This window comes from Bos indicus x Bos taurus, chromosome 3 (genome assembly GCF_003369695.1).
Source record: "Bos indicus x Bos taurus breed Angus x Brahman F1 hybrid chromosome 3, Bos_hybrid_MaternalHap_v2.0, whole genome shotgun sequence".
Taxonomy (NCBI): Eukaryota; Metazoa; Chordata; class Mammalia; order Artiodactyla; family Bovidae; genus Bos; species Bos indicus x Bos taurus.
Window position 1 is genome coordinate 20,029,221 of NC_040078.1, and position 140,938 is coordinate 20,170,158.

Below are 140,938 nucleotides of genomic sequence, written 5' to 3' on the forward strand. Positions count from 1 at the left end.
AGATGTGTGAGAAATTCCCTTATAAAAATGTATATAATTCATGTGAGTAAACTTCAGTAAATGAACATCTATATTGTTTCCAGAGTTCTGTTACAAATCATACAGTAATTAAATATTAATATTTTGACACAAAGAAGTTTTTAAATTACTGTAAATCAAGTCTGTAATTATATTTTTTATTTTTCATAATAATATTAGCTAACATTTATTGAGCTTTACTATGCAGACCATAATGTGTTAAATGCTTTACCTACCCTTATTATTGCCATTTTACAGATTTCAAATAGCTTCTGCAAGGTAACCTAGCAAGTAAGTGGTTGAACCAGGATGCAGACCAGGTCTGTTTTGTTTTTCTTTCTCCATTTACATATTTTATTATTTATTTTTATTTTTAACTTTGTTATAGAACACTTTAAACATATATATGAAAGGAGAAAGAGTGGTAGAGTGAATCCCTGTATACATCACCATTTTCAACAATTACCAACATTTTCCAATCTTGTTTCGTCTATCCCTTCTCATTTTTTTCAGTGTTTTAAAGCAAATCCCAGATATCACTTCATAAATATTTCATTATATTTCTCTGAGTGAGAAATTTTTTAATATAACCACCATGCCATTAGTACATCCAACAAAATTAATAGTTATTTCTTAGTATCATTTAATATTTAGCCCATTTTAAAACCTCTCCAATCATTTACTGGTGTTTTTTTACTGTTAGTTTTCTCAAATTAGTATCCAAACAGTTTTATGCATTGCATGTATTTCCGAAGTCTCCTGTATTTGTTGACAGTCACCTCCTCACCCTGCCCTCTCCCCACACACACCTACTTTTTTTTCTTGTAATTGATTCCATGGAGAAGCCAGATCATTTGTCCGATAGAATGTCTCATACTCTGCATTTGGCTGACTGCTTGCTCTTTTGGAATCCAAGGTCCTAGTGCTCTTAGCTATAATATACTCTATTTCTCATTATCTTTCATAGATGTTGTGAGGAGGATATGAAAATTTACAAGAGACAGCCCATTAACTTTCAGTGGCACAGATATTATAATACTACTGGGCAGTTTTATTCTTTTATAGTACACATCCGTCTTGCTGAATTTTCAGGCTCTAATACTCTGGAAAAACCTTTAAAATACAGCTTAGTTTGTCCATGGACTTCAGGAATTTGATTCTTCACTTCTGGGCATTTATAGCCTAAAGTCTGCTTTCCTGTGACAACTTAAGGAAAAACATACAAGGTGAAAGTTGTGAGTTACGTTTTATTCACGGAGCTTACTGAGTACTATAGCCTGGGAAACAGCCTCTCAGTTGCTATAAGGGGACTGCTCCAAAGAGTTAGGGGGAGGAGCAAATATGTATATGAATTTTCTTAGCTGGGAAATACACATAGTCAAGCATACATCTTGTCAAAAAATTACTGCTAACTACAAAGAATAGGTATGTCAAGTTAATAATTTTAGTGCTTTTCTTTATATCGAAAAATCAATCAATCTTCCTGACCTTGTCTTAGACATGACACTACAAATATAAGTAACAACAATGAAATAAATTTGACTTCATCAAAATTTAGAACTTTTGTACATCAAAGTATCACTCAAGAGAGCCAAAAGACAACCCACAAAGTAGGAGAAAATGTCTGCAAATCACATATCTGACTAAAAATATAATATCCAGAATATATAAAGAGCTGCAACTCAACAATAGAAAACAACCCATTGCAAAAATGGGCAAAGGATTTGAATGAGCTTTTCTCCAAAGATGTACAAATGGTCAATAAACACATGAAAATATGCTCATCACCAGACTTCAGAGAGGGCTTCCCTCATAGCTCAGTTGATAGAGTCTGCCTGCAATGCAGGAGACCCTGGTTCGATTCCTGGGTTGGGAACATCCCCTGGAGAAGGGACAGGCTACCCACTCCAGTACTCTTGGGCTTCCCTTGCAACTCAGCTGGTAAAGAATCCATCTGCAATGTGGGAGACCTGGGTTTGATCCCTGGGTTAGGAAGATCCTCTGGAGAAGGGAAAGGCTACCCATTCCAGTATTCTGGCCTGGAAAATTCCATGGACTTGTATAGTCCATAGGGTTATAAAGAGTCAGACACAACTGAGCGACTTTCACTTTCAGCCTTTAGAGAAGTACACATCAAATAATGAAATACCACTTCACGCTTATTATGGTGGCTATTACAAAAAAGCAAAAAATAGCAAGTGTGGGAACAATGTAGAAAAATTGGTACATTGTTGGTGGAAACATAAAGTGCAACTGTTGTAAAAAGTAAAACATAGAATTACCATATTGTTCTACTCTAGGAATTTTACTGTGAGATATACATCAAAAAAATTGAAAACATGGACTCAGATACTTGTGTACTAATGTTCTTAGCAACATTATTCACAATAGCAAAAGGTAGAAATAAAGTATGCATCAACAGATGAATAGACAAAATGTGGTATATATATGTACACAATGGAATATTATTCAGCCTTAAAAAGAAATGAACCATTGATACATACTACAACATGAAAGAACAGTGCAAACATGATAAGTGAAATATGCCAAACACAAAAGCACAAATGATTCATTAAATGCCTTATATGAGGCATTTAAAAATAGACTAATTCATAGAAACAGAAAATAGACTAGAAGTATAGGCAGGGGCTGGCTGTGTTCAGTCTCTCAGTCATGTCTGACTCTGTGACTTTGCCTGCCATGCTCCTCTATCCGTGGAATTTTTCAAGCAAGAATACTGGAGTGGGTTGCCGTTTCCTCCTCCAGAGATTCCCCCTGACCCAGGGATCGAATCAGTGTCTCTTACGTCTCCTGCATTGGTAGGTGGATTGTTTACCACTGCGCCATCAGGGAGTAGAGAGCAAAATCCTAAGTTATTGTTTAAAGAGTACAAGTTTTCTGTTTGGAATGATGAACAGTTTCTAAGTAGGGGAGGTTATGAGTATGTTGGGAAAAGGAAAATACTGGAACTCTTTGTACTTTTAGCTCAATTTTGCTGTGACCCTAAAACTGCTCTAAAAAGTCTATGTTTTAAAAAAATTTCTGGAAATAGATTGTGGTGATAATTACACAACATTGTTAATTTACTTAAGGCCACTTAATTGTATACTTAAAAATAGCTAAAGTGGTAAATTTTATGTTATGTATTGTTTACTAGAATTTAAAAATGAACCAAGGAGAGAAGTTCTAGCAACTATTTAAAGCTTTATTATCTAGCCATGTGATTTTGAATCAAACATTGCTCCATGTTTATTAATAACTGTTTTGTTGTTATTCCTGTCTTCTCTGTTTCTCTTATAATCCATATTAGAAAATTCTGTCTCTGTCTTCAAAATGTGCTTTGGCCACTTCTCTACCTCAACCACAACCCCTGCCCACAGTTTGAATCCCTGTCACTTCTCGCCTGGATTCTGTGGTAGACTTACTAACCTCCCTACTTCCATGCTGCACGCTCTGTACCCTGTAGTCTCTTCTCTGGGCAGCAGGTCATATCACTGCCCTGCACAAAGCCCTCCCATTAAACTATCGTGTATTTAACATGCCAGACACTGTTCTAGGACAGTGACAAAAATCTATGACCTCATGGAGCTTATATTTTAGTGAATTTAGAATACAATGCAAATTCTTAAGTGACCTACAAGCATGTTATGGTCCCAGGTTACCTCTCTGACTTCATTTTAGGCCATGGCCTTGTGGAAAACAGTTCTATAAACAAGATTAGAATTCTGTTAGAAAGGAAGTAAGGGGTGAGTAGTTGTGGTTAAAAAATATTCATGCTTATATTGAAAAAATGCTTACCAAATTTCCCTCCCCAGTGAGACAACCTATGATGTTATCTGGATCCTTTGTTCAGGTTCAAGATGAAGAGTTTTGACTGATGTATGTTGTCTTCCTCATCAAGTTTGGATATGGCCCCTTGAGGTCTGGCAACCAAAACTTGTCTATATCTAACATATCTAAAAAATGGTGGAGAAAAATAGAATAACTACAATGGAAGTCTAATTCTGGAAAGGAGAGAATGGATGAAAAATAGAACAGTTATCGTTGATCCATAGCATACATTATACCCAGCGGGGCTAGAATAAGGAAGACTCCCCCTTCCCTGGTGGTGAAGTGAGTTTCTTGGCCAGCCAATTGGCAACCACCAAATTTGTTCTCTCTAGGGATCTTCTTTATTGGCCCCTGGTTCTTCCTGCTAGATAATCTTGCTTGTTCTTATTCTTCATGGCTATACCAGAGGTGGTGGTGGTGACTGTTTTGTTGCTAAGTCATGTCTGACTCTTTTGTAACCTCGTGAACTATAGCCCACCAGGCTCCTCTTTCCATGGGATTCTCCAGGTAAGAATACTGAAGTGGGTATTTCCTTCTCCAGGGGATCTTCCTGACCCAGGGATTGAACCTGTGTCTCCTGCAATGCAGGCAGATTCTTTACCACTGATCCCCCTGTAGGTATGGAGTTAATGCCCTTTCTTGAGACTGACTACTCAGCTTTAGCTGTGGTACAAGTTGGGAGCCTAGAAAGGCAATAGACTGATAGGCCTGGGGATTCTTTGTCAAGTTTCTATAGCAATTCAGTAGCCCTTGGTTCAATTCCTCCTGCTAGTTCCTGCAGCCAAATATTTTTTTCCTAGTCACTATAGCCAGAGGATGCAAAGTTCTGATAGTCTAGCCTTGGGTCCTACACCCACCCCTGGAGCTGGTGGGGGAGTTGCTTTTCTCTTAACCCAATGTGTGTGGGGGGGGTAGGGGGTGGGTCCCTGTTTTATCTTATTTAAAAAAAAAAATTTTTTTTTTAGTCCATGGGGTCACAAAGAGTTGGACACGACTGAGCGACTAAGCGTGTGAGCTAATATGACTAGGCAGCCTATCTATTGATGGGTGGGGCTGTATTCCAGTCTATGGGGTGGCAGAGAGCCAGATATGACTTAGACAACAGCAAGACTCTTGAGAGTCCCTTGGACTGCATGGAGATCAAACCAGTCAATCCTAAAGGAAATCAACCCTGAATACTGTTGCTGAAGCTCCAATACTTTGGCCACATGATGCAAAAAGCCACGTCAGTGGAAAAGACCTCATGCTGGGAAGGATTGCAGGCAAAAGGAGAAGAGGGCGACAGTAGATGAGATGGTTAGATAGCATCACCCGCTCAATGGCCATGAATTTGAGCAAACTCTGGGAGATAGTAAAGGACAGGGAAGCCAGGCATGCTGCAGTCCATGGGGTTCCAAAGAGTTGGACATGCTTTAGCAACTGAACAACAATACATACAATCATTTTCAAGCAGATTATATTGCACACTAACATGTTCTTTTCATCAGTGCATTGTTAAACTAAAAGTGGAGAAGTAACATATTAAGGAGAAATAATGGGAGACCTATGTTTCTGAATAAATTGAACAGCACAGAAATAAAGGAAATTAGAAGATTCACGCAGTTCAGCTCTTTTAATCAGCCAGTCAGCTTGCTGGCAACAAGGCAAGGCTTTCGTTGAGAAAGATCCTGTGGAGTAGGCTTGTGGTTGCCAGTGATCTCTGTCTTATCTGGAACTGCAATAGGAAGTTGCTTGTTCTTCATTTTTGCCATGTTGTAATCCCCAGAATTGAAGTATTTTTTCCCTTTCTGCAAACATTTTCTTAAAAAATCTGAACCTCTAGGCTTTTGTCCCAGATGAGGATCCCTTGCTATTAATTTTACTTTTTCAGCTTTCTCTGGACTCGTCACTTTATCTTCCAATTCCTTCTGCTTCTCTGTGGAGGCTGCCTCAGAGACTTCTTGAACATATTGCTTGTTCCCCCTTGTCCTGCTCTGCCTGATTTCAAATAAAGATGATATTACCACAAGAAGGGGAAATGATGGCTTGGTGAAATAGACAAATAATGTACACTGTAAGACATGCTTTAGCTCTAATATTCTCCACTCCTGTGGAGAAGACATATGTTGCTCACATCTATTGCTTGTGACACATTTCCATGGGTACACTCACGAAATAATGTCAGTCTCTGGTAGCTATCCATAAACTTCCCTTTCTTCCCCCAGAAAGCATATTGGAATGTACATATATTCTTTCAAAGTGATGCTATTACAGAGATAACCTGAATCTAATTAATTTTAAATGTATCACTTGTAAATTTTGGTACTTCATTATTACCGACAAATTTCTGAGACTTAAGTTGGAATTGATTATAACTCATCAAGTGTGTCACAATTGTTATACATTTGTTGAGGGAAGGGTCTCGTTTTTGGTACCCCAGTACTCCTGAGTAATGTTTTGATATCTTGGTAAAATTAACCTTCTTTCTTTGAGCACACATTGCCAAGTGACCAAGGTGGGCACCCAAGACAATGGGGGATGTCTACTGGATCAAATATTTTCAGAATAATGCACCAAGCAGATAATTATATAGGAAGTATTAGGAATACTGTAGATTTTCAATATAAAATGTCTGTTTTCCTCAGTGCTTCAAGAATCCTGTTTTCTTTCTTCAGAAAATGTAAACTGGATAATTTTGACATAGAGCTAATTAATTGTCTAGTCTCCCATACTGTACTAAGTATGAGAGGATATTGGACCATGTTCCCATGGCATGTGGGATCTCAGTTCCCCAACTGAGGATCAAGCCCATGCCCTGTGCAGTGAAAGCCTGGAATTTTAACCACTGGACCTCCAGGGAAGTCCCTATTAAGTGTATTCTTCTTACCTTTGTGTACTTCTGGGACAGAAGGGTCAGTAACAACTGAACTATTTTAACTATGGAAATAATGTCTGTTATTAAATTCCCAGCACAAAATTAATCACTTGGGTAAATTAACAGAGGGTAAAACTAGCATCGGTATCATCCTAAAAATCAGTCTTTTTCTGTAAAACCACGTAAGATAGTTCCTCAGAGAAACTTGAAGCAGCTGGCTTTCAGGGTGCATAAGCCTACGGGGTGGTGTCTTAAAACCTGGAGAAAGCATTAGGCTTCCTTATTCTGCTTTCATTTCCCTTTTTGGCATCATTCTGGAGCTGTTTCCTCATCTGTGATGGAAGGGAAGCAGCAGGCTAGAGATTTAATAATGTACTATTGCAGATTTCCTCTCTAAAAAACAAAACTGTAGTTAAATGTGCAACAACAAGTATGCCCCATTTCAAAGGAGACTACTGTGCAAAAATCCAGTTTACAGGTTTGGAAGGTTGCAGGGTGAGCTTCATTTTATAACATGCAGCAAGTGTACACAAGGGTAGACTTATGTAATAACGTATTCCCCTAATGTTTTTAAATAGTATGTTTGTTTATAGACTTTTCTATACCAGGAGGGGAGCAAAAGAAGCAGACAAACCTGAGGCTGGCTAAAAAGCCTCAGAAGACACGGCCAAATGGGTGATGTATCAGAAGTGAAGATAAAACATGTAGAAGATAATAATTAGAAAATTAATCCAATAAATATTTCTTAGTTTTTGCTTAAACATGTATTAAACAAAACAATACAAAATAAGACAGGATTCTGTATTCCCAAGGCAGCATCACTATCTTATGTGATGGAAATAGAGAATAAGTTCAGAATTGCATGGTACAATTTGTTTCTTAAAAGTATATGGAATATATGTATAACTGAATCATTTTGCTGTACGTCTGAAACTAAAACAACATTGTAAATCAACTTGTCTCTAATATACAATAAAAATTAAATTTAAAAAGTATATAGAAATGGAAGATGGTGAAGTAGCCAGAGAAGACCAGGAAAGGCAATATTTGGGAAGCAGAACTTGCAAGGTAGAGAGGCCAAGGGGTGGAGAGAGCCATTTCAGAAAGACACAAATGACTGTGTAATGTGGGGGCTCACAAGAGCAGCTTGACTACAGCAGAGGGTGAACATTTCTAAAAATCTACTCTTAATTGATTGTGAGACAATGCAGCAGGCTACAGAAAGCATTTGTAAAAATGGTGCGATAAAAATGCATTTTAGGACTTCCCTGGTGGTCCAGTGGTGAAGAATCTGTCTGCCAATACAGGAGACACAGATTCCAGTCCCTGATCCATGAAGACCCCACATGCTGCAGGGCAATTAAACCTGTGCACCATGCCTTCTGAAGACTGCTTGCCCTAGAGCCCATGCTCTGCAACAAGAGAGGCCACTGCCATAAGAAGCCCAAGCATCACATCTAGAGAATAGCTCCCTCTTGCTACAACCAGAGAAAGATTGCGTGCAGCAACAAAGACCCAACACAGCCAAAAAAGAAATAATAAACTTTTAAAAAATGTGTCTTAAGAGAACAACTTGGTAGTGATGTACAGGATGAAATTGCAAGGTAGATTGGGTTGAAGGCTGTTGAAATAATTTAAATCATGTCAGTACATATTTATTGAGTTCCTACTGTATCATTGCATTCTATACTATGGCGGATACAAAAATGAGTAAGGTACACCTAGTTTCTGTACTTAAGGGACCAGCTGGTACATGTGTATGGCCCAACTGGTATATTTGTATGGCCAATATACAAATAATTGTGAGATTAGATAGAGAATTAAGAGAATGATGAATGGTTTTTCTGGTCTCAGAATCTATGAGTTTGCCACAACAGAGCCTCCAAGTACTGTAGAGACTCAAAAAGAGACATTAAGCTAGGGATAAAGAAAGATTTTTTTTGGATAGAGATGGGCCATGAAGGAGAAATGGGATTTCAAAAGGCAGTGATGGGGAAGGAAATTCCAGAAAGTGGGAAGCAAAATGATTTGTTGGAAAAGTACTACTTTAAACTTCAATCCCAGGTCAGCAATACCAGGTTTTGAAAGGCAAAATATACAGCCTCTCAGAACTTGAATTTCCCCTCTGTTGAGTGACAGTGAATTGAAAGTCACTCAGTCGTGTCCAACTCTTTGTGACTCCATGGACTATACAGTTTATGGAATTCTCCAGGCCAGAATACTGGAGTGGGTCACCTTTCCCTTCTCCAGGGGATCTTTCCAACCCAGGTCTCCCACATTGCAGGTGGATTCTTTACCAGCTGAGCCACAAGGAAAGCCCAAGAATACTGGAGTGGGTAGCCTATCCCTTCTCCCGGGGACCTTCCCGACCCAGGAATCAAACCAGGGTCTCCTGCACTGCAGGCAGATTCTTTACCAACTGAGCTATAAATGAGGAGAATAATCATCCTACCTCACAGCAGTGAGAAGATTAAATAATAATATACAAAGACTATAGCACATTGGAGAAGGAAGTGGCAACCCACTCCAGTATTCTTGCCTGGAGAATCCCATGGACAGAGGAGCCTGGTGGGATAAGATCCATGGGGTTGCAAAGAGTTGGACACAACTGAAGTGACTTAGCATGCACGCATGCACATAGCACATTCACTGGCATGTAATTGGTGCATCCAACAAACATTAGGTAGGACTGTTAAAATAATAAAGTGTGGAAAAAGTGCAGAGGATAATAAGCATAAATGTCCTTGAAACATGAAGAAAGCTAGCTGCTTTGAGTGTAAGATTTATGTATGAGAAGAGCTGCCTTAGTCTGACTGCTATAAATACCATAAACGGAGTGGCTTATAAATGTGTGTGTGTGTGCGCTCCGTCATGTCCAACTCTTTGCAACCCCATGGGATTGTAGCCCACCAGGCTTCTCTGTCCATGGGATTTTCCAGACAAGAATACTGGAGTGGGTTGCCATGCCCTCCTCCAGGGGATCTTCCTGACCCAGGAAATGAACCCATGTATCCTGCATCTCCGGCATTGGCAGGCAGATTCTTTACTGCTGAGCCACTTGGGAAGCTTATAAACAACCGAAATTTATCTCCTCACAGTTCTGGAGGCTGGAAAGTCCAAGATCAAGACGCTGGCAGATTCATTGTCTGGTGAGGCTCCCTTCCTGGTTCATATATGGCTGTCAGTGAACACATGGTGAGCTGTGTCCTCCAAGATGAAAGGGGTAAGAAAGCTCTCTGGGCTGGGAGTGTTCAACATAAACCTGCCGTGGTCTGTCATATTAGAAAAGAGTCCATTAAAGAGCACTAATGTCGTGCCAAATATAGGGACTCAGGACTCAGAAGCCATTTTGAATGTTTTCACTGACCGAAGATGGGACAATACGAGAAACATTAACTGTAAAGCTGCATTGAATTGAAGCACATAAAATATGGTTAAACCCATGAATTCATAATGATACAAAAATAACTCAAAGGTTTCCAATGTTCAGACTGTATTTGGAACTCAGAACAAACTTTTTTTTAATGTTTAAGATAGGGAAATATAAATATTGACATGTTTGAGAACATTAGATGTAATAATGGTATTGGAATTTTATTTATTTCAGAGTCTTTATCTTTTAGAGATACACATTGATATATTTACATGTGAAATAACCTGATGTCTAGTATTTGGTTCAAAATAATCTGGGTAAGTGGGAAGGTAAATAAAACAAGATTGGCCACATATTGATAATTGTTAAAGCAGGATAATGGTCTCATGGGGCTCACTTTACCATATCTCTATGTTTATTTATGTCTAATTATCCACAATAGAAATGTTTTTTTTAAACAAAAGCTAGGTGCATATAGCTGATTTTGCTGTACAGCAGAAACTAACAACACTGTGAAGCAATTATACTCCAATAAAACTTGTTAATAAAAAAAAGCTAAATGACCATAAGCATGAAAATGTCTACTACAGATAAGAATATTAAACATTGTAATGATCTTGAGTCTCCCCAAATTTATAACATGTGTATTGAACATATTTATGATACATATGTCTTCTCTAGTGGCTCAGATGGTAACGAGTCTGCTTGCAATGTCGGAGACCCAGGTTTGATACCTGGGTGGGGAAGATCCCCTGGAGAAGGGAATGGCAACCCACTGCAGTTTCTTGCCTGGAAAATCCCAAGGACAGCGGAGCCTGGTGGGCCCCCATCCTTGGGGTCACAAAGAGTTGGATAAGACTGAGCAACTCACTCACTCACTCACTCATGATATATATACTAATTCAATATAGATATAAATTTAAATAAACTGACAGAAGTTTTCAGAAAGCTTGATAAACTGATTTTTAAAACTCACGTGGAAAAGTTAACAGGCACAAAACATTAAGACAACTTCGAAAAAGAAGAATAAACATAAGAGTGACCGACCCTGTTAGACATCAAAACATATTCAAAGCTATTTTAATTAAAACCCTGTGTTATTGAAGGGACAGTAGGAAAGAGAACGCATTAGTGAGCTCAGAAACTGACCCATGGATAAACGGGAATTCTCATCTGGGTGAGAGTTAGACAACAGTAGATCATGGATGAGTTGTGTTAAAAACAATAAAGCAGTTTTTCCTAGGAAATCATGGAGGAAACCTGGAGTTCAGGAACTTAATCCTAATCTCTTCATAACTAAAATTTTCCATCTGAAAGTTGCTGTTTTTAGGTAAATTGAATAATCAAAATGAGGAGAGTTTAAAGAGTAAACTTGTACTCATGTTATTTTGCTGAGTTTGTTCTGTTGATCTCTTTTGCTGGGGGCTCTTTTTTGTTGGTTTACTGTACCCACTTTGTCTCCAAAACCATAGTGAGAGAGCTGGAGGTGGCACACTTCCTTAGATTTTAAATGAAACTGAAATGAAAGTTCACTTCCTCATTGTGGACGCCTCATGTGACAAGTTCCAATTTCTTTTTAAAGTCACTTTAGCTGAGTCTCACTTTGAAAACTTTGGAGAGAGCCCGCCGTCAGCATTCTTAGTCTGGGAGGACCTGCTTGTTCTATCACGTATGTACGGTCTGTCCTTTTTCTCCTCCTTGGTCCTTAAACCTTTCACTGGTGTTTTTAGCTTGCTCTGCCTGCCAGGTTTTACATCGTTTCTTTCAGGAAGTAAACTAAACAATCATTGTCGCTCAGTTTGCCTCTTATTTTTTTGACTAAAAAGAATCCATTTTTGAAAAGCTTAATGTCGGCTTGAATATCTAAGTCCTGAGGCTAACACATAGCTCTCTTTGGACTATAATTTGAAGACTTATATGGTTAAAAATACAGCTGTTTTGAATTAAAAAGAAGTGGAAAAGAAAGTAGAATCCAGTTTGAGGTAGTTAGTCACTTAACAGTCTCTTTGTATTAAATATAGAAGTGATGTTTTCAAAAGTAGTTAACACTTCTTTTGAAGCAGATATTTTGATTTTTAGGGATAAAAAGGTAAAATGATCCAAGGATGTGAAAGTAGTACATAGGAGTTGTCTTCTAACTACCTCTGAAGGTTGTGGGTATTTGAATAGACCAGTTAAGAAGAGCTTGTGTATTAAAAAATTACCAAGATAAACTGATTTTTCAAAGGTTTGCCTTCTTCTTAAATATTAGTAATATTTTGGAACAGAGAAAAGAGGATTTCCTGTTGATTAGATTTGTTGTCAAATCCTGTAAAGTCCCTGCTTCCCTCATCTCCACATCCTCCCAAATTCGGATGTAAATTTGGTTTACCAGATATCAGGAAATTTTTTTGAAAATCAAAATGGTATTTAGAATTGGAAGTGGCATTTCAGACAAAGACCTGCAGTTACTCCCTGTCAGTATGTAATCCAAAAAGTTGCCTGCATGATTCTGATTTGTAACATTCTGTCTCTTTGACAGATTCTGCATTGCTTCTTGTTGAGAAAAAAGTATGGTCACATCAGATGCAGCTAATATTGAGTCTTCCTGTGTCATCTTTCCTTTAACAGAATGAACTGGCTGGTGTGGGCACTCCTGCTGTGCTCCTCTGCAATGGCACAAGAGCACAGAGACCCCACTCTGGATCATCACTGGGATCTCTGGAAGAAAACCTATGGAAAACAATACAAAGAAAAGGTAGATTGGCTGCCGTTTGAGCAATTTGCTTTTACTCAAGTACCCTACATGTTCTTTTAAAAAAAATTTTTGTTTGACTGCACCAGATTTAGGGGCTTCCCAGGTGGCTCAGATGGTAAAGAATGCACCTACAAAGCAGGAGACCTGGGTTCAATCCCTGGGTTAGGAAGATCCCTTGGAGAAGGGAATGGCAACTCATTCCAGTATTCTTGCCTGGAAAATTCCACAGAAGTATAGGAGCCTGGCAGGCTACAGTTAATGGGGTCACAAAGAGTTGGACACAACTGAATGACTATCACCAGGCCTTACTTGCGGAATGTGAACTTCATTGCGGCATATGTGATCTAGTTCTCTAACTAGGGATCGAACTCTGCACCCTGCCCTGCACTGGGAGCATGGAATCTTCACCACTGGACCACCAGGGAAGTACCCCTGACTACATATTTTGACAAGCAGTGTCTTCAGTAAATGTTACACACTCATTTTCTTACCAGATTCTCTTCTTGGCCCTAGAATTTCATCAGGAAACAAAAATTTCCTGTTTTTAGGGCACTTATATTCTGAAAGGAGAGATAGGAAAGAAGTAAATAAATAAGCATATATATAATGGAGATGCGTTTGAGCAAACTCAGGGAGATAGTGAAGGACAGGGAAGCCTGGCATGCTGCCGTACATGGGATCGCACAAAGCTGGACATGACTTAGCCACTGAACAACAATATGATGCAAACAGTGGAACAAAATAAAGCAAGACCTAGGGGGCTGGAGGAGGGTCTTCCATGAAGGCTCTGAGGGGTTGGGAGTGATTATCCTCCACATGTGACAGTATGGTCAGGAAAGGCCTCACATGGGAAGGTACCAGGCCAAGAGGGAAAGAGTGCACGTTTGAGGAACAAAAAGACCTGTCCTCAGTCCCTGGCACAGAGAAGCACTGGCAGATGTTATTTCTTGACTCTCACTTCCCACTTTGTACTTTTGTTTTTATTTCTAAACATACTTCTTGATTGAGTTTAATACTTAACCCTGGTGCTTCAAATAACTAAGTCCTAAAACTATGATGATCTAGTCACTAAGTCATATCTGACTTTTGCGACCTGCCAGGGTCCTCTGTCCATGGGATTCTCCAGGCAAGAATACTGGCGTGGGTTGCCATTTCCTTCTCCACCTAAAACTATAATATATGAAATTGTAAGCAAAGATTATATATAAATTTATTTATTTGATGTGATTTTTATATAAAAATGCCCTGAGTTGTTTTCTTAGTAATGATGAATTTCACCCTCACCCATTCCCCTTTACGGGCGAGGGTGAAAATTTCAGGCCTCTAATTTCCATGTTAACCAAAGTTAGATGTGCAATTAGCACCACTATCCGGTTAAATGAATGTTATCTTACTTTTTAATGATTCTAGTCCAGTAGAAGGAGTGAAAGCGACTTTTGATTAGTACCCCACTATTAAAATCTATTTCACAACTGTCTAATCACTACTAATCACTTTTTTTTCCTTTCCTATACTTCATTAGATTTGTCTTTATTTTATTTTTCACTCTAGTGGTTTGGAAGTATATCTGTATATGTCTTTTACTAGGATAACAGTAAAATCTTGCTTGAAGGCAGAGGGACTGCTTAGACTTACTACCTAGACTTACTTGCTACCTAGAACCAGCGCTTAGGCCTGGGTTCTAACACTCAATGAAATTAGACAGAAAAGAGTTGTTGCTGACTGCTTACTGGGCTATGGCTTGTTGTAAACTATGGCCTTATGGGTGGAGGTGAGGGTCAGCGATTCTAAGAGGCACCATGTATATTGCATTCTATGTAAATTAAGCTCCTGGAGGGCAAGAAAATCAGTAGCCTGAATATGAATTTATGCTGGATAAAATTAAGATAATAGGACCAAAGTTATTTTTTAAAGTATGAATAATGGAATGACATCTACATGAATGAAAAAGAAATTGTGAAATGTATTAGAAATCCAATTAGAAACCTCAGAAATGAAAAAATAGAGTCATTGAAATAAGAACTCAACAAAAGGGATGAACTCCAAACTGGAAAGAGCTGGATAGAATCAGATCTGGAAGATAGTACTGAGGCATTCACCAAGAAGGCAGCACACAAAAATAAAATGGAAAAACTATGGAAATGCAGGTAAAGAGAAGAAAGAAAGTTTGAGGCTCCAAATACATCTGATGGAATGATGATGCAGAAGCAATATTTGAAGGGATACTGGTTGAGAATTTTCCAGATATGGAAAAAAGAATGTTCCTGAATCCTCTAGTCGAAAGTGCTTTCCAGTCAAAAATACTACACAGAGGAAAATAAAGAAACCCATACCCACAAACATGTAGCGAAGCTGCAAAATATCAAAGAGAAAAAGAAAATTATATAAGTTACCAAAGTTAGAAACATTACAACAATTAGACTGACAACAGACCTCTAATCTACAATAATAGATACCAGAAGGCAATTCAGAAATACCTTCAAATAACTGAATAAAAACAGCTATAAATTTATAATCAGACTAAACTATTTTTCAAGAGTGAGGGTAGGGACTTCCCTGGTGGTTCAGTGGCTAAGACTCCCTGCTCCCAATGCAGGGGGCTCTGATTCAATCCCTGCTCAGGGATCCCACATGCCACATGCCACATGCCACATCCCACATGCTACAACTAAAGATCCCGCATGCTCTAACAAAGATCCTGCAGGATTTTTTCTAAGACCTAAGACAGAGTGCAGCTAACTGAATAATCAATTTTATATATATATATATTTTTAAAAGATGTTTTAAAAGGCCTATAATGATTAAGTGAGTTTACCACTTACAAAGAATATACTTCTACAAATTACAATTTCTAAAAAAAAACCTTTCTAGCGTATTGAGGAAGTTCATTGTACATATCTAAAATGATATTAATCACCAAGAGAGCAATTAAGAGGAAGAGTTAAGATTGGTGTGCAGTTTTTCCCAGTTACACTTATTTATTCATATCCATTTATTTGCATGCTCCCAGACAGGTCCACATTTAATGGAATGCTTCATAATATGTATATTTTCATTATTGAACACATTTGTGCAGGATTCAGTATAATGATGTTTCTTTTTATTTTAGAATGAGGAAGTAGCACGGCGTCTCATCTGGGAAAAGAATCTAAAAACTGTTACACTTCACAATCTGGAGCATTCAATGGGAATGCATTCATATGAGCTAGGCATGAACCACCTAGGAGACATGGTAGGTAAATTATAAATAATCCTACATTCATCTTTGGGTAAACTGGATTTCTGTCTCCCCAAAGGCAATTTGAAGGTAAACAACAAAGGAGTGTTTTATATGTATATGAACATAAAATTAGAAAATAGAATTTAGGGACATAAGAATTTGCAGATTCCTTATTGATTTACACTGTGACCACTTTCCTTAATAAATCCCTTCTTTAGGGGAATATTTTAAACTCACAGACCACAGTTAATTTTACTTTTATTAATTTTAGAAAATATTGCCTAAAGACTACTCACAACATTTTAGAATACGTTACCATACTTATGTAAATCTAAACTGATAATGTAATATGGTCCACCTGCTTTCTTAATGGGGGAGTGTGGGTATTAATATAAAGTAACCTTTCATTAGTTATTAGATTCTGCTCTATCTTACAAAAACTTTTCACTGTGGCCAAAATTAAGAATAATAGTACCCTTTGGAAGGGAACACCTTAAGTGGATTAAATGCAGGAATCTTTTACAGTTCTTTCTCATAAGCAAAATCAGAGAACCCTTCTTATAAAATTCTGCCTTGCTTTGAAAGAAAAATATGCCTCTCTGTAACTTTTAGTTTTTTATCTTTTCTTCTTCTCCTTCCCAATGTCTGACTGGGATGCTAATGGCAAAGTGTAGGACTAAAGAAACCTGGATAATTCACCTACCAGATAGTTATCTATGTTAGTCACAACTCCACTGGTTTTTCTCAGTTGTTAAATATATTCACAGTTATAATTTTCAAGATATTGACCAGAAGGATATAAGTGAAAGGACATATGTGTATATCTTTGTAGACCAGTGAAGAAGTGATATCTTTAATGAGTTCCTTGAGAGTTCCCAGCCAATGGCCAAGAAATGTCACTTACAAGTCAGACCCTAATCAGAAATTGCCTGATTCTATGGACTGGAGAGAGAAGGGGTGTGTTACTGAAGTGAAATACCAGGTGAGTATTATCATCTTAGGCCTCTGTACCTCAGGTAGAGGTCTCTCTTCCTTAAATGCTTAGTCTAGCTGTATCATTTAGCAGTGAATCTCATAGTCCCTTAGGTTACTTTCTAAATATGTTTGCTATTCTTATCTTCCCAAATACACTGTGACCTTCTGAAGGGCCTGGACCACATATCATACTTTTCTTATTTCCCATAGTGCTGAGAATACCAACAGTTAGCGTCATATTTGACTAAGCAAAAAACTGTGAACTTAGCAAATGGGTCTTTAGGAAAGACTTTTAGTGTTCATACTATCCATCAACTGCACTGGACCCTCCATAAGTCAGTTACTTGAGAAATAGTATCATATGTGTGAGAAAATTTCAATCAAAAAGTTTATTCCTCCATCTCACTTAGGAATTTCAGGATTGATGGAGAGGAAATAACTAAAGCTAAATGTGACCTGTAAATTGTACCCGTCAAGTTAGTTCTTGACTAAGGCTTACATTGCCAAGAAATATGGGCTTTATAAATGTGTTCCTATATTTTTATATTTCCTTTAATTTTCTTGTAAAAAAAAAGCTACAAAAATCCTAAATTAATTAGGGATAACTAAGGATAAAAGGCTTCTTAGGTGGCGGTGCTAGTGGTAAAGAACCTGCCTGCCATTGCAGGAAACACAAGAGACGCGGGTTCAATCCCTAGATTGTAAAGATCCCCTGGAGATGAGCATGACAATCTACTTCAGTACTCTTGCCTGGAGAATCCCATGGATAGAGGAGCCTTGCAGGCTCCAGTCCATAGGGTTGCAAAGAGTCAGACATGACTGAAGCAACTTAGCACGCAAGGATAAAACATATATATCACCTTGGAGGTCAGGATAAGGGAGAAGAATCAATGTCCTTCGAAGCTGCCCCAAGCCTGTGACCAAAGAAAAATATAAAAATTAAGAAACGAATGATACTGCTAATCTCATAATTCTTTTCCATCCAGATATTTTTCTTTCAACTAGTTTTGAGTTTCTCAGTGGAATTCTCTAAAAGTTTGAGAAGACCCTATAACTACCCATCTAAGTGTTCACTATAAATATTAATAATTTAATGAGCTCCTTTCTCTGAGTGCTTGCATTTCAATGGGTGATTTTACTTTAACCAAAAGCAGACTGAACTTGCTTCCTTCCAATAGACAGCCAAGTGGAATGAGAGGAGGAGAGGCAGTGCAGTTATGATGTGGCTCGGACCCCTCTGCACCTTTTTAAACTAAAGCAGCTTTGTGTTTTTCTATTTATGCTTCCCAGTAAAATAACTTACGATCAAAAAATTCTAAAGCTAAAAATGTCCAAAAAATGCTAGTCTTATCTTTCAGGGAACATTTGGCAGGAGGAAGGGTGTTTTAGGTCAAGGGAATCATCCTAGTTCCTCTCAAAAATCCCTTTCCTGTTGGCATCTGTCTCCCCTATTATGGGGTGAAAATAGCTGGTATTTGGTACATTTTCAGTAAATACTGTTTCTTAACATATTTGAATATGGCGTTTGTGCCGTGAGGTCAGCCATTCATAAATATTCATTAAAGTTAGACTTGTTCCAGAGAACAATCATTGCCATGATCTAAGGGGAGGGGAAACGGTAGAGGGGGAGCTCTTCCTGAACTGATGAAAGTGCTGACATGTTGGGAGTTGCCCAGTTTGCATTATGGAAGCCATCCTTGCTAACTATGATTGCCCTTGTGACTTTGTCTCTGTTGTAGGGTGCTTGTGGTTCTTGCTGGGCTTTCAGTGCTGTGGGAGCCCTGGAAGCACAAGTGAAGCTGAAAACAGGAAAGCTGGTGTCTCTGAGTGCACAGAACCTGGTGGATTGCTCAACTGCAAAATATGGGAATAAAGGCTGCAATGGCGGCTTCATGACAGAGGCTTTCCAATATATCATTGACAACAATGGCATCGATTCAGAAGCTTCCTATCCCTACAAAGCCATGGTGTGCCTGCAAGTTAACTTTTTGTACTGCCCCTTATAAGGAGGGATAACCTTATGTTATCCCTCCAACTCACTGTACTAAACTTATCACCAAGCCAAGTGCTTGAGAAGCAGTGCTGCGTGGTGTGTGTGTGTGTGTGTGTGTGTGTGTGTGTGTGTGTGTGTGTGTATGTGTGTGTGTATGTGTGAAACAGAGAGAGAGAAGGAGAACAAACCTCAATCAAGAATTCTTAAATTCTTAAGAGTTCTCTTTCTTATGCAGCAGCCTTCTTAATTTACCATTGGCACAATAATTTAAAATAAGCAGGCGAAGTTCATGCTTAAAAATGAATTTTCAGCAAACCTTCCTTAAAATTCTTTGTATATCTGCCTGGTATTTAAACTTTTTTGTCTTGCAAACTCCTGTGCTCAACCTTATTCTCAGATCATCAACCACACAATTCTACCTTACTAAAAAGTTAAATAATGCTCTCCTCCTCCTCCAAGTCTCACCACACGTTTTGTTAAATGATAGGACAGAAAATTTAAAAAAGATAAAAATATCACTCAAACCCTCCTGCCTTAACCACTATTATTTTGGTTTATTTCTTTCAAGTTCTTTTTCCTATAAGGCATTTTTAAAAACCTAGTTGTATACACAACAAATATGAATTTGCAACTTCCCCTTTCTCACTTGAGATATGGTGTTTTTAAACCAATATTTGGGCTTCCCTTGTGGCTTAGAGGTAAAGAATCTGCCTGTCAATGCAGGAGACATGGGTTCAGGAAGATCCCCTGGAGGAGGGAAAGGCAACCCACTCCAGTATTCTTGCCTGGGAAATCCAGTGGACAGAGGAGCCTGGCTACCTATAGTCCGTGGGGTCACAAAAGAGTCAGCCACGACTTAGCAACTAAACAATCAAACCAATATTTAATCTGCAGATCATCTTGCAGGCATTATACCATCAAAAAGATTTTAAAGCTCTAGTCTAGTCTTAACATAGTGTTTCCCTAACAATCCACCTAGAGTCTGAGAGACTTTACCCTGGCAACTTTTGTACACATGAAGATGTTCACAATTTAAAGCAATAGAATAGTTCTATATTTCCTCTGTTACTGGTGAAACGTAGAGCTATTAGGATTTGGAAGATTTAGTATTTATTTTTTTAAAAATAAGAAAGAGCCTTAGATACTTGAAAGGATGAATGAGAAAAGAAAACATATTTGCAATCCAGACTTACGATACTGTCAATTTATAAAGGAAGTTGAAGTCCACTTCTTTTTCTGACTTATCCTTTCCCCACAGGATGGAAAGTGCCAGTATGATGTAAAAAATCGAGCTGCCACGTGTTCAAGGTATATTGAACTTCCCTTCGGCAGCGAAGAGGCCTTAAAAGAAGCCGTGGCCAATAAAGGACCTGTGTCTGTTGGTATAGACGCGAGCCATTCTTCTTTCTTCCTCTACAAAACTGGTAAAAACCTAGACATATTACCCTCATGCTTTATACTGCCCTCTCATCGGAGGAAAGAATGTCCTCCTTCCCCATCACTCTGCCTCTGAAAGCTTAGATTGGGTTAAATGGAATCCTCCATCTCATTTCACTTCATATATATATTTTTACACCCAGTTCTCATTAGTAAAGTAAGACTTGAAAAAATTTACTAAGACTGCATGCCAGGTCCGATGCTAAATTCTTTCTATACACTATCTCATTTAATCCCCATGTGTGCTTGTTCCTCAGTCATATCCGACTCTGCGATCCCATGAACTATAGCCTGCCAGACTCCTCTGTCCTTGGAATTTTCCAGGCCAGAATGCTGGAGTAAGATGCCATTTCCTCCAACAGGGGATCTTCCTGACCCAGGGATCGAACTTATATCTCTTGCATCTCCTGCATTGGCAGGCAGATTCTTTACCACTAGTACCACTTGGGAAGCCCGTTAATCTTTATAATAATCCTATTTTACAGATGAAAAAAAAACATGTCTTAGGTTAACCTACCTTAAGTCATACAGTCTGCAGGTGGTCAGCTGGGATGAGAAACCGTGCTGCCTGAGTCCAGAGCCTGAGCGCCTAGCCTCCGGGTCCACAGTGGAGTGTAGGTGCAGCACAGCAGAGTACCTGGAGGCCACTCACAGAAAGCCTCACCTTAAAGATCATTTCATTCAGCAAAGGATGAAGATGCATAACAATTTAGGAATATATACAAAGAAATACAACAATATAAATTAAAAAAAAATTAGGCATCTTCCCCAGTGGTCCAGTGGTTAAGAATCTTCCTTGCCATGCAGAAGACATGGGTTTGATCCCTGGTGGGGGAATTAAGATCACACATGCCGTGAAGCGACTATGCCCGTGCACCACAATTAGAGAGTCTGTGCACCCCAACAAAAGATCCCATGGGCTACAACTGGGACACAACACAGCCAAATAGTTACTTTTTTTTTAAGTGGAAAAAGGTGGCAGCTCATCAAAGGAGCTTTCTGAGGGAACTGTGATTAACTTGATGCCAAACTTTGTGAAACCAAAAAGCAAACAATAGAAAAACCCAGTTGTGACAACTATGACATTGATGGCAAAGAATCATGAACTCTAAGTAGTTTAAACATGAGAGTGTATGTTCCTCACATATATCCAAACAGGCTAATCAGATAGTGGCACACACCACTTGCTTTTTCCTTACCCGTGTGTTATTTTCAGGTGTCTACTATGACCCCTCCTGCACTCAGAAAGTGAACCATGGTGTACTCGTGGTTGGCTATGGTAACCTTGACGGGAAGGACTACTGGCTTGTGAAAAACAGGTAATGTACTCATATTTTCATGTATATTTAATTAAAATTGGTGTCTGGATACAGGCACTTCTCTGTATCTTAATTTCTCCAAACTTCATATGTCCAGAGAACCCAGTGCCCTCCCCAGCATTTGGTTCCTTCTCAGAACTTCCCATCTCACTCAAAGGCAACACAACACAACATAGTTGCCCCGTTAGATACTATGACTTTGTCTTAGATCCTCCAGAACTAATCAAGCAATAAGTCAGATTAGTTTTATGTCATGTCTGTTCTTGATCCTACTCCCTCTCCACTTCTATTTATTGCTCTAGTTCAGACATCTCTTGCCTGGACTATCCCTGTAGCTTTCTAGCTGGTCTCCTTTATTTAAAAAACTTTTTTTTAAATTAAAAATTATTTTGTATAATTTTTAGAAGTTACTTTCCATTTATAGTTTTTACAAACTATCAGCTGTGTTCCCCAGTTGGGGTAATACATCCTTGAGTCTGTCTTACACCCACTAGTTAGTACCACCTACTCCCCTGCACCCCCACAGGGAACCACTGCTTTGTTCTCAGTATCTGTGAGTCTGCTTCTTTTATGTTATACTCATTTGTTCATTGTATTTTTTTAGATTACACATATAAGTGATATCATATAGTATTTATTTTTCTCTGTCTTACTCATTTCATTCAGCATAATGTTCTCCAAGTCTACCCATGTTGCTGCAAATGATAAAATTTCATTCTTTTTTGTGGTTAAGTAGTATTCCGTTAAATGGACTTCCCTGGTGGCTCAGACGGTAAAGCGTCTGTCTACAATGCAGGAGACCTGGGTTTGATCCCTGGGTCAGGAAGATCCCCTGGAAAAGTAAATGGCAATCCACTCCAGTACTATTGCCTGGAAAATCCCGTGGACGGAGGAGCCTGGTAGGCTACAGTCCATGGGGTCGCAAAGAGTCAGACACATATATTCTTGATTGCTGAGTTGCTTCAATCATGTCCCACTCCTTGAGACCCTATGGACTGTAGCCTGCCCAGCTTAAGAAAACTGGAGTGGGTTACCATTTCCTCCTCCAAGGGATCTTTCCAACCCATGGATCAAACCCACATCTCTTTGGTTTCCTGCATTGGCAAGACAGATTATTTACTACTAGCACCACATGGGAATCATCTGTTGATGGGCATTTATGTGGTTTCCATGTCTTGGCAACTGAAAATATGCTGCTATGAATATTGGTGTGCATGTATCTTTTTGAATTAGTGTTTTTGCTTTTTCAGGATTTATACCCAGGTCTCCTTTACTCTTAAATCTGTCCTTTATACTACTTTCAATCTGGTTTGTCAAGACTATAAGTTTAGAATTTTATCTCCTAGAACCAGTCAGTGTGAGATGAGTGTTCCTGAGTAGAAAAGATAAGTCACCTATGTTTGGTCCCTACCTGTCTGTCAGCCTCAGTTCCTGGCACTTTGTCTCACACTTTTCATCCTTGGTTATTGAAGCATACACAGTTACAGTTCGTATCCATATCATTTTATCTTCAATGTCTTCATATCTTAATTGTTTTGGTCCCTCTGCCTGGAATATCCCTTTTCCTCACTTGGTTTATTCCTTCTTTTCCTTCAAAACCAGCTTAGTCATTATCTATACCGGAAAGTTTTCCGTAAATCCTTGGGCTGGGCAAAATGTCTTTTTTTTTTCCTATGCAAATAAAGTGTCCTTTGCATTCTAGAGTATTTTACACAATATATTTAAATTGTTCATTCACCTAAGTATCACCGAAGTATTCTGTATATGCCTCTGGGGCAGAGATTATGTTGTGTCTTTGAATCCTTAGCACAGTATGTGGCACCCAACAGCCCCTCAATACATGCATTAGCAGTCTTCTCCAACACCACAGTTCAAAAGCATCAATTCTTTAGCGCTCAGCTTTCATTATGGTCCAACTTTCACATCCATACATGACTACTGGAAAAACCATGGCTTTGACTAGACAGACCTTTGTTGGCAAAGTAATATCTCTGCTTTTTAATATGCTGTCTAAGTTTGTCATAGTTTTTCTTTCAAGGAGCAAGTGTCTTTTAATTTCATGGCTGCAATCACCATCTGCACTGATTTTGGAGCCCCCCAAAATAAAGTCTGACACTGTTTCCATTGTTTCCCCATCTATTTGCCATGAAGTGATGGGACCAGATGCCATTATCTTAGTTTTTTGAGTGTTGAGTTTTAAGCCAGATTTTTCACTCTCTTCTTTCCCTTTCATCAAGAGGCTTTTTAGTTCCTCTTCACTATTTGCCATAAGGGTGGTGTCATCTGCATATCTGAGGTTATTGATATTTCTCCTGGCAATCATGATTCCAACTTGTGCTTCATCCAGCCCAGCATTTTACATGATATACTCTGCATTTAAGTTAAATAATTCTACCCCTAGCAGCCCTCAGATCTTTATGGAAAATACATAGTCTACAAATCATAAATAAACAAAAAGGTACTTTTCTACCTTTTCCACCTTGTGGCTCACAAAGAAGATGGTAGTCTTTGGATGGCCTTTTGGGAAATAGTTGAAGTCATTAATATCTTGGTTCATTTAAAACCTATTCACAGCACTAATCAGCTTGGGTCCAAACCAGTGATAGCTTTTTAAAATGGAGCAATACTTTAACTTCTATATATCTTATTTACTCCCTACAGTAGGTATGCTAAATTCTCTTCTCTACTGAAGTTTCTTTTCGAAGATCATACATCTTTTAGAGTTTTAATTCAAAAGCTCTTCTCAGCACTTGCTAATTTAATAAGCATTTACTAGGCATCTTACAATGAGATAGACAGTATCTAGGCCATGGAAATACAAAAATTAGTAAGAAGTTATCCTATTCTGTAAGGGCTCACAGCCCACTCAAGAATTAGAACAACAAAATACAATACATCCTGATATAATATGTCTAGATTTTAGAATAAGCTTGAAGGAAAATTATTCTCTATTTTTAGTAATACATTACCATTTTCAGATTATCAAAGCCTTGGTATCATCTTGTGCTCTTCCTTCTCTCCCTAAACCCACACAGCCCTGTCCTTCAAGCCTCTGATCACACTTTATATGGGTTTTCTCTTTTCCTTTGCTAACGACATTATCTAATTCAGATTCAGTTCTCACTCAGCTGTGGAAATATCTTCTTAAAATATGTATCATCCAAACCTATGGTCAAAATTCTAAATAGTCTACCATTTTCATCAAAGTAAAGTCTAAACTTCTGGCCATTCAAGCGTGTCTACTAAGTGCCTTCAAACATAGCCTTCTAGACGTTTCTTCCACTATATTTTCATGTATTCATCCATACTCACACTCTGGCCACAGTGAACCACTTTCTCATCATTCCCTAAATGTAGAGACACTTAGCTATTTCTAATTTGTTACCTACGCCATTTCATCTTTCTGAAATGCCCTTAAAGCCCATTGCTGTCTATAGAAACCCCACTGTCTGTGGTCAAATGGGCACCCTCCTACATTCTGGTGGAAGGATTGTAAAATTTTTACAATCCTTCTTGAAAGCAATTTGATAATATGAATTAAGAACTTTCTAACTGTTCATATTCTTCATCCAATTATTTTCATTTCTTGGAATGTATATGAAGAAAATAATCCTGAATTTTGGGAAAACTTCATACCTGATTTATGTAAATGTAGCATTTTTTTCTTTAATAATGAAAAGTAGTAAGCAACCAGAAATACCTAAAAATAGGTAGTATTAAATAAATTATGATATAATCAGCCCATGTATTAGAAATTATATTTATTGAGATCATTATCAATAACTGAATAAAATACTTGGAATATATGTTTAAGTGGAAAAATACATATAAATATAATATTTATATTCAGTATAAGTATTAAGTTTATAGCTCATTTCTCTGATATATATTATATTAAAGGACCAGAAAGAATTATACCAAATGTTAATGATGGTTGTCTTGGGGACTTTCCTGGCAGTCCAGTGAGTTAAGACTCCATGCTTCCCCTACAGGGGATGTTGGTTTCAACCCTGGTCAGGGAACTAAGATCCCACATGCCATGCACAGCCAAGGAAAAAACTGGGATCCCAAATGCCTTGTGGCACAGCAAAAAATAAAAAGGTTGTCTTTGTCTCCCTTTATGTATTTTTGAAATCGTCTTTAACAAACCACTTATTATTTTTAAAATTAAAAAAAAACTTATTAAAATTCTATTTATTCTTCAAAACCTACCCTGAGTGCTATCTTCTCCATACCCCATTCATTAACTCAGAATTGTTTCTCTAACTTCTAAGCTCTAGCAATGCTTTATGAATTCTATTATAGCATTTAGCAAATTGTAGCTTCTGTTATAGCTATTTCTAAAAATCATGCTCCATTCACTAAAATATAAACTCCTTAGTGGTAGAATAATCTCTTGCTCCTGTTTACATCTTCATTTCATACATTGATTCAACAAACATATATTGAACACCTACCATGCAGCAAATATAGTGTTAGACAATGAAAAATACAGCCTTTCTCTATCATCCTTCAAGATTTTTTTTTTGGAAGGGGGGGCTTCCCTGATAGTTCAGTTGGTAAAGAATCCCCCTGCATTGCAGGAGACATCAGTTCGATTCCTGGATTGCGAAGAGTCCCCTGGAGAAGAGAAAGGCTATCCACTCCAATATTCTGGCCTGGAAAATTCCATGGACTCTAGAGTCAATGGGGTTGCAAAGAGTCAGACATGACTGAGCGACTTTAAAAAATTAAAAAAAAAAATCCTTCAAGATACTCATGCTCTAAAACGTAGAGTCAAGGAAACAGGCAGATACAGGTGACCATCCCAATAGAATGTAATAAATGCTAAGACAGGGGTATGCATCCATTGCAGTGGAAGCACAGAACAGTACCTGGCCTAGCCTGGGGAGTCTGGGAAGGCCTTTTAGCCAGATTGTTTGACTGAATCTTGAAGGAGGAGAAAGAAATAGCCAGATGAAGAAGGGTAATCAGAACAGAGGAAGGTAAATGTGCCAAACTCCAGAACTGAGAGAAAGTGAATGAGTTGAGAGAACTGCAGCCTGTTAGAAAGAGATGTGAGATAGGAAGGGAAAAAGTTATGAACAACCACAATTGCTGGCCCAACAAAGACAGATTGGACATAATCATGAATTCCAGGCTCCACAGAGGTTTACTCAAACAAAGCCCTCTTAATATCATCAAACTTGTTCTTAATGCTCTCCTGAAAGGTTAGATTCTATGTGATTTCCAATGATACCAAGTTAACCTTCAGAAAAACAATGTGCGGTCTTCCTCTAATTGGCCTCTTGGGTTTTTTTATTTTCCTTTTGTTTCTACTTAATCTTTCTGGTATGTATATAACACTGTTCTATGTCCCTGAATTTTTCTCCCTTTCTGGATATGAGTATTTAGCTCCTTTTTATAATACAGTGTACCATAATAACAGAGAAGGCAATGGCCCACTCCAGTACTGTTGCCTGGAAAATCCCATGGACGGAGGAGCCTGGAAGGCTGCAGTCCATGGGGTTGCTAAGAGTCGGACACGACTGAGTGACTTCACTTTCACTTTTTACTTTCATGCGTTGGAGAAGGAAATGGCAACCCACTCCAGTGTTCTTGCTTAGAGAACCCCAGGGATGGGGGAGCCTGGTAGGCTGCCGTCTATGGGGTCGCACAGAGTCGGACACGACTGAAGTGACTTAGCAGTAGCAGCAGCAGCATAGCATAATAAATAAAAGCATTAACTTTGAAGTCAGGGAGATCTTACTTAGAATCCTAGCTCCTTTACTGTCTGTGTGACCTTAGGCAGGTTATTTAACATCTTATTTAATATCTTGAATAAATTTCAGTTTTCCCATTTGTAAAATAGGAATAATAGTCTCAAGATTACTATAAGGATTAAACAAGATAATGTATGTAAAACATTTATCACATAGTATCTGGCACAGATTATGTATAATAAATCATAGTTATTATTTTTTATTATTCCTCCTTTAAATTTCTATTAAGAGAATATGATCTGATATAGAAAACTATGCCCTCAGCAATATCCCAATGTAAATGCAGTTATAAGTTTTACAGAATGCTTTCATAATGTCTAGCAATATACATAAATGACTTAATACCAAAACATACTTGAGTAAAAATTATTTTATGGGAGCCAAAATAATGCAAAATACCTTATTATAAACCCTCTGATGGTTTGACTGAATCCAGGAATAAAACTAGAGCATATACGTGAAGAATGATGAACTACATATTTCTTCAGGGACATCTCCCTAAATATTAGGCACTGGAGATTATTGCGGTTAAACTACTTAAGAAGATCCTTAGTTATTTGGATAGTCTATGTTGCCAATAATGGGCAGATCTATAAATTTAAAAAGCTAGCTGAACTAGAGATACAACTGCTATGGACTTAGAAAAATTTAGGAGCCTGACAAGGACACATTTGGTCAGACTGCCCTCAAAATGGACCAGGATTATCTTTGCAAAAAAAAGGGAGGAGTTTTATTTAATATGCAGATCAATGAGAAATGGAGGCTCCACAGTTATAGGGGCATAAGACAACTTTGACCTGAGGAAAAAATTAAAGGTATTAACTATGTACCCAATAGATCTTTAAACTGTGAAGTAGAGTAGGAGGAAAGCCAGAAGAATGCGGTCCTCTGGAAGTTAAATTGTGTTTCAGAATGGAGAGAGAAATTATACATCAAACATCAAAAGGGCAGGTAAGATGAGACTTGAAAACTGTTTAATGAGGCAAGATGGAGGTGAGTGGCAATCTGGACAAGAGAGATTTCAGTGAAGTGGTGTAATAAATACCTGTCTTGAGTTATAAATCAATAAGCAACATTAGACCTCAGTTCCTTATCTCTCTCAGCTCACTCCTTAGATGATCTCATTTAGTCTCATGGTTTTAAACATCATGTATGTGCTGAGGACTCTTACCTTTATAACTTGAGTGTTAGACTCCATGTCCAACTGTCTACCATTTGACCTCTCCACCTGTGTGTCTCTAGGCCTCTTTAATTTAACACGTTCAAAATAGAACTCTTGACTCCCTGCTGCTGCTGCTGCTGCTGCTAAGTCGCTTCAGTCATGTCCGACTCTGTGCGACCCCATAGATGGCAGCCCACCAGGCTCCCCCGTCCCTGGGATTCTCCAGGCAAGAACACTGGAGTGGGTTGCCATTTCCTTCTTCAGTGTATGAAAGTGAAAGATGAAAGTGAAGTCGCTCAGTCGTGTCCGACTCTTTGCGACCCCATGGACTGCAGCCTACCGGGCTCCTCTGCCCATGGGATTTTCCAGGCAAATTTCCTCCATCTTGGTAAATGCCAACAGCATTTACTCCAGACCAAAACATTAGAGCCATCTTCTCTTTCTTCATATGATATCCTACATCTAATCTATCAGCAAATCCTGTCATTTCTACCATCACTAAATTACCCCAAATGTTATTACTTCTCAGTACCTCTACTGTTATCACTCTAGTTCAAGCCACTGTGCATCTCTCTTGGTCTACTGCAATAATCTCCCAACTGATAGTCATTTTCCCTCTCTTTTGCCTATAGTCAATCCTCTACATAGTAGCCAGAATGATCTTTTTTAAATCAAAAAACAAATTTTATTACTCTTCTACTCTAACCCCTCTCATGGCTTCCTTTACATTCAGAATAAAACCCGTGAGAAGTAAAGCATGACATTATCTGGTCTCAACCTGCCTCTCCAACCACCTCTCCAACTCCTTTCTCCTCTCTCACTCAGCTTTGGGTACATTAGACTTGTTGCTGTTTCTCAGACATACCAAGATTATTCCCAGCTCTTTCCCCAGGTCTTTGCATCACTTGTACCTTCACTTTACTTAGGTCTTTGCTCAAATATTTCCTCAGATAAGCATCCTCTGACTATATTATCTAAAATGTAGCCCTGGGGAATTCCACGGCAGCCCAGTGGTTAGGACTCAGTGCTTTCACTGCTTGTCGACATTTGATACCTGGCCAGGGAACTAAGGTCCTGCAAGCTATGTGGCACAGCCAAAGAATAAAATAAAATATAGCCATGACTCCCAACACTCTGCATCCCCTTACCATTTATTTTTCTTTATACTTAAAGAAGGTGACAGTTTTAGTTGCTCAGTCATGTCCAACTCTTTGGAACGCTATGGACTATAGCCCACCAGGCTTCTCTGTTGACGGAATTCTCTAGGCAAGAATACTGGAGGAGGTAGCCATTCCCTTCTCCAGGTTCTTTATAGTACTTACATTACATATTTCTTTGGTTATTGTATGTTTCCCCTGTAGAATGTATATAGGCTTTAAAAAGACTTTGTCTACCTTGTTTACCTCCATAATCCTAATGCCTAGAGTAGTGTCTGGCACAGCCTAGAAAGTTCAAAGCTGTAATTTCTTAGAAAGGAAATCAGCATGTATTTTAGAAGGAATTTCTGATAAGTTAGTGTCTATAGTATGCAGGGAGAAAGTAGAGGGACCAAACACTCTGTTTTATTACCAACTAAGACATTTCCCAGGCCACAAGACTTTATTATTTTTTAAGTGCTATTTCTTTATTATTATTACTTATTTATTTTATTTTTGGCTGTGCTGGGTCTTTGTTGCTTTACGCGGGCTCTCTCTACTTGCAGTGAGCGGGGGCTACTCTTGCTTGCGGTGTGCAGGGTTCTCATTGAGGTGGCTTCTTGTGTGGAGCACAGCCTCTAGGGCACCTGAGCTTCAGTATTGCAGCACACAGGCTTAGTTGCTGTGAAGCATGTGGAATATTCCAAGACTAGGGATCAAACCCATGTCCCCTGCATTGGTCAGTGGATTCTTATCCACTGTACCACCAGGGAAGTCCATAGGATTTTATTTTTAAAACCAGGATAATCCTAGGCAAAATGGAACTGTTAGTCACCCTAGGAAAAGCACTACATATTTTTAAAGGGGATGGACTCCCCTTTGAGTCCAATCAGATGGACTTATACTTGGATAAAAACAAAAATAGCCATCTCTACTTGTCGAGTATTTACTACAGACACTGTGCAAGCACTTTAAATACATTTTCTCATTTAATTTCTAAGGTAATCTATGAGATAGGCATTTTATCCCCATAACACAGAATAGGAAGCTCCTGATACTGAGAGAATTAAGAAACTTTCCCAAAGTTGAACAGTTTGAGTGAAAGGTCTATAGAGTTAATAAAAGTAAACAACTTGGTAAGGACTGGAATGAACATTTGGAACTGATGTTGTACAGTTCTGAAGACAAGAATTTGTCCTCAAATATTTATCTAGCTTGAGGTTTTTAATCAGTTGTATTTTTAAAAGCAGAGTTAGCAGTACTCAGCCAAAAAGAGGTCTGGGATGTTCTACAAAGTTGGGCCAGTTGACCTTCTCTGGGACTGGGACTGAATTGAATTGGATATTGAATGGGGTCTGGGATATTGAATGGGATCAGGGACTGCTCGATCTCACTAAGTTCATATTACTAGTCATAAGAGCCTCCACTCAACTTTCGTTACCAGAACTTAAGTCTAAACTCAGTTTATCTAACATTTTTACCTATTTTTTAGGCAGTAAAAAGATCCTGGATGTTCTGGTTTGAATTTCATTCCCTATACTACCTCACTCACAGGAAGAATGTAGAAAAAAGGATAGTTTAAAAGTTAGTGTAGACTTTGGCATAAAAGCCTAGATTTGAACCCTTGCTTTGCAATTAACCACCTGCATGACTTTGGGCAAGCCACTTTACCTCTGCCTGTATTTTTCTTTAGTAAAAAGAAGATAATACCTACCTCACAGGATGATGATTAAATGAGATAATATATGTTAAGCTACTTAGCACAGAGTAAGTGCTCAATAAGTGGTGGCTATTGATACTAATAATAGCTTCGCCAGAGTTTATTATGGCTTTTGCTTATCAAACTGGATACTGAAAAACCTGCATCCATTGATGAGAGGTGAGAGTGGAGTTTGGATTTTATTCTCAAGGTATCAGGGAGGCATTCAAGAATTTTAAATGGGAATGGCAATAAATGAAAGGAATCAAAAAAGGAGCCCAGTGAGTTCTCTGGAGGTCCAGTGGTTAGGACTTGGTGTTTTCACTGCAGGGCCCTGGTTGAATCCCTGATCAGAGAACTAAGATCCTCCAAGCCATGTGTATGATGTGGGCACTCAGTTGCTTAGACGTGTCTGACTCTTTGGGACCATTTGGACTGTAGCCCTCCAGGCTCCTCTGTCCATGGGATTTCACAGGCAAGAATACTGGAGTGGGTTGCCATTTCCTACTCCAGAGGATCTTCCTGACCCAGGGATCAAACCTGTGTCTCCTGCATCTCCTGCTTTGGCAGGCAGATTCTTTACCACTGAGCCACCAGAGAAGCCTGTGATGAGGGAAAAAAAAAAAGCCCCTAAGAGAGTTTAAGAAAGAGTGATCAGAGAGAGAAGGGAACATCAGGATACAGTAGTATTTTAAAGCCAAGAGGAAAGTGAGGTGAGAGTAGTGAAAGTGAAAATCACAGTTGTGTCCTACTCTTTGTGACCCCATAGACTATACAGTCCATGGAGTTCTCCAGGCCAGAATACTAGAGTGGGTAGCCTTTCCCTTTTCCAGGGGTTCTTCCCAACCCAGGAATCGAACCCAGGTCTGCATTGCAGGCAGATTCTGTACCAGCTGAGCCACAAGGGAAGCCTGAGGTGAGAGTAGACAGCCGTGTTAAATGGTACGAGAGAGAAATAACACCTGAAGATTGTCCAGTGAATGGCTGATACATAGAACAGTTAAGGCCTATTGAAGAACAGCTACTTTAAATTATTCCACTTGTCTTTTTCCAATAAGCCAGCATGTCTTAGTTTCTCCACTGCAGGCAAAAATACAACCTTCCTTTGAGTTCTGAGCAAAAATTTGCAACAACTTCCCTTTGCCTAGGGAGTTAGACAAGTTCCTTAGTCTGCTGTTCAATGCTCTGTACAACGTGGCCCCAAACCAACCTTCTATCTTCTTTTCCCATTGGTTTCCTAAGGACGTTTAATTTTCCTTTCAGCTGAATTTCCTGCTGCTCTTCAAATAAAATCACAGTATCCTATGCTTTTATTTGTATGCTAGTTATAGCACAGTTCATACAAAGTATGAATCCTGCCTCGTATTATAATTATCTGTATAATTATAATTATAAAATCTCAGAATAATAAAGAACCTCACAAGTCATTTCTCTTGCAAGGATTTTGTCAATTTTTTCACTAGTATGTGAAAAAGGGAGAAAAAAGTATTTTGGTGAATCTTTCATAAATCTAAATTTATTTGATTCAAAGGACTATCCTTAGATTAGAGATTGTGTCCCCTTAAGTTTTGTTTTTGGTGTTAAAATTTCCTGTCTTTTACAATATGATGGTGATAATAAAGAGTTTTCTTTTTAATGTCTAGTACTTGCTAATTTAAAAACTGGTAACTTTATGTCAATCTGCAAAAGTTTTTGAAATTCTTAAAGTCCGTGAAATGTTAAAGTCATGAACCATTGATCTCCTCTAACCCTTATCTGACCCAGAAATTCCCCCTCTAGCAACATCTCTAACAAGTTATGTAAACCTCTGATTGAACATTTCCAGTGCCAGGGAGCTCATCTCCTCCCAAGGTAGCATATTCCATTTTTTTTTTTACAGCTTTAACTGTGAAAAAGTCCGAGCTCCACTTCAAAAACATGTTTGAGAGCTGCTCTTTTAGAAAACCCCTGTCCTTTGCCTTTTCCCTAGTGATCTCTCAAAATATTTCTACATGACACTCTGAAGAAATTGAAGTTTGATAGGAAATCATCACCTGTGATCCTATTATACAAAAATACTTCAAGATGGGGCCTTGGAAAATATAATAAAACTCATTCTCTGCAGAAACAGGAGGATTTATAGGTTTGTGATGAAACATATTATTTTCCTAGGTATTAAATTAGGTATTAATCTGTTCATCAATATTACATTAAAACCTATCAAACCATCCTTTGAAAATTGCCTGAAGCACTGGGGAAATTATTATATATTATGTTGTTCTAATTTTGCTTTATAGGTTCTCTTATATAATCACTTTAGGAGAAAACCAATCTAAGATTGAAAATTGATAATGTGATTTGATTATATTCATTTGTAATTTTGTGTTACTTCTTTTTCTAAAGCTGGGGCCTGCACTTTGGTGACCAAGGATATATACGGATGGCAAGAAATAGTGGAAATCACTGTGGGATTGCTAATTATCCTTCTTACCCAGAAATCTAGAGGACTTCTTTGTTTTATAACAATTCAAGAAAAAAGAACCACTTTCTCACAATTTAATTTTACCTGCTGTAACAGTAGAAATAAGTGTGATATGATCAATATATATTTACTGTACTAACAGAAAATATAGTTTGATTCATCTACTTTTTTTAGCTTTGCAGATCTTGGGGAAAAGTTTCCTAAGTAAATTAATAATGTACAATAGATATAAGCGTATGAAAGTTAGTCAGCTGAGACCATCTGTCATGTTTATCAGTCTCTTATTTGTCCTTTTAAGTTCCCTAATATGCTGCTGAAACTTGATGGCATATAGATGCTTAATAAATATGTATCTTTTCAACTCTGTATCATTACCACATACCTACCATTCTCTTTTATTCTTAAGTAATTATTATAATCTGTTATAAGAATATAAATTGTAATATGCTGGTGATGTGCTATGGCAACTTTATGGAAGAAACTATTAGGTTATTAATGTCCTGAGATTGTATCTTTGCACATAAAAGGATTCAATAAATATTTTAAAATCAGTGATGTCAAAGAAGACAAATGCTAAGGAGACAATCTATTTTCAAGCACTTTGTAAGAATTATTTTATTGATCAACAATAAATATACCAATTCAAATCGTTTTTACCTAGTCATTAGCAATTTGGCCAGTACCTTTTGGGGGCAAAAAGTCAACCTGAATAAATAAACAAACTGCATTTCTTTAAAATAATGCATTGCTCATATTTTATCTAATTCAGAGTGATATTCCTCACACCTGCTGTAGATTAAGAGACAGTTCCTGAAGAGGTAGCAGGAACTTTAAATTGTCTAAGTTCATGTCTATGACATGAAAAATGGATGGGATGATGTCATCAGTATATCATAAACTGAACTTACACTAATTTCACTATCTTTGGTTCCCTTGTCACTTTAAAGAACAAGAATTGCTCACTGTAACAATATGGTAGTAACTAAAGCTGAAACTCCAGTACTTTGGCCACCTCATGTGAAGAGTTGACTCACTGGAAAAGACTCTGATGCTGGGAGGGATTGGGGGCAGGAGGAGAAGGGGACGACAGAGGATGAGATGGCTGGATGGCATCACTGACTCGATGGGCGTGAGTCTGAGTGAACTCCGGGAGTTGGTGATGGACAGGGAGGCCTGGCGTGCTGCGATTCATGGGGTCGCAAAGAGTCGGACACGACTGAGCGACTGAACAGAACTGAACTGAACTGAACATATGACTATCATCAAAACTGTAGAAAAACATTGTAGTTAAAAAGTAGTTGATAGCACTTCACTGGTAATCCAGTGGCTAAGACTCTGAGCTCCCAATGTAGGGGGCCTGGGTTCGATCTCTGGTCAGAAAACTAGATCCCACATGCCACAAGTAAGACCCTGCCCAGACAAATAAATAAATAAATATTTTCTTTAAGTATTTTTAAATTTTTATTTTGCCCACAATTTTTCAAGCACTGTAAATGGAACAAAAACATAGGTTCTTAATCTTTGTCAGTTGATTAAACCTATGGGTACCTTCTCAAAAAAATGTTTTAAAATCCTTAAAATTCATAGGATTACAAAGGATACTGATTATATTAAAATATAGTTCTTAAAATTTTTGAATATAAATTTGTGCTATAGAAATAAACATGCTTCTTTTAAAATGCATTAAATAACAAGAGCCCATGACTATCTTAATTTTGAAATAGTGACAAATATAAATGATATTTGAAGGTATCTGAAAAAAACTAATGTGGTATAGAAATACCTGAGTTTTGGTGACAGAATTACAAGTATTATTATTACTGTGGCTTATGGACTATGTTCAGAATTGAAGGAAATGCTTTCAAATAGAGATTACTGAAAATAAAGGTATCATTTTTTTCCCCATAAAGATCCATAAATTTTCTGAATTCTATCGATAGATCTTTTAGGAATCTGTGGATCCCAGGTGAAGAACCTCTGAACTAGTAAGTAGAATAATGAAATATATAACAAAAATCTTTATTGTATGTCTAACACAAAGGGGATTTTTCAGCCATAAGTAATTTTAAACTTACAGAAGTAAATAGCCTTTTTTAAAAACTAAAAGGTTTACACAAAAGAAAGTTTAAATCAAAAAAGAAATTAAAAATATTCTGGAAGCTGTATATAGGGTGATTTGAAGAAAATAAAAAGGATCAGATCAGATCAATCGCTCAGTCGTGTCCGACTCTTTGCAACCCCATGAATCGCAGCACGCCAGGCTTCCCTGTCCATCACCAACTCCCGGAGTTCACTCAGACTCATATCCATCGAGTCAGTGATGCCATCCAGCCATCTCATCCTCTGTCGTCCCCTTCTCCTCCTGCCCCCAATCCCTCCCAGCATCAGAGTCTTTTCCAATGAGTCAACTCTTCGAATGAGGTGGCCAAAGTACTGGAGTTTCAGCTTTAGCATCATTCCTTCCAAAGAAATCCCAAGGCTGATCTCCTTCAGAATGGACTGGTTGGATCTCCTTGCAGTCCAAGGGATTCTCAAGAGTCTTCTCCAACACCACAGTTCCAAAGCATCAATTCTTCGGCGCTTAGCCCTCTTCACAGTCCAACTCTCACATCCATACATGACCACAGGAAAAACCATAGCCTTGACTAGACGAACATTTGTTGGCAAAGTAATGTCTCTGCTTTTGAATATGCTATCTAGGTTGGTCATAACTTTCCTTCCAAGGAGCAAGCGTCTTTTAATTTCATGGCTGCAGTCACCATCTGTAGTGATTTTGGAACCCAGAAAAATAAAGTCTGAAAAGGATAGTAGCTAGAAAATACTATAGTAAGTATACACGTGCGGTGATAAAAGTGAAAATGAAAGTTGCTCTGCTGTTGCTGCTGCTAAGTCGCTTCAGTCGTGTCCGACTCTGTGCGACCCCATAGACGGCAGCCCACCAGGCTCCCCTGTCCCTGGGATTCTCCAGGCAAGAACACTGGAGTGGGTTGCCATTTCCTTCTCCAATGCGTGAAACTGAAGTCACTCAGTCATGTCCGACTCTTAGCGACCCCATGGACTGCAGCCCACCAGGCTCCTCCATCCATGGGATTTTCCAGGCAAGAGTACTGGAGTGGGGTGCCATTGCCTTCTCCAGTCATGTCGAACTTTTTGTGACTCCATGGACTGTCCTTGGAATTCTCCAGGCCAGAATACTGATTGGGTAGCCTTTCCCTTCTCCAGGGGCTCTTCCCAACCCGGGGATCAAACCCAGGTCTCCTGCATTGCAAAGCAGATTCTTTACCAGCTGAGCCACAAGGGAAACCGTAAGGTAAGCCTGAGAATACCGTAGTGGGTAGCCTATCCCTTCTCCAGGGGATCTTCCCAACCCAGGAATTAAACCGGGGTCTCCCGCGTTGCAGGTGGATTCTTTATCAACTGAATTATGAAGGAAGCCTGTGGTGATAAAACCCTGGACAAATTTAGTAACTGTGAAAAAAGGAAAAAATTAGAAACAAATCGAGAACAAAGAGCACATCTAGGATTTAAATGGATAATAAAGGTAAAGAAACAAGAAGATTTAAGCATTCCAGAACTAGGAATCCACTGAATAATGCCATTAAAAACATATAAGAAAGGGGCTCCCCAGTGGCTCAGTGGTAAAGAATCTACTTGCCAATGCAGGAGACATGAGTTTGATCCCTGGTCCAGGACGATCCCACATGCCACAGAGCAAGAAACCCTGTGTGCCATAACTATTGAGCTGCATTGTAGAGCCCGGAAATCAGAACTACTGAGCCCATGTGCTACAACCACTGAATCCCTGCAGAGAGCCATGCTCTGCAACAAGAGAAGCCACCACAATAAGAAGCTGGCACACCACAAGGAAGGGTAGCCCCACTCATGCGACTAGAGAAAAGCCCGTACAGCAACGAAGATTCAGCACAGCCAAGAATCAACATATAAAAATTATTTGTAAAAATATGACAAAAATATTAAGACAGACATTATTTCTTTGAAAAGAATTATCCTTTTCTTACTCTTCTCTAGATGAGAATCTTGTTGATGCTTCATATACACGTTTACACTCTAACTTACATGTCTATCTTTAAAAACAAATATAAAAGCAGCCCTTAAGGGATACAGCTATTCAGGATGAATCAATGTATCTTTGCTGACGCCTCCCACCCCACTACCAATCTTTAATTCATCCTCCTACCAGCCAGAGTGAGCCTTTGAACATACAAATTAGATAATATCGTTTCCAATTGTAATCATTTATATCTCCAATTACACCTGAAAGGAGACACAAATTTCTTTATACAGACTATTCAATTCTGCATATCCTGGCTTACTTTTCTCATCTGGAGACAGTTTTATATATTTGCTATGCTTTTATCATAGTGGCCTTCCTTCAGTTTCTGAAGCACTTTCTACTTTAGGGCCTTTGCAAGTATTATTTTCTCTGCCCAAAATACTTCTCCATACCCCTTTTCTGGTTGTAACTCAAAAGACATGTCCTCAGAGAGATCTTCCATGACCCTCCTTCCTATCTAAATTAAGCTTCTCTGCTCTTGACTTTCTCCTTGAATTCAGTGTTTTTCTGCCATAACACTTACATCAAATTGTAATTATGTATATACTGATGTATGTTTCTCAAGAGGCAGGTCAGGTGGTCTGATATTCCCATCTCTTTCAGAATTTTCCACAGTTTATTGTGATCCACACAGTCAAAGGCTTTGGCATAATCAATAAAGCAGAAATAGGTGTTTCTCTGGACCTCTCGCTTTTTTGATGATCCAGCAGATGTTGGCAATTTGATCTCTGGTTCCTCTGCCTTTTCTAAAACCAGCTTGAACATATGGAAGTTCATGGTTCATGTATTGCTGAAGCCTGGCTTGGAGAATTTTGAGCATTACTTTACTAGCATGTGAGATGAGTGCAATTGTGCAGTAGTTTGAGCATTCTTTGGCATTGCCTTTCTTTGGGATTGGAATGAAAACTGATCTTTTCCAATCCTGTGGCCACTGCTGAGTTTTCCAAATTTGCTGGCATATTGAGTGCAGCACTTTCACAGCATCATCTTTCAGGATTTGAAACAGCTCAACTGGAATTCCATCACCTCCACTAGCTTTGTTCGTAGTGATGCTTCCTAAGGCCCACTTGACTTCACATTCCAGGATGTCTGGCTCTAGGGGAGTGGTCACACCATCGTGATTATCTGGGTCGTGAAGATCTTTTTTGTACAGTTCTTCTGTGTATTCTTGCCACCTCTTCTTAATATCTTCTGCTTCTGTTAGGTCCATACCATTTCTGTCCTTTATCGAGCCCATCTTTGCATGAAATGTTCCCTTAGTATCTCTAATTTTCTTGAAGAGATCTCTAGTCTTTCCCATTCTGCTGTTTTCCTCTATTTCCTTGCACTGATCACTGAGGAAGGCTTTCTTATCGCTCCTTGCTATTCTTTGGAACTTTGCATTCAATGCTTATATCTTTCCTTTTCTCCTTTGGTTTTCACTTCTCTTCTTTTCACAGCTATTTGTAAGGCCTCCTCGGACAACCATTGTGCTTTTTTGCATTTCTTTTTCTTGGGGATGGTCTTGATCCCTGTCTCCTGTACAATGTCACAAACCTCTGTCCATAGTTCATCAGGCACTCTGTCTATCAGATCTAGTCCCTTAAATCTATTTCTCACTTCCACTGTATAATCATAAGGGCAGGTCAGGAAGCAACAGTTAGAACTGGACATGGAACAACAGACTGGTTCCAAATAGGAAAAGGAATACGTCAAGGCTGTATATTGTCACCCTGCTTATTTAACTTATATGCAGAGTACATCATGAGAAATGCTGGGCTGGAAAAAGCACAAGCTGGAATCAAGATTGCCAGGAGAAATATCAATAACCTCAGATATGCAGATGACACCAGCCTTATGGCAGAAAGTGAAGAGGAACTAAAAAGCCTCTTGATGAAAGTGAAAGTGGAGAGTGAAAAAGTTGGCTTAAAGCTCAACATCCTGAAAATGAAGATCATGGCATCTGGTCCAATCACTTCATGGGAAATAGATGGGGAAACGTGGAGAAACAGTGTCAGACTTTATTTTTTTGGGCTCCAAAATCACTGCAGATGGTGATTGCAGCCATGAAATCAAAAGACGCTTACTCCTTGGAAGGAAAGTTACGACCAACCTAGATAGCATATTCAGAAGCAGAGACATTAGGCTGTGGTTTTTCCAGTGGTCATGTATGGATGTGAGAGTTGGGCTGTGAAGAAAGCTGAGCACCGAAGAATTGATGCTTTTGAACTGTGGTGTTGGAGAAGACTCTTGAGAGTCCCTTGGACTGCAAGGAGATCCAACCAGTCCATCCTAAAGGAGATTAGTCCTGGGTGTTCATTTGAAGGACTGATGCTGAAGCTGAAACTCCAGTACTTGGCAACCTCATGCAAAGAGCTGACTCATTGGAAAAGACCCTGATGTTGGGAGGGATTGGGGGCAGGAAGAGAAGGGGATGACAGAGGATGAGATGGCTGGATGGCATCACCAACTCAATGGACATGAGTTTGGGTAAACTCTGGGAGTTGGTGATGGACAGGGAGGCCTGGTGTGCTGTGATTCATGGGATCACAGAGTCGGACATGACTGAGCGACTGAACTGAACTGATATATGTTTATTCATATAACATCTCTCTCCTTCATTAGATTGTAAGGTCAAGGAGGGCAGAAATCATGACACTTTGTACCTAGACCCTAGCATAGTACCTGCCTTCCTTAATGTAGTCAGTCACTATTTGTTGAAAGAAAGAATGAATGAGTGATGAATGAATACAAAAGAATGACTGGCACATTATAAGTGTTAGAAGTAAAAATATGCCCTAGTTCCTTCACAATAATGAACTCCAACACTTTGAGAAACTATTTTAGAACTCTTGTTAAAAGTTTAAAGAATCCATTATTCAAAACTTGATTTAATGTTTAGTAGAGCTAGTTCACGGAGAAGGCAATGGCACCCCACTCCAGTACTCTTCCCTGGAAAATCCCATGGGCAGAGGAGCCTGGTAGGCTGCAGTCCATGGGGTCACTAAGAGTTGGACACGACTGAGCGACTTCACTTTCACTTTTCACTTTTATGCATTGGAGAAGGAAATGGCAACCCACTCCAATGTTCTTGCCTGGAGAATCCCAGGGATGGGGGAGCCTGGTGGGCTGCTGTCTATGGGGTCCCACAGAGTCGGACACGACTGAAGTGACTTAGCAGCAGCAGCAGCAGAGCTAATACATTCACATGGGGCTTCCCTGGTGGCTCAGATGGTAAAAAATCTGCCAGTAATGCAGGAGACCCAGGTTCTATCCCGGGGTCAGGAAGATTCCTTGAAGAAGGGCATAGCTACCCACTCCAGTATTCTTGCCTGGAGAATCCCATGGACAGAGGGTATAGCCTAGTGGGTACAGTCCACAGGGTCACAAAGAGTCCGTCACAAAGAGTGACTAACACACACTATATATTCACATGTCTCAAAAATCAGCAAGTATTGTGGGATGGGGGAATATTTTTCCTACTATCTTCCTAGTTTCTCCAGCCAGAGCCCTGTAAATTGGATTGACAAAAAGCAGATAAACAAGAAAAAGCATACAAATTTAAATTTATTTGACATGGGAGCCTTCAAAAGGATTTAAAGACTGGAAGAAACAGTTAAACTTGGGTGATTTTATACTAGGTTTGATGAAGAGTGGGAAGTCCTGGGAAAATGTGGTAGGACAAAAAAGAATGAGCTAAGGGGTGGTAAACTGGGGGAAACTCAGCAAGTTCTGCTAAGTTCAGAAACATTCAGGAGCATCCCTTGTCTTGAAGATAAGGCTGCCCCTTTCTTCCAGGTATAGAGAGGGCACCACTCACATGAGGGTATTATGACCTGCTTCAGAATGGGGAGGGGGTGACACAGAATCCTTCCAGCACCTGCTGTTTCTATGAACTGTTTCAGGGGGAAAGGGACAGGAATTCCACACTTCCCATTCTTTGAATTCCTTCAGCTTAAAATATTCCCTGGTGGCTCAGACAGTAAAGCATCTGCCCACAATGCGGGAGACCTGGCTTCGATCCCTGGGTCGGGAAGATCCCCTGGAGAAGGAAATGGCAACCCACTCCAGTACTCTTGCCTAGAAAATTCCATGGGTGGAGGAGCCTGGTGGGCTACAGTCTACGGGGTCACAAAGAGTTGGACACGACTGAGCGACTTCACTTCACTTCAAAATATTCAATATATCAAAATGCCATATTTTGGGTAGTGTATTCTGACCCCTATAAGTGTATAACAGTCAATTGTCATTATTTTTAGTAGTGATCAGCAAATAATATCATGAACAAGGAATTATCAAATACTGAACTATTGTTTTAAGGAAAATGCAGGGTTAATTTTGGAGAAGGCAATGACAACCCACTCCAGTACTCTTGCCTGGAAAATCCCATGGACAGAGGACCCTGGTAGGCTACAGTCCATGGGGTTGCTAAGAGTCGGGCACGACTGAGTGACTTCACTTTCACTTTTCACTTTCATGCATTGGAAAAGGAAATGGCAACCCACTCCAGTATTCTTGCCTGGAGAATCCCAGGGACAGAGGAGCCTAGTGGGCTGCCATCTGTGGGGTCACGCAGAGTCGGACACGACTGAAGCAACCTAGCAGCAGCAGCAGCAGCAGGGTTAGTTTCCTATAAGACCCTGGTCATAGCATTTTAATCAACTGATTGATACATGACCTTCTTTTATGTATGATTTTGGTTAAAGACATCTTATTTAATATAATTTGTTGATTCATTAGTATTGAATTTTCAGCCAGCAGCACTATAACTCATGCCTAGACAAATCTTATCTAACACTTGTATTTCCTCTTTAAGGCACGTAACAACTTTCTCATGTTTAGGAACACTGAACACAACTAGCACTATCTATTTTAAGCAGCAAAATCACCTCGCTTCTAGAAAAGACATAAAAATGCAAAAAAAAAAAAAAGAATAAAAGGTACTAAAAAGACTTCAAAAAAAGTACTTATGTACAATAGGATAGCTTAAACAAGAAGACAGAACACAAACTTGTCCAAAGAGAAAAAGTCAATATAAGTCAGCACCTGGATAAAAAGTCACCTAAGCAGACATTGTCATAAAACTAACATATATCACATCCATTCTCCTAAGGGTTCATTTATATTTACTTGTAAGTCATTTGTTCTCCCATAAGTTCCCCTCTGTCTCTCTCTATCCCCTATTAAGATGGCATATGAACTTCACATTCTAACCACATCCTTGAGTACATTTCCTTACGAATTCCCATGCAAATATATATAATTAAATCTGTGGGTTTTTTTTTTTTCTATTGCCAATCAGATTGTTGTCAGCTTAATTTTCCGACCCCAAGTACTAGACTAAGAGGGTAGAGGAAAAGTTTTCCTTCCCTAACAATTTCAAATAACAAATAAATTGTATAAAAATTGATCAGTAGAATATAGATATGTGTATGTTAGCAGTGCTGGTGTAATATAATTAAGAATTTATCAATTTCTAGACAGCAAAAATGTTATGTTCCCTGGAGTACCTAATAGCTATTATTAAACAATTCAGAGGCATATGCAAAATGGTATTATGATTAACACTAAGAATAGTTAAAGATTGTTTGTTTTATGGTGAATATCTGTAAAAACTGAACTTCTTAGTCTCAATCAACATTTTAAGAAGCAGTAATAGATTTATCAAGAGCCTCACTTTAGGCTCAGTTTTATCAATAGTTTCATCAAGAGCCTTTTGATGAAAGTGAAAGAGGAGAGTGAAAAAATAGGCTTAAAACTCAGCATTCAAAAAACTGAGATCATGGCATCCGGTCCTATCACTTCATGGCAAATAGATGAGGAAACAATGGAAACAGTGACAGACTTTATTTTCTTGGGCTCCAAAATCAATGCAGATGGTGACTGCAGTCATGAAATTAAAAGATGCTTACTCCTTGGAAGAAAAGCTATGACCAACCTAGACAGTATATTCAAAAGCAGAGACATTACTTTGCCAACAAAGGTCTGGGTAGTCAAGGCCATGGTTTTTCCAGTAGTGAGAGTTGGACCATAAAGAAAGCTGAGTGCTGAAGAATTGATGCCTTTGAACTGTGGTGTTGGAGAAGACTCTTGAAAGTCCCTTGGACTGCAAGATCAAACCAGTCAATCCTAAAGGAAATCAGTCCTGAATATTCATTGGAAGGGCTGATGCTGAAACTGCAACTCCAATACTTTGGCCACCTGATGCAAAGAACTGAGTCATTGGAAAAGACCCTGATGCTGGGAAAGATTGAAGGCAGGAGGAGAAGGGGACAATAGAGGATGAGATGGTTGGTTTGCATCACCAACTCAATGGACATTAGTTTGAGTACGTTCCAGGAGTTGGTGATGGACAGGGAAGCCTGGGGTGCTACAGTCCATGGGGTCACAAAGAGTCAGACACAACTGAGTAACTGAACTGAACTGACTGAATAGTTTTACGTCAATGATAATTATTTTAGTTGTTTCTTCTAGTATTTACCTTCTAGATTTGTATTGCTATTTTTTACTTATCAATTTTAAATGGTATCTATATGCTTATTATTATGGTAGTTGATATTTTAGATCTCTTGCACCAACACCACCCATTTCTCCACTTTCATCCTCAGAACAGAGTCATTGATATAGTTGGTTAAACTAGTAGTTAGACATTGCATTGAAGGAGTTCAATGTGTCATTCTGGTGTATTGACTATTTTGAGTTAAAGGCACTTGAAAAACAGTGACTGCACACATGCACTGTGTCATAGTTAATATGTCATCATTAGATGGTCTAGTGACTGCCCATCTGCCAGCACTGAAATTACTTGTGAGCTCATCTCAGGAAACCAATTTTACCCTAAAATAGAGTAGTACTTGTGTTATCCTCACAAAATTCTTGGAAGAAGCAACATAAAGTAACAGAAAGATGAGGTAATGAATGTGAAAGCTCTTTGTAAACTGTTGACCTGAAACAGACTGCCAGATATTTTTCCAGCAAGATCAGATCAGATCAGATCAGATCAGTTGCTCCGTTGTGTCTGACTCTTTGCGACCCCATGAATCGAAGCACGCCAGGCCTCCCTGTCCATCACCAACTCGGAGTTCACTGAGACTCACGTCCATCAAGTCAGTGATGCCATCCTGCCATCTCATCCTCTGTCGTCCCCTTCTCCTCCTGCCCCCAATCCCTCCCAGCACCAGAGTTTTTTCCGATGAGTCAACTCTTCGCATGAGGTGGCCAAAGTACTGAAGTTTCAGCTTTAGCATCATTCCTTCCAAGATGGGTTTATTTGGGACCAGCAGAAAATTGCAATTCCAATGGTTTGCAACCAGGGCCAGCCATGTGCAAGTCCTTAAGTAGCATAGGGAGGAGAATGCTTTTACAGAGAGAAGCCGGAAGTTGGGACGGCCACGGTAAACAAAGATTCTATGACTTTTCATTGGCTGAATCCATGTAAGGAAAGAAGTGAAGTCCTTCTTCCTATTGACCTCCGCTGTCTCTCAGGGCATGAGAACTCTTCATTCTGATCTCTCAACTTCATTTAAGTGAGGCTTCTGTTTAATTGTTTACAAAACATTACGTGTAAGGGAAATAAAAAGCAAAACAATCAGACCAGGGGATTTTCACTATTTTTGACAGTGAAAACAGAGTTCTAGTCTTCATTTCTCTCTGAATTGACTGTGAGAAAATCTTTTCATATCTAGGGTGGCTGTTTTCTAACTGGTAAGGCAGGTAGACCTACCAAAAACTATGAATTACTAACATATGTCTACACTACTGACACTACTTGGATATATGCTGCTGCGTCGCTTCAGTCGTGTCCGACTCTGTGCGACCCCAAAGACGGCAGCCCAGCAGGCTCCCTCGTCCCTGGGATTCTCCAGGCAAGAACACTGGAGTGGGTTGCCATTTCCTTCTCCAATGCATGAAAGTGAAAAGTGAAAGTGAAGTTGCTCAGTCGTGTCCGACTATTCGCGAAAGATATATATAACAATCTGCAAACTAAGTTTGTATTACTAGACAATCTTTAACTACCTACCAGCTCTGAGTATTATTTTGCTTCTAAATGAGACATTAATTACATTCCAGCTATCACTGTCCCCACAGCACAGACACAGCAAAGTAGAAATATCTAGATAGGAGACTGCTAGAGCGACTGTTTCCTGAAGACACAGGAAACTGTAAGATGGGAAGGCTCGCAATATGTGGTAGATCCCATAACAAAATCAAAAGTGTGAAAACAATCAGAAATTAACATGATTAATTAAATGGCTGTTGAGAACACTTTGTTCACTGTAAGACGGTTATGTACATCGAGAGGGCTTGGCACACACAATGAACCTTCCCTGTGGGCACGTGGCTTTTGCGAAGCCTGAGAAGGAAACCTTCATACTCTCCGGTTTCCCAGCGTGCCTTGCGCTGCTCTTGGCGGGAAAGGTGACCTGAATCTGGGGTCAAAATCTACTATCTCGGCTGCGCAGGCAACCGTTGAAGGAAGGCGCATGCGCGACAGACCGAGCGCGTGCCGTTTCTTTCCAGTCTCCTGGTTGCTGTCGGCGGGACTCTCAGACGATACGTAATACATATTTGTTTCGTTTTTGTTTTCATTCTTTTCTTCTTTTGCTTTATAATGTCTTCTCCGTTACTTCCCATATACTTTTAAATTTCTTAAGATCTTAGTGGTGAAACATTCAGGGGAGGGAGAAAATGTATACCTGCTTATTTTTCACAGAGGTTCTTGAGATTAGGTGAACTCTGGCATCCAGTCCAGGCCTTATTAGGATAAATGTAAATGGTTACGGTAAATAGACACTTCTGTGAATTCTTCTCGGAGAAGGCAATGGCACCCCACTCCAGTACTCTTGCCTGGAAAGTCCCATGGATGGAGGAGCCTGGTAGGCTTCAGTCCATGGGGTCGCTGAGTCGGACATGACTGAGCGACTTCACTTTCACGTTTCACTTTCATGCACTGGAGAAGGAAATGGCAACCCACTCCAGTGTTCTTGCCTAGAGAATCCCAGGGATGGCGGAGCCTGGTGGGCTGCCGTCTGTGGGGGTCGCACAGAGTCGGACACGACTGACGTGACTAAGCAGCAGCAGCAGCAAGTGAATTCTTCTAGATGAATTGTCTGGTTAAGAAAAATGAAATTGGGACCAAAAAAAAAAAACACACCTCAAAACTTATATCAAAGAAATGAGAAATCTGAATCAGTCCAAAAAATCTGTTTTATTGCTGAAAAATGAAATTGGGACCAAAAAAAAAAAAAAAACCACACCTCAAAACTTATATCAAAGAAATGAGAAATCTGAATCAGTCCAAAAAATATGTTTTATTGCTGTTTTATGGTGGTTCCACAGGGTAGGAAAATATGTTATATCCAGAGCCATGCTCAAATTCAGGGAAGGAATGTTACGTGATTTGGTCATTTTGAAACTACAAATTTAAAACAAAAATTAAAAGATTATTTTAAAGGATGGCAGGGGCAGTTTTTCATTACCTACCTGTGCAGTGTTATCAATGTTTGAATACTGCGAAGTGAAGAAAATAGTAGTTGCTGCTAAGTCGCTTCAGTCGTGTCCGACTCTGTGCGACCCCATAGACGGCAACCCACCAGGCTCCTCCATCCATGGGATTCTCCAGGCAAGAGTACTGGAGTGGGGTGCCATTGCCCTCTCAGAAAATAGTAGACTGTGCTTAAATAAAGAAAAAAAAGCGTTCTTTTAAAGCGCTTTCTTAATAATCCCTTAAAAAAAAAAAAGACTTTTAAAGAGCTTTCTTAATAACCCTTTTTTGTGTCAGGCTTGCTAGTCAAGCGGCTTGAAATTAACAGTTTACTTAATTTTATAGCAAAATGAACCTGTTTTCAACGATTATAAATAAAAAAAAGAGTCCCATTATTTATTCCCGTAAAACTCTTTTGACTTTACATGTAGTGAACCAGATTAGAGATAAAAATAAGATCTGGAGTTAAAGCTTGTATTTCTGTCACAAGGTTGAATTAAAATATCAGAAGATGGCTACTGCACAATTACAGAGAACTTCCATGGTATGATTTCTTGTATTTTAATATATTTTAATTTAGCTAATTTTATTGTTTCTTGAATTATCAAGTATTTTTATGTATGAGAAAGTTGAACCTTTGAGAGTTTAATGATGCCAGTAAACTCCATGTTTTAAGAAATGAAGATATTTGCTAAACTAATTTTAATTAATGGAGAATTTTATTGGATGCTTGATGCATTGCATTAAATTGCTGCTTCAAATTAAGCTTGCATTAGGTATTAATGAATGCTATAATGTTGCCTTGATGAAATTATCACTAATATTAGCCCTCTCCTAGAACATGAATTTTTATACCCCACAAATATATCTCTTCACATATCTTGCATTACAGTTACCTGTCTGTATTAAAGCCAGTCAGTAACTAAAGAGAAAAGAAGGAAAAAATTAGATAGAAAAATCAGTGCTATTTATCCATGTGTTATGCAGTTAACCTACAAGGGGATTTCTAATGATATTTAAGCAGTTTTTGCCTGTTACCTTTAGACTGCCACCCTGGAAACACCCTCACAATGTAGAAGCCGTCCTGATTTTCTGTGGATTCTAACCACCATGGTTAATAATTTTGGAGAAGTACCATGTTTATGCAAAAAAAATAGATCTACTTTAAGTTCAAGAAGACTGTATTTTTAGTAAAGCTAAATAAAATTTTTTATTTCCATTGAATTTTAGAGTGCACTGATATTTCCTAATAAGATATCAACTGAGCAGCAGTCTTTAGTGTTAGTGAAGAGGCTCCTAGCAGTTTCAGTATCCTGCATCACATATTTGAGAGGAATATTTCCGGAATGTGCTTATGGAACAAGATATCTAGATGGTAACGTAATGTTTATTTAAAAACTTTCTTTAAACATGTTATTTTTTAGTTTGGCTTGCTCTAAAATGGTAGTTTTTTACTTAAAGGTTTTGTTTTTATAATAGCAGCTGTATTGAGATACGATTTGCATATCTAACAATTCATTGATTTAAAGTGCAGAATTCATTGATTCTGGGTATATTCACCACAGTCAGTTTTAAAGCATTTCAGCACCTCAAAAGAAACCCCATACCCATTAAGTCACTATTTCCCCCATTTCCAGTCCTAGGCAACCACCGATCTGCTTTCTGTCTTTTATGTCTTTATTTGCCTATTCTAGACATATAAATAAATGAAATAATGTAATATATGTGGTCTTTATAATTGGCTTCTTTCATTTGACATAATGTGTTGAAGTTTCATCCATTTTGTAGCTTGGATTACTACCTTTTTTTTTTGCTGAATAATATTCCATTATATGAATATACCACATTTTATTTATCTACTACCAGTTGATGAATATTTGGGTTGTTTCCACTTTGGGCTTTTCAAATAATGCCGCAATTACATACAAATTTTTGTGTGGACATACAAGTGATTTTTTTAAGTATATTCAATACCTTTGAGAGCACTTAATCATAAAATTTCCCCTCAATCTCTCAAGTATAATATCACCTAACATTACTCTTATAATGATGAAATAAATAGGTAAAAACATCCTATTACTTATAGTCTCCTACAGTGGTAGTGTATGTTCTTGTGTTATTTTAAAGAAGTGAAAGTAATACAGCCATTTTTATACTGTAATAGTGATTTACTATCTATCACATAATGTGTACCTTATGTTGTTCACCAACTTTGTTGGCAATATGTTAAGCACCATGTTATGTGTGATATCTTGTTAGTTCGTATTATAGGCCTATGAGTTAGATACTATTCCTGTTTTTCACATATGAAACATGAGACTGACTGATCTTAGTCCTTTCCACTGTATTACTAATTGCTTCCTTGCAGGGCTGTGTCTGATAGCCTTTTAACTTCTTGGCTTTTTGCAAGTATTTAATTGGGATAAGGGGCCAGAACAAATTTTCTAAGACTCTTAGATAACAATGGCTGCTGCTGCTGCTAAGTCGCTTTAGTCATGTCCAACTCTGCGAGACCCCATAGACGGCAGCCCACCAGGCTCCCCCGTCCCTGGGATTCTCCAGGCAAGAACACTGGAGTGGGTTACCATTTCCTTCTCCGATGCATGAAAGTGAAAAGTGAAAGTGAAGTCGCTCAGTCGTATCCAACTCAGCGACCCCATGGACTGCAGCCTACCAGGCTCCTCCGTCCATGGGATTTTCCAGGCACGAGTACTGGAGTGGGGTGCCATTATATCTAAGTGTTCTGTATCTTTTAGAATGGAAATTTTTTTTCTATCCACTAACGTGCATCCTAAGCAATTATGATGCTATTTTATAATAAGGATAAAAAGATGATTTGTTTCCATGCAACCTGTCTTTAATTTTATTAACATCAATCATTTGGAAGTTCATTGCTATTAATAATAAACCTGTAATACACAACTGAAGAAAATAATCTTCATTTAAGTTTTTAGATGCTTACTAATCTTAAATATCTCTATATCCTTATTTTTGTATTTAGATCTTTGTGTCAAAATTCTGAGAGAAGATAAAAATTGTCCAGGATCTACCCAGTTAGTGAAGTGGTAAGTAAAATAAATAACGAAAGAAAATTATTTTTCTTAAATCATATTTTTTGGTACCTTGTATACATTTAAGTGTTTAACCCAGTTTTAGTGATTTCCCCCTTTAATGCTGGATACTACTTCTGCAGATCTTTGGATTTTTGCATTAAAATTTTCTTTATTTCATGCTCCATGTGAGCGGGCTTAATTTTCCTATTTTTGTTCCTCTGTCTTCCTTTTTTCATCCCCTATTGACATTTTATATTTCTACCACATTGTTTTGTTTTATTGTTTAAGCTAGAAATAAGGGAGCTTCATTATTAATAATAATTGTGTATTAGTAGTGAGATAATGAGACATTAAAAGAACTATTTTCTAGAAGTGAATTCAGTCTAAAAATGAATCCTTAATTATTTTTTAGGATGTTAGGATGCTATGATGCTTTACACAAAAAATACGTAAGTCAATATCTCTTTATTCTTTTTTTTCATAGTTTATAGTCTACAAATGTAAAGCAGTTACCATATAGTAAAAGATTAATTTAAACTAACTTGGATGTAGGCCAGCCCAAAGCTAAAAGTTTGACTATTTTAAAGATTAATATTCAACTCATTTAAAGCTAACAGAATTATTACTTAACAGATTTTGACAAGCCAGTTTTGATTATTAGCACTCATTTGCCATACCCTTCTCCAGGAGATCTTCCCTATCCAAGGACTGAACCTGTATCTCTCATGTCACCTGTACTGGCAAGTGGGTTCTTTATCACTAGCACCACCTAGGAAGCCCCATTTGCATTAATAACATATATTAACCTATAAAAACTTAATGAATTAAAACATCATTTGAAATAATTCTTTCATTAGTTTCACATGCCTTCTAAAATCATATTTATACTAATAATGTAATAAATAATTCTTTATGAGAATTTAAAAATAAACTTACATGTAGTCTAGGTTAAACTGTGACAAGGCTTTATGTATACTTACTGAGCTTACATTTATATCAACAAAGCAAATCTAACTCTAAAATATTATGAAAAAGATAAAATTTTATCCATGGTCACCAGCCTTCTTCATTAAGACATTATGTTTTTAGTATTCATTAAATGAGTGCCTGTTCTGTGCTAGGCCCATATATTCTAGATAGGAGCTGGTAAGTAAAAATGGTCAACAAGACAAAGAGGGCCTCTCCTACAATGGGAAAACAGCCAGTCAAATAAGGAGATTAGATAACATCCAGTTGTGTTAAATGCCATTAACATTTTAAGAAAAAGAATGTGGCAAATGGAGAAGTGGTGTAACTTTAGATTGGATAGTCTGAAGAGCTTCTCTGAGGAGGTGATACTTAAGCTGAGACTTGAATTAGAAGAAACCAGTTAGGCATTGATATTGGGAGAATATTCCTGACAGAGCAACAAATGCAAAGAGTTGGAGGGGAATTTGGCCAGTTCAAGGAATAAAAAGAAGGCCAGAATGATTGGAGTGTGATGAACAGAGCAAGAGAGTGGCAGGAGACGAACCTGTGGAGACAGACAGGGCCAGAGCATTCAGGGCTGAGTAGGTAGAGCTTGGACTTTATTTTAGGTACAGTAAAAGCCATTTGAAAGATTTAAGTAGAAATGTATCATCATTAGATTTATATTTTAAATTAAAAGAAAAATCACTTTGCTATTTAGAGAATATGCCATCAAAGGAGAAAAAGATTGTAATTAAGGTCAATAGCACTTAATCCATTACTGAAGTACTGATGAAAAAAAATGGTGTCTTAGACCAGGATGGGGCTTCCCTGGTGGCTCAGTGGTAAAGAATCGTCCCGCAATACAGGAGACCCGGGTTCAATCCTTGGGTCAGGAAGATCCCCTGGAGGAGGGCGTGGCAACCCACTCCTGTATTCTTGTCTGGAGAATCTCATGGACAGAGGAGCCAGGTAGGCTACAGTCCATAGGATTGCCCAGAGTCAGACATGGCTGAAGCAACTGAGCACACACACACATAGACCAGGATGACAAAGGAAAAAAATGAAAAGATTCCAGTTATATCTGACAGAACTGATTGGATTTGTTGATAGATTGGTTCTGGAGTATAAGGAAAAGATCCAAATTAAGGGCGACTTGGATTTTGGCAGATTACTAGAGTGAATGATTTCCTGTGATTCTCTATTCTGTTAGGCCCCAAAGCCTCTTTCCTTTACTCAATGAGCAGGGCCCTGAACTGTTTTTCTCAAAACCAGTTCTCATATTGGGTAAGATTTAATGAGTTATTTCACAATATGTATTTTCCTTGTAACTGGCAGTAATGCCTCATTTGCTTAAGTAAGTGATAGAAATTTCGACCTTCAATAAGATAACTAGAAATAAATATTTGGGGGAATAAGGAAGGATATCTGAGATACTGCTTTACCTGTAGCAAATGAAGTTTGTTTTTTGTGAGATTATTTTTATTAGAAATAAATGTTGAAATAGGACAAATAATTCTTATGATCCATCATGCAAAAATATAGAATAAAAATAAGATTTTTGTTCTTTGTTATATTTCAGCTGAGGATGGTTGTTCTAGCTGTAAGTATTTTTAAATTGTATGTTCCTTATAAAAGACTGTTAAATTCAGCCTTGCTTAATTAAATAATGCTGAAACCATCTATTTATTATATCATACAAACCACTGATCTGTTCATTAGAAAAAAGTAATATTTGTTGTGGGGGGGTGGGTTGTTCTGTATTTTGTTTTACTGAATTCATTTAATATTTTAATCTAAATATCCAGTTTAGTTCTCCTTATATGTAACTTAAGTAACTCAGTTGTAAATTATTTTTGAATAGGTGTACACCAATCCAGAAGACCCTCAGGTATGTATAAGTTAGTAAAGAAACATAATGCCTCTAATATCTATAAGTAACGTAAAAGTATAATAGTTTCTAATGCTTTAATTGTGCTTTTGTCAATGCAATTTCACATATATTTTCACATTTGAACTTCATAAAGACTTCTGAGTTAAGACAAGGCTTGTATTGTTACCCTTAAACAGATTAACACCCTTAACTACAAGGGAGATTGTGTGACTAATTCAAGGCCACAAAGATACAAACCATTAGAAATAACCTAAATCTCCTGACTTCTGATCTTTTACAGCGTTCTTATTTTTAATGGTATTCTTTTTATAGAATTATAAAAGGAGTTGAGTTTTAGAAAAATAAGATACTACTCCTTGATTTTTAACTGTAAACCCTAATCCAATCACATGTACCTGTTCATCTGACAATTAAAGAAAGGGTTATAAGAAGTGAAAGGGAAAACCAGAGAAACAAAAGGGTGTACTTCCCTGCTGATCCAGGGGTTAGGAATCCACCTGCCAACGCAAGGGACACAGGTTTGATCCCTGGGTTAGGAGGATCCTATATGCCCTGGAACTACTAGGCCAGTGCTGCACAACTTCAGAGTCCACGCACCTGGAGCCTTTTCTAAATTCTTTTCTGCCTTTTCTAAATCCAGCTTGTACATCTGGAAGTTCTCAGTATATGTACTGTTGAAGCCTAGCTTGAAGGATTTTGAACATTACTTGCTAGTGTGTAAAGTAAGTGCAACTGTATAAAAGTTCGAACATTCTTTGGCTTTGCCTTTCTTTGGAATTGGAATGAAAACTGATCTTTTCCAGGCCTGTGGCCACTGCTGAGTTTTCCAAATTTGCTGGCATATTGAATGCAGTACTTTAGCAGCAGCATCTTTTAGGATTTGAAGTAGCTCAGCTGGGATTTCATCACCTCCAGTAGTTTTGTTTGTAGTAATGCTTTTGCTTACTATATAGTAAGGATTTAAGTCCTGTGCTTAACCATTCTGTTAGTGGAAAAGATGTGCTACCTCCCTTACCAGCCTATTAAGGAGTTCCTTCCCTCTGGTATGTAAAACATAAATTGCAGTGAGTCGGGAATAGGTATCTTAGTGGCACTGAAGTCCCAAATCCAAGGGCCTGGAATTGACTATTTAGGATCGGAAAGTTTCAATGGATGAATATGGATTATCATACAGAAAGAATTATTAAATGGTGAGACATAAAAAAAATCTATATATAGCTACTTAACCACCAGTTCAGTTCAGTCCAGTCACTCAGTCGTGTCTGACTCTTTGTGACCCCGTGAACTGCAGCACACCAGGCCACCCTGTCCATCACCAACTCCCGGAGTCCACCTAAACCCACGTCCATTGAGTCGGTGATGCCATCCAGCCATCTCATCCTCTGTCATCCCCTTCTCCTCCTGCCCTCAAACTTTCCCAACATCAGGGTCTTTTCAAATGAGTCAACTCTTCACATCAGGTGACCAAAGTATTGGAGTTTCAGCTTCAACATCAGTCCTTCCAATGAACACCCAGGACTGATCTCCTTTAGGATGGACTGGTTGGATCTCCTTGCAGTCCAAGGGACTCTAAAGAGTCTTCTCCAACACCACAGTTCAAAAGCATCAATTCATCGGTGCTCAGCTTTCTTCACAGTCCAACTCTCACATCCATACATGACCACTGGAAAAACCATAGCCTTGACTAGATGGACCTTTGTTGACAAAGTAATGTCTCTGCTTTTTAATATGCTGTCTAGGTTGGTCATAACTTTCCTTCCAAGGAGTAAGTGTCTTTTAATTTCATGGCTGCAGTCACCATCTGCAGTGATTTTGGAGCCCCAAAAAATAAAGTCAGCCACTGTTTCCACTGTTTCCCCATCTATCTGCCATGAAGTGATGGGACCAGATGCCATGATCCTGGTTTTCTGAATGTTGAGTTTTAAGCCAACTTTTTCATTCTCCTCTTTCACTTTCATCAAGAAGCTCTTTAGTTCTTCTTTACTTTCTGCCATAAGGGTGGTGTCATCTGTGTATCTGAAGTTATTGATATTTCTCCCAGCAATCTTGATTCCAGCTTGAGTTTCTTCCAGTCCAGCGTTTCTCATGATGTACTCTGCATAGAAGTTAAATAAGCAGGGTGACAATATACAGCCTTGATGTACTCCTTTTCCTATTTGGAACCAGTCTGTTTTTCCATGTCCAGTTCTAACTGTTGCTTCCTGACCTGCATACAGGTTTCTCAAGAGGTAGCTCAGGTGGTCTGGTATTCCCATCTCTTTCAGAATTTTCCACAGTTTGTTGTGATCCACACAGTCAAAGGCTTTGGCATAGTCAATAAAACAGAAATAGATGTTTCTCTGGAACTCTCTTGCTGTTTTAATGATCCAGCAGATGTTGGCAATTTGATCTCTGGTTCCTCTGCCTTTTCTAAAACCAGCTTGAACATCTGGAAGTTCATGGTTCACGTATTGCTGAAGCCTGGCTTGGAGAATTTTGAGCATTACTTTACTAGTGTGTGAGATGAGTGCAGTTGTGCAGTAGTTTGAGCTTTCTTTGGGATTGGAATGAAAACTGACCTTTTCCAGTCCTGTGGCCACTGCTGAGTTTTCCAAATTTGCTGGCATCTTGAGTGCAGCACTTTCACAGCATCATCTTCCAGGATTTGAAATAGCTCAACTGGAATTCCATCACCTCCACTAGCTTTGTTCGTAGTGATGCTTTCTAAGGCCCACTTGACTTCACATTCCAGGATGTCTGCCTCTAGGTGAGTGATCACACTATCGTGATAGCCACTAGTATTATATATCAGATTCATAACTATGATATTTTCTATTTTAGACAATTTCAGAATGTTACCAATTTAAATTCAAGTACACCAGTAATGGACCAGTCATGGATTTCACAAGGTAATTATTATTCTATAGTTTTCTCTTCATATTGCAGATTACCATTTATTCATAATAATACTGTATAGCTAAACTTCAGAAATAATTCTGAAATTCTCTAACATCCCTAATGTACTATCAAGGATACAAAATATGTTTGGAGTGGCTGCAAGCCAGAATTTTGTGGATAATTGTATATATTTTAATTGTGAAACAGAGCCAAAGAGTAGGAAATCTATTGTATGCTCACGTGATTAGAAATACAATAAAATTCATCATTTGTTTCCTTTAAAAACATCTTACATAAAATGTGTATGAATATATGTAAATTAGTTTAGAATTATAATAATAATGATATTAAATTTTTATAATGTATTAAACACATGAAATTGTAACTTTTAACAACTTGATACATTAATAGGAATAAGAATCTTAAGTAGTAAAACATGAAGTTACGTTATTAGAAGCCATGGATGTCATAAAAGAAACTATGTGATTCTCTTCTAGTAAAAACCAAAGCAACGAACCTAATATGTCATCTGCTGATACCAAGAAAGCAAGTATTCTTCTCATTCGCAAGATTTATATTCTAATGCAAAATCTGGGACCTTTACCTAATGATGTTTGTTTGACCATGAAACTTTTTTACTACGATGAAGGTACTATTTCCAGATCATCCTGTTTTAGTTGGTACCTGTATATTTTCTTATTAATGAAACACTTGGTTTCCATCCCAAATAGTTTTAGGCACGTAAATTTATATATATATAATATTTTAATTATAAAATTTATATTTCATGTTGGTATTTGAAAAAATCGTACACTTCTCCAGTGATAAGAACATGTCCATTTGAAGCTCAGCTTCATTCGTAACTGAAGAAATGAAGCAATGAGATAACCAGTTTTCACTTTCCAGATCATACAACTTAAAAAATCATTATTGGCAGGGATGTGGGGGGAAGCAAGCACTTTTTATATACTCTTGATGGAATGTAACCATTAATGTGCCATATAACATTTTAAGAGGACTATTTGGCAATATAAAAATTTAAAATTCTCTTTAAAATATTAAATTCTTTTTAATCCTGAAATTCTGCAGCTAGAAAAGTATCTTGGGAATATATGTAGACAAATATCAAGGTTATATGTTTATGCATTGTTGCATTTGTTAAACTGGAAACAAACTGGAAATTTAACCTTGAATGTTCTTTATTGAAGGATTGAGTAAATAAATTATAGTGCATCTATATAATAGAATGCTGTGCAAGCTGTTTAAAAGAATGTGCTGATAAATTGTTATCCAAAAAATATTAAAGCAAATTTAAAAGTGATGTTAAAAGCAGCTAGGTACAGAAGAATACGACTTCATTTGTTTTTTAAGAATATATGTATATATATATATAACATGCATAGTATCTTCTAGAAGAACACAAAGCATCAACAATAATAACTAACATTTACTGAATACTTCCTCTGTGTCAGTTCTGTTCTGGTCATTTTATAGACTTCAATACCACAGTGACCCTAGGAGGTCGGTACGAGTATTTTCCCCTCTTGACAGATGAGGAAACTGAATCAAGAATGACGAATAGTTTCCTCAAGTCACATAGCTAGTCAAGTGTAAGGAAAAAAGTTTACCTTTAAGGAATAAAATAGGAACTTGGAGATAGTAGGAGACTGCATTTTACTTATTATTGTATGTCCTTCTATACTATTTAAAACTTCTTTAATATGCAGTATATTCTATAATAATAAAAATTAATATATTTTATTCAATTTCATGAACAGCATAGTTTATACTTACTTTTCTGCAGTTACACCCCCAGATTACCAGCCTCCTGGTTTTAAGGATGGTGATTGTGAAGGAGTGATATTTGAAGGAGAGCCTATGTACTTAAATGTGGGAGAAGTCCCAACACCTTTTCACACCTTCAAAGTAAAAGTGACCACTGAGAGGGAACGAATGGAAAATATTGGTTCAGGTATATTATCACCAAAACAATTAAAAACACCACTTCAAAAAATTCTTACGGACAAAGATGATTTAGAAGATGACCAGGAGCATTATATAAGTGTAAGTATACTTAAAGAGTAATGAATGTTTTATTCAATTCTGAGTACTTCAGTAGCTATAAATACTTATTATCACCATAAACTCAAGTTTGAAAGGTACCATAAAGAAGGTTTAGGCTTGTGGTTTTAAAACTTTTCATGTGGGTGCGAAGAATATTATTCTCAGAAATTTAAAAGCACAACTATTGTGAATGAAGTAGGGAATGGTCCTGGAGGCCCAGCCATTCACCATCTCATCTACCCTCATGATGGACTCTTAAGAAAACCCCTTTGTCTGGAGCATAATTTGAAAACCATGGAATCCCCTGGTGGTCCCGTGGTTAGGACTTGGCACTGTCACTATCGGGTCTGGGTTCAAAAAAAGAAAAGCAGTGAGTGACTCCAGTCCCCCAGACTAATGCTGGAATCTTTTCTTCAACACCCCTGTTAAGTGCTCATGTAAGCCTGTGGTTGAATTTCTTCAGGGCCTGAAAATCAGTGTCCTGAAAGAGCTTGGAAGTTCCTGGAAGTCAGGAAAAGTGTCTTATTCAGCTTTGTATTTCTTTTGTACCTAGCATTTAGAGTTACAGAATGTATTCTCAATATTGGTTGAATAGATGGATGAAGTATTTAAAAAAGCTTTTTTTTTAAATTATAGCCTCATTCCCAGAAAATCTTTCATCATTTTTATGTTTGTTCTTTAATCTCACCTTTGTGATTTTCTCTTATTTTATTCTAAATTATGATCACAGTTCTTATGATAGGGACTAACTATTCTGTTTTAGGCTCTGTAGCCAAATCCTTGCAAATAGAAAACTCAATTTTCAACCAGTTCAGTCAAGAAGGAATCGTCTTCCTAAAACCTAAATGCCACTCTTGCTTTATAAACAAATATGGCTGGGATTTATGAAGCATTCTTTAAAATATTTAAAGCTCTTTGACGTATGTCACAAGGGGAATAATAATTATAAAGTAGACATCAAACCTTTGCTATTTCTGTCATACCATAACTGTGCTTATCCTTTCCCAACTCCCTGAAGAGGGTTCAGAGTTTATACAAGTATCTATATAGGAATTTCAGAGCTACGGAAGTTGTAGCTTATTGCGTCACCATGTCTAATTCAGTGCTCTCAAACAATAGTAAGATCTGGGGTTCTTAGAATCATCATACATTTTTCAGAAAGTTGTATATTTTTACTATCTACCTTAAAGCAATCTTGAAAAGTAAAGAAAAATAGGATTTTATACTTTGGATAAATAAGCTGCCTTATAATAAGTACAAGACCACTTTATTTTCAGAAAGTGTGAAGTAATTGTAATGTTATGTTATATTTAACCTTCATGTAAAACAAGCTTGTTAATAAATACTACCCAGTTGCTTTAATTTCTTTTTGGAATGTGTCCATTTTTTTCCTTCATGTAATTATGTAGGATGAGTTTGACACCGAAACTAAAATGGAAGAGCAGGAAAAAAACCCTGGCTGTTCTGTACGTAGAGGTGAGAAGTTAATGAAAATGTAAATTAATTCACTTCCAATTCAATTTTATACCATTTTAACTCTTTTATTTATTTCTTTTTTTAACAGAAGCAGGTTTCATTTGTGAGGAAGATGAAATGAAATCTAAAGGAAGTCCAGATTTTTCAATTTCTCATTCTCAGGTATAAACTTCACAGTTCTATCTCATTTTTAACTTGAATTTTTTCAAAAGACAGGTTCTTATATGCTTATCTGGTTATCTCTCAGATTTTCTTATATTCTAGGTATTTTAGAAGAAAATTAGTTATTAAGAATGCTTACTAACAAAATTTGGTAATTATATGTTGAAAAGTTTTGAGTGTATTATTGTTTCATTTGTTTAGTAATAAACCTAAATACTGTTCAAAGAATCTCAGAATTTCAGAGGTAAATAGAATCTTAAGCAATTATTAATTTAACTCAACCACCCTTTGTATTTGCAAATGGAGTATATAATACATTTTTGTTGCCTTGGAGCAGAACATGTTTAATTTTGTTTTCTATATATAGTAAAATCCTGAAATAACATTTAGAAAAAATCAACCTGAAAATAATGGGGCTGATGATTGCCTACCTTCTTCTGCACAGCCCTTCTCCAGTGGGTGTGGGCTGAAGTTCTTATCTTCTGAAAGAGTGGTATCTAGTGATAATTCCGATCTTTCTCAATTCAGTGAATGGTCAGTGTACAGTGTACAGAGTCAGTTTCAGTATCTTTACCTTTGTACTTTTTATGACAGTAAGAATCAACACAAAATTATGGACTTTAATTAACTCAAAATAGCAAGACCGTAAATTTTATGTGATTAAGTTTTTGACCCCCATTATTATGAAAATCTTCTCTTGTATTGTTTTAGTGGTTTCATGTAATTATTTTCTTTTCTAGGTTGAGCAGTTAGTCAGTAAAACATCTGAGCTTGATGTGTCTGAAAGCAAAACAAGAAGTGGAAAAATTTTTCAGAATAAAATGGTAACGGCATCTCTTTAGATTTGATTTCATTCTAACCTTGTAATTTTCCCTGTAGTTGAGTTTATTTTGCTTTTATTCATTTATTGGAGTAATTTAGTAAGCACATACTATTAATATGTGTGACTTTACTAGGTACTGGAAATATAATATGCTCTTAGCTTAAAGTTTAGTAATTTGAGGTAAACAAGCAGTGATATAACACTATGATAACAGTCAGAATAGGCTACAGAGACACAAAGGAAAGAATGGTTAATTTCACTGAAGGTGCAGTGGAGAGGGAAATGCAGAGGAGCTTTCAGAAGTGACACTATCCTCCAAACTGCCTCAGGATAGTGACACTACCTCCTCTATTCCCAGACTCCCAGGAAATTTCCAGGAATGCTAAAGTGTTCGTTTCCATGTTCTATCTTGTGAGTGGGTTGTCTTATTAATAAGACATTAAAAATAATTATACATTAAAATATATATACATACATATCTTACATAAAGGGAGTCTCATATGTTAAGGAAAAAACACCACTGCTTTATTTTAGTTTTTTATATGAGTTGTACTAAATAGAGATTTGGGCTTCCCAGGTGACACTAGTGGTAAAGAACCCATTTGCCAGTGCAGGAGACGCAAGAGAACCCGAGTTCCGTCCTTGGGTTGGGAAGATCCCCTGGAGTGGGAAGTGGCAACCCACTCCAGTATTCTTGCCTAGAGGATCCCATGAACAGGGGAGCCTGGCGGACTGTGGTCCATAGAGTCACAAAGAGTAGGACACAACTGAGACAACTTAGCACGTATGCAAATGAGGTTTATATTTTATTTTAGGTCTTTTAAGTTATTCTCCAAAGTTCAAAGGTGAATAAAAAGCATTCTATAAAATATATGAGCTATTATGTCAGGGAATTCCCTGCAGTCTGGTGGTTATTACTCCATGCTTTTGCTGCAGGGGCACAGGTTCAGTCCCTGGTCAGGTAACTAGATCCCACAGGCTGTACAGCTCAGCAAAAAAAAAAAAAGATATCCAAAGTTAGGAAACAAATGGCACAACACTGGTATGCTGGAGGGTTTCTTTCCCCCTCTTCATTCAGTGACATCATGTTTTTCCTACCTAGCTTGAAACTGGACATAATGAAAGTATTCACAGCATCGTTGTTGTTCAGTAGCACAGTCGTATCTGACTCTTTGCAACCCCATGGATTGTGGCATGCCAGGCTTCCCTGTCCTTCACCATCTCCCAGAGTTTGCTAAACTCATGTCCATTGAGTCGTTGATGCCATCCAACCATCTCATCCTCTGTCATTGCCTTCTTCTCATGCCTTCAGTCTTTCTCAGCATTGGGATCTTTTCCAACGAGTTGGCTCTTCATTTCAGGTGGCCAAAGTATTGGAGCTTCAGCTTCAGCATCAGTCCTTCCAATGAATATTCAGGGTTGATTTTCTTTAGGATTGACTAGTTTGATCTCCTTACTGTCCAAGGGACTCGCAAGAATCTTCCCCAGCACCACAGTTCGAAAGCATCAAGTCTTCAGTGCTCAGCCTTCTTTATGGTCCAACTCTCACATCCATACCTGACTACTGGAAAAACCATAGCTTTAACTAGACAGACCTTTGTCGGTAAAGTGATGTCATGCTGTCTAGGTTGGACGTAGCTTTTCTTCCTAGGAGCAAGTGTCTTTTGATTTCATGGCTGCCGTCACCGTCTGCAGTGATTTTGGAGTCCAAGAAAAAAAATCTGTCACTGTTTCATTTTTTCCCATCTATTTGCCTTGAAGTGATGGGACTGGATGCCGTGATATTAGTTTTTTGAATGTTGACTTTTAAGTCAGCCTTTTCACTCTCCTTTTTCATCTTCATCAAGAGGCCCTCTAGTTCCTCTTTGCTTTCTGCCATTAGGGTGGTATCATGTGCTAGGGTGGTATCATGAGGTTGTTGATATTTCTTCCAGCAATCTTGATTCCAACTTGGCTTCATTCATCCCAGCATTTCACATGATGTACTCTACATATAAGTTAAATAAGCCAGGTAACAATATATAGCCTTAACATACTCCTTTCCCAATTTTGAAGCAGTCCATTGTTTCATGTCCAGTTCTAACTGTTGCTTCTTGACCTGCATACAGGTTTCTCACAAGGTTTCTCCCCCTTCTCTTGAAGAGTTCTCCATAGTTTGTTGTGATCCACACAGTCAAAGGCTTTGGTGTAGTCAGTGAAGCAGAAGTAGATGTTTTTCTGAAATTCCCTTGCTTTTTCTATGATCCAGGGGATGTTGGCAATTTGATCTCTGGTTCCTCTGCCTTTTCTGAATCCAGCTTGTGCCTCTGAAAGTTCTTGGTTCGTGTATTGTTGAAGCCTAGTTGAAGGATTTTGAACATTACCTTGCTAGCATGTGAAATGAAGCATTGTACAGTAGTTTGAACATTCTTTGGCATTGCCCTTCTTTGGAATTGGAATGAAAACTGACCTTTTCCAGTCTGTTGGCCATGCCTTAACTCAGGATTTATTTCTCCCAGAGAACTGGTTGTTAAACATTTACCAGAACACCACTGATGATAGTGCCATTTTTAGGTGTCCTTTTTTCCCCACATTCTTGACGGAAAGTTAGAACTGGCAAGCAAGAAATAAAATAATTCCAAAAATTACTACCTCCAGCAGCAAAATGTTCTTTCTAGGCAGCTTCTATTTAAAATAAGTATCCTTTACTATCCTTTACTCCACCGAAGTACTCCTCATTTTGTCAATAGTGACTGAATTATGGTTAGAAACAGGCAGGAAGTGAAGATACTTAATATATATAGTAAGGAAGTTATTGAAAAGTACATTTCAAGCATCAGAAAATAAATATGTACTTTTGGGGGATAATACTATGAAAACTAATAACTTGTCATCATCTAATATTCATTTTAAAAACTGTATATGTAGCATTATTCACAATAGCCAAAAGATGGGGGGAAACCCCTAAATGTTCTTAACAGATGAATGGATAAACAAATGTGGCATATCCATACAGTAGACTATTATTATTCAGGCATAAAAAGGAATGAAGTATCAGTCCATACTACAACTTGGATGAACCCTGAAAACATTATGCTCAGTGAAAGAAACCAGTCATACACACACACACATGCAAAAGTATTATATGGTTCCATTTATATGAAAGTCCAAAATAAGGATTTCTGTAGAGACAAAGTCTTAATGCTAGGGGAAGAATGAGGGAATAGTGGAGTGATAGCTGTAAGAGTACAGGATTTCTTTTTAGAGGATATATTGTGTGCTCAGTCCAACTCTTTGGGGCTTCATGAACTGTAGCTCGCCAGGGTCCTCTGTTCATGAAGTTTTCCAGGTGAGAATACTGAAGTGGGTTGTCATTTCCTACTCCAGGGGATCTTCCCAACTAAGGGATCAAATTCAGGTCTTTTGTGTCTCCTGCATCATCAGGCAGATTTTTTTTTACCACTAGTGCCACTTGGGAAGCCTTTTAGAGGATGAAAGTGCTCTAAAATCGACAGTGGTGATGGTTGCATAACTCTGTGAATATACTTAAAATCACTGAAGTTTGTGTATTTTGAATGGATGAATTTTATGTATCCGAATTATATCTCAGTAAAGTTTTTTTTTAAAAAACTGCATATAGTTGCCTGTGGTTGAACAATCATGCTGATTGTTCTTTGAGAAATAACCAATTGGTAATTATTCTATCTTTGTGGAGGCTAATGGAAATCAACAAGTAAAATCTAAGGAAAATCGGAAGAGAACTCAGCTTGAATCTGGGAAAACAGTAAGTCTTATAGTAATATATAGATTGAATGAAATGGCAAGTATCAGAATATTGCTGTAGATTAAATTAATGATAAATATGATATCTTCGGATATACCTCAAAGCTCTAGTTTTCAGATCTTGTTTAAATATATTTGATTCTAAAAAATTGGGTGATTTTAAAATAAAATGTGGTACATTGTTTTATTAATTTTCCCATGTAAACATTTACTGTCTTATTCCATGATTGATTTGAAACAGTTGGAGAAATGTATAAAGTAAAATCAACATCAGGAAAAATATGAATATAATAAGAAAAAAAATGAGAGTACAAGAATACTCAGGCCATTTTATTTATGTAGAATTAAAATTGGGCCACAGATTTGATCTGAGCTTTCTACAGATTAAAACTGAAGTAGAAACAAGTTACTAAATCCACATGTTCTCTAAAAATATAGCATCTCCTCTTAGTACCTTAGAAAATTTTCCTGACCTAAATTCTATAACAAGTTGTATTATATTTGGAACCTTATTTTAGCAAATCAGATAATGTATTTGTCATTTCTGAGATAAATATGTTTTCAACCAGAATTTTGAGTATTATTCAGTTCAGTCGCTCAGTTGTGTCCAACTCTTCTCACTCCCCTCAAAATATTTTACTGTTTTGAGATGGTGGTTTAGTTGCTAACTCATGTCCAACCCTTTGCAACCCCATGGACTGTAGCCTGCCAGGCTCCTCTGTCCCTCTGTCTGTGGGATTTCTCAGGCAAGAATACTGGAGTGGGTTCCCATTTCCTCTCCAGAGGATCTTCCCAACCCAGGGATCAAACCCAGATCTCTTGCATTGAAGGCAGTTGCCTGCACTGGGGACAGATTTTTTACCAACTGAGCTACCAGGGAAGTTCTACTATTTTGAGGACATAATATCAAATCTTCTAAGTACTCCAACATCCCTAATGAAAACCTTATACTTTGCAAGACTGTATTCAGCAGCCATCAGGAGATATAAATAACAAAATTTTAAAAGTAAGAAAAGGAAGGAATGGATGAAGGAAGGAAGAAAGGGAAGAAGCAAACTCAGACATAAAAAAACCTCTAAAATTAAAGATATTTAAACTGGGAAGTATTCTTAGTAATTGTTTTCTCTTGACAGGTCCTTCATCCCTTTGATTCTTCTAGTCAGGAGTCAGTGCCAAAAAGAAGAAAGTTTAGTGAACCGGAGGAGCGTATATAAAACATTTTTTTCCTGCATGTTTGCAGAGTTCTTCACAACATTTAAACTAAAGGTCGCTATATTGCTATTTTAAGGTGTGTTTGTCCTACCTCTGAAAACTTATATATGGTCTTAAGCAGTCAGCACACTAAAATGAATCCTTAACTGACTATCATATTGTGATCCTTAATCTTATCTGAGACAAATTCAAGAGAACTTTTGTATAAAAACAGAAGTACCGGTGTCATAATTCTATTAATTATCCTTTCAATGTATCTCCCGTTTTGGCAGACACTTCCTTTCAACACATTAATTTTTTAAGGCCCTCTAAAAGCCATTTTTTGAAGTAAATAATGTTTATTTTTGTATTAAACTTTTCTAGAAATTCACTTTTTACCTGTTAAAACTATAGTTTAACTGGCTGTATTTGTTAATTGTCTTATTAAAACAAATGTCTTCAGTACTTTGATACAGTGTATTAACATGATAATATATAATGTACAATTTAAAATTGGTGTTTTACCTTTTTTAATAATTTTTACAAGACAAAATGATTTTAAAATCTAGCATTTTGGGCAGCATAAATAAAATATTGTTCAGCGTCTAGACTCTTTCATGGCTTCTAATTTTTATTTAAATAGAAAATGTTTAGGCACTAATTTTGAAATCATTTTGGTAGGTATTTCTTTCAAGAGTTGAGCACACTTCCTAGAACTTTTAGGTGGTAATGTGAAAGATATTGTGCCTTCAGTGAGAAACCTGGGACCTGGTTCTAGACTTTAGTATTTCCTGTGCTCTAGAAAAGGAAGGCTTAAAACTTGGTCTGTTTGCCTCTTGCATTTTCAGCAGCCATATTCTAAAAAAATATACATTATCCATGAACTTGCCAGTAAGAAACAGTAATGGAAAATGTTAGTATGAATGCTGTGGTAGAAATGTGCCTATCCTGTTTAATGTAAACCAAATAACCCTCCACAAACTGACCCAGATCAGGTTTTTCTGGGACAGGAAAGTTAGGGATAAGCCAATTGTCGAAAACAACCAATTTTAAAATGTTTATGTATTCTTAGCTTTATTGGATCCCAACTCATCTCACCTAATTGTCCCAGTATACACTGCTACAGAACACACCTGCTACACTGAGATTGCCCAACAAAAACCTTTGTAGATCGGAAGCTGGTGATAGCTCACTAAACGCTTTGATTGGCCGGTTTAATGGGGGTGGGGATCGCAGCCCTCTTTCCTCTCGCTACCAAGGTTCTTTCATTGGATTGACCAGCTGTCAGGTTAAACCCAAACCTGCCTCCTTTTGGTCGTGTTTGTCTGGAGCGCAACACAATAGCTGGGGGGAGAGCCTCCCTTCACAAGCTCTAATTGGCTGAACTCAACCTTGGAGGTTCCTGATTGGTCCAATGAAGAAACACCAAGGTAGGTTGCCTAGTGATCCTGAGGAAGCTGATGTGTTATTCCTTCTCTGCATCGAATCATCAGGAAGTTTGTTCTCTCTGCGTGGCTGAGAAGTTTTTCACCTAGCAGGACGGGGGTAGGGGGTGGGGGTGGGGACAAATGTCCCCATAAAATAGAGCGCAAGCTGCAACCTGCGTTTGGCTGTAACCCAGGAGTAACGTCAGGTAAGCAACGGGGGAAATACATATAACGTCCAAAAAAATCCCTCCAAATATTTTACTTTATGGAGAGAAGGAGGTTTATATTTAATTTTGGGGCCATCGGTTTTGTTTGTTTGTTTTTTAATAGGCTTTTTAACTAGTAAATGTCCAGGGGTGATTAATTCGTCGAAGAAAATCCCCACTCCTTTTTTTTTTTTTTTTTTGCCCCGAAGATACTAAGTTTCTTGGATTAGAAAATAAACCCTATTCACAGTGCCAGATAGGGTTAGTGCCCGTAAGCATTTATTTCATGGTTCTCTTTTTTCACTCTTACGCCTGCCTCCCACCAAGAATTATTTGAAATACAGCCTTGAACAAAGAATCTTTTGTAAGTCACTTTATTTATCTTTTAAATATTCTCATGCATTTCTGAGTATTCATTTTAATCAGTGTATATTTGTCGAGCAGTTACAACGTAAAGACATTTGTGCTATTTGCTATGGAGAATATAAAAACCCAAGAAGACAATATCCCTGCCCTCAAGAAGTTTACAGTTTAGAGGCAGCCATACCAAAAGAAAGACTATAACAAATACTTTAAAGGAAGTAAGTATAAATAAAGTTGTTTGAAAGTACAGCTGAGAGAGAGACCTAGCCATGGGACACCGGGTAATGGAAAAGCAGATTTCCCTGAAGGCTTTACAGTGGGTCCTCAGTAAGACTTCAAAGAATGAGTAGAATTTAGAGAGGAAGGGAAGGGGGAGAGACTCCATCCTCTACAAAGAAAGGCATGACCTGTTTGTGAAATGCCTTAACAGTACCTTTGGAGTAATGGGAAATATTGCTAGAAGATAGAATGAGATCCAGTCACAGAGGCTCTTGAATGTGCTCTTTTGACCTTGAAAAAGCTATTCTTTTCAATAATTGCTGGTTTAAAATACTTACTGTACTTTACCTTAAGAACTGGCATTTAGGTTAATGTAAAGTATGCTAATTTTAAACTTTATCACACATAATAGTGGAATTTTTTTGACTGTAGGTTTTTAAAATGGCTGTTGTCAGTCACTCAGTCGTGTCCAACTCTTTGGGCTCTTTGTGATCCCATGAACTGCATCACACCACAATTCCCTGCCCTTCACCATCTCCCAGAGTTTGCTCAAACTCATGTCTGTTGAGTCGGTGATGCCATCCAACCATCTCATCCTCTGTGGCCCCTTCTCCTCTTGCCCTCAATCTTTCCCACCATCAGGGTCTTTTCCAGTGAGTCAGCTCTTCACATCAGGTGGCCAAATGAACTCCATGAACAGTATGAAAAGGCAAAAAAAAAAAAAAAAAACAACCTGTAGTGCATGATATAAAAAGGCTGATTTTTTTTGTAATTGAAAAAGAATTTGCTAATCTTTTAACATTCTCTTGCCAGTACTTTTTGTTGTCACCTGTTTATGTATTTGCAAGATGATTAGGAATAGAGATGAAAGTTTTTAGCTATATGGAAATGCTATACATGATATTCTGAGTGTTATTCTCTAGACTGATGATCTCCAAAGTGGTTGCATGAAATGAATCATTTGAGTTTGGGAAGGAAGTATTAGAACATGTATTTCTATTTAGTTTTTCTTAATTTTTTTTTTTACTAATTTTTGTGGTTTATAATGCATCATTGAATATTTTTAGAAATTATATATAAATTACTGTATGCTCTTTGGAGCCAGATGCTCACATTTTTTTGCTGTTCCATATTATTTAACTTGTGGAGAATCCATTTTGTGAAAGGAATCACAATAATGGAAATTCTCTCCTAGGTTATAGGTTATGCACAAGAAATCAGCAGGCTTAAAAAACAATATCATTTCTCCTGGTCTTTAGAATTACTGATTTGATTTCTTGTCAGTGCTTCCAGTGCAGTTCAACTTGTTATACTTTGGAAAAGATACTGTGTTATCTACCTAATTTTTTCTGGTCGTTACTCCTTCCTTCCTTTCTCATTTAAGTTTGTTAATATTTCTTACATTTTTAGTATGCATGCATTAATATCTAGATGTTTATTTACACAAGCATACATATATTTTTTCATCACCCTCTCCAGAAACAGGTGAGAATGACCACCTTAACTCACCGGGCCCGTCGTACTGAAGTGGGAAAGAATTCTGAAAAGAAGGTAGAAAGTGAGGAAAACGTGAATCAAGACCGAAATCAAGACAATGAGGACATTGGAGACTCTAAGGATATCCGCCTCACCCTTATGGAAGAAGTATTGCTCCTGGGACTAAAAGATAAAGAGGTAATGTAGTTCGGTTTGCTTGGCTGTCTCAAAGACTTAAGTATTGGAATGTTTTTAAGAAGTATCTGATAAAATATTTTCATTAATGCTAGACTGGCCTTAGAATTGTGCTTCAGCCATCTGGGGCATGGGGAAGTCTGGGAGGATGGCTGATTCTTGGAAGGTAAAATCAGAAGTAAAATCACTTGAAGTGTAATTACAGAATTACTCCAAAATTTTAAAATACAACACAGTGTAAAGTGTTTGTAGTTTCCGAAGTGAGATTGATGGTGAAATGACCTCTTACTAAACTAAGAAAGAGGACCCACACACATTGAAGTCTTCTTGAGCTTTAGGGAGAAAAGTCTTTTAAATGAAAAGACAAGGAACATGTGTGGTTAGCTGCTTACAAAAATAAATAGTGGGTAGGTTTCTTATAATACAGTAAGAATAACTTCCATTCTGTGGATCTTTAGAAGTTAAAGATCAACAATTGATGAGGATTATTTTAGAAAATATTTTAAAATTAATTGCAGCTTTCTCTTTTTTCTAGTTTTTCCCTTATTAATAGAACATTTATTTTATATTGAAATTAGTTTTGAGATAGCAAGTCTTGTGATATAATCAAATATTTTTTTCACTTTTCTACTAGTAGTATACATTATCCTTCATTTGTGATTTAACTATTTATTGTGTTTTTCCTTCACTTTCCTCCCTTATGAAGAGGTTATAAAGATATGTAAGTAATATTTTAAACAGTCTACTTCCTTTTCAAGAAGACTTTGGTAAATATAAAAAAGGCATATTTATTATTGCCCTCAGTTTTGAAAACATCAAATTTAAATGTTACTTTATATTAAAAAAATACTAAATGTGGCTTTGATAATTGTCCTTAGATAGAAATGAATTGGCTACATACATCGAGTAATATCTCTTCTTTACTACACTGACTCCTCAACTTGAGAATACCCTTGTTTTACTTTGTATTATGCTATTTTATTTTTTTTTCTCTATCACTGTTTTCCCTCTTCTGTTTTTCGTCATGTCAAATTACCAACTTGAACAAGATTACAAGACATTATAGACATTATAGCCTGTGTATTGTTAAAACTAATACTAGAGACATGCCCCTATGTACTTGGCCAAGACACAAATATACCAGAAAATCTTGCCTGGAAGTATATTTTCCTGTTTGCTGAGAAGGTTGGTGAGGCTCTAGTTTTATAAAAGTTAAATGAAAAAGCAAAACTGACTCTCTAAGACAAAGTCAGAATAGGTCTGAAGATTAGGTGGTATAAAAATTTTGAGATGTTTACATAGTGCCTCAGAAACATTCACTGACTGTAAAAGAAGAACATATTAGATATAAAAACTGTTTTGTTTGGTTTAGTTTTGAATAGGAATGATTAATTTCCTGCTGAATCTAGATACTAGAATTTTTGCTTCGGTTCTGTAGCAAAACTTACTTTGGACTTGTCTTTTGGACACAGAAACTTGTGTTTCTGAGTTTATAATAGTTAATATAAACTTAAGGAAATAGGATAAAAAAATAAAGAAGTTTGTTTAGAGAGATGATCATAGTGGTGTTCGATATACTGGTAAAACACTGTGCAAGATGGGTAGATACTATCCACCTTTTGAATTGTTCTAATTTTATTTGGGGAGATAGTTGATAAATTTTTAGCTTTCAGTTGACTCAAAAAGAATGAGAAATGATAAATCCTCAGGCATACAAAAATAGGAGAAGTCAAACTTTCTGGTTTATTAAAGTTGTAATAGCTGTTCCAAAATGCCAGTAGCATAACTAGCTCTAAAAATACTACATTGATTTCCAGCTCAACTTATTTTCTTATCTCTCAAACCACTTGTTGATTTATTTAATCAAGATTTAATGTGCTTAGCATTATACAGGGCTTCCCAGGTGGTGCTAGTGGTAAAGAATCTGCCTGCCAGTGTAGGAGGCGCGATTTGATCCCTGGGTTGGGAAGATCCTCTAGAGCAGGAAATGGCAACCCACTCCAGTATTTTTGCCTGGAAAATCCCATGGACAGAGGAACCTGGCGGGCTATAGTCCACAGGGTTGCAGAGAGTCAGACACGACTGAGCAATTAAGCATGGCATAGCATTATACAGATAGTAAGGTAAATATAAAATAATACATTATCCCTGTCCTCAAGAAATGTGCATTCTAGCTGGGGGAACAAGATCTATATCCTTTTAAAAATGAAGTTATCCAAAGCTCCAACAACAGCAGAATGGATAAAAATGAATCATTCATTTACTTAAATGAGTATAAATATATTTTATATAAAGAATGAAAATGAACATTATTACAAAACATGTATGATTTTCATATAATGTTCAGCAAAGGAAGCCAGACACAAAAGAATACATATTGTATGATTATATGTATATAAGTTTCAAAAAACTAAGCTATGATGCTTGGGGTTGCATATTTAGGTGGTAAAATTATACAGAAAAGGGGATTACCATATTTGTTAGGGTAGTGGTTACCTTTTTGTGAGAAGTAGAGGAGGAGGGAGTGTTAGTGATTAGAAAAGAGCATGAAGGGGTTTTTCTAACAGTTTTCTGTTTCTCTACTTGGAGAAAATTTCATAGATATTCACCTAGGGATAAATCATTGAGCATTTCACTTTTATGTACTCTGTTCTGTGTGCATTATATTTCACAATTCAAAAGATTTTTAAAGTAAATAACAATTTAAAAAAAAATAAGTTTTTCCATGTTAGAACAGTAAGTGCAGAGGAAGTTGGAGAGAAGAAGGATCATCATAGGTTGGAATAATTTGGGGAAGAACAAAAGGCAGCGAAGGACCTTTAAGAATGGGTGTTATGTTTGAACGCTTAGTTGTGTGACTCTTGGAGACCCATTGGACTGTAACCTGCCAGGTTCCTCTGTCCATGGGATTTTTTAGGCAAGAATAGTGCCATTTCCTCCTCTAGGGGATCTTCCCAACGCAAGGATCAAACCCAGACTCCTATGTCTCCTGCATTGCAGGCAGATTCTTTATCTACTGAGCTATTAGGGAAGCCCATGCTGCTGCTGCTGCTGCTGCTGAGTCGCTTCAGTTGTGTCCGACTCTGTGCGACCCCATAGACAGCAGCCACCAGGCTCCCCCATCCCTGGGATTCTCCAGGCAAGAACACTGGTTGCCATTTCCTTCTCCAGTGCATAAAAGTGAAAAGTGAAAGTGAAGTCACTCAGTCGTGTCCGAATCTTAGCAACCCCATGGACTGCAGCCTACCAGGCTCCTCCATCCATGGGATTTTCCAGGCAAGAGTACTGGAGTGGGGTGCCACCGCCTTCTCTGCGGGGAAGCCCATAGATTTACATAAATGGAGAGAATGGAACTCATCAACTTCTGGATGAGTTACCAATGGTATCTTGAGCTTGATGAATTTGGGAGATAATTGAGTACCAGTATGACTAAAATATGTACTTCCCTGGTGACTCTGTGGTAAAGAATCTGCCTGCAATGCAGGAGACATGGATTCAATCTCTGGATTGGGAAGATCCCCTGGAGAAGGAAATGGCAACCTACTCCAGTATTCTTGCCAGGAAAGTTCTATGGACAGAGGAGCCTGGGGGGCTACAGTACGTGGGGTCACGAAAGAGTCAGAAACAACTTAGCTGCTAAAACAACAACCCAAAACAGCGATTGAAGCAGGTGGTATTCTTAGAAAACAGTGATCTCATTGTTTTCTCAAAATTGACAAATTAGATTCAGATCAGAGTAGAAATGATTTTGAGTGCCAGGCAAGACTTGTAGACTCTTTCCTTTAAGTAAAAGGGAATCAACCTAATGAAAACAGCAACATCCATTTCATTTTTGTGTTTAGTTGGAGAATATTTTTGCTCTATTTTCTTTGGTATGTGTTTTGAGTATATGTTTTGGTATATGTGTAATTTCATGTTTTTACATCATTTGTTTGTGACATGTCAAAAAAAAATTCTTAAATGTTAACCTTTGCATCCCAAAGTTAACTTTTGCTGAAGATTTCCATTAAATTTTCTGTGTAGAACCTAATGCTATAACTTTTTTAGATTATATTTTAAAAAGCTGTAAGAAAATAACATAATGAGACTAATATTTCAAGAATTGTAAGCCTAGAAAGAAATTATAGTAGGTTTTATAACGGCAACCCACTCCAGTACTCTTGCCTGGAAAATCCCATGGATAGAGGGGCCTGGTGGGCTGCAGTCCATGGGGTTGCTAAGAGTCGGACACGACTGAGCGACTTCACTTTCACTTTTCACTTTCATGCATTGGAGAAAGAAATGGCAACCCACTCCAGTGTTCTTGCCTGGAGAATCCCAGGGATGGGGGAGCCTGGTGGGCTGCCGTCCATGGGGTCGCACAGAGTCGGACACAACTGAAGCGACTTAGCAGCAGCAGATAGTCAAGTTGCTTGTGAAATATTACTGTCATACTTTCTCAAAATTCTTCTGAGGAGTAGCTGCCATAGACTGGTTTAAGATATTAAGCTTCATTGTCTTATGAAATCAGGAAATTTAAATACATGTTGAAGAGTCTAACCTTTCAAATACATTTAAAATTAGATATTTCCTCAGTTCAATAACACTCAGCTTAACTGAGAAAATTAAACTTGAGTACACCAAAATAAAATAGGTTTATTTCCTGTTGAAATCAAGATCCTGTTTGTTATTATCGCCTTTGTTAAAAGTTTTTTTATAGATACTAATATTGACTTATGGACAGCTAGCGCTTTAATTTTTTTTTTTTAAATATAACTAAAGAACATTTATTTGTTTTTCACCAAGATTTTATCTTGAGGACGTAACTAAACTGCGCCTCCACTCCCCACCCCAATTTGAAGGAGGATTAGTACAGTGGATGTTATAAAGCAGGTATGAGCAGTTTGAGGGACCGGAACCGAAGTTAACTGACAAAAACCAACTTCCATCTAAATCATCATAAAAATGTTTAAGTAAAAAAACGGGGGGGAAAGGGGTTTTCAGATTAAACAAGATCATCATATTTTATCTAATACATTCAATTCTGGCTGCTGCTGCTAAGTCGCCTCAGTCGTGTCCGACTCTGTGTGACCCCATGGACTGCAGCCCACCAGGCTCCTCCATCCATGGGATTCTCCAGGCAAGAGTACTGGAGTGGGGTGCCATTGCCTTCTCAGTCAATTCTGGCTAGGGTATACCAAAATGGAAACAGGATAACTATAATACGAAATTTCCATTACAGCACACTGCACACACCTGTGTTCCAAGCCCACTCCCATTCCCCTAATGCTCCCAAACTCAACTATTTCCCAGCCTATTGGGCCTGTTGACAAAGGAGCATGTAGATCTTCTCTTTAATCCAGTCTTTGTTATAAGGCTGGTATATCTGGGTATCAGCTCGGTAAACAAGGCATCTGAGACCTGCCAGGTCATCAATAAAATCAAACAACTGACTGATATCATATGTGATAGAGGGGCTGTTGGGATTCATTCTCTTCAGATGTTCTTCATACATTTTACAAACACCTTCCATACACTCATTCACAGATTCATAGTCAGCATAAGTTCTGCCTTCTGGCCTCTGGTAGGCTGTACCAGCAAGATGGTGTGAGACATCGCGCCAAAGTCTCCCGCTGTAGCCGATGCCGACTCCGCCACCGCACCTAATGCTTTAATTAAATTGCTAGTATATTTTAAATTTCTCCTTTATGAAAATCTTTATAATTAAGTCACCTATAAGAAGCGTGAACCTACTAATGCTTTTGACTTTTGGTCATAATCTTTTAAATTTGGATAGTGTTTTTTAACCCTCTTCCCTTCCTTGCAAAACTCTATCTTAATGCCATTTATTGATTACTTATATGCACTCTAAAATCAACTGCAATGGTGATAGCAGCCATGAAATTAGAAGACAATTGCTTCTTGGAAGGAAAGCTATGACAAATCTAGACAGTGTATTATAAAGCAAAGACATCACCTTGCCCACAAAGATCCATATAGTCAAGGCTATATGGTCTTTCAGGTAGTCATGTATAGATGTGAGAGTTGAACCATAAAGAAGGCAGAGCACCAAAGAATTGATGTTTTCAAACTGTGGTGCCAGAGAAGACTCTTGAGAGCCACTTGGACTGCAAGGAGATCAAACCAGTCGGTCCTAAAGGAAATCAACCCTGAATACTCATTGGAAGAACTGATGCTGAAGCTGAAGCTCCAATATTTTGGCTACCTGATGGGAAGAGTGGACTCATTGGAAAAGATCCTGATGCTGGGAAGCACTGAAGGCAGAGGGAGAAGAGGGCGACAGAGGATGAGATGGTTGGATGGCATCACTGATTCAGTGGACGTGAACTTGGGCAAACTCCGGGAGATGGTGAGGGACAGGGAGACCTGGCGTGCTGCAGCCCATTGTGTTGCAGTCAGACGTGACTCAGTGACTGAACAACAACAACTATGCAATGTAACATAAAAGCTTTTCACCATATTTCTCATCTCACTGGAGTAAAAATTGACAGTATTGTTCACTGGTATTATGAAAATGTGTTTTCTTTTTTTAATTTTTATTTATTTCTTCTTGGTTGTGCTATGTCTTTGTTGCTGCACGTGGGCTTTGTCTGGTTACAGAGAGCTGAAGGTGGGAGGAAGGGGTTACTCTCTAGTTGCAGTGTGCAGTCTTATTGTGGTGGCTTCACTTCTTGCTGAACAAGGCCTCTAGGCACGTAGGCTTCAGTAGTTGTGATGCACAGGCTTAGTTGCCCTGGAGCATGTGGAATCTTCCTGGCTAGGGGTCAAACTGGTATCCCTTGCCTTGCACTGAACCACTGAACCACGAAGAAAGTCCCCTGGAAATACATTTTCATTCATTTGTTTAGTCACCAAAAATCTATTGAATATCTCGTATATGTCAAGTGCTGGATATTAGAAGAAAACAAAAACAATAGTCCCAGCTTTTGAGATTATTTATAGTCTATGACCTGAGAGTGGTTGGAGAAGTTAGGAGAGGGGTCAGAAAAGTCAGCAGACTGTTGCGCTACAGTGAGATATATGCATACTATATTCTGAGCACTGAGGGAACAGAGACGAAAGATACCTAACTTGGATAGGTATGGAAAATAATAGGTGGGAGAGGGAAAGAGAAAAGATATTGGGTAAGACTTATGGGAGGTGATAAGTCTTAATCTGAATTCTGAAGACGTGCAAGAGTTAGTCAGTGAAGAGAGACAGTTTCTAGGAAAAAAGAACATCAGTTGCATGTTTATAATAATTTCAGTGATCCATAACTGGAATAACCACAGATATTTAAATGCATCCCATTTCCTTTAAATGAACTTAGATGTTTTAAAGAAGTACCAGAGCTGGACATCCAGTTGTGTGTTTTATTGTTTAACTTTTCAAAAATTATAAAATACAACCCATCCAAAAAGTGTTTAAAACACATATATAAAATTTAACAAGTAGTTTTAAACACTCATGTGGCTGTCTTAATTGCAACATGTGGAGTCTTTAGTTGCGGCATGTGAACCCTTGGTTGAGACATGGGATCTAGTTCCCTGACCAGGGATTGAACCTGCATTCACTATATCCGGAGCATAGTGTCTTAGCCACTGAACCACCAAGGAAGTCCCCCAAAACAAACACTCATGTAACCACCAGCAATAGAACATTGTCAGCATCCTAGAAGCATCATCTTGTGCCCTTCCCTAATCACATGCTGCCCTGCCTCCCTATAGTTTTAACATGTATAAATCCTTAAACAATATATTTCAGTCTTGCTTGTTTCTTAAACTTTATGTTTTGGGGTTATACTGTCATGTATTCTTTTGTTCAGTTATGTTCGAAATCCATCCATATTGTTGAATATAATTTAATTCAGTTCATTACAGTGTAGTATTTGATTATATGAATATATGGCCATTCTACTAGTAAATGGACACTCAGGAGTCCATTATGAATAGTGCTGCTAACAATATTCTTGTACTTTTACCAATTATGTTCTTTCAAACAATGTCACCATTCATACCTATAAAAAATGATAAACTGAATAAAACTTTCACTTTAAATTATAAATCTAAAATATGTTAATGCTTATCTTTTCAAACTTACTAATGATCCTTCATCAATTGTAATTTACTCATTATTTATTAGCAATGGGAGATTGGAAGTGCCAATTTTTTTAAAGCTGGTTAAAAAAATAATCTCAGTGAACAATCTGTAAGTTAAAAACAAAATCAGCTGCAATAAGTTAGTATACAACTTGTGGATGAATGGCTATAGGTGGAGAAAATTGCTCCTCTTTGAAAGTTGCTCAGTCCAAAAACATTTTATTACAATCAAAAGATTAAAAGTGTAATTTATAATTTAGGTCACAACCTGGTCTTTTAGTTTCCTGATTGCACAAAATGAACAATAAATCTCTTGTCACTAGTACTGCCATTGTGAATAGGGCAAGTGTATCAGAAAGACTCGTTTGTCAGCTTTTATGGTTTTAACGTAGGCTGTTACCCAAAAAAAAGAACTTCTGTTTTGCTCTTTTTTTTTTTTTTTTTAATGTCTAGTCAAGTGATCCCAAAGGATTATTTACTGTTGGTTCAAAAGGTAATAAACTGGGAGACCAAAGTCCTATTTTAACAGTAGGAAAATATAATTTAAGCTGTTTCATTGAGAGCCTCCTCTGTATATGTTCCCCAGTACCCAAATGCATGCTGTTTTAACATTTCTGGTATTGACGTTAAGACAAAAGCCATCCACTTAAATTTGGACTTTTGGCTCTGACCACTGCTTCTGTAAACTTGATGTGAGCCATTTCATCTCTTTTGTCTCCCTCTTCATATTTTATTAGTATAGCAATAGAGTTTTCAAAAAAGTTTGTGCTTTCTCTTTCTTGATCCTGCACAGCAAATATCATCCTCTCTTTATGGGAGTCAAAGTTAAACTGGAACAATAAATTGTGAAATTTATGTTCAAGTTGAGCATATATATACTGACATGTTTCAATTCTCATTTCCTTTTCTGTATATTCTGTAACTCTTTTCTTTGTTGTTACCATGGGGATTACATTTAACATCCTAATGTTATAACATTTTAAGTTGAATTTATACCAACTTAAATAACACACAGAAACTGCTTCTGTACAGCTCCACCCCACCCCTTTTAGTTATTGATGTTACAAAATTACATCTTTATATACTTTATGCCCTCAAACTTAAACTAATTACGCTGCGTTAGTCTCTTAAATTATGTACAAAACAGAATATAGAATAACAAACTAAAGTTACACCAATACTTGCTTTTAGACTAATGTTTTAAAGTGTATTAGTTTCTTAAATCATGTAGAAAACAAAAAGTGGAATTGCAGATCATTTTTACTATAATACTAGCTTTTGTAATTGTCCATGTGTTCACTGACATCTTTATTTCTTCATACTGCTTTGAGTTACTGTCCAGTGTCCTTTCATTTCTACATGTAGGGTACCCTTTAGTATTTCTTCCAGGGCAGACCTAGTGGTAAGGGACTCCCTGAGCTTTTGTTTATCTGGAAATTTTTTAATTTCTCCTTCATTTTTGAAAGATAATTTTGCTGGATAGAGAATTCTTGGTTGACAGGTGTTTTTCCCCCCCTTTTTAGAATTTTGAATATATTAGCCCATTGCCTTCTGGTTTCTGAAGTTTCTGATGAGAAATCTGTTGATAATCTTATTGAGGCTCTCTTGTATGGGACGAGTGGCTTCTCTTCTATTGCATTCAAGATTCTCTCTTTGTCTTTGACTTTCAGCCATTTGATTTTAATGTGCCTCTGTGCATATGTTTGAGTTCATTCTATTTGGAGTTCATTGAGCTTCTGGATGTTTATATGCATACCTTTTTATCAAACTTGGGAAATTTTAGACCATTATTTCTTCAAATAATCTCTCTGCCCCTTTTGCTCTCTTCTTCTTGTATACCCAAAGTGTGTATGTTGGTTTACTTTTGTTGATAACCCACAATTCCCTGGGATATGTTCATTATTCTTCAATCTTTTTTCTTTCTGTTCCTCAGACTCAATAATTTCCATTTGTCCTATCTCCAGGTATGTTAATTCTTCTTTCTGCCTGCTCAAATCTTCCTTTAAATCCCTCTAGTAAATTTTTATTTCAGTAATTATACTTTTAGTTCTAGAATTCCTTTTTGATTTATTTTTAGGTTTTCATGTCTCTTTACTGATATTTCCATTGTCTTCATACATTATTTTCCTGACTTTCTATATATCTTCCTTTAGTTATTTGAGAATCTTTTGTTTTAAAGTATTATTTACTAGGTCTGTCATCTGGTCTTTCTGGAACAGTTTCTATTGGTTTTTTTTTTTTTTTTCCCTTTGAGTGATACTGAACTGTTTCTTTGTATATCTTATGATTTTTTGACTGAAAATTGGACATTTGAGTGTAATGATAGGTAACTCTGGAAATCAGATTTGCTGGGTTTGCTGGGTTTTGTTTTTTCAGATTTATTTAGGTGTAACTGAAAAAATTGTGAAATTAAGTATACACATGATGATTTTGTATATGTATACATTGCAATAAGATTACCCCATCACATTAATTAACACACCCATCACCTGATGTATATTTACCTTTGTGTCTGTGTATGAGAGAACATTTATTCTCTTAGCAAATTTTGGTTATACAGTACAGTGACATCAGATACACATCACCATATATAAAATAAATAAGAATTTACTGTATAGCACAGCGAACTATATTCAGTATCTTATAATAACCTAATGGAAAAGAATCAGAAAAAAGGAAATATCTATATCTATCTAACCAAATCACTTTGTTATATATCTGAAACTAACACAAAATTGTAAATCAAGTGTACTTTAAGAAAAAGTAGATAGCAATATAGTGTTGTCGATATAGTCACCGTGGTATACATCAGAACCTTATTCATTATGTAACTTAAAGTTTGTACCCTTTTACTAACCTCTCCCTGTTTCCCTCTACTTCCCAATCCCTGGCAACCACTTTTCTACTCTCTGTTTCTAGGAGCTCAGTTTGTTTGTTTTTAATTTTACATGTCAGTGATACCGTGTGGTGTTTATCTCTCTCTCTGGCTTATTTCACCTCCAGGTGAAATATCTCTGGGGCATAATGCCCTCCAGATTCATTCATGTTGTCACAAGTGACTGGATTTCTGTCTTTTTTTAAGACTGAGTAATATTTTTTTCCTTGATCCATTTACCCATTGATAGACACTTAGATTGTTTCCATATTTTGGCTATTGTGAAAAATGCTGCAGTTTAATACAGATATCGTTTTGCAATAGTGGTTTTGTTTCCTTTGTATATATACACAGAGGTGGAATTGCTGGATCATATGGTAATCCTGTTTGTAATTTCTTGAGAAACCGCCACACTGTTTTCCATAGTTGCTATACCAGTTTACATTCCCACCAACAGTATACAGAAATTCCCTTTTCCCACATTCTTGCTAACATTTGTTATCTCATCTTTTAAATAATAGCCATTCTCACAGGTATGAATTGTTATCTCATTGTGGTTTTTTTAAATTAACTTATTTAAATTAATTTATTTGGCTGCATCAGGTCTTAGTTGCAACACATGTGATCCTTAGTTTCTGTATGCCGGCTCTTAGTTGTGGCATGTGGGATCTAGCTCCTTGACTAGGGATCGAACCCCGATCCCCTGCATTGGGAGCGTGGCATCCCAGCCACTGAACCAACCAGGAAGGTCCCTCATTGTAGTTTTGATTTGTATTTCCCTTATGATTTGTGATGTTGAGCTCCTTTTCATGTGCTTGTGGGCCACTTGTGTATTTTCTTTGGAAAATGTCTGTTCAGGTTCTTTGCCCATTTTTAAATTGCACAATATGGTTTTTTGCTATTGAGTTATATGAGCTCCTTGTATGCTGTGGATGTTAATCACTTATTGGATATATGGTTTGTAAATATTTTCTCCCATTCCATATGTTGCTTTTTCATTTTATTGATGGTTTCCTTTGCTGTGCAGAAGCTTTTTAATTTGACGTAGTCCCCTTTTTTATGTTTTTGCTTTTGTTGCTTGTACTTTTGGCATCAAGTCCAAAAAACCTGGAGAGAGAGCTTCCCCTCTGTGTTTTCTTCTTGTAGTTTTACTGTTTTTCAGGAGTTATGCTTAAGTCTTTAATTCATTTTTAGTTGATTTTTGTGTATGGTGTAGTGCTTTTTTTTTTTTTTTTTTTAATTACTGTGGGCTATCTCTGTGCTGAGAATTAGCCTAAGGTGTAAAATTAAGGTCTTTTCAAATCTTTTCTGAGCCTGTGCCTTTCCTTGGTCATTTACAATAATCTTCTAATTTCCCCTGTGTATGTAGTTGCTTTTGAATGTCCTAGTCTTTGGTATCTGACTCCAAAAAGGAGACAAGAGAAAATGAAGGGGAAGAAAAAGGCATCAACCCTTTAAATCACCTGGCAGTCACTTCAGCCAGAAGGTGAAGGGCTTGCAGCAAACTAGGGAGGTTACAACAATGGTCTCTGTGTCTGCACTTCCATGATCAGAATTCAGTTCCCTATTATTTGGATGGCAGAGTCCATATTGCCTACCCTAGCTCCTACTATAAGCTGCATATAAGCCACATGCATGGCTGCCTGCCATGGGATTAGGGGATGGGAGATGGGTAGCCTATGCTAAACTAAACTTTGAAATTAACTGGAATTAACTGTAATTAGTGATCCGTGGCTTCCCCTGGAAATTGCAAACCTTCAATAGCTTCCCAAGTTCCAAAATCCTTATATCAGACAGATTGTACTGATAAAATTGTGTCTAGGTGGGAAAACAGATTTCTGATACTTCCTATAAGGCAACTTCCCAGAATCCCCACATTTCTTTTTTATATATTCTGGCCATGTTACTATCCCCATAACATGTTAAATTCTGCATTTCTTTACAAAGCCCATTACAAATCAAAAAGTGACCTTGCGATTCTCTAAATTGCCTTGCATTTGTCATACCTCTCAATGTCTTTAGTTACTTCATTTTCTAATAGTCTTATGGGCAATCAAAAAGGTACAAAATTCCAGTTAAAGTCCTGGAGATATAATCTTCACGATGATAACTATAGTTAATAATAGTGTATTGTATATATTAAAGTTGCTGAGAGAGTAGATCTTAAAAGTTCTTGTCACAAGAAAAAAATTGTGATTAACTATGTTTGATGTTGAGATTTATTGCCAGGATCCTTTCACAATGTGTGTGTGTGTGTGTGTGTGTGTGTGTGTGTGTGTGTGTGTGTGTGTATAGCATCATTCGGAGAAGGCAATGGCACACCACTCCAGTACTCTTGCCTGGAAAATCCCATGGACAGAGGAGCCTGGTGGGCTGCCGTCTATGGGGTCGCACAGAGTCGGATGCCACTGAAGTGACTTAGCAGCAGCAGCATAGCATCATTATGTTGTATACCTGAAACTAATGTAAAGTTATATATCAATAAAAGAATAGTATCCATATAAATTTATAATTTAAAAATTGGGAAGTAAAGGAATAAAGATGGGAGAAAGTATAGGAGAGATATTAACTTTATCTTTTATAGTAAGAAGTCAATTAGATATTGTCTAAAATTGAAACATTTGAACAACAAAACTCAAATTCTCAATAATCTGTTTTCTTAACCATAGAAATAAGTCTGTTAGGAAAATCTCTTGTAATAAGAAAATGATTGAAGTTCAGTAATTCCTTCTCTTTGTGTGAAATTTCAGTAAAATTGTATTTATTACATTTTACTTTAAAAATAGCACATGTAGTATGATCACAATAAACTATGGAAAATTCTGAAAGAGATGGGCATACCAGACCACCTGACCTGCCTCCTGAGAAACATGTATGCAGGTCAGGAAGCAACAGTTAGAACTGGACATGGAACAACAGACTAGTTCCAAATAGGAAAAGGAGTACGTCAAGGCTGTATATTGGCACCCTGCTTATTTAACTTATATGCAGAGTACATCATGAGAAATGCTGGGCTGGAAGAAGCACAAGCTGGAGTCAAGATTGCCAGGAGAAATATCAATAACCTCAGATATGCAGATGACACCACCCTTATGGCAGAAAGTGAAGAGGAACTAAAAAGCCTCTTGATGAAAGTGAAAGTGGAGAGTGAAAATTTTGGCTTAAAGCTCAACATTCAGAAAACAAAGATCGTGGCATCCGGTCCCACCACTTCATGGGAAATAGATGGAGAAACAGTGGAAACAGTGTCAGACTTTATCTTTCTGGGCTCCAAAATCACTGCAGATGGTGACTGCAGCCATGAAATTAAAAGACGCTTACTCCTTGGAAGAAAAGTTATGACCAACCTAGATAGCATATTGAAAAGCAGAGACATTACTTTGCCAACAAAAGTCTGTCTAGTCAAGGCTATGGTTTTTCCATTGGTCAAGTATGAATGTGAAAGTTGGACTGTGAAGAAAGCTGAGCACCGATGAATTGATGCTTTTGAACTGTGGTGTTGGAGAAGACTCTTGAGAGCCCCTTGGACTGCAAGGAGACCCAACCAGTCCATTCTGAAGGAGATCAGCCCTGGGATTTCTTTGGAAGGAATGATGCTAAAGCTGAAACTCCAATACTTTGGCCACGTCATGCGAAGAGTTGACTCATTGGAAAAGACTCTGATGCTGGGAGGGATTGGGGGCGGGAGGAGAAGGGGACGACAGAGGATGAGATGGCTGGATGGCATCACCAACTCGATGGACGTGAGTCTGAGTGAACTCAGGGAGATGGTGATGGACAGGGAGGCCTGGCGTGCTGTGATTCATGGGGTCGCAAAGAGTCGGACACGACTAAACGACTGAACTGAACTGAGTATGATTTACTCCATTTTTAAAAAATGTGATGTCACGTTACTTGAAATTGACATAAAGAGGAAATTGAGGTTAACCTGAACATTGCTTTTCTTCGTCACTTACTTTTCATAAATGTCATTTACTGAAAGACCCAAATAAGGTTAAAAAAGAGCTTGTGGAAAACGTAAGACTATGTGTAGACTTTGTTTGGCTCCTAATTCAAACAAACCAATTATCCTAAAAAATGTGTTAAACAATTAATAAAATTTGGAGGCTTACAGAATAGTTTATAATATTTAGGAATTGTTAATTTTTTAGGTGTGATAGTATTGCAGTTTTTGTTTGTTTATTTTTGGCCACACAGCTTGTGGGATCTTAAAGGTTCCCCAACCAGGGATCAAATCCAGGCCCTTGGCAGTGAACGCCAAGTCCTAACCACTGGAACAACAGCGAATTTCCCAAAAATGTTTTTAAAAAAGGGTGTTGGGATCATGTTTTCTTAAATCATGGTCTCATTTTAGGCTATATTCTATTGATTCCTTGTTATGAAAAGTTATGAAATTCTCTCACAGTTTCTTCTACCTCTGTGCCTCAGTATTTTATGAAAATTTATAGTGTGTGATTCTTGCCTGGAGAATCCCCATGGACAGAGGATCCTGGCAGGCAACAGTCCATAGGGTCACAAAGTGTTGGACATGACTGAGTGACTTCACTTTTCTGTAGTGTGTACATTCTGTTCCATAATTTACACAAATGTTCAATGGAGGAAAGCCCCAAAACTGTGGTGAGAGAAGCAGCAGATGGGAAAATTGGTGGGTATTAGAAAAGATATGTGTAGTGTATATATAAAGAAAAATCTGGTTTCATATATATATATGCAAATAGTAAGATGATAGAATTTATGAATAATTTTATTTTATATAATTCTTTTTTCTTTCTGTATTTTCTAAAATATATGTATACTGCTCAGTAACAGATTATCGGAAAAGAAAGGCATATAAGTTAGTTACTGTTTCTGATGCTACAATCATTTTTAAATTGTTTAGAATAAAAATTAAGGACATTTTTCCTGGTCAGAATGAGGTGTAAAGCTAAGATAGGAATATTCAAAGATAACCAGTTTTCTTTTATTTTGGATTTCTTTTTCACTGACAAGGGACTGTACTTAGTCGCTCAGTCGTGTCTGACTCTTTGTGGCCCCATAGACTGAGCCCACCAGACTCCTCTGTTCATGGGATTTCTCAGGCAAGAATATTGAAGTATGCTGCCTTTTCCTACTCCAGGGAATCTTCCCAAATCAGGGATCAAACCCATGCCTCGCTTCTCCTGCATTGGAAGGTGGATTCTTTACCACTAGCGTAACCACTGTGTTATTTGTTTTTATTTTCTGAACTTTTAATAGTGGCTTTTATTTTTTTTAAAAAAAGGAGTTCCCTGGGTGGCCTAATGGTTAGGATTCCTGGCTTTCACACACACATACACACACAACCTCAATTGGCAGCCCTGAGAAAACTAATAAACTGATTATTATGAGCAGCTTTGCATCTTCCCACCCAATGTTCTGAATAATCCTAAAAGGATATAGTCTTCATGTAGTTTATTGAGAAATTTTATCCATTTGTCTAGGTTTATAATCCATTCTTCCCAATCATGCTGAAATCATGTTAAAAAATTAGAATAACATCCAGGTCACAGTTCCTTATTCCCCATTATGATTAAGCAAAGTGAGCTTTTAGTAATGCTTAATCTTCTTTCTAAAATGTCTCTTTTGGCTCTGTGGACATAGAAATATTAATTGGGATTAGAGTGAATCACATTAATTTATAAAAGAGGAAAATAGATCAGATCTTGGAGCCATTCATTTAATAGAGTACTTAAGTCTTTATTGAATTTGTTACAATATCGATTCTATTTTCTGTTTTTGGATTTTGGCCATGAGGCATGTGGGATCTTAGCTCCCTGACTGGGGATTAAACCTGCACCCCCTGTATTGGAAGGCGAAATCTTAACCACTGGACCACCAGGGAAGTCCCTAATACCCAGAGGGATGGTATGGGGAGGGAGGAGGGTTCAGGATGGGGAACACGTGTATACCTGTGGCGGATTCATTTTGATATTTGGCAAAACTAATACAATTATGTAAAATTTAAAAATAAAATAAAATTAGAAAAAATAAAAAATAAAAGAAAGTAGTAGATGAACTCTTCTTAAAGTAATTTTTAGAGGGAAAAAATGAAATAAAACTCATTTTGCTGATAAAACTTTTTCTTGTATAATTTTTGATAGTCCTGAAGATTATCTTGCAGACATTGGGCTTTGGAATTGGGCATATAGGAAAGGCTTCAGGAAGACACAGCAAAATTCCTTCTGTAATGGAAAGTGAAGCAATTTTAATGTTGAATCTTCAGATTAGGGGGGAGAGAAAGATTTTTTTCTGAGATTTTTTTCCTAATAAAATATTTTTTTAATTTGGAAAAATTAGAAAACCACTTTTTAAAGTAGACAGTATTTTACATAACTGTGATAATCTTGAATATGAAATTATATATTTGCCTGTTTATCATTCAACTTTAATGTAAGGATTTTCTAACATTTTTAAAAGCTCCTTTTAATGATGCTTTATGCTTCTTTAGTTTCTTTCCTCTTTTTATCCCAAGCAGGCAACTTTAAAATCTTTAACCTTCAGAGTTGTTTTAAGGTGTGTGTTTAAGAGGTTTGAATAATGAACACTTGACTAAGTGGAAATTCAGTGCAAAGGTGTTGACTCTCAGAATTTATTGAAATCTTATTGCCCAAAGTTTTACAAGAATAAAATAGCGTTGTCAAAAGTTTCAATATGTATAATCTTTGACTCAAAAATTTCTTCTAAGAGTTTATTCAACAGAAGCACACATACAAATGAATATTTCTTTACAGCATTTTTTTATAATGGCAAAAAACTGTAAGCAACCCAAACATACATCAATAAGGACTTGAATAGATAAACTATAGTGTATCTAAAATGCAGTACTATGCCCATAACAATGATTGAGGTAGCTGTGTGTTTAGTGATGTGGAAAGATATCCAAAATAATGCCTAAGTGGAAAGTTGCCACTCAGTATAATCATATTTCTGTATGTAATATTAGCAAACGTATAATATAATAAATTACTCATATGAAGTCTAGAAAATATCCACTAAACTGTTACGTGGAAGTGATAAGATTATGAGACTTCTACTTTCTAAAATTATACATTTCTAAAATATCTCCTCTTTTTTTGACAATTATATATTACATTTATAATCAAGACAAAGTCTACTATTCAAAGATCTCATTCTGCCAGTCCTCCAGTATTTTCGGTCGATCATGAAGCAGTGTGCAATTTTGGTTTCTCGGTAGATTCTAAAATTTTTCTCTTTGTCTTTTCCCTCACGTACATAGCCCTTGGTAATTAAATGTAATGATTGAATGGTGAACTTCATTATGCACATGCTAGATCATCCTGCATACTAAAGCACTGACCCTTAACACGGAATCTTCATTATACATGGCTTGAGAAGATACCAAGACAGCTAGATAAATTTAGAGGAAAATGGACTTCAGAGTTATAACTGTATTTAAAAGTCTTCATGTATATATTCTTATACTTTTTACTATTATGACATGATTCCATAAAAAGTTAAAAAACTGATTTGAAGAGTTTTATATAGTGTGAGATACTATGTTGGGAAAGGGTGATATTGAAAAACACAGTTTGTACATCCTGGCCATTGTTTCTTTATTTGCAGTACTTCTCATTTATATTCTGTTGACAATCTGACATCATTGTTACTGAAACAGGAGTTATATGGTCAGGTAGAAATGAAAACAAGGAAAACTTTCCTTTAATTGCTATATTACTGGTTGAAATGTTTGTACACCTGTTGAGATTCATAGTCAACAGGATTAAAAGTTATACCTAAGTAAATTATATCTAAAGTAAATCTAAAGTAAAGTTACAGTTTAACCTTAACTAGACAGCTAACTTCTATAAAGCCAAGTATTACTCAGGAGTAGGGGGTGGTGGGTAGGCTTACTCCCTCCTTAAAGAGGAGTTATAAGGATTACTCTTGAAGTAGCCATGAGGCAGGCGGTCAAGAAAACTAATTCCACCTTTGAGTCTAAGATCAGACCCCCAGGAAATTTGGATAAATCTAGGAATGCTTATAGTTCAGGCTGAGCTTTTACCAAGTTAAATCATAAATTTGTGCTTTCCAGAAACATTTATTGAGAAATACTGTCATATATTCTCTCCTTATATAGAATATATAATAAATTTCCATTCTACTGAGGACAAGCAGTTGATTGCAATATGAAATAATAAATGATAGGGGAGAAGTGGACCCACACACACACACCCAGGTGAGGAACCTAACCCAGAGGGTAGAGTGGAGGAAAAGATAATGTTAGAGAAGATTATGTGGAAGATGTGACCCTTGTACTCAATCCTTAAGAACAAGGAAGAGCTAAGTAAAGAAGAGTTTTGTTTCTTCTAGACAGAACTGTGTGTGCAAAGGCCAGTAGGCAAAAAAGATGCATTAAGAGTACTTAAAATCATTCCAGAAAGCTGGAGAATAGTGTTCTAGGGAAAATAAGCCAGAGAGAAACAAGTAAGCAGCCTCCTGGTTTAAGTGCAATAAGGGAGACCCAGGTTCAATCCCTGGGTAGGGAAGATTCCCTGGAGAAGGGAATGGCAACCCACTCCAGTATTCTTGCCTGGAGGATTTCATGAACAGAGGAGCTTGGTGGGCTACTGTTCATGGAGTCAGAAAAAGTTGGACAAAACTAAGTGACTAATACTTTCACTACTACTTTCACTAAGAAATTTGGATTTGACTGGGAGGAGCAGAAGGGAAGGGAGTTATATAATTTATTTGAGCTTGAAGGTTATGGGAAAAATGGAATTGGAAGACCTCCAGTTCTGCAGTATAGTGGTAAGACTTAATTTTTTTTAATGTATTGTTGGAGGAATCCCCTGGTAGTCCAGTGGTTAGAACTTGGTATTTCCATTTCCAGGGACCCAGGTTTGATCCCTGGTCAGAGAACTAAGATCTCACAAGTCATATAGTGTGCTCCCCCCACACCCTGCCAAAACTGTATTCTTGGCAGTCTCCCAGTCCCACCATGCCTTACTCACAGCAAAAGCAAATGCAGATCTTCTCTAAAGAAGATATCCTCACCTACTTCACTGGTGATTCAGTAGCTGAGACTGCAAGCTCCCAATGCAGGGGGCACAGGTCTGATCCCTCATCAGGGAAGATCCCATGTGCCACATATTGTGGTAAAAAAAAAAGTAAAGGAATACATCCTCAGTTTCGGCCTCCAAAATCTCATAGATTTACAAAAAATTAAATACGGGCCTCTTAATCAAATGTCATCAAACATACAAAGAAAAATACACCCATGAGAAAGAATCAGCAGAAGTAACACTGGTTCATTCAAGGACCTTAGATATTAGAATGATCAAACAATGTGAAATGTCTATGATATTTTTAAAGAAATAAAAGAATCATAAAATGAACACAAAATGAATCACAAAAGAAGAAATGATCACAAATGACCAGATAAATGTGAAAAATAAATGGAACTTTAAGAGATGTAAAGCAGTGGCTCTGATGATAAAGAATCTGCCTGCAGTGCAGGAGACCAAGTTCGATCCCCGGGTAGGGAAGATCCCCTGGAGAAGGAAATAGCTACCCATTCCAATATTCTTGCCTGGAGAATTCCATGGACAGAAGAGCCTGGAGGGCTATCCATGGGGTTGCAAAGAGTTGGACACTACTGAGTGACTAACACTTTCTCGGGGTTAGTTTAACATATTAAGTATAGATGGAGAATAAATTGGAAGTCAGATATGAACTAACTCTTGAGAAAGCAATATAGAGGCAATGGAAATGGAAAATATATAGGAGAGGTTAAAAGGCATGGAGGTTAGAATAAGAAAATTTTAAAGAATTAAGGGAATAGAGGAAAGCCAAAATTCTTAGAAATAAGAGTTGACATTTTTTGAGAAGTAATAAATGAGCCTACAGATACAGGAAGTGTATACCAAACAGGATACATAAATTCACACACACTTATGTTGTAGTCAAACAGAAAAACACCAAAAGAGAAAATCTTAAAGGACCAAAGAAAAAAGACAAGCCACCTACCACAAGCAATAAGAATGATAGATTTCTCACTGCAACAGTGGAAGCTAGAAGAGGAGGGCATAATATCGTCAATATGATAAAAAGAAAACTATCCATCTAGAATTTTATGTCCAGAAAAACAATATTTTTAAAACAATGGTAAAGTGAAGACATTTCAGATCAACAAAATAGAATTTGCCTTCAACAGACTTTTACTTAAGGAAATTCTACTTTAGGAAGAAGGAAAATGGTACCAGAAAGGAGATCTGAGATGCAAGAAGGAATGGTGAGCAAAGAATTTGGTAAGCATCTGAGTAAATCTAAACAAGTGCTACCTGTATAAAATAATGATGTCTAACTTGTGAAGTAAAAGATGTAATATTGGACAATTAGGAGAGATTAATATATTGATTTGTTTTAAAAATAAATTAGATAGTATATTAATTTTAAATTATCATGCATGTTAAAATTGCAAAGATAACTTCCTAAAGAAAAGTGAATGTATAACTTCTAAATCAATAAAGAAGAAAACTGGATGTTTTGGGGCCACACCATTTGGCATGCAGGATCTTAGTTTCCTACCAATGATTGAATCCACACCTCCTGCCTTGGAACCATGCAGTCTTAACCACTGGACCACCAGGAAAGTCCCTGGAATTTTTAAAAGCTGTTTTTCAAGGCTTTGCCACTTAGCTTTGTGACCTCTGTCATGTTACATAACCTCCATAAGCCTTAGTTTCCTCATCTTTAACATGTGGATAATAGTAGAACCTCCCTTACAGGATTGTTGTGAAGATATAATCATATAATGCATGCAAAGAAGCTTAGCACAAATCTACAACATAGATAGGTGTTGAGTATATATTAGACATTACTGTTACGAATAGTGACTTAGTCTTGTTCATGCTTTAAAGCCATGCTAGAATCTGCCAACATCACACCCAGCCTCTCTCCAGTGAGAGGGAAAGCTACACCCAAAGATAGCTAAAAAGTGTTACACAGTTCATAACTGATAGGTCTTCCTTGTATTAGTCACAACTCCTTGCTTAGAACCTTCAGAATTCAATATTGCCTTTCGGTAAAAAGTTCATAGCTTCAAGGCTTTCTACAGCCTGGCCCGACCAACTTGATCTCATGAGTTCTCTTTAAATCCTTGAGTTAAATCTCTAAATGTATTTGAGGTCTCCTTCCTTAATGCTTTTGCTTAAAATGCCCTTGTGAAGAATAGGTAGAATTTGAATGACTTCCTTCATCTGGAAAACCCTCACTGTCTGCTAATTCAACCTATTCTTCAAATCCCAGCTCAAGTCCCATAAGAGTTCCTGACTATTCTAGCCCAAAAGTAATTTATAATTTGAAAAAGTATCATCTAAACCAGGCTTTCTATGGTAATTTATACCCGTTTCTTCTACTCCAGTTTTCAGTTGAGCCTTAATTTAAATTTTATATTGTCACAGAAAGCTTCCCTCAAGTTTGCAGGTCTTTCCAGCTACATTTTCAGATCCTTAAGATAGTGGCTATTAATTGTATATCTTTGTATTCCCTGTAGTTCCTCAGGAAGGGAAACTAACATGTAAGTGCCTACAATATGCCAGGTATTATACTAAATGGTTTCTTATATTGATAATATATATCTTACTTATTCTTCAAAATAAACTTATGTAGACGTTAGTGCCCTTGTTTTACAGATGACGACATTGCACTTGAGAAAGGTTAAGTAACATACCAAGGCACTTAATTAGTCAATGGCAGAGCTGGGTTTCTACTACACCATCCATCAAAATAGCCTGCAACTAATATCTTGGAGGTAAAAAAGCTCAAACAGTATACATCTTTCTACTTAACTTATTTGTATCCCACTGTGAAATTTAGAATGTCATGGAAGCAAAGAAACCAAAATTCTTCTCAAAAGTTGAAATTTGGCATGCCAGTTATTAACTTTGGAGAAGGCAATGGCACCCCACTCCAGTACTCTTGCCTGGAAAATCCCATGGACGGAGGAGCCTGGTGGGCTACAGTCCATGGGGGTCACTAAGAGTCGGACACGACTAAGCAATTTCACTTTCATTTTTCACTCTCATGCGTTGGAGAAGGAAATGGCAATCCACTCCAGTGTTCTTGCCTTGAGAATCCCAGGGACAGGGGAGCCTGGTGGGCTGCCGTCTATGGGGTTGCACAGAGTCAGACACAACTGAAGTGACTTAGCAGCAGCAGCAGTTATTAACTTAACAGCCCAACCATAGGAATTCACAAAGAGTTTGAAGTTAGAAAGTCATACTTTGGGGGGAGGGAGTGGATTAAGGAAGTTAAAGAGACTTTTTTTCATTTATTCTATATTTTTCCTTGAGTTCATGTAATGTGATGTGAAATGAATCACAGAACAAAATGGAACATTCTTTGGGTGCTTGCTGCAAGTCCATATCCCTTTCAGAATGTTCTTTCTTTTCTCTTTTCCCCTTTCCTAGGGTTACACATCTTTCTGGAATGACTGCATATCATCTGGCCTGCGAGGCGGCATCCTGATAGAGCTGGCCATGCGAGGTCGAATCTATCTAGAACCCCCAACCATGCGTAAGAAGCGACTACTAGACAGAAAGGTAGAGCATCCTCCATGAATATCCTCTTATGAAAGGGCAGATACCAACAGTCCATTTTGGAAGAATAGGAAGATTTGAGACGTGAGACAATAAAAATAGCACTTATTCAGTTGTTCCATTGTCTAACAGGTTTAATTATCCTGTAGCAGAGAGAGAAATCTAAGTATCCGTGGTCTAAAGAGTTATAAGAAGTTCATGGTTTTGTCTTCCCTTTTTATGCAGAAAAGTCAGATCTAGGATGGTGTTATTTTTCCGTATTTATCTATAGCTGTAATATTATGAAACAGAGTATTATATAATGAGGAGGTAAACATGTGAGTCAGATGCAGTCTTAACTCTGGTCAGCCTCAGATAACCATTCCGTTTCCCTCCTTCCAATTATTTTGCAAGTACTCTCTAGGATGAGTTACACCACTCTCTCCATTTTCTTATTGTTTTTTCCACTCACAACTTCACTGTCTACTTAGCACTCTAGTGAAACTACCTTCTTAGGTGTCATCAGCTAATTTTCAGTCTTCAATTTATTTTTCTCTTTTAACCTGTATGTGGTGTTTGACACTTTTGACTACCACCTATTTGAAATTTCCTCTCTTCTTGACCTTTGTTATAGTACATCCTCTTGCTTCTCTAGCAGTACCCTATTTCCTTTACTTCTCTATTCCTTAATATCTGTATCTCAATTTATATCACTTTGTATCCTTTTAGAGATATCATTTACCTTTACAGCTTCATCTATCACCCTTATGATATTAATTTTCAAATTTCTAGACCTGTCTTCTTTTTCCACCTCCAGGAACATAGTTAATTATGGTCCAGACATTTCAACTTGGCTATCCCATATCAGTTAAAACCAAGCTTCATCAACCTTATCCGAGTTTCCTGTCTTTACTAATTGTTTCACAAGTTGGTTTTCCAGGCTCAAAGAGTTATTGAATCTTTTTTCTCCATTATCATTTATATTGTTTGCCACTGGAGCCCAGTTCAAGTGTTATTTTTATCTATCCATACCAGATTTTAAATTTCTTGAGGAAACAGAGACAATATGTTATGCTGCTTTGCTTTTCCTATGACATTTAACCCATAGCTCAGATGGTAAAGCGTCTGCCTACAATGCCAGAGACCCGGGTTCAGTCCCTGGGTCGGGAAGATCCCCTGGAGAAGGAAATGGCAACCCACTCCAGTATTCTCGCCTGGAAAATCCCATGGCTACAGTCCATGGGGTCGCAAAGAGTCGGACACGACTGAGTGACTTCACTTCACTTCACTTCCTATGTATAGCATATTCACTGATTTTAATTTGAATGAAGTAGATGAACCAGAGTCTCTTGTTTCTTCTTTTCTGAAAGGTACTGCTAAAGTCAGACAGCCCAACAGGTGATGTTTTACTGGATGAAACTCTCAAACACATCAAGGCAACTGAACCCACAGAAACTGTCCAAACATGGATAGAGCTACTCACCGGTAAGATGATGCAGAATGATTTTTAAAAATCCCACATTTTATAATCTTTACCCTACTCTTAAGGTTGGGAGAAGAAGTATAGAAATTCAGGGTGCTAAGTAAGATATATATATTTCACTGTTAAACTGTACTAAGGAGGGACCAAAAAGGCATGATTAATCAATACATAAAGTTTTCCAAAGCTTCACCTTACCTCTGTATACCTCATAAGCTCACAAGAAATTTTTTTAACATCTGTGTTGATGTATAATTTACATACAGTTGTTGTGTAATTCACATACAGGGTCATCACACAGTTGACCCAGTAAAAGTATACAATTAAATGGATTTTAGTGTATTCACACAGTTGTGCAACCATCATCACAACCTAAGTTTTGAACATTTTCATCATCCCCAAAATAAACCCTATGCTCACTAGCAGTTTTCCCTACGTTTCCCAGCCCTCGTGCTCAGCTCCGACAACCACTAATCTACGTTCTATCTCTGTAGATTTGCCTATTCTGGATATTTCATATAAACGAAACCATACAACTTATGGTTTTTTATGACTGACTTCCAAGGATAATATTTTCAAGGTTCATCCATGTTGTGGCATGTATCAGCACTTCATTCCTTTTTTCCTCAAAGGCAAGTTCAAAAACTTTAATATGAATAACTAAGCCTACGGCATAAAATTATAGGAGAATCTTCCACAGGGCACTTTGAGGTCATAGCCAGTGTCATCTTCTGGAGCAGTTTTTTTTTAATTGAAGTTTTTATTGAGACATTTGTATTGAGTTGGTCAAAAAGTTCGTTCTGTTTCTTCCATAACATCTTACAGAAAAACTCAAAAGAACTTCTTGGCCAACCCAATATATTGACATGCAGTTGTAAGAATTAATACAGAGAGATACCTTTATATGCTTTGTCTAGAATCCCCCACTGGTAAAATTTCTCAAAATTTTAGTATATGATAATCAGGGTACTGAAATTGATTCACCAATCTTGTTAGAATTTGCTGAGGTTTTTTGTTTTGTTTTTTTTGTTCTTTTTGGCTGCACCGTGTGGCATGTGGAATCTTATTTCCCCAACCAGGGATCAAACCTTGCTGCTTGCAGTGGAAGCACAGAGTCTTAACCATTGGACAGCCAGTGAAGTCACAAATTTCCCCAGTTTTAATTTGACTCTTTATTTCCAAATAATATTTCATTGGATGGTTATACTACTTTAGTTATTTATCAGTTGGTGGACATTTGAATTATTTCCTCTTTTTGACTAACGAGAACATTCATAAACAAGTTTTTACGTGGACATGTTTTCATTTCAGGGGAATATAGTTAACTTTATTATGGTGAAATACACATATTTATTATCTTAATCATAAGTGTACAATTCAGTGACATTAAAAACACAGTGTTATATAACTATTACTTCTCTTTACACTCAAAGCTTTCTCATCATCCCAATATCCCTCTTCCTCCCTCTCTTCATTCCCTGGCAACTTCTTATTTACCTTCTGTCTCTATGAATTTACCTGATCTAAGTAACTCATATAGGTGGAATCATACAGTATTTGTCCTTCCATGCCTGACTTACTTGAAAGCTAAGCATTTTTTCAAGGTTCATTGACCTTACAGCTTACATCAAAAATCTCATTCATTTTTATTGTTGACGAATATACTGTTGTATGTGATATACCTACCACGTTTTGTTAATTTCATCTGCTGATGAACACTTGGGTGTTTCCATCTGTTGGCTATTGTGGGTAATGCTGCTGTGAACCTTGTGCATATATCTGATAAAGTCATTGCTTTCCATTCTTTTGGATGTATATCTTGGAGTAGAATTATTGGGTCATGTGATAGTTCAATAGTTTGAGAAACCACCAAACTGTTTTCTACAGAGGCTGCAGTCTTTGACATTCTTACAGCCATGGTAAGGTTCCAGTTTCTCTACATCCTCATTAGCACTTGTTTTGTTTTTAATTATAGCCATTCTAGTAGATACAAAGCGGTATCTCATTGTGGTTTTGATTTTCATTTCCCTAATGATTAATGATGTTGAGCATCTTTTCATGGATGATTTATGTATCTTCTTTGGAGAAATGTCTATTCAGGTCCTTTGCCCATATTTGAATTGGCTTCTGTTGTTGTTGAGTTTTAGAAGCTCTTCCTATAGTCTCAATGGTAATCCCTTATCAAATATATGATTTGTAAATATTTTCTCTCATTCTATAAGTTATCTATTCACTTTATTAAGAGTAACTCTTGATGCACAAAAGTTGTTAATTTTGATGAAGTCCAGTTTATTTGTTGCCTGACTTTTGGTGTCATATCACTGCAATCTTTGCCAAATCTAATGTCATAAAGATTTTCCCAATGCTTTCTTCTAAGAGTTTTACAGTTTTAGTTCTTAAATTGGTTCTTTGATCCATTTTTACTTAACTTTCAAATATGATATAAAGGTTCAACTTAATTCTTTTGCATCTGGATATGCGGTTTCCCAGAACCATTTGTTAAAAATACTATTCTTTCCCCCTTGAATGGCCTTGGAAGTCTTGTTGGAAATCAGTTGACCATATCTGCAAAGGTTTATTTCTGGACTCTCTATTCTGTTGTATTAACCTGTGTGTATGTCCATGCTGTTTTACTTACTGTAGCTTTGTAGTAAGTTCTGAAGTTGGAAAAGTATGAATCCACTAATTTTATCCTTCTTTTTCAAAGTTGTTTTGGCTGTTCTGGGTCTTGTGCAATTCTATATGAATTTGAGGGTCAGCTTTTCCACTTCTGTGGAAAAGGCTGTTAGAATTTTATAGGTATTGGGTTGAACCTGTAGATCTTTTTGGCTGGTTATTGCCATTTTAACAGTGTTAAATCTTCCTGTCCATTAAAAGAGACTTGGGCTGTCTTTCCATTATTTAGGTCTTCTTTAATTTTCTTTCATCAGTTTTATAGTTTTCAGTGTACAAATCTTTCACCTCCCTGGTTAGACTTATGCTTAAATATTTAATTTTCTTACACAATGCTATAAATGGGATTGCTTTCTTAATTTCATTTTCAGATTATTCATTTCTGATATACAGAAACAACTGATTTTTGTGTTTTCATCTTGTACCCAGCAACTTAGTCGAGTCTATTAGCTCTAGTTGCTTTTTGTGGATGTGGGGAGATTTTCTTTGTATAGGGTCATGTCATCTGCAGACAGAGATAGTTGTAGGTTTTCCTTCCCAACTTAGATGCCTTTCATTTTTCTTTCTTATCTACTAGCTCTGGATAGAACTTCCTTAAATTGTTGAATAGCAGTGGTGAAAGCAGGCTTCCTTGCCTTTTTTGTTCCTTGACTTTTGGGGGATTTTTCAGTCTTTTAACCATTGATTATGATATTAACTGTAAGGCTTTCATGAATACTCTTTATCATATTAAGGAATTTTTCTTTTATTCCTAGTTTCCTAGAAGTTTTTATAATGAAAGGGTGTTCGTTTTTGTCATTACTTTTTTTTTTAATTGAAGGATAATTGCTTTACAGAATTTTGTTCGTCTCTAAGTTGCATTTCTGAATCAAGTGACATGGTCATATGGGTTTTTTTTTATTATATTAAATGATGTATTATTGATACATTGTTTGATTTTTATTGAAATGTAATTGGCATAAATGTTATATTAGTTTCAGGTGTATATCATGTTGATTTAGTATTTATGTATATTGTGAAATAATTACCACAATAAGTCTAGTTAGCATCTCTCATCACACATAGCTTTTTTTTCTTGTGATGAGAACTTTTAAGATCTCTTTTCTTAAGTGCTTTGAGTGCTTTGTCGCTTCAGTTGTGTCCAACTCTGTGCGACCCTATGGACTGTATGTAGCCCACCAGGTTCCTCTGTCAATGGGATTTTCCAGGCAAGAATACTGGAGTGGATTGCCATGCCCTGCTCCAGGGGATCCTCCCCACCCAAGGATCAAACCCGCATTATGTCTCCTGCATTGGCGGCAGGTTCTTTACCACTAGTGCTACCTGGGAAGCCCATTTGAAAGTCTGTTTTCTTAGCAACTTTCAAGTATATAATATACAATGTTAGTAACTATAGTTACCATGCTATATATTACATCCTCTGGATTTATAACTGAAATTTTGTGTCTTTTGATCTTCACACATTGTGACATTCTTCCCTTTCCCACCCTTAGCAACTACCAATCTGTTCTGTGTATCTAAAACTTTGGAATTTTTTGGTTTTGTTTTAGATTCCAGATACAAGTGAGATCATACAGTATTTGTCTTTCTCTGTCTGACTTATTTCACTTAGCATAATGCCCTCAAGGCCCATCCATGTTGTTATGAATGGCAAGATTTCCTTTTTTTATGGCTGATTAGTATTCCAATGTATGTATATGTGTGTGTGTGTGTATGTGTATGTTTGTGTGTGTGTATACCACATTTTCTTTATCTGTTCATCCATAATTGATATTTAAATTGCTTCCATGTCTTAGCTATTGTAAATAAGGCTGCAGTGAACATGGGGTACATGTATCTTTTCAAGTTAGTGTTTTCATTTCCTTTGGAAAAATTCTCAGAAGTAGAATTATTATATGATAGTTATCATTTTAATTTTTTGAGAAACTTCTATACTGTTTTCTATAGTGACTGTACCAATTTACATTCTCACCAACAGTGCATAAGGATTCACTTTTCTCTATGTCCTTGCCATCATTTGTGTTTTTTTTTTTAATTTTTAAAATATTTAGATATTTATTTTTATTTATTTACTAATTTGGCTGCACTGGGTCTTAGTTGTAGCATGCAGGATCTTTTTTTTTTTTTTTTAGCATGCAGGATCTTAACTGTGGCATGAGGCATCTAGTTCCCCAACCAGGGATCGGACTTGGGTCCCCTGCATTGGGAGGGTGGAGTCTTAGCTACTGGACCACCTCGGAAGTCCCTATCTTTTTAAAATACTTTTTATTATATATTGGAGTATAGCCGATTAATAATGTGATAGTTTCAAGTGGCCAGCGGGACTCAGCCAAACATACACATGTATCTGTTCTCCCCCAATCTCCCCTTCCATCCAGGCTGCCACATAACATTGAGCAGAATTCCCTGAACACTTGTTATTTTTTATCTTTTTAATAATAACCATCCTAACAAGTGTGAAGTGATATCTCACTATAGTTTTGATTTGCAATTCCTTGATGATTACTGACGTTGAGCACATTTTCATGTGTCTTTTGGCCATTTGTATGTCGTCTTTTGAAAAACATCTAATTAGATCCTTAGTCTATTTGAGTTTCTATTACATTCCTGGGATAAATTTTACTTGATCATAGTGAATAATCCTTTTACCATGCTGTTGGATTAAGTTTGCTAATATTTTACTAAGGATTTTGAATCTACATTCATAAGATTTATTGGTCTGTAACTTTCTTTTCTTGTGATGTCTTTATTTGGCTTTAATATGAGGATAATCTTGCCTTGCAGAATGAGTTAACATGTTCCTTCTTTAGATTTTTGGAAGACTTTGAGAAGGATTGGTGTTAATTCTAGTTTAAATGTAAGGTAGAATTCACTGATGAAGTCATCTGGCCCCGGACTTTTCTTTGTTGGGATGTTTTGATTTTTGATTACTGATTTCATCTTTTTATTTGCTATAAATCTGTTGAAATTTTCTGTTTGTCAGTTTAAAGAATTTGAACTTTTCAAGGAGTTTGTCCATTTTTTCTAGGTTGTCTAATTTGTTGGTTTAACATTATTCATAGTATTATTTTATAATCCTTTTTTTAATCCCTGCAAGGTCAATTGTTAATACCTTCACTCTCATTTATGATTTTTAGTTGTTTCTATCTTTTTCCTTTGGCAGTCTAGCTAAATGTTTGTGAATTTTGATCATTTCAAAGAAACAACTTTTAGTTTCTTTAATTTTGTTGGTTGTTTTTCTGATCTCTCTTTTTGTGCCTCTCTTCTCTAATCTGTTTCCTTCCTTCTATTAACTTAGGGTTTATTTTGCCCTCCTTTTTCTAGTCCATTAAAGTATAAAGTTAGGAGATTGATTTTAGACTTTTTTAATTTAGGCATTTACAGCAAATTTCCCTCTGCTTTCACTGCATCCCATATAATTTCATATGTTGTGTTTTCATCCATTTCTAAGTATTTTCTAATTTCCTTTGTGATTTCTTCTTTGACACATTGGTGTTTCAGTTCAGTTCAGTTCAGTCGCTCAGTCGTGTCCGACTTTTTGCGACCCCATGAATCACAGCACGCCAGACCTCCCTGTCCATCACCAACTCCCAGAGTTCACCCAAACTCATGTGCATCAAGTTGGTGATGCCATCCAGCCATCTCATCCTCTGTTGTCCCCTTCTCCTGCTGCCTCCAATCCCTCCCAGCATCAGGGTCTTTTCCAATGAGTCAACTCTTTGCATGAGGTGGCCAAAGTATTGGAGTTTCAGCCTCAACATCAGTCCTTCCAGTGAACAACACCTAGGACTGGTCTCCTTTAGGATGGACTGGTTGAATCTCCTTGTAGCTTGTTTAATTTACACATATAGGCAAATTTTCATTTTCCTTCTTTTATTGATGTCTAATTTCATCCCACTATGGTCAGAGAAGATACTTTGTATGATATCTATCTTTTGAAATATATTGAGATTTATTTTATGGCCTAACATATGGTGTCCTGGAGAATGTGCCATATAAATCTGAGAAGAACATGTATTGTGCAAGTAGGTTGATACAAAACTGTTTACTTCTGTCTGTTCTGTCCATTTTGTTTCATGTATTTTGAGTCTGTTATTAGGAGTGTAAATATTTATAATTGTTTTATCTTCTTGTGGTACTAAACCTTTTATTAATATATAATGTCTCTGTGTCTCTTTTGTCTTATATGATTTAAAGTGTATTTTGTCCAAAATTAGTATAGACATCCCTTCTCTTTTTTGGTTACTATTTGAGTGGAATATCTTTTTCCATCCATTCACTTTCAACCTGTCTGTGTCCTTTGATCTAAAGTGAGTCTCTCATAAACAGCATATAGTTGAATCATGTTTTTTAACCCATCCTGCCAATTTTTTCTTATGATTAAACAGTTTAATATGTTTACATTGAAAGTAATTACTGGGGCTTCCCTGGTGGTCTAGTGGTTAAAAAATCTGCCTTGCAATGCAAGGGACACTGGTTCGATCCCTGGCCTGGGAAGATCCCACATGCCATGGGGCAGCTAAGCCCATGTGCCAAAACTACTGAAGCCTGCATACCCTGGAGCCAGTGCTCTGCAACAGGAGAAGTCCTCCCACCACAACTAGAGCATAAGCCCCTGCTCGCCACAGCTAGAGAAAGCTCGTGCGCAGCAACGAAGACCCAGTGCAATCAAGAATAAATAAATAAAGTAATTACTGATAAGGAGACACTTCTACCATTTTGCTATTTGTTTTCTATATGGCATATAGATTTTTGTCCTTCATTTCCTGCATTACTATCTCCTTTTATGTTTGGTTGATTTTTTTATAGTGAAACATTTTGATTCCCTTCTCATTTTCTTTAGTGTATATTCTATAGACATTTTCTTTGTTGCACCATGGGGATTACATTTTATGTCTTAAAGTTATGACAACCTAATTTGAACTTATACCAACTTAACTTCAATAACACAAAAATTCTGTTCCTATACAGCTCCATTCCACTCTCTGTTTTGATGTCACAGATTATACCTTTATAAATTGTGTGACCAATAACATAGGTTAATGTTCTTTAATGCATCTGTCTTTTAAAGTATATAGAAAATAAAAAATAGAGTTACAAACTGAAATTAACTTTTATAGTTGTCCGTGTATTTAACTTTTATTGGGTGTCTTTATTTCTTCATTACTGCTTCAAGTTACTTCTAGCTTCCCTTCATTTCAGTCTGCAGTACTTTTTAGCATTTCTTGCAGGGCGAGTCTAGTGGTGACAGCCTTCCTCAATTTTTATTTACCTGCTACTAAGTCACTTCAGTCGTGTCCAACCCTGTGCGACCTCATAGATGGCAGCCCACCGGGCTCCCCCATCCCTGGGATTCTCCAGGCAAGAACACTGGAGTGGGTTGCCATTTCCTTCTCCAATGCCTGAAAATGAAAAGTGAAAGTGAAGTTGCTCAGTCATGTCCGATTCCTAGCAACCCCATGGACTGCGGCCCACCAGGCTCCTCTGTCCATGGGATTTTCCAGGCAAGAGTACTGAAGTGGGGTACCATTGCCTTCTCCTTATTTACCTGGGAAACTCTTAATTTCATTTTTCAAGGACACTTTTTCTGGATATAGAATTCTTAGGTGACAGATTTTTTTCTTTGAGCCCTTTGAGTATGTCAACCCACTGTCTTCTAGCCTCCAAAGTTTCTGATGAGAAGTCTGGTGATAATCTTATTGAAGATATTTTGTGTATGACAACTCACTTCTCTCTTCCTGCTTTTAAGATTCTTTATCTTTGTAAACTAAATTAATGCTGGAGAGGGTGTGGAACAAAAAAAATCTTCCTATATTTGGTAGGAATGTAAATTGGTGCAGCCAATATGGAGAACAGTATAGAGTTTCCTTAAAAAACTAAAAGTAGAGCTACATACAATCTGTCAATCACACTCCTAGGCATATATATCTGAGAAAATTCTAATTCAAAAAGATAAATGCAACCCAGTGTTCATAGCAGCACTATTTACAATAGTCAAGACATGGAAGCAACCTAAATGTCTGTCAACAGCTGAATGGATAAAAATTATATATATATATGTGTATATATATCCATATATATATATATGAATATTACTCGATAATGAAAAAGAATGAAAGAATGCCATTGGCATCAATATGGATGGACCTAGAGATTATCATACTAAGTGAAGTAACTCAGACAGAAAAAGACAAATACCAGTTTCAGATCCGCCATCTGTGGTGGAAATGCTGCCAAGATGCAGATTTTCGTGAAGACTCTGATAGGGAACATCATCACTCTCGAGGTCGAGCCCTCAGATACAATAGAAAATGTAAAGGCCAAGATCCAGAATAAGGAAAGAATTCCTCCTGACCAGCAAAGACTGATCTTTGCTGGCAAGCAACTGAAAGATGGACATACTTTGTCTGACTACAACATTCAAAAGGAGTCCACTCTTCATCTAGTGTGGAGACTTTGTGGCGCTAAGAAAAGGAAGAAGTCTTACACCACTTCTAAGAAGAACAAGCATAAGAGAAAGAAGGTTAAATTGGCTGTTCTGAAATACTCTAAGGCGGATGAGAATGGCAAAATCAGTCGCCTTCGCCGGGAGTGTCCCTCAGATGAATGTGGTGCTGGAGTTTTTATGGCCAGTCACTTCGACAGACATTATTCTGGCAAATGTTGTCTGACCTATTATTTCAACAAACCAGAAGACAAGTAATTGTATATTGGTTAATAAAGATATGAGCTAACAACAACAACAACAAAAGACAAATACCATATGATATCACTTATATGTGGAATCTTTAAAAATTATATAAATGAACTATTTATAAAACAGAAATAGACTCACAGAAATAAAAAACAAACTTATGGTTATGACAGTGGATAGCAGAAGTCGGTGGGGGGCGGATAGATAAATTAGGAGTTTGGGACTAATAGTTAGCTCAGCTGATAAAGAATCCACCTGCAATGCAGGAGACCCCGGTTCCATTCCTGGGTCAGGAAGATCTCCTGGAGGAGAGGGATAGGCTACCCACTCCAGTATTCATGGGTTTCCCTGATAGCTCAGACAGTAAAGAATCTGCCTACAGTATGGGAGACCTGGGTTTGATCCCTGGGTTGGGAAGATTCCCTGGAGGAGGGCATGGCAACCCACTCCAGTATTCTTGCCTGGAGAATGCGCATGGAGAGGAGGAGCCTGGCAGGCTACAGTCCATGGGGTCACAAAGAGTTGGACATGACTGAGTGACTAAGCACAGCATATATAAAATAGGTAGACAATAGGGACCTACTATATAGCACAGGGAACTACATAGTCAGTAAATTATAATAACCTAGAATGGAAAAGAATCTAAAATATATGTGTGTGTGTGTGTATGTATGTGTGTATGAAAATTACTCAGTCTTATCTGACTCTTTGTAACCCCATAGACTGTAGCCTGCCAGGCTGCTCTGTCCATGGAATTCTCCAGGCAAGAATACTGGAGTTGGGTAGCCATCCCTTCTCCAGGGGATCTTCGCAACTTGGGATCGAACGCAGGTCTCCTGCACTGCAGGTGTATTCTTTATCATCTGAGCCACCAGAGAAGCCCAAATATATGTGCATGTAACTCAATACCACACATCTAAAACTAACATAACATTGTAAATTAACTATACTTCAATTTAAAATTGGTTTTAAAAGATTGTTTATCTTTGGCTTTCAATAGTTAGATTATAATCTATCTTGGATGTTTTAGTCAACATTGAGCTCATTAAGTATCTTAGATTTGTAGATTCATGTCTTTCATGAAATTTAGACCATTTTCAGCTATTATTTTTTCAAATTTTTTCTGCCCTTTCTCTCTCTTCTCCTCTGGCATTCCTACAATGAAAATATTAGTCCATTTGATGGTGTCTCAGAGGTTCCTTAGGCTTCATTCACTTTTTTTGTTGTTTTTCCCTAAACTTTATTACTTCAATTGTACTATCTTCAAATTTGCTAATTCTTCTGCCTGCTTAAATCTGTTTTTGAACCCATATAGTATATTCTTCATTTTAGCTGTTGTATTTAAGCTCCAGATTTTCTTTTTGGTTCCTTTTTGTAATTTCTATCTCTTTATTGGTATTCTAATTTTCTTCATCATTTTCCTGTCTTTGTCCATGTCTTCCTTTAGCTATTTGCTAAAGAAAGCATCATAAAGAAACATCCTTAAAACAGCTGTTTTCAAGTATTTATCTAGTAAACTTGACATCTGGGCTTCCCTAAGTACAAATTTTCTCTTTTTCTCTTGTCCCTTTTAGTGGAACATACCTTTTTCTATGTGTCTTGTAATTTTTTTGTTGTTGAAAGCTGGATATTGAAATCTTATAATTCAGTAACTTTGGAAATCAGACTTTCCCCATTCCCCAGGTTTTGCTGAGTTGTTTGTTGTTATTTTGTTGATTATATTATGGTTTCTCTGTGTTGTAGATCCAACTGAGGTGAAAGCTTCAGATCTCAGGTCTTTTCCAAGGTTGTACTTCAGAGATTACATGTTTTCTTAAGCAAGCACAGTTGCTTTATTAAATACTGTGTACATGCAGTTGTTTCTGAATGTAAAAGAAACTTCTTTTTTAAATCCCCTGGAAGCTGCTTCAACTGGAGGGGATTAGAACAGTGGCAGCCTTTAGCTGTATGTCAGCCATCAGAAGCTACAATCCATAACCAGAACACTGGTCCTGAGATTTCAAAGACAGGGTCCTTATTGCCCATCCTGATTCCAGCAGGATACACCAGAACTACAGATTTCTGTTCCCACAGCTACCTTTCATGGGACTGGGGGCTAAGTAGTCACTGCTGCACTGAAGGCTGAAATTGACTGAAATTGATATTGACCACAGTTTGCCAGCCTAGCTTCCCCTGGAACCGACAAGTGTTCGTGGAAACTCAAGAGTTCCAAAAACAATTGTTTCAGATAGATGCTACTAGTATAATTATTGTCTAGGTGGAGAGATGAATTTCTAATACTTGCTGCCATTATCCCAGATGTACTCTTTCAATAGTTAACATTCTAAAGAACTTTATCAGCTATAATCACATTGACCCCAGCCTTGTCTAACTCAATGAAACTATGAGCCATGCCATGTAGGGCCATCCAAGACGGACGGGTCATGGTGGAGAGTTCTGACTAAACATGGTCCACTGGAGAAGGGAATAGCAAACCACTTTAGTATTCTTGCCTTGAGAACCCCATGAACAGTATGATAAGGCAAAAAGATAGGACACTGAAGGATGAACTCCCCAGGTCAGTAGGTGCCCAGTATGCTACTGGAGATCAGTGGAGAAATAACTCCAGAAAGAATGAAGAGACGGAGTCAAAGCAAAAACAACGCCCAGTTGTGGATGTGACTGGTAATGAAAGTAAAGTCCTATGCTGTAAAGAGCAATATTGCATAGGAACCTGGAATGTTAGGTCCATGAATCAAGGCAAATTGGAAGTGGTCAAACAGGAGATGGCAAGAGTGAACATCGACATTTTAGGAATCAACGAACTAAAATGGACTGGAATGGGTGAATTTAATTCAGATGACCATTATATCTACTACTGTGGGCAAGAATCCCTTAGAAGAGGTGGAGTAGCCATCATAGTCAACAAAAGAGTCTGAAATGCAGTACTTGGATGCAGTCTCAAAAATGACAGAATGATCTCTGTTCATTTCCAAGGCAAACCATTCAATATCACAATAATCCAAGTCTATGCCCCAACCAGTAACTCTGAAGAAGCTGAAGTTGAACGGTTCTATGAAGACCTACAAGACCTTCTAGAACTAACACCCAAAAGAGATGTCCTTTTCATTATAGGGAACTGAAGTGCAAAAGTAGGAAGTCAAGAGACACCTGGAGTATCAGGCAAGTTTGGCCTTGAAGTACAAAACAAAGCAGGTCACAGGCTAACAATTTTGCCAAGAGAACACACTGGTCATAGCAAACACCTTCTTCGAACAAAACAAGAGAAGACTCTACAAACGGACATCACCAAATGGTCAACACCGAAATCAGATTGATTATATTCTTTGCAGTCAAAGATGGAGAAACTCTATACAGCCAGCAAAAATTAGACCAGGAGCTGACTATGGCTCAAATCATGAATGCCTCATTGCCAAATTCAGACTTAAATTGTAAGAAAGTAGAAAAAACCACTAGACCATTCAGGTATGACCTAAATCAAATCTGTTACGATTATACAGTGGAAGTGACAAATAGATTCAAGGAATTAGATCTGATAGAGTGCCTGAAGAACTATGGACGGTTTGTGACATTGTATAGGAGTCAGTGATCAAGACCATCCCCAAGAAAAAGAAATGCAAAAAGGCACAATAGTTGTCCAAGGAGGCCTTACAAATAGCTGAAAAGATGTGAAAGGCAAAGGAGAAAAGGAAAGATATACCTATTTGAATGCAGAGTTCCAAAGAATAGCAAGGAGAGGAGGTGCCAAGATGGCGGAGGAGTAGGACGGGGAAAACACTTTCTCCCCCACAAATTCATCAAAAGAGCATTTAAACATCGAGTAAATTCCACAAAACAACTTCTGAATGCCGGCAGAGGACATCAGGCACCCAGAAAAGCAACCCAACTCTTCGAAAGGAGTGCGACTGAACAAAGAGAAGAAATACAGCTCCACCCACTAGAACACCGACACAAGCTTCCCTAACCAGGAAACCTTGACAAGCCACCTCTACATACCCACACACAGCGAGGAAACGCCACAATAAAGAGAACTCCACAAACTGCCAGAATACAGAAAGGACTCCCAAACTCAGCAATTTAAACAAGATGAAGAGACAGAGGAATACCCAGCAGATAAAGGAACAGGATAAATGCCCACCAAACCAAACAAAAGAGGAAGAGATAGGGAATCTACCTGATAAAGAATTCCAAATAATGATAGTGAAATTGATCCAAAATCTTGAAATTAAAATGGAATCACAGATAAATAGCCTGGAGACAAGGATTGAGAAGATGCAAGAAAGGTTTAACAAGGACCTAGAAGAAATAAAAAAGAGTCAATATATAATGAATAATGCAATAAATGAAATTAAAAACACTCTGGAGGCAACAAATAGTAGAATAACAGAGGCAGAAGATAGGATTAGTGAATTAGAAGATAGAATGGTAGAAATAAATGAATCAGAGAGGATAAAAGAAAAACGAATTAAAAGAAATGAGGACAATCTCAGAGACCTCCAGGACAATATTAAACGCTACAACATTCGAATCATAGGGGTTCCAGAAGAAGAAGACAAAAAGAAAGACCATGAGAAAATACTTGAGGAGATAATAGTTGAAAACTTCCCTAAAATGGGGAAGGAAATAATCACCCAAGTCCAAGAAACCCAGCGAGTCCCAAACAGGATAAACCCAAGGAGAAACACCCCAAGACACATATTAATCAAATTAACAAAGATCAAACACAAAGAACAAATATTAAAAGCAGCAAGGGAAAAACAACAAATAACACACAAGCGAATTCCCATAAGGATAACAGCTGATCTTTCAATAGAAACTCTTCAAGCCAGGAGGGAATGGCAAGACATACTTAAAATGATGAAAGAAAATAACCTACAGCCCAGATTATTGTACCCAGCAAGGATCTCATTCAAGTATGAAGGAGAAATCAAAAGCTTTTCAGACAAGCAAAAGCTGAGAGAATTTTGCACCACCAAACCAGCTCTCCAACAAATACTAAAAGATATTCTCTAGACAGGAAACACAAAAATGGTGTATAAACTCGAACCCAAAACAATAAAGTAAATGGCAACGGGATCATACTTATCAGTAATTACCTTAAACGTAAATGGGTTGAATGCCCCAACCAAAAGACAAAGACTGGCTGAATGGATACAAAAACAAGACCCCTACATATGTTGTCTACAAGAGACCCACCTCAAAACAGGGGACACATTCAGACTGAAAGTGAAGGGCTGGAAAAAGATTTTCCATGCAAATAGGGACCAAAAGAAAGCAGGAGTCACAATACTCGTATCAGACAAATTAGACTTTAAAACAAAGGCTGTGAAAAGAGACAAAGAAGGTCACTATATAATGATCAAAGGATCAATCCAAGAAGAAGATATAACAATTATAAATATATATGCACCCAACATGGGAGCACCGCAGTATGTAAGACAAATGCTAACAAGTATGAAAGGAGAAATTAACAATAACACAATAATAGTGGGAGACTTTAATACCCCACTCACACCTATGGATAGATCGACTAAACAGAAAATTAACAAGGAAAAAAAAAAAAAAAAGAGGTGTGTAAGGCAACTGGAAATTTAAACATCACTGGATATTTGATGATATTAAGAATTTATTCTTAAAAAAAAAAAAAAAAAGAAACCAATATTCATTGCAATACTATTTACAATAGCCAAGAAATGAAAGCATGAATAAAGAAGATGTGGTACATGTATACAATGAAATATTACTCAACATTAAAAGGAGTGAAATAATGCCATTTGCAGCAACATGGATAGCCCTAAAGATGATCATACTAAGTGAACAAAGTCAGAGAAAGACAAATACATATGATATCACATATGTGAAATCTTAAAAAATGATATAAATGAACTTATTTACAAAACGGACAGACCCAAAGACATAGAAAACAAACTTATGGTTCCCAAAGAGGAAAGAGGGAGAGGGATAAATTAGGGATATTAGATTAATAGATACACTCCTATATATAAATCAGAAAAGCAACAAAGTCCTACTGTATAGCACAGGGAACTCTACTCAGTATTCTGTAATAACCTATAAGGGAAAGAATCTGAAAATAATATGTGTAACTGAATCATTTTGGTGTATACCTGAAACTAAAGAACACTGTGAATCAATTATATTTCAATTAAAAAAAATAAATTAAAAAAAAAGAATTATAAAAAAAAAAAAAAAAAGAATAGCAAGGAGAGATAAGAAAGCCTTCCTCAGTGATCAATGCAAAGAAATAGAGGAAGACAATAGAATGAGAAAGACTAGTGATCCCTTCAAGAAAATTAGAGATACCAAGGGAAAATTTCATGCAAAGATAAGCATAATAAAGGACAGAAATGGTATGTACCTAACAGAAGCAGAAGATATTAAGAAGAGGTGGCAAGAATACACAGAAGAATTATACAAAAAAGATCTTCATGACCCAGATAACGACGATGGTGTGATCACTCACCTAGAGCCAGACATCCTGGAATGTGAAGTCAAGTGGGCCTTAGGAAGCATCACTACAAACAAAGCTAGTGGAGGTGACGGAATTCTGGTTGAGCTATTTCAGATCCTAAAAGACAATGCTTTTAAAGTGCTTCGCTCAATTTTGGAAAACTCAGCAGTGGCCACAGGACTGGAAAAGGTCAGTTTTCTTTCCAATTCCAAAGAAAGGCAATGCTAAAGAATGGCAGTGCCAAAGAATGTTCAAACTACTGCACAATTGCACTCATTTCACATTCTAGCAAAGTAATGCTAAAAATTCTCCAAGCCAGGCTTCAACAGTACATGAACCGTGAACTTCCAGATGTTCAAGCTGGATTTGGAAAAGACAGAGGAACCAAAGATCAAATTGCTAACATCCATTGGATCATCGAAAAAGCAAGAGAATTCCAGAAAAACATCTATTTCTGCTTTTTGACTATGCCAAGGCCTTTGACTGTTTGGATCACAACAAGCTGGAAAATTCTTAAAGAGATGGGAATAACAGACCCATCTGCGTCCTGAGAAATCTGTATGCAGATCAAGAAGCAACAGTTAGAACTGGACATACAAAAACAGACTGGTTCCAAACCAGGAAAGGACTGTGTCAAAGCTGTATATTGTCACCCTACTTATTTAACTTATATGCAGAGTACATCATGAGAAATCCTGGGCTGGATGAGGCACAAGCTGGAATCAAGATTGCCGGGAGAAATATCAGTAACCTCGGATATGCACATGACACTACCCTTATGGCAGAAAGTGAAGAAGGACTAAAGAGCCTCTTGATGAAAGTGAAAGAGGGGTCAAAAAGTTGGCTTAAAGCTCAACATTCAGAAAACGAAGATCATAGCATCCGGTCCCATTACTTCATGGCAAATAGATGCGGAACAAATGGAAATAGTGACAGACTTTATTTTGGGGGGCTCTAAAATCACTACAGATGGTGACTGCAGCCATGAAATGAAAAGACACTTGCTCCTTGGAAGAAAAGTTATGACCAACCTAGACAGCATATTAAAAAGCAGAGACATTACTTTGCCAACAAAGGTTTGTCTCATCAGAGCTATGGTTTTTGCAGTAGTCATGTATGGATGTGAGAGTTGGACTATAAAGAAAGCTGAGTGCCAAAGAATTGATGCTTTTGAACTATGGTGTTGGAGAAGACTCTTGAGAGTCCTTTGGACTGCCAGGAGATCCAACCAGTCCATCCTAAAGGAGATCAGTCCTGAATGTTCATTGGAAAGACTGATGCTGGAGCTGAAACTCTAATACTTTGGCCACCTGATGCGAAGAACTGGTTCATTTGAAAAGACCCTGATGCTGGGAAAGATTGAAGGTGGGAAGGGGACGACAGAGGATGAGATGGTTGGATGGCATCACCAACTTGATGGACATGAGTTTGTGTAAGCTCTGGGAGTTGGTGATGGATAGGGAAGCCTGGGGGTGCTGCAGTCCATGGGGTCGCCAAGAGTCAGACACAACTGAGTGACTGAACTGAACTCAACTGGTCAAGTATATCCAGTTTGTCACTAGGGATTACTTCAAATACTATTTTTGTGTCCCCACTTTCACCCCATACTAGATTGTAAATTTCTTGAGGACAGGAATAGGGACTGTTTTTCAATACAGACTGTTTTACATTCTTACCACCAGTGTGTGAGAGTTTCAGTTCCTTCACACCCTCATCAACACTTGTTATTCTCTGTCTTTGTAATTTTAGCTATCCTAGTGATACATGGGAGAAGGCAATGGCACCCCACTCCAGTACTCTTGCCTGGAAAATCCCATGGACAGAGGAGCCTGGTGGGCTGCAGTCCATGGAGTCGCTTAGGGTCGGTCACAACTGAGCAACTTCACTTTCACTTTTCACTTTCATGCATTGGAGAAGGAAATGGCAACCCACTCCAGTGTTCTTGCCTGGAGAATCCCGGGGACGGGGGAGCCTGGTGGGCTGCTGTCTATGGGGTCACACAGAGTCGGACACGACTGAAGCGACTTAGCGGCAGCAGTGATACATAGTGGTATCACATTGTGATTTTTATTTGCATCCCCTAATGACTAATGATGTTGAGCATCTTTATATGTGTTTATTGGCCATTTGTATATTTTCTTTGGAGAATTGTCTGTTCAAATCCTTTGCCCATTTTTAAATTGGGTTTGCTTTCTACTATTGAGTTATACTTTTAAAATATGTTCTAAACACAAATCTTTTCAGATACATGATTTGCAAAAATTTTCTCCAATTCTATGGGTTGTTTTTTCAGTTTCTGAATGGTATCCTTTGAAGTATAAGTTTTTTATTTTGATCCATTTCACCTAATTTTTTTCTTTTGTTACTTATAATTTTGCTGTAATTAAAATTGAAATAAAAATTTCAGTTGAAAATAAAAATAGTTTAACTTATCTAATCCAGATGGCTTTTATTTTTCTTACCTAATTACCTTGCCTAGAACTTTCAGTATGGTGCTGAATAGGAAGGATGAGAATGGACTTTCTTGTCTTATCCTTGATCTAAGATGACAACATTCAGTCTTTCCCTATTAAGTAATATGCTAGCTGTGAGGTTTCCATAAATTCCTCTATCAAGTTCAGAGAGTTTCTGTCTATTCCTAGCTTATGGAGTGTGTTTATGACGTTAAGAGTGTTGGATTTTATCAAATGCTTTTCTTTTGTCTATGGAGATGATCATTTGGTTTTTGCTTTTCATTTTATTGATTTTTGTATTTTAAATCAAACTTACATTTCTGTTTTAAGTCCCCCTTTATCGTATTACGTAGTTTAGGGATGGGGTTGTTTGTTTTTTTCCTTCAGCTGAGCCATACTGCTTGTAGGATATTAGTTCCCTGACCAGGGATTGAACCTATGTCCTTGGCAGTGAAAGTGCACACTGGACTGTCAGAGAGTTCCCTGTGTCTTTATTATATTGCTAGATTTGTTTGTACATATTTTGTTCAGTATTTTTGTACCTATATACATAAGAGATACTGGTCTATATTTTCTTGTGAAGTTTTGTCTCATTTTAGTATCAGAGGAATACTTAATGTTTAGACTAAGGAAGTGTTCCCTCCTCTGCCTCTTCTTTTTTTTTTTTTTTTAAGTGTTTGTGAAGAATTGGTATTAATTTTCCATTAATGTTTGGTAGAATTACCAGAAAAGCCGTCTTGACCACGATTTTCTTTGTGGGAAGTTTTAAAGTTACTATTCAGTCTGTTTACTTGTTATGTGTGCTAAGTTGCTCCAGTCATGTCCGATTCTTTGCAATCCAGTGGACTGTAGCCCACCAGGCTCTGTCCATAGGATTTTCCAGAAGAGAATGCTAGAGTGGGTTACCACGCCCTCCTCCAGGGGATCTTCCCAACCCAGGGATCAAGTTTGTGTCTCTTATATCTGCATTGGCAGGTTGGTTCTTTACCAGTAGCACCACCTAGGAAGCCTTTTACTTGTTATTGTGTGTGTGTATTAGTTGCTCAGTCATATTTGACTCTTTGCGACCCCTTGGACTGTAGCCCACCAAGCTCCTCTGTCCACGGAATTCTCTAGGGAAGAATACTGGGGCATTTGGTGGGGTGGGGGTGCCATTCCCTTCTCCCCAGGGGATCTTCCCAACCCAGAGACAGAACCCAGTCTCCTGCATTGAAGGCAGATTCTTAACTGTCTGAGCCACCAGGGTATTATTATAGTTCTATTGAAATTACCTCTTTCTTGTTGAGTCAGTTTAGGTAATTGTGTTTCAAGGAATTTGTCCATTCTTCTAGGTTGTCTAAATTGTTGTCATACTGTTTTCCATAGTATTCCTTATAACCCTTTTAGTTTTTGTAAGTTTAGTAGTAATGTCTCCTCTTTCATTCCTAATTTTAGTAATTTTGAGTCTTCTCTTTTCCTTGATCACTCTGGGTTTGTCAGTTTTTTTTCATCTTTTCACTGAACCTGAGTTTTATTTTATTGATTTTCTCTATTGTTTTCATTTTCTGTATTTCCTCTCTATTGTTTGCTTTATCCTGCTTGCTTTGGTTTAGTATTTTCTTCTTTTTCTAGTATTTTAAAGTTAGAAGGTTAGGTTATTGATTTGACATCTCCTTTTCTAATACAAGACTTCCCTGGTGGTTCAGATGGTAAAGTATCCACCTGCATTGCGGAAGACCTAGGTTGGGAAGATCCTCTGGAGAAGGGAATAGCTTCCCACTCCAGTATTCTTGCCTGGAGAATTGCATGGACAAAGGAACCTGGCAGGCTGCAGTCCATGGGGTTGCAAAGAGTTGGACAGGACTGAGTGACTTTCACTTTTCTAATATGGCATTTGGATCATAAATTTCCGTCTTTACACTGCTTTAAGCTGCATCCTATAAGTTTTGATATGTTCATTCAACTCAAAAGTACTTTTTAATTTTTTCTTATAATTTCTTCTTTGACTCATTGGTTATTTCAGAGTGTGTCTTTAAATTTCTACATATCTTTTTAATTTCCCAAATGTCCTTCTGTTATCAATTTATAATTCCACTGTGATTGAATAGCATACTTTGTATGTTTTCAATTCTTTTAAATTTATTAAAGCTTGTTTTATGGCCTAACATATGATGTATCATGGAAAATGTTTCATATGCACTTGAGAAGTATGTGCATTCTACTGTTATAGGGCAGAATATTCTATAGATGTCTTCTGAAATCTAATTGGTTTATAGTCTTGTTCAAGCATTCTATTTATTTTTCCCATAGGTGAGACCTGGAACCCTTTCAAATTACAGTACCAGCTGAGAAATGTAAGAGAGAGAATTGCAAAGAACCTAGTAGAGAAGGGTATTCTAACCACTGAGAAGCAGAATTTCCTCCTATTTGACATGACTACTCACCCAGTGACCAATACAACAGAGAAGCAACGACTAGTGAAAAAACTTCAAGATAGTGTCCTAGAGCGGTGGGTAAATGACCCTCAGCGTATGGACAAGCGAACACTAGCACTGCTGGTGCTAGCCCACTCCTCCGACGTGCTAGAGAATGTCTTCTCCTCTCTGACAGATGACAAGTATGATATGGCAATGAATCGAGCCAAGGACCTAGTAGAGCTGGACCCTGAGGTAGAGGGGACAAAGCACAGCGCCACGGAGATGATCTGGGCTGTGCTGGCAGCCTTCAATAAATCGTAGCAGCTGTTGGGTTTCTCCTTTTCCATTGCTGGCCAGTGACTATCAGAGACACCATCACCGAGTTTTGTGTGATGAGATGTTTTCCATCATTTTTTTTTCCCTCTTGAATCAAATTTGTTATTTGGGGAAAGCAACTTCAGGGCTTCTCCATAGACCTTGTCTCTTATAAGCAGGCTTTATATCTCCCTATACTTCGACTCCAGAGGTGAATAAATTGGGTGAACCAGCACTCACCCAGTAAACATTTTCTCTCATTTCTTGGCTCACTTCCATCCAGTGTGCTTTTGGATTATCAGGAATATTTCAGTGAGATTTGGATTTCTCTAGCCATAGAATGTGAGTGAGATGTAGAGCAAACCATTCATCTCATTTTTTAAAATTTGTTTTCTGTCTTAAATATATGTTTTCAGCCTATCTCTCAGGCTCTGCTAAGTAATGTAGCTTATTGAAGTAACCATCTCTTTGAATAAGGGGCAGTGGAAATAAAACTGATTTTTGGAGCAGATGGTCTCTGAGATATAAATGTATGTTCCACTACTGATTTTCTCATCTTTCCTTTTCTAAATTAATGAGACTATTCCAAATGTGATTACCTGGTTCTCACAGTCCTAGAACCATAAATATATTCTCTACTCTCTCTCAGCATTGTCCTACTCCATCATTCATTAGAACAGAAATCTAAATTTAAAAAAAAAAATGCATCTCTTAACCACCTCTTTTATGCAGTCACCAATACAATTTGCAAAGAAGGAAAGTGGCATCAGAATTTCCACTCTTTAGCATATGACTATCTGGATTCCTCCAGGCTACTTTAAGTGTCTCTACTCTGATTGAATTTAGGGAGTTGTAAATTTCAGTTGCTGAATAGCACCATCCTGAGTCCAGACAATATATGTAAACTCTAGATCTTGTTCCCTGTTTTGGCTTCCTACATAAATTGATGGGTGTGCCTGCTCAATCACTTCAGTCGTGTCCAATTCTTTGTGACCCTATGGGCTGTAGCCTGCCAGGTTCCTCTGTCCATGGGATTCTCCAGACAAGAATACTGGAGTGGGTTGCCATGCCCTCCTCCAGGGAATCTTTCCAAGCCAGGAATGGAACCCGCGTCTCTTAGTCTCCTGCATTGGCAGGCAGGTTCTTTACCACTCGTGCCACCTATTCTGTGTGTGTTTAAAGGTCCTGGAAGTAGTTTTATCTGTATTTAATCCACAGATGCCCTCCTAGTCATTAGTCTTGTCTCAACACAATCCTTTGTCTAACTCATTCTTTAAAACATTTTTTAAGTCAGTAGTAAATGCAAAGAGAAGCTTATTGAGAAAAATCGTATTCAGAAGGGCAATTTGATGTTAAAAGCATCCTATATAAGTCCAGCATTTGGGAATATAAAGAGGACAGGCACCAAACTGTGCTAATGTCAAGCATTTAATGCTGATACTTGAATGGATCTTGCCTCTTGACCACTACAGAGAAACAGTCTATCAAAGGGCTAATACAGATGACCCAGACCTGATATCAAATTTTCCTGATCAGAAGTAATTAAATGAAAGATTGTAACTTTCCCTCCTCTAAAATTGTCTAGCCCCACAAAATTCCCCAACTCACTTAACTTTTTTTCACTTTAGGTTATCACTTAGGTGACTAAAGATAAAAAGTTTAAATGAAACAAATTGCTAAAAAATGTGAAGCTGAGAAGAGCTTCAGTCTGGCTCCCTAAAACTATAAAATCCAGTCCGTGGATGTGTCTACCGGACTTAGTTTTTCTTTCCATTTGAACAGTTTGGCATGAATTTAAACCAGGTTTTCCTGTGGAGAGTTTCAGCTTGATTGGGAGAGTGGAAATTGAGTTCCTTCTGGCAACTCTTGGTCAGTGTTTATTTTTATATTGTATCTCATTAAGATGAGGATGTCTTCAGTTTGAATCTGCATAATGTTCACTGCAAAACACCATTTAATGCATATGGCCTTCACATTTCTGTGTAATAAAGATCAATTATTGGCTCCCTGGTCTCTCTGTGCAGTTTTACAACTAAAGTTATTTTAACTTGAAATAACCTTTCATACAAGGCCAGTAACACTCCCCGCTTACCCTAGGATACCAGCCTCTGTTTCATTCTGTGTGGAAAACTGTGTATGCATGCTCAGTTGCTGGGTCATGTCTGACTCTTTGTGAGCCCATGGACTGTAGCCCGCAAGCTCCTCTGTTCATGGAATTTCCCAGGCAAGGATACTAGAGCGGGTTCCCATTTCTTCTTCCAGGAGATCTTCCTGATCCAGGGATTGAACCTGAGTCTCCTGCATTGGCAGGCAGATTCTTTACCACTGAGCTACCTGGACTCCCTTGTGGAAAATTAGGAATACACAAATATTAGTTTTACATATATATATACACACATACTGGACGGCAGGGCACATTAAATCTAACCCAAACACCAGCTAATGTAAAGTCTGAAGAATAGTGTCTCCATCTCAAGCAAAATCAGTTACCCAATTACATCATTATTACCAGGAAGAGAATGAGTATATTCTAGTCTATTAATAACTACTTGCAAGTGACACCTGAACTCACTGAAGAGCTGAAAGTCTTAAGTTCCAAGTGTAGGTAACAAACCTAACTACAACAGAGTTTCAGTTCAGTTCAGTTCAGTCGCTCAGTCGTGTCCGACTCTTCGCGACCCCATGAATCGCAGCACGCCAAGCCTCCCTGTCCATCACCAGCTCCCGGAGTTCACTCAGACTCACGTCCATCGAGTCAGTGATACCATCCAGCCATCTCATCCTCTGTCGTCCCCTTCTCCTCCTGCCCTCAATCCCTCCCAGCATCAGAGTCTTTTCCAATGAGTCAACTCTTTGCATGAGGTAGCCAAAGTACTGGAGTTTCAGCTTTAGCATCATTCCTTCCAAAGAAATCCCAGGGCTGATCTCCTTCAGAATGGACTGGTTGGATCTCCTTGCAGTCCAAGGGACTCTCAAGAGTCTTCTCCAACACCACAGTTCAAAAGCATCAATTCTTCGGCGCTCAGCCTTCTTCACAGTCCAACTCTCACATCCATACATGACCACAGGAAAAACCATAGCCTTGACTAGATGAACCTTTGTTGGCAAGGTAATGTCTCTGCTTTTGAATACGCTATCTAGGTTGGTCATAACTTTTCTTCCAAGGAGTAAGCGTCTTTTAATTTCATGGCTGCAGTCACCATCTGCAGTGATTTTGGAGCCCAAAAAAATAAAGTCTGACACTGTTTCCACTGTTTCCCCATCTATTTCCCATGAAGTGATGGGACCAGATGCCATGATCTTCGTTTTCTGAACGTTGAGCTTTAAGCCAACTTTTTCACTCTCCACTTTCACTTTCATCAAGAAGCTTTTTAGTTCCTCTTCACTTTCTGCCATAAGGGTGGTGTCATCTGCATATCCGAGGTTATTGATATTTCTCCTGGCAATCTTGAGTTTACAACATGTGAAAAGAAAGATAATTGACCTTGTAATGTCTACAGCATAAGGGGGGCTTCCCAGGTGGCGCCAGTGGTAAAGAATCCACCTGCCAGTGCAGGAGACATAAGAGACTCGGGTTCGATCCCTAAGTTGGGAAGATCTCCTGCAGGAGGGCATGGCGATCCAATCCAGTATTCTTGCCTAGAGAATGCTATGGACAGAGGAGCCTGGCAGGCTGCAGTCCACAGGGTCACAAAGAATCAGACATGACCGAAGCAACTTGGCACACAGCATAAGGGACAACATGAAATGTATTTACTATAATTGTCTACTTCCTTGCTATTTTTATTTCAGAGAAAGTATAAAAACAAAGTATAACAATGTTTATCAAAATATGGTGCATCAAAGTAACTTTTGTGGGTGTAAGTACTTTGCCAAAATAGGGGTTCCTAGTAAATCAGTCACTGGAGTTGAGGGCTTAGGAAGCTGCATTTAAAACATAGTCTCTAAAAACTTAAATGTTAAAGTTTGAGAACACTCTTTATTTTTAGTTTATTTGGCTGTGCTGGGTCTTCATTGCAGCTCAGACTTGACTAGCTGTGGAGAAGGCAATGGCACCCCACTCTAGTACTCTTGCCTGGAAAATCCCATGGACGGAGGAGCCTGGTAGGCTGCAGTCCATGGGGTCCCAAAGAGTTGGACACAACTGAGCGACTTCACTTTCACTTTTCACTTTCATGCATTGGAAAAGGAAATGGCAACCCACTCCAGTGTTCTTGCCTGGAGAATCCCAGGGACGGGGGAGCCTGGTGGGCTGCCGTCTATGGGGTCGCATAGAGTCGGACATGACTGAAGTGACTTAGCAGTGCACAGGTGTTACAAAGGACACAATCTCAGCTCCCAACCACTCACGTTTAAGTGGGCAAATGAGGTACTCTGTGAAAAATGCTCAAGTAGAAGTAAAAACTTAATTTTTAGAAGCACAAAGGAGTAGCATTCTTCCTGGGAACATTAGGAAAAACTTACAGGAGTTATATTTATTTACTCTAGTGGCTTTCATGTATTGAGTACTTTTACTATGTTAACCACTTCATATATTTTCTCATTTATTCCTCAGAATTCTAAAAAACCGTAGAAGGTTATTTTTAAAGAAAATTCAGAGGTAGTGAGGCTTGCCTAAGGACACCATGCAGCAGTTGAATTCAAACACATGCTTTAAACCACTACTCTCTCCTTCCTCCATTTAAACTCAGTCTTGAAGAATCTTCTCAGGTTGAGAAGGAACAGCTGAGGCTATTCTGGGCTAGGAAAACAAAATATAAAAAACAAAACACAAAATGTACAAAATAGGGCTTCCCTGGTGGCTCAGTGGTAAAGATCCACCTGCCAATGCAGGAGACATGGGTTCAGTCCCTGGTCCAGATCCCACATGCCAAGGAGAAACTAAGCCCATGGGCCGCAACTATGAGCCTGTGCTCTCGAACCTGGGAACTGCAACTGCGGAAGCCCACACACCCTAGAACCCACGCTCTGCAACAAGAGAAGCCGCTGCAGTGAGAAGCCCATGCCCCGCAACTAGAGAAAAACCTGTGCAAAGACCCTGCACAGCCAAGAATAAAGGAACTTTTTAAAAAATGTACGAAATGATTTGTTACATGCTAGAATTTCATGAATTGTGTGCTTCTCATATATATTTCCAAAAGAGATCATTCTAAGAGATTATATTCAAATTGTAGACTAAAGAAAAGTTTTTGAAACTAGCAAAGTATTTTTGTTTACCCTCATTTATTTCTTCTCTGATGATTTCTTATGTAAAAATTTCTGATACATCATTCTTCTCCCTTAATAGCTTAACACTTCTTACAGGTCAAGTGTGCTGGACATAAATTCCCCAGTTTTTGTCTGAGAAAGTCTTCATCCTTCACTTCAGAAGGATTTTACTGGTTATAGAATTCCAGATTCATGGGTGGTTTTATTTTTTGTTTTTGTTTTACAACACTTCAAATATTTCACTCTACTCTCTTCTTGCATGAGTGTTTTCTGATATCAAATTGTAACAAAACTATGAAGAATTTTAATTGAAAGATTTTTAAAAATTTGTTCCTCCCATTTTCCATACAGCTAAAATACATATATATTCATATAATTTCTAAAAACGTTTTACTCCTTAAAAGAATAAAAATATTAATTTTAAAATAATCATTGCTTTAATGATGAAATAGGTAGAATGGATTTTTTTATATTTTTCTATTACCTATTACATGCGAGCATGAATCTTTGTTTTGCATCCCCAGTTCTTCTCAAGGCCCTGGTCTGTCTTCCTTTTATCCTCAGTGAGTTCCAGGTGTTCATATAATTTGGAAAGAGACATGACTTCTTACTGATGTGAGAAACGGAGCCATCCCTCCCAGAAAGCAATAAAATTCTCACAGAATGCAAGTCAGAAAACCAAGGGTCACTTCCTGGCAGAAATCTTTTTCTAGCAGTCCAATTCACTGCCATTAGTTTTTCTTTACGTTTCAGATTGTAAAAAAGTAGATCCCACTAGGGTGGAAGGTCGGGAGCAAGTACTCCATAAGAACTCTTCAAATAGACATGCTTTTGTGTAGATTTTTTCCCCTGAATTTCAATAATCTGCCCACCACTTTGTTTTTCTCAACCTACATGAACTTCCCCAAGTATAAAAGAGTATTTTATCTAAACTTAATTTAGAAACTCGGCTAGGAATCAAGAGGCTTCTCCCCCTTCAGAAGGGCTTCTTGACCAAATCCCCAAACATCTGCCACATAAGCAAGCCTAGTAGATGTATCGGAGCAGGCGATGGCACCCCACTCCAGTACTCCTGCCTGGAAACTCCCATGGACGGAGGAGCCTGGTGGGCTGCAGTCCATGGGGTTGCTACGAGTCGGACACGACTGAGCGACTTCACTTTCACTTTTCACTTTCCTGCAGTGGAGAAGGAAATGGCAACCCACTCCAGTGTTCTTGCCTGGAGAATCCCAGGGACGGGGGAGCCTGGTGGGCTGCCGTCTGTGGGGTCGCACAGAGTCGGACACGACTGAAGTGACTTAGCAGCAGCAGTAGCAGTAGATGTATATCATTCTCCTGATTTGATGGGGGGAAATTCAAAGCCAACGTTTTTCTCACATTTCAGAGATGTTGAGATCCCACTTCCAATCGAGAGATGAGTACTTCCCAAAGATTTCTGGACATTTAAAGCCATGATATTAATATAATACCTCAAAATACTTGTGGGTTAGCCTTAATAATATTTTTTTTAAAAGTTCCCCTCCCGGCTGTGTCACCCCAGGTTTTTTGAACTGCTAGGTGAGGCTAGAAATTTTAGTTATCTAAACTTAGATAAATTAATTTATATTGATTGAATTTCTTTCCCTTTGAGAGCAGGGAGGAAGAGATGTTCATGATCAAAGAGGGGAAGACTAGAGAAGGTAACAGTAGTTGATCATATTCTAAACATTATGAATATTTAAAAGCCTGAACAAATACTTTTCATTTTAACATGATCCTGTGTTAAAAATTAGATGACAATTCAGCCTTTTGCTTCTAGATTCCATCTTACTCTTCACATTAGATACCTTTTTAAATGTTTTATGAAATTAACAAGAGAAAAGTACATAAATCAAGATAAACAAAAATATACAACTCAATAATCAATAGTGAGCATTCTCATGTAACCAGCACCCCAGTCAAGAAACAAAACATTATCATCTCCCAAAAAGCCCCCTTCATACCCTCTCCCAATCACTATATCCCTCTCTAAAGGTAACCATGATCCTTTTAATGCAATAGACTGGTTTTGCCTTTGAACATTATATAAATGAAATCATACAGTATGTATTTTTTGTGACTGTTATCTATTTTACTTTGAATATTTTGGGTTGTTCTATGCTGTGCTTAGTCACTCAGTCATGTCTGACTCTTTGTGACCCCATGGACTGTAGCCCACCAGGCTCCCCTGTCCATGGAGATTCTCCAGGCAAAAATACTGGAATGGGTTGCCATGCCCTCCTCCAGGGGATATAGAGTGATTATAAATAGAGCTGCTATGAACACATGTTTTGGTGAATATGAGGATTCACTTCAGCTGGATATATCACCTAGGAGTGGAATTGCTGGGCCATAGCGTTTGAATTACATTTAGCTTTAGTACATAGGGCCAACAGTTTTCCAAAGTATGGTTATACTAATTTATGCTCCCACCAGCCATACTACAGAGCTCTTATATTGTCAAGTCATAAATTGGGGCACATGACTGGGTTGAACACAAATCTGAATAAATGAAAAGTGAAGTCGCTCAGTCGTGTCCCACTCTTTGCGACTCCATGGGCTGTAGTATACCAGGCTCCTCCGTTCATGGGATTTTCCAGGCAAGAGTACTGGAGTGGGTTGCCATTTCGTTCTGCAGGGGATCTTCCCCACCCAGGGATCGAACCCCGGTCTCCCTCATTGAATAAATGAAGGCCACTGTTAATTCTTGTGACAATGTTTTAACTAATAGAAACTGGACTTCTTTGTAGGCTTCAGAGGGTCTCTATACCCTGAAAATATGTACAATATTTTTGCATGCATGCACTTGTGCATACATGCACTTTGGAGAGAGAGAAACACAGCTTGTATCAGATTCTTAAAGATCAGATTTTCTATACTTTGGAAAACTGGTGGCAGTGTACATGAAAGTTAAAAAAATCCAATCCTTCACACACACACCAAGAATGACTTATAGGAACCCAGCAATCAAGAAGCTATTTGTGGGGGTGGGGGGAGCTATTCGCCTGCAATTAGCAAACTGTCCTACATTGGTTATCGTGTGTTGACATAAACAGTCTGAATAGCCAGGTTTCCTGTGGTTAAAAGAGAAAGATTAGCACCCTTGACCACTTAATTTTCCTTGTATTTTTAGCAGGTTAAATTTTTACTAAAATATTTTCATAATGTTTTGATAACAACATATTTTGATAACTACATAACATTTTTTTGATAAAATGTACATACCATACAATATGCCCATTTAAAGTGAGTAGTTTGATGGGTTTTTAGTATATTCACAGCATTGTGCTATCACAACAACTTTAGAACACATCATTACCCATACCCATTAGCAGTTATTCCCTATTTCCGCCAGTCCTAGGTAAACACTAATGTACTTCCAGTCTCTACAGATTTGCCAATAAGTGGAAACACATAATATGTGTCTTTTGTGACTGCTGCTTTCACTTTGCATAATGTTTTTAAGGTTCATCCATGTTGTAGTTGGAGAAGGAAATGGCAACCCACTCCAGTATTCTTGCCTGGAGAATCCCATGGACAGCGGAGCCTGGAGGGCTAGAGTCCATGGGGTCGCATGAGAGTTGGACATGACTGAGCGAGACACTCCCCACTCCCCCATGTTGTAGTACGTATCAGTGCTTCATTTATTTTCATTGCCAAATAATATTCCACTGTATAGAAATACCACATTTTAGGACTTCCCCAGTGCTCCAGTGGTTAAGACTCTGTGCTTCCACTGCAGGGAACACGGGTTCTACCCCTGGTTGGGTAAGTTCTGCATGCTGCACAGTGAGGCCAAAAAAATAAAATAAAATTGTGTTCCCCTCACCACTGTGTCAAAAGATAAATAAAAGTGGGTATTTTTTTAAGAACCAAACTCTTTTAGAAAAAAAAGAAATATCACATTTTAGTTGATGTCTTTATAGAGTATAATGTGTCCAAAACAAAATCTCTATTTCTTCTCTTAAACTTCCTACTTGCGGATGTCCCCATATTACTAAATAGTGCCATCATGCACCTAGCTACTCAGGCCAGAAGCTTTGAAGTCATCCTGTATTCTCATAACAGCAAATTCTGTTGGTTGTACCTTCAAAATTCCACGTCCAGCTATTTTCAACCTTCTCTGTAGTTACCACCTCCTAGTCCCAACCACTGCCATCTTTCCTCTGCAGCTGTTATAAAAGCCTAATTGGTATCCTGCTGCCGCTTCCACTCCTGTTCCCCACAGAGCAGCCAGAGTGATCCATTTAATACTTGTATCAACTTGTGTTCCGCCCCTGCTCAGCACCATCTAATGGCTGCCCATCACACAATAAAATCCAAAGCACCAAAAGCAATCTGCTCCTTGCCTGCTGCTGCTAAGTTGCTTCAGTCATGTCCGACTCTGTGCAATCCCATAGACGGCAGCCCACCAGGCTCCCCTGTCCCTGGGATTCTCCAGTCAAGAACACTGGAGTGGGTTGCCATTTCCTTCTCCAATGCATGAAGGTGAAAAGTGAAAGTGAAGTCGCTCAGTTGTGTCCGACTCTTTGGGACCCCATGGACTGCAGCCTTCCAGGCTCCTCCGTCCATGGGATTTTCCAGGCAAGAGTACTGGAGTGGGGTGCCATTGCCTTGCCTACATCTCCTCTTTTACTCTATCTCTAGCTACCCTGACCGTCTTGCTGTTTCTCAGATACACTATAAATACAGTCCTGCTTCGGGAGCTTTGCATCTGCTTATTCCCTCTGTGCCTGGACCCGTTCTCCCCCAGGGTAGCTGCTTAGCTTACTCCCCACCTTATTCAGATCTCGGCTCAAACATCTCAGGGCAAAGGAGCAGGCAGGCCTGGGAAGAGTATCATGGTTGGGTTTCTTGGGCAGCCAACCCAAGAAAGGATTGAGCTTAATTAATTCCCTGGTATTCTGAGTCTGGCCCACTGGAGCATACTATTGGCATATGTATTAAACCCAGATATTTCTGTCGTTTCACTTTCTATAATGGCCATTCTTCGATACAATCTTGCTTAAGCACTGACAAATTTTACAGTGTTATTCCAGTATATCTCATCTCTCATATGCTGAAAAGAGTTAGATCTTCCCTTGAAAAATTCAGACATAAATAAGAAAAAAGACCAAAAGACTAGGAATAAACAAGTAATTCAGGTTCTCTTCTCTCCTCACTTCCCCCCTCCAATGTGCTCTTCTCCCTGTATTTGCTTCTCTGTAAATGGCACTATCCTTTACTCAGGAATTTGGAATTCATCCTTAGTTCTCTCCTCACCTTCACTTCCCACATCCAATATCATTTGTCTCTTCAGCTCCTCTCCATTCACACGGCCCTGCCTTTGATCAGGCCTCTCAAGTCTTGCCTGGATTACCACAAGCCTAGAGTCTTCCTCTCCACTTCAGTTCAATCTCCATAGTTACCTCTTTCTGAATCCCAAATCTAACAATAGCATTTCCCTGCTTAAATCAGACATTCCCTTTTTATCTTCATGAAACCTCAACACTTCAGCATGACTTGCAAGTCTTTCGGGGACCCCAGCAACCAGAACAGCCTCCCTCATGTCTTCCCATTCCACAGGGGTTCCAAATCAGCCTTATTTGCAGCCTCTCCTTAAGTCTTTTTTTTTTTTAAATACGGACTTCGAGATCCAAGTGCAGAGATGCTGATTCAATTGGGGTGAAAGAGGGCTGAGGAAATCAGCCCTGTATTTTTATCAAGTTCCCTTGGGCTTCCCAGGTGATGCTAGTGGTAAAGAACCTGCCTGCCAATAAGACACGAGTTTGATCCCTGGGTGGGGGAGATCCCCTGGAGGAGGGCATGGCAACCCACTCCAGTATTCTTGCCTGGAAAATCCCATGGGCAGAGAAGGCTGTCCGGCTACAAGAGTCGCAAAGAGTCGGATGTGGCTGAGCACAGCACAACTAGCTTCCATCCCCTCCGACTTTAACTTCTCTGTGCCTTGTCTCTTTTCACACTGTTCAAGGGATTCTCTCTTGGTTCTCCTCCTTACCACTCTGATCATTTGTATCTGTGGCCCTTGCCAACTTTTCCTCAGTTTCTGTTCCAGGGCCTCTTTTCTACTTTTTTCAATGATCCCATCTTATCCCACAACTTCACTTATATTTTTGTGCATGTATGATATGTCGCTTCAGTCATGACCAATTCTTTGCGAGCCCATGGACTGTAGGCCACCAGGCTTCTCTGTCCGTGGGATTCTCCAGGCAAGAATACTAAAGTGGGTTGCCATGCCCTTTTCCAGGGGATCTTCCCAACCCAAGGCTCAAACCTGCATCTCTTACATCTCCTGCACTGGCAGGTCGGTTCTTTACCACCAGCACCACCTGGGAAACCCATATTTATGTGAAGAAGTCCAAATTTTATTCATATTTGGCTTCTACATTTATCCCAAACTCCAGATCTATATGTCCTGTAACGCTAAAATTTCAGGTATGGAGTTTGCCAAGAAAATGCACTGGTCATAGCAAACACCCTCTTCCAACAACACAAGAGAAGACTCTACACAGGGACATCACCAGATGGTCAACACCAAAATCAGATTGATTATATTCTTTGCAGCCAAAGATGGAGAAGCTCTATACAGTCAACAAAAACAAGACCAGAAGCTGACTGTGGCTCAGATCATGAACTCCTTATTGCCAAATTCAGACTTAAATTGAAGAAAGTAGGGAAAACCACTAGACCATTCAGGTATGACCTAAATCAAATCCCTTATGATTATACAGTGGAAGTGAGAAATAGATTTAAGGGCCTAGATGTGATAGATAAGAGTGCCTGATGAACTATGGAATGAGGTCCGTGACATTGTACAGGAGACAGGGATCAAGACCATCCCCATGGAAAAGAAATGCAAAAATGCAAAATGGCTGTCTGGGGAGGCCTTACAAATAGCTGTGAAAAGAAGAGAAGCGAAAAGCAAAGGAGAAAAGGAAAGATAGAAGCATCTGAATGCAGAGTTCCAAAGAATAGCAAGAAGAGATAAGAAAGCCTTCCTCAGTGATCAATGCAAATAAATAGAGGAAAACAACAGAATGGGAAAGACTAGAGATCTCTTCAAGAAAATTAGAGATACCAAGGGGACATTTCATGCAAAGATGGGCTCAATAAAGGACAGAAATGGTATGAACCTAACAGAAGCAGAAGATATTAAGAAGAGGTGGCAAGAATATACAGAAGAACTGTACAAAAAAGATCTTCATGACCCAGATAATCACGATGGTGTGATCACTCACCTAGAGGCAGACATCCTGGAATGTGAAGTCAAGTGGGCCTTAGAAAGCATCACTACGAACAAAGCTAGTGGAGGTGATGGAATTCCAGTTGAGCTATTTCAAATCCTGAAAGATGATGCTGTGAAAGTGCTGCACTCAAGATGCCAGCAAATTTGGAAAACTCAGCAGTGGCCACAGGACTGGAAAAGGTCAGTTTTCATTCCAATCCCAAAGAAAGGCAATGCTAAAGAATGCTCAAACTACCACACAATTGCACTCATCTCACATGCTAGTAAAGTAATGCTCAAAATTCTCCAAGCCAGGCTTCAGCAATACGTGAACCGTGAACTTCCTGATGTTCAAGCTGGTTTTAGAAAAGGCAGAGGAACCAGAGATCAAATTGCCAACATCCGCTGGATCATGGAAAAAGCAAGAGAGTTCCAGAAAAACATCTATTTCTGCTTTATTGACTATGCCAAAGCCTTTGACTGTGTGGATCACAATAAACTGTGGAAAATCTGAAAGAGATGGGAATACCAGACCACCTGACCTGCCTCTTGAGAAATCTGTATGCAGGTCAGGAAACAACAGTTAGAACTGGACATGGAACAACAGACTGGTTCCAAATAGGAAAAGGAGTACGTCAAGGCTGTATATTGTCACCCTGCTTATTTAACTTCTATGCAGAGTACATCATGAGAAACACTGGACTGGAAGAAACACAAGCTGGAATCAAGATTGCTGGGAGAAATATCAATAACCTCAGATATGCAGATGACACCACCCTTATGGCAGAAAGTGAAGAGGAACTAAAAAGCCTCTTGATGAAAGTGAAAGAGGAGAGTGAAAAAGTTGGCTTAAAGCTCAACATTCAGAAAACAAAGATCATGGCATCTGGTCCCATCACTTCATGGGAAATAGATGGGGAAACAGTGGAAACAGTGTCAGACTTTATTTTTTTGGGCTCCAAAATCACTGCAGATGGTGACTGCAGCCATGAAATTAAAAGACGCTTACTCCTTGGAAGAAAAGTTATGACCAACCTAGATAGCATATTCAAAAGCAGAGACATTACTTTGCCAACAAAGGTTTGTTTAGTCAAAGGCTATGGTTTTTCCTGTGGTCATGTATGGATGTGAGAGTTGAACTGTGAAGAAGGCTGAGCACCGAAGAATGGATGCTTTTGAACTGTGGTGTTGGAGAAGACTCTTGAGAGTCCCTTGGACTGCAAGGAGATCCAACCAGTCCATTCTGAAGGAGATCAGCCCTGGGATTTCTTTGGAGGGAATGATGCTAAAGCTGAAACTCCAGTACTTTGGCCACCTCATGCGAAGAGTTGACTCATTGGAAAAGACTCTGACGCTGGGAGGGATTGGGGGCAGGAGAAGGGGACGACAGAGGATGAGATGGCTGGATGGCATCACTGACTCGACGGATGTGAGTCTGAGTGAACTCCGGGAGTTGGTGATGGACAGGGAGGCCTGGCGTGCTGCGATTCATGGGGTTGCAAAGAGTCGGACACAACTGAGCGACTGAACTGAAGACTTCATTGCCTGGATATCTCTACCAAATGGCTCACTGGCTTTGAAAAAGTCAGTGTTTTCAAAATTGAACACCTTATTTTCTATCTACTTCCAAATTTCATTTCCAAATTGATTCCTTTCCTTGAATTTGTTTCTACAAATAGTCACCTTGAGGCACATGGCCTGCCAATTCCCTATATTCAGTTTGCTGCTAATCTAGTAGATTTCATTGCCACAGACTTTCTCAATTAGAATCACTGTTTTCTATTCTAAACTACCTCGTTTGTAGAGTAAATCCTAATTACTTCCCAACCAGAGTATTGCAGAGGACTCCCAGCTAGATTGTTGCCCTCTAGTATCTTTCTGTTTGGAATTCTAAATGATTTTTTATTCATTACTACTAGGTTAATCTTCCTTAAGAACAATTCTGGTCTGCCACTCTCTGGCCTAAAACCCTTAAATGTCTCTCCTAGATAACTAAATTATCCACTAGTTTCTTATCCTGACACTCAAGTCCTCCATGTTCTCAACTCAGTTCTATTTTTCTAGCTTTCATACTGACCCCATCAGCTAGAATACCCTTCCATCACCTTTACCTGGCAAAATTAAAGCTGATTTCAAATACACACCTCGATTATTAAGTCTTCTTTTCTTGCGGAGCAGCGGGGGTGGCAGTGGGGGGGGGGGCGTTGGGGAGGGGTGCTTGGTTGCTGAGTCCTGTCCAACTCTTGCAACCCCATGGATTGTATGTAACCTGCCAGGCTCCTCTGTCCATGGGATTCTCCAGGCAAGAATACTGGAGTGGGTTGCCATTTGCTGAATATGAACTTTCCTTTGAACCCCTTTATCACTTTATTAACACTTTAATTTCAAGCTGACAAGATTTTGCCTTGTATAATAATCTGTGTATTCTAAGATTCTCAGATTTTCCCACTAGAAATGTACCTAATTATACAGAAAAATGAACAGACAGCCCTAAGGCTATCTGTCACAATAGGTTCCCTGGAAAATTAAAATTTAATATCAAATTTTCAGTGTATTAGACTGTTTTAATATAAAAATGACGTTTTTTAACTAACACTCTAGGAAGATGAGTCTCTTTTAATCTTGAGGATTTGGGTACACCTGGCATACTGTGAAAACCCTCTATGGCAAAGACTGCCTTACTACATATATATTCCTTGTAAAACTAAAACAGTACCATCTTCAAACACTCAATATGTTCCCGAGTATTTACGCAATGTTTACCATGTACCTAGACCTGTGCTGTTTCAAGGAGCTCAGTCTCCATGGGATGGCCATCCATATTCTGCTAGACCATATTCTGCTAGACCATTCAGTCTTTCCATTCCACACCCTAAATAACACACTGGAAGAGTGAGGAGGACCACTTTAAAGTCCACTCTGACCTCCATATTATTTTCTGGAGATTGATAATTTTCTGCTAACACTACGCGAAGCTTAATCCTCTTCACCTGGAAATAAAAGGTTTCCATCCTTTCGCTCTCCAATTCGAAGCTCAGGAAAGTCCCCTGGGGCAGACGAGGTAGGGCGGCAGAAAGTCTGACCCCCACGAAAGGAGCAAAAATGCCAAAGCTACCAGCACCACCCCTTAACCTCTCCCACGTGCATCCAATTGGTCCTTGTGAGTCACTCTCTTCCCATATTGGCGTTCCAGCTTGCCCGTCGCCTCCATAGAACCCACATTTAGCCAGCAACTATTGGTAGATCGTTACGTCATTGCCCTATCCACCCCGCTCCCATTGGCTCCCATAGGAAGGGGCGGTCACAACGTCACAGGCAAGGGCCGCCATTTTGACTGAGCAATCCTAGTGACAGGAGCTGAAGGAGCAGCGCTGGTTGTCCCGTTTCCCCTCCCCCTTCCCTTCTCCGGTTGACCTCCCGGGTCCCCCACACTCCACAGTCCCGGTCCCACCATGTCCCAGAAACAAGAAGAGGAGAACCCTACGGAAGAGACCGGCGAGGAGAAGCAGGTGAAATGGAGGGGGTGCGGTGGGCGAGTTGGGGGCGATTGTGATGGGGCGGGAGGCGGTCTCCCACCAGTGCGGATTGGTCGCCATGGTCTCGGGCTCTGCAGGGGTTGGCCACGTCTTGCGTCATGCAGGGTGAGTTTCAACATGGCCTGCTGCTTTGGCTCTGGTTAGTTGGCTGGATTGTCAATCATTGTAGTACCCTTCCTGATTGGTCAGTAGACCTACTGCTAGACGTATTGAAGCTGTGCTGTAATTGGCCGAACCTGAGCGCGGGGCGGGTGTTTGGAAAGAGTGGGTGAATGAAAGGGGGTTGGTGGTCTCGGGATGAGATGTATGTTATTGCTTAGTAGGGGTAAAATGAACGAACAGCCAGGCTGTGTCCTGCATTCTATATCCTCAGAAAGATACTGGTCAAGATACAGACGTTTAAAAAGGGATCAGCACCGGGGGAAGGGAGAAGAGTAATTATTATCATGGCTAATTTAAGACGGCAACTTTCTCAAAGAGACCTTTTGATCGCTGTAGATGGTCTGTTGCCCACCTTCAAAGAGGACCTTACAAAATTGAAGAGGGCTAGAGTTTCAAACAGAATAATGGAGGTTAAACCTAGGAAAGACCCCTAGAGAGTCGTGAAAAGAAAGACGCCACCATATTTCCCCCCTACTTTTAAGGTAGTGGGGACTTATTTCACCCGCGATTCTGTGATGAAAACATGCCAACTTCTTTAGGTGTTTTGTATTTAATTTATAACATTTAGTAATGTACTCGGGTTCATGAAATACCCCTGGGTTATATCTCGGCCAGGTTTTCAAAGCAAAGGAATGCAATTCCACTAAAAAGAACCACAAATTGGCTTCATGTCCATTCTTTAAAAGTCATTAAAGAAAAGGGTAGCAGGGCCCACAAAAAGGGAAGCAGAGTAACAACAACAGTAAGAGACCCTGCAAGTTAATTGGGCTCTTGGCATGTTTCCCAAACCTCCATCACTAGGGAAGGTGTTGATTTTTTGACAGAGCTGGTGGGTAAATACTAGTGAACCCAATGTATCTTAATTTTCCTGAGATTAATTTCTGTTTACCTGTCACCTTCCTACTACAATGTTTATGGAAACAATGCTGTCCCTCATTGCTGTCCAGTGCTGACCATTGCTAAGGTGGAGCTTTCTGGAGAAGGCCACAGAGCTAGCCTCCATAGATTTATCAAAAGCCTAGCTTAGGAGGGAACATCACAGCAGTTATCCCTTTCGATTTCCCATTTGACCTGTACTGTGTTTTACAGACAGCTAGAGATCTCCCTACTAATCTTGCATCACCAGAATCCCTGCTAGCTCTTTTCTGTCTTTCCAAGCTTCTGTTCTAAGTGAGCTACTGCTTGCTCTTTGATTAAAGTATTGTTCTTTGGCATTACCTTTAACCCAGTACTCACAGGTCACTGGGGTGGTTCCCTGGGTGTAGTGTGACAAACAGCTTTTTTTTTCACAATACAGTCATCTTGAGCTTTAGGGATTTGAACAAAGGTCTGGCTTTATTTAAGAGTGTGAATAGCATGTTTACAAATGGGTAGATCTCCAGGAAAAGGTAATAGTGTAAAAGTTAGCAGATATTAGAAGCAGTTGCTTCTCAGTGTTTAATTTTACTGGCCCCATTTGTTTCCTCTAGGACACCCAAGAGAAAGAAGGTATTCTCCCTGAGAGAGCTGAGGAGGCAAAGCTAAAAGCCAAATATCCAAGCCTAGGACAAAAGCCTGGAGGCTCCGACTTCCTCATGAAGAGACTCCAGAAAGGGGTATGGAGCACAATCTCTTACCCTCTTACTTTGGAACCAGAGGGGCCTTAGGGATGAGATCTGTGGAAGTTCTGCTGAGCACTGATATGAACGTTTTGTTGTTGGGCAGTAGTAAAGAAAAATTAGAAACTTGTTAAAAAAAAAAAAAACCCAAGGCAAATACTGTAAGTTCCTAAGGGTATCAGTTATTTTCTGATTTCCCTCAGGATACTAAAGCTTAATGGAGGGGCATTTAGGACTGGCCTTGGGAGACTGAGGGAAGGATGTCAGAGTCTGGAATGCTGACAGCCTCCAGATATTTGCCTGTTTGGATGGTGGGAGTTTTAGGACTGCAGATGTAGGATTAGAGCTAAATTTTGAGGTGCATCATTTCAGAAGAAAGGCCCAGAAATCTGTCCTACAAGTGGTCCTTCTCCCAAGGGAGAGTCTTACCTTCATAGCCTTCTAGCTCCTCTTTGGGTTCCTCAGTCCTCAGAGGTACCTAAAGCTGACTGAGGGGTTGTTAGTCATTAACCTGGAGTGTATTTCTCTACACGGATGAAATGGAGAGGGAAACAGATCCCTGTGGAGAATCCCAGTTACTGAGTCTTAGTCACAGATGATGATGTGGTGCTGATTTGCACTTTACCTTGCTGTAAGCAAGACAGGCGTAGGCAGGCTGTCACAGCCATGGAACATGTGTGGGAGTGGTTGGAGTCAGAGGAAAGTACATTATCCTCAGAGACAAGCCCAGTTTCTATTCATAGTCTGAGAGAATAATTTCTCATTTTGAGGTTGTTAGCTTGAGGTTGATCTCCTACTGATAGCCATAGGTTGACCCTTTATATATCTTATTCATTTCTGTTTCCCCAGCACCAAGCCCATTGGAGACTAATAGGTCCTTTATAAACCTTTGGGATTAAAGTCAGCAATATGGTTGAAGTATCGTGGACTCATGGGGCTACAAAAGGCTATAGGAGCTATCTCTTAACTCCAAAAAAAATACCCTAGCTGGGAAACTGCTTACAAATGTGAAAGTCAGAAGACACTGGGGAGAAAGCATAATTAAATATAGTTAATACTAAGCTGTGTATACATGAGGCTAATCAAAAAAGACTTGAAAGATCTGAGTGTGGATGCAGGTTTATAGGGTTTATAGTGGACCTGAGTCTCCTTGCTTTTGAGGAAGACCGGAGCTCCTCACTCACCTAAACCTCCCTCTTGTCTCTTAGCAAAAGTACTTTGACTCAGGAGACTACAACATGGCCAAAGCCAAGATGAAGAATAAGCAGCTGCCCAGTGCAGGACCAGACAAGAACCTGGTGACCGGTGACCACATCCCCACCCCCCAGGATCTGCCCCAGAGAAAGTCCTCGCTCGTCACCAGCAAGCTTGCGGGGTAACCTGGGCCCCCTCTGCCCCCCTTCTCACTCACTGGACTTTTCTATATCTTAGGCAGGGACATGGGCACCTAGCTGTCTCTTCTCAGCTTGCTCGCCAGAAATGACTATGCTGCTTCTGGGGGCTGCTGAGACTGTAACATGGGCTAAAGAGAGGCTCTGAGTTCACTGCTTTGGATAAACTGAGATTTCCACACCCTCATGTGGCCCAAGTAGGGGCCCAGAAATAGGAGCCTAGGATTGGATAATGCTGCAGACTTTCTTTTTCATTTGTATGAGAAACTGGGGAGATGTCATTTCTCCTTTTGGAAGAGAATGTGTCCCAAAATAGGGGAGGCTAAGCCTTGGGAATAATATGACAGGTTTAACATCCCGAGGCTAACCTGATACGATTGGGAAAGATAGACTGAATGAGATCTGTTTTCTGTGCTTTAAGTGTTTTGTCCTTTGGGCTGCTATTGCTTTCTTGTTTTCATTATGGCAGGTTTAGCAAATCCTCAAAAAGAAAAACTGATGTGCTTGCCTAAAACTATAATGCCCACCTAACCTTCTTTATTCAGTGTCTTTTACAATTTGCCCTGGAAGATATTATTCATGTAAAATGGGCACCTTCTCTCTCTCTTCCAGCATGTTGCTTTTTGAAAGTATCATGGGATAGTGGAAAGAACACAGGGTTAGCAGTCAGGATATCTGGGTTCTGTTTCCATTCAATTCTAGACAGAACTGACCGGTAGCTTTGGTTGAGTCACTTCACCTCTCTGGATTTCTACTTCCTCATCTGTAATATAGATCCAAATGTAAATCGGATTGATTCTGATTCTAACATCCTGAAGAATTCTGTGCTATTCATTGTAAAACCACAAGTGAGGAAGGACCATAGATGAGACTACAGAGGAGAAGTCATTGAAGACCGCATGAGGAGAGAAGTTGAGATTTAGGGATTATAAATTCAGGCAGGAGGACCTCATTCGTGTCATTGGTCTTGAGGGTCAAGAAAAAAAAATTCTAAGAAGCTAGCCATGAAGGCTCTTGCCTCTGCTCTCACTTCTTTCCTACAGTCTGGGCCTTGGCTGCTAAAAGGCTGCTCTGGGAGCCAGGCTGTGGGCCTGAAGAAACACGCTCAGTCATGCTCATGTGGAGTCCTACATTTCAGATGTTCTCAGCTGCCAGGTGTATTGTTAGGGAGACAGGAAGAAAAGGGAAGAATGGTCGCTCCGGGGCTTAGTGCTGCTGTGGGGCTGGAGCAGCAGGTTCTCAGGAGATGATTCACCTTGGTGAAAGCTGGGGAAGGCGGTTAGGGAGAAATAGAAGGAGCACTGAGAAATCTCTGCCTTCCTGGAGCTCAGCTCCTGTCCTCTGAGAGGTAGCAACGCTGATCATGAACCAGGTGGAGGAAAGAGGGGCTGCGGGTGGCCAGCATCGTCTATCTGATTATCACTAGCTTGGCCTGAACCACACTGAATGCAGTCTGCTCGTTAGGACAGAGAGGGCCAAGTGAGAGCTAGCAATTCAAGAGAGGAAGAGTCTGTCTTTAGTCCTCTCTTGACCTCTCAGCCCACCAGTTCTGATATGCCACACATCTGGCCCAGTGAGAACTAATGAACTTGCTGATGCACACGTGGGGCGTTGGGGTGTGTCTACACGTCTTTCCTGACCAGCCATTCACTTTTCAGGCCGTCATTCAGATTGGATAGGAAAAAGTTGGTGAGGAAGGAAGGAGAGAGCAGGATGCCGTGATTCCCTGGCCCCTAGGGCAACTCCTTGACTGTCACTTGTAATTGTATATAATTTTTGTGTTTCTTGCTTCATTTCCTCATGCTGTCTTCCTTAGTCTAAAGTCCATGTGGGAAGGGGAAAATGCCGAATATCCTTGTATAGTTTCCTCAACCGTCCCAGACATGTTGTACATAGATATGTCATGTTATTATATATATAAATATATATATAATTTTGTACGTTTTCTTCATCTCCAATCTTTTCGAATTTTGTACTCTTTTCTGTCTGAGCTGCTCTCTCTATCAGTCAGTGTGAATCCTCAAGACTGAAGTCACAGTGAGTCTCAGTTTTAGGAAGGAATAGAAGAAATAGGGAAATCAGAAAGACTATTGGTCTCTCTTTCCACCCAGTCATCTTCAAAGCTAAGGAAACAAAGAAACAAGCTACTTTTTGTAGATGCCACCTGCTCCCACAGCATGAAGTGCATAGCTTCCGTGGCAGAAAAGGGTCATTTGAAATTCAGTTTGCTTTGATTAAACCTAGAATATTAAGTCCATTCAAAACAACACGTGTGTTGTCCGGCCCTGGCCTCCATGCAGCTGCCACCTCATCACTCTGTGCCCCCAACCCCAGTCCGTCCATCTCCACTGTGGCAAGTGGCTCTGGCCATGCCCCTGAAACTGAGCCTGCTCTGAAAACCTCGTTATTTTTATCTTGTCTAAAGAATATTTTTCTTTGTTTTCTTGGATATCTCCAAAAACACAGAGAACAGTTTTGTAACTAGGCGAAGACCGAAATGTTCCTCTTCTTTAAAAAAAAAAAAAAGGACAACTCTCTGAATAGGATTAAGAGATGTGCCATGTATCCCCAATGATTGATAAGTGTGGAAGAATGATGGGGTAGAGACTGGGGTGGAACTTAGGGTTTTTTCCCTTACTACTTGACAGTGTTTTCTTTCTCTTCTTCTGTGTTCGTCCGCAGTGGCCAAGTCGAATGATGCTGCCCGGGGCTCCGCCAGATCCTGAGACGCTGCCCCCTGGGTCCTGTGCTGGCTCCTGCCCCTCCCTGCTTTTGCAGCCAGGGGTCAGGAGGTGGCTCGGGTGCGGGCTGGAGAGGCAGAAGCCCCTGCCCGTCGGTGTCCCAGCGCATGGAGCCCCTTGGGCCGAGCACCAAGACCTTGACTCTTTTTTGTTTTTTCTTTTTTTTCCAAGTAATTGTTGGGAGACATCACAGTGAAATCCTGGGGGTTGGGTGGGGTGGGGGGTTGAGAGGGTGGAGTGGGAGATGTGCGGGGTTATGAATTAGGACTTAGAGTTGATAACAAAAACATTCCTAACTATCCTCCTTCTTGACCTTGTAGCTGGTGTGGGGTGGGGGTGGGGTGGGGTGGGGGAGTGAAGTGGACTGAAGGTGAGGGGTTCTAATTGAGCTGTGTAGAAGAGTGCCTTGCTAGCTTGGATATGACTGGGGACCTGATGTCAGATAAAAGAAACTGTCTAAATATGAAAGATGCGGATGACTCCTCTGGTTCTGCAGAAAAAGCTAAGAACTGAATGTTAATTGTTTGGGTGGGGAGAAAAGTGCTGTCTTTGAAGTAGATTTGCTGTGGGAAGAAGGGCAGTGAGTGTGGGAGAAAGGGGATGAGTGTGGGGAGCACCGCAGAGCCCAGGGGACTTTTTCAGTATTTGAAATAAAAAACAAACAAGAAGATCCACGGAAAACAAAAAAAACAACAAACCAACCCAGAAATTCTCTGCAGCAGTTGGTGTGTTTTATTGGGGTTTGGCAAAAGGGAAAAAAATAAGACTGAAGACACCAGTCAGGAGAAGCTGGTGTGGGGTTCTGAGCCTCTAAGGAACAGGGGCCCTTCAGATGGGATGTGTCTGGGTTCTCCATTTCCATCATTTAGGGAGAGGGTGCAGGGACATTGGCATATAGACCAGGACTTCTATAGCTAATGCAAAGATGAATCTTCCTCAGGTTCTGACTCACAAAATGAGGGGTTTGCGGTATTTGATCTGAAGGGTTTATTCACACCTGAAGATTACTCCAGGCTAAGCATGAAAGGAAGCCACTCTGTTTTCCCTTTCAGTCTTCTTTTCTTCTCAAGTTCCTGTGTCTCTGGAGAATTGTAACCACTAGTGATCAGCCTTTCTGCTAGTGGCCAGCAGGAGGCAGAGTCACTTCTTTCCTCATGATGTGCTAACCATCGCTGGAATCCTGCCACTGAAAAGGGTTTAAAACTATCTGTGAGTGTAATATACAAAAGAAGTGTTGCCAAAGGAGAAACAGACTCACACTTTTCTTCTGTCACACTCACACCAATCTACCATGTGTGAAGATGGAAACTTGCCCATTTGCCTAAGGAGATTTTATGATTAGGAGATTTTACCATAGTTATCTTCTCAAATGAGCATGCGTCAAGGAAGACAGAATCCCGGAGACAATAGATGTTCTAGAGAAATTTCTATCACGTTGAGAGGGTGGAGTACTTCTAAACTAGAGAAGGAATGTTCTCAGCATGTGATTCATTCTCTCTTCTTAATCAGAAACTTTCCAAATAAGTTTTCAGCTTCTCAGGAAGCTGCCTTGCTCTCTCCTAATTTAGTCAGGGGACTGCGATGCCTCCTAACCATCAGCCTTTCTGAACAGCATGCTAGACACTGAGCTAGGTGGTTTGTAGATACATTAAAGAAAGGCATGCCCCACCTTTAATGGGGTTTCTTATCTAACTGGAAGAAAATACATGAAAAAGTTCATATACTTCAGTAGTATAAACTTAACATCTTAAAGCTAGGAGATGGATGTGTGTCTGTAAAGCTAGGAGTGTTTATTATGATGGGGTTTCTGAGTCTTACTCCCCTTACGCCAGTCCCATGACTTCTTTTTGAGCACATTGTCCCTACTTTTATGCTTGCCAAGTTGCAACAGCTGGGCAGTGAGGTCAACAAGGCTCCAAATGCAGAAGCGTCAAGTTCCATTTAATATAAAGAGAAGGGACGTTGACATAGAAATAAGTTATTTATGGCAGTGCTAGTTTACTGAAGACCTTGAGTTAACATCTCTTAACTTTTAGGCTTTTACATGCTTTTTCCATTACTCTTGGCTTTCCTGGTCCTTAGGTTTAAGCTGTCGCCTTAGGAATCCTGGGGTGCCCAGAAATAGTCATTGCTGTTTCTGTTCCAGTTTAAAACCTGCCTTTCCTTTTCCTTTACTCATATGACAGGGCTAGGCAGTCAGGAAGCCCGATTCTGCAGTGCTTCAAAAAGCTGTTCTTGCCCATTATTTTAGCTTAGTGTTTTATCTTTATTCCAAAGAGTGGATTCAAGGGTTCTGCCACTCCTCCAGCATGGTTGAGTGATAATTGTGTTGACAAGTCTCTCAGTTGAGCCGTCTGATATGCAGGGTGGCAGGGATGAAGTCACAATTATTATTGTCCAACCACATTTATTTTAAGCTGATGTGGCCTGAGCATGGAAAACACAGGCAAAAGGAAAATAGCTGGGAGGATTGCCATTGAAGATATCTACTGTTGGTCTGCCAGCCACACCCACACTAGCAGCCCTTATGTGTACAGTGCCCTCTACTGGACCTTGAGGGAAGTCAACAAGCAAAGGAAAGATCTCTTCCCTTGGAAGCTGAAGTATGACAGTGGCATGCAAGTAAAAGCAAATTAATGTAATAAGATCCCACAAAGCATATGGGATCTTAATTTCCTGACCAAGGATCAAGCCCATGCCCCCTGTGGTAGAAGCGCACAGTCTTAACCACTGGGCCACCGGAAGGTGTCCAGATTACTGTAGTTCTAAGCAGAATTCCTGTGAACTAAGAGGAGGGTCAGGAGATGAGTTGGCTGAATTTCCTTAGAGATGGGTGACTTACTTAAAAAGATAAGGCCCCCCATGCTTGGGCAGTGATTTTTTAATTCACAAGGAATTGATGAAGTCTGACTTTGGGGAAATACTAGCAGTTTTTGACTCTTTGCAGTTGGAAATACTAGCAGTTATTGGGCAGATAACAGTGTAAGAGATGGTGTCTATCCTGGAAGAACTTGAAGCCTCACTGAGATAGCACTTCTACATATAATGCAAGATAGTGGTAAAGGAATTCTGAGAAGGGAAAATTCAAAGGGCTGGAATCATGAGGTAAATATTAGTAGAAGAAATGGAAATTGAACTGGGCTTTAAAAGATGGGTAGTATTAAAGAATCTAGTTCAATTATTAGTTGATAAGTGCCTATAATATGCCCCTGGAGTAGGAAATGGAAACCCACTCCAGGATTCTTGCCTGGGAAATCCTATGGACAGAGGACCCTGGCAGGCCACAGTCCATGGGGTTGCAAAAGAGTCAGACACCACTTAGAGACTAAACAAGTTGCAAGGAGATGCCACTCTGGTGGGGAAACTACACGTGAGGAAATCATGCCGCAGCGTTAAACTTGCAGCAGAAGTTCAGCTA

At 38.5% G+C, this 140,938-nt stretch overlaps 4 protein-coding genes and 3 pseudogenes across 8 annotated transcripts; 5 read left to right on the forward strand and 2 right to left on the reverse strand.

Moving 5' to 3' along the window:
* Positions 1–5,364: 5,364 nt before the first annotated feature.
* On the reverse strand, positions 5,365–7,804 carry LOC113887290 (annotated as a pseudogene).
* Positions 7,805–9,832: 2,028 nt separating this feature from the next.
* Positions 9,833–34,715, forward strand: CTSS (cathepsin S). Of its 4 annotated transcripts, XM_027534364.1 has the most exons (9): positions 9,833–9,926; positions 11,659–11,745; positions 12,687–12,813; positions 15,923–16,045; positions 16,866–17,015; positions 18,748–18,975; positions 20,260–20,425; positions 21,655–21,757; positions 33,899–34,629. In XM_027534364.1, exons 3-9 carry the CDS (start codon positions 12,688–12,690, stop codon positions 33,996–33,998), a joined length of 996 nt encoding a protein of 331 aa, XP_027390165.1. In that variant the 5' UTR covers positions 9,833–9,926; positions 11,659–11,745; position 12,687; the 3' UTR covers positions 33,999–34,629. The 4 variants fall into 4 exon arrangements, with proteins under 4 accessions (XP_027390165.1, XP_027390192.1, XP_027390182.1 ...); XM_027534391.1 differs by lacking the exon at positions 9,833–9,926 and having other exon boundaries at positions 11,626–11,754; positions 33,899–34,715; XM_027534381.1 differs by lacking the exon at positions 9,833–9,926 and having other exon boundaries at positions 11,626–11,745; positions 12,598–12,813; positions 33,899–34,715.
* A 13,078-nt stretch (positions 34,716–47,793) lies between these two features.
* Positions 47,794–66,371, forward strand: HORMAD1 (HORMA domain containing 1). The gene is made up of 14 exons (XM_027534398.1): positions 47,794–48,059; positions 48,746–48,890; positions 50,517–50,580; positions 50,981–51,017; positions 53,099–53,119; positions 53,381–53,407; positions 56,231–56,298; positions 56,785–56,936; positions 58,092–58,351; positions 59,761–59,827; positions 59,916–59,989; positions 60,730–60,813; positions 64,507–64,575; positions 65,708–66,371. Exons 1-14 carry the CDS (start codon positions 48,027–48,029, stop codon positions 65,786–65,788), a joined length of 1,182 nt encoding a protein of 393 aa, XP_027390199.1. The 5' UTR covers positions 47,794–48,026; the 3' UTR covers positions 65,789–66,371.
* Positions 66,372–67,197: 826 nt separating this feature from the next.
* Positions 67,198–117,646, forward strand: GOLPH3L (golgi phosphoprotein 3 like). The gene is made up of 5 exons (XM_027534411.1): positions 67,198–67,398; positions 69,460–69,654; positions 93,054–93,185; positions 94,532–94,646; positions 115,220–117,646. The coding sequence occupies exons 2-5, from the start codon at positions 69,472–69,474 to the stop codon at positions 115,645–115,647; spliced, it is 858 nt and encodes a 285-aa protein (XP_027390212.1). The 5' UTR covers positions 67,198–67,398; positions 69,460–69,471; the 3' UTR covers positions 115,648–117,646.
* LOC113887333 lies at positions 74,899–75,261 on the reverse strand (annotated as a pseudogene).
* On the forward strand, positions 103,538–104,051 carry LOC113887324 (annotated as a pseudogene).
* A 13,753-nt stretch (positions 117,647–131,399) lies between the features above and the next one.
* On the forward strand, positions 131,400–138,229 carry ENSA (endosulfine alpha). 2 transcript variants are annotated; one of them, XM_027534439.1, is made up of 4 exons: positions 131,402–131,601; positions 133,260–133,385; positions 134,597–134,763; positions 137,462–138,229. In XM_027534439.1, the coding sequence occupies exons 1-4, from the start codon at positions 131,545–131,547 to the stop codon at positions 137,475–137,477; spliced, it is 366 nt and encodes a 121-aa protein (XP_027390240.1). In that variant the 5' UTR covers positions 131,402–131,544; the 3' UTR covers positions 137,478–138,229. The 2 variants fall into 2 exon arrangements, with proteins under 2 accessions (XP_027390248.1, XP_027390240.1); XM_027534447.1 differs by lacking the exon at positions 133,260–133,385 and having other exon boundaries at positions 131,400–131,601.
* Positions 138,230–140,938: the final 2,709 nt, after the last annotated feature.

Coding starts and splice junctions, on each gene's coding strand:
- CTSS (XM_027534364.1), top strand. CDS start 12,688: ATGAACTGGCTGGTGTGGGCACTCCTGCTGTGCTCCTCTGCAATGGCA. Junction 18,976..20,259: donor CCTATCCCTACAAAGCCATG/GTGTGCCTGCAA, acceptor CTTTCCCCACAG/GATGGAAAGTGCCAGTATGA. Junction 21,758..33,898: donor TACTGGCTTGTGAAAAACAG/GTAATGTACTCA, acceptor CTTTTTCTAAAG/CTGGGGCCTGCACTTTGGTG.
- HORMAD1 (XM_027534398.1), top strand. CDS start 48,027: ATGGCTACTGCACAATTACAGAGAACTTCCATG. Junction 48,891..50,516: donor TGGAACAAGATATCTAGATG/GTAACGTAATGT, acceptor TTTTGTATTTAG/ATCTTTGTGTCAAAATTCTG. Junction 53,120..53,380: donor TGAGGATGGTTGTTCTAGCT/GTAAGTATTTTT, acceptor ATTTTTGAATAG/GTGTACACCAATCCAGAAGA.
- GOLPH3L (XM_027534411.1), top strand. CDS start 69,472: ATGACCACCTTAACTCACCGGGCCCGTCGTACTGAAGTGGGAAAGAAT. Junction 69,655..93,053: donor TGGGACTAAAAGATAAAGAG/GTAATGTAGTTC, acceptor CCCCTTTCCTAG/GGTTACACATCTTTCTGGAA. Junction 94,647..115,219: donor ATGGATAGAGCTACTCACCG/GTAAGATGATGC, acceptor TTTTTCCCATAG/GTGAGACCTGGAACCCTTTC.
- ENSA (XM_027534439.1), top strand. CDS start 131,545: ATGTCCCAGAAACAAGAAGAGGAGAACCCTACGGAAGAGACCGGCGAG. Junction 131,602..133,259: donor AGACCGGCGAGGAGAAGCAG/GTGAAATGGAGG, acceptor TGTTTCCTCTAG/GACACCCAAGAGAAAGAAGG. Junction 133,386..134,596: donor TGAAGAGACTCCAGAAAGGG/GTATGGAGCACA, acceptor CTTGTCTCTTAG/CAAAAGTACTTTGACTCAGG.